Source organism: Callorhinus ursinus, unplaced genomic scaffold (genome assembly GCF_003265705.2).
Source record: "Callorhinus ursinus isolate GAN/ISIS: 27379988/994484 unplaced genomic scaffold, GSC_fseal_2.0 scaffold63, whole genome shotgun sequence".
Lineage (NCBI taxonomy): Eukaryota > Metazoa > Chordata > Mammalia > Carnivora > Otariidae > Callorhinus > Callorhinus ursinus.
The window spans coordinates 3,737,854-3,872,462 of NW_027397125.1; the positions used below are offsets into that span (position 1 = coordinate 3,737,854).

The 134,609-nt window shown below is 40.0% G+C and overlaps 1 protein-coding gene and 1 long non-coding RNA gene across 4 annotated transcripts; one reads left to right on the forward strand and one right to left on the reverse strand.

Moving 5' to 3' along the window:
• Positions 1–37,325: 37,325 nt before the first annotated feature.
• LOC141371257 (uncharacterized) lies at positions 37,326–84,801 on the forward strand. 2 transcript variants are annotated; one of them, XR_012376065.1, is made up of 7 exons: positions 37,326–37,740; positions 44,471–44,526; positions 49,755–49,793; positions 64,339–64,434; positions 80,141–80,214; positions 81,205–81,424; positions 84,572–84,801. It is a non-coding gene; the product is annotated as an uncharacterized lncRNA (long non-coding RNA). The 2 variants fall into 2 exon arrangements; XR_012376064.1 differs by lacking the exon at positions 49,755–49,793 and having other exon boundaries at positions 37,328–37,740.
• On the reverse strand, positions 56,046–118,102 carry SPAG6 (sperm associated antigen 6). 2 transcript variants are annotated; one of them, XM_025891903.2, is made up of 11 exons: positions 117,939–118,102; positions 117,750–117,845; positions 102,202–102,368; positions 98,529–98,712; positions 81,194–81,399; positions 80,136–80,309; positions 78,817–78,969; positions 75,942–76,133; positions 67,390–67,506; positions 63,412–63,557; positions 56,046–57,049 (listed from the first exon to the last, which is right to left on the reverse strand). In XM_025891903.2, the coding sequence occupies exons 1-11, from the start codon at positions 117,961–117,963 to the stop codon at positions 56,980–56,982; spliced, it is 1,530 nt and encodes a 509-aa protein (XP_025747688.1). In that variant the 5' UTR covers positions 117,964–118,102; the 3' UTR covers positions 56,046–56,979. The 2 variants fall into 2 exon arrangements, with proteins under 2 accessions (XP_025747688.1, XP_025747755.1); XM_025891970.2 differs by lacking the exon at positions 63,412–63,557.
• Between the last annotated feature and the right edge of the window lie 16,507 nt (positions 118,103–134,609).

A 134,609-nucleotide genomic window follows, 5' to 3' on the forward strand; every position in this document is an offset into this window, starting at 1 on the left:
GGATGGAACTGGAGGGTGTTATGCTGAGTGAAATAAGTCAATCAGAGAAAGACATGTATCACATGACCTCACTGATATGAGGAATTCTTAATCTCAGGAAACAAACTGAGTGTTACTGGAGTGGTTGGGGGTGGGAGGGATGGGATGGCTGGGTGATAGACATTGGGGAGGGTATGTGCTACGGTGAGCGCTGTGAATTGTGCAAGACTGTTGAATCACAGATCTGTACTTCTGAAACAAATAACGCAACATATTATAAGAAAAAAGGAAAAGAAGAAGATAACAGGAGAGGAAGAAAAGGGGAGTATGTCAGAGGGGGAGACGAACCATGAGAGATGATGGACTCTGAAAAACAAACTGAGGGTTCTAGAGGGTAGGGGGGTGGGGGGATGGGTTAGCCTGGTGATGGGTATTGAGGAGGGCACGTTCTGCATGGAGCACTGGGTGTTATGAACAAACAATGAATCATGGAACACTGCATCAAAAACTAATGATGTAATATATGGTGATTAACATAACAATAAAAAAATTTAAAAAAAAAGAAAAAAAATTGTAAGCTTGATACACAATCATTTCGATGGTCAGATTAGCCCTGATTAGGAACTAACAACAACGTATTTGCTCATTTACACGTTCTAAGAGTTTGATATTGGCCAAGTTACTAACTTCACTGTGCTTCAACTTCCTCATCTATAAAATGGGATAATATTAGCATCAACCTCTCGGGGTTGTTGTGAGGATTAAATGAGATAATTCATGTAAAGTACTTGGAATTTTGCCTGCTACATCGTTCTATTATATGTATATATTTTTTAAAGATGTATTTATTCATTTTACATAGAGAGAGAGAGAGAGTGCAAGCACGCACAGGGAGAGACAGCGGGAGAGAGAGAGGCAGAGAAACAGACTCCCCACTGAGTGGGGATCCCCATGCGGGGGCTCAATCCCAGGACTCCGAGATCATGACCTGAGCTGAAACCAGGAGTCCACAGCTTAACTGACTGAGCCACCCAGGCGCCCCCATAGTTCTATTATATTTCAAGCCAAAACATAAGTGGTGTCTGAAGTAGAGATATCAATGAAAGGGAATAGATACAGTTTAAATGATTAGGTTTGGGAGAAAGGCAGAATTTATATCCTGAAATGTTCCTTTGTTCTTTTATTTATTATTCATGTGAGAATCATTTGTTAAAAATAGCACCCTTATCTTTTAGAGATTCATACTGAAATATTTGTGGATGAAATTATGTGGTAGCTGGGATTTATGGAAAAACAATACAGTGGGTGGGGGCTGGAGAAGGAAGGAGTATAGAAACAAAGCATGATTAGCCATATGTTGATTATTGTTGAAGCTGGCAACAGACGTGTGAAGCTTAGTTAGACCTGCCTTTATTTGCGCGTATGTTCAAACCCATACCAAAAAAGTTAGAAAATAATAGTAAGGTTAGGATTCATAGCTACTGTCTGTTCCTATGTGTAAATTCTCTGGTGGAGATTGAATGTCCAATTTTTCTTTTCAAACCAGGCAAGCATGAATTTATGTCAACCTGATGCAGAAATCATGTTGCTACGGCAACTCTTCACCACATTAAATTATTGTAGAGTCAAAATGGCAGCAGGTTTCCTTCAGGAGATGATCGGAGTATCAGAGAGAGAAACCCACCCCAAAGACCCCTCCCAGCCATCCCACCCCCTCAAAGAGCCTCCATCCCCTGCTTACCATAAGGGACTGAAGGGGGTGGACGCCAACCGAGTTTGGAGCCCAGAAGATTAGGGGATGGGGAGCCCCTGGTACAGACTCCTGGAAGAAGTCACCTACATTCAGAGCTCTCTCTCCATGACCGGACTTCACGTGGAGTCCGCACAGCCTGGGGGAGGGCCCCTGGTTGTCAAGCAGTGAGATCTCCCTAGGAAAACAGGCCATCAGCGAACATCTGTTACTTTTCTTTTCTGCCCTTTCCCAACTTTGGGGCATGACAATTGCTCAAGGGCAAGAAACGGAGCCCGATCCCAACTTCCTGCACAGGAGACTGTTTCCAGGGAGGCTCACTATGCGTTTTTAGAATCATAAGTAAACCGTGATGTGGTCAAGGATCTCTGGGCATCATTAAGTCCATGCCTTTGCCTGCAGAAAGATCTCTAAACATCCCCTGTGGGGACGTGAACAGCAACATGAGAAGGGAGGGACCCCAGGCAAGAGGCCCTCTTGGCTTTGATCATTAGAGGGATTGGCTGTGGTCCCCACTGCTTGGCTTGTTTGCCCGATCATCCTGGGCAAGTCATTCGACCTCTGTGTGTTCATTTCCTTGCTTAAAAAAAAAAAAAAAAAAAATAGATCCGAAGGTTCTGACAAGGATGAAACAAGATAGAATCTGAGGAATGTATGGGTGATTGCTATTCACGTGAAGGGGGAAGGTAGGGAATACAAAGCCACCTTCATCCTTGCTCTTCCCCGTTTTCCTCCCTCCTTCCGTCTCTTCCTTCCTCTTCCTCCCCTTCTTTCTCTCTTTTCCTCTCTCTCCCTTCCTCTCTTCCTCCTTCCCTCCCTCCTTCCTTCCTTTCTTTCTTCTTTTTGTAAAAAATTCTACAAACCAGGGGCGCCTGGGTGGCTCAGTCGTTAAGCGTCTGCCTTCGGCTCCGGTCATGGTCCCAGGGTCCTGGGATCGAGCCCCGCGTGGGGCTCCCTGCTCGGCGGGAAGCCCGCTTCTCCCTCTCCCGCTCCCCCTGCTTGTGTTCCCTCCCTCGCTGTCTCTCTCTCTCTGTCAAATAAATAAATAAATCTTTAAAAAAAGTAAAAAAATAAAATAAAAAATTCTACAAACCAGCCTAAGATGTATTTTTTTTTTTAGCATGTCCTCTGGACACAGTACTCTCACATTTTCAGCAATTAGTTTAGTTTTAAGCGTCTGGGCATCGTCAGTAAGCACCTAGTCCATTGCACCCTAGTCCTTGGGTTTCGTTGTCCATCACATTCCCTGAGAGCACCTGTTACACTAATCCCCAGTGCTATCTTTCCCCTTCAACCTCCCTCCAGCCAATTGAATTCAATTCTTTATTATGCACATGACTGTGAGGTGTCTCTGAAAATTGCCTACACAGTACAACCTGGGAAGCTAGCTACCTGGGATTTCATCTACTCAAACAAGAAGTTGCCTTTATTATGGGAATAACGAAATGTTTATTTTGGCTGAGTCAACACGGGGAGGTTTTTTTGTTTTTTGTTTTTTGATGTTTTCCCAACACTTGGTGCTGGCTGCAAGAAGCCCCCAGCATCCTGCTTGGCATCAGGGATTCAAAACATTTTTAAAGTGACAGAACGTCTGTGCTGGTGTGTATTTTAATATATCTCAGTGGTTTTGAACAGGCTGTTTTTCACGAGGCTGCTTCTGTTCTGTTTTTTATTTCAGGTAGAAACGCTGACAAATGTAAACAGTCCTTATTTAAAGCTTTTTTTTTTTTTTTTCTTTTCACCCTTGAAAACGGGTCATTCCAAATCCTGTCTTTGGTTTTTAGAATGCCTAATGCCCGTCAGGCCATTGAATGGTATGTTAATTACAAATTGATTGAACATGTCTCCATTTAGTGCCACAGCGTGCTGGCTGTGGGAAGTGAAGCACACTTCTCACGGGCTCCCTACGGTGTGGAGGCCCCACAGCAGACAGGGGCTGGAAGCATGAAATGCAGCACACGTAGGGAGGAGGCTGCCTAAGGGAGAGGAATAAAAGTGTAGGCCAAAGTCTCGGTGAACCCAAAGGGCAATGGGGAGCCACAGTAAGTCCTGGAGCAGTGACACAATGAAACCCGTTAAGAACCATCTGGCTTGTGGTCTCCTCTGGTTACTCTGGTAGTCTATAACAGCAGATCAGATCGTAAAGCAATCGACTTGATGACCAAGCAGTCAAATGACAGGGAATGGTCTAGATGGGGTCCAAACCCACTAAATCTAAGATGTGTCAGTATTAGACAAAGGCATGAACACACTGTGAGCATACTCAACCCAAAGATTTAGAAATAGCAGTGGAACACCTTCCTCATTTCTAAGAAAAATATGCCAAGGATTTCTTATGAAGAGCTTCCTTTGGAATTACAGAGCTTTGTGAAGAAGATCCCTATCTCACAGCAATATTTGCATGATCATAAAAAACAAACGTTAGGATTCATGCAACACATTGCAAAATCCTACATGAAGAAACAGGTAAAGCGTTCCCATAAAAGAAGCTTAAACTCCAACCCAGAAAATACCTCCATAAAAGATGCAAGACCCATCCATCAAACACACAGACTATTCATATACCGTAAATGTCAGTCATAGTCCCAGGCCTACCAGTGTAGGAGTAAAAACAGTGCCCAATCAACAGTCACCATCTCATATCTTTCAGGACACGGTGTTCGGCACTGGGCGGGAGCGCCAGCCCTCCCCTCAGATTCCCAGATTCCTTCCAGGACTTGGGGAGAAAGGGATGGTTGGAGAGAGCGCAAGCTGTCTTTCTTGGTTTCCATGTCTGTTGTGCAATGTTCCTCCTCTCCTGCCCCAGCTTGCGGCAGGCTGTCACGGATGTCCAGGAGTGGGAGAAGCAGGACCCGCCTCAGTCCCCACGGGGCTAACTGAGGCTCCATGTTAAGTATGAGTATGCCTCCACCTCCACGGCCCCCGGGACTGCTGTTTTCGTTCTCTGTGCTCCGTGGAAATTTTAGTCAAGGCAGCTCTTCGTTTTTCCCCTTCCCATTTACCCAAGTCTGATTATTAGAAGCAAGAGCTCTGAAGTCGGACCCACTCAGGATTTGGGTCTCAGATACTCTTCTCTCTGGCTTTGTGGCCTAGGGCAAGTCACTGAGTCTCTGTTTTCCCAGCTATAAAATGGGAACAATCATAATAGTGCCTCTGTAAATGGGGCATACTCAAGACTGAACTAATTGATTCATGTAAAAAGCTAATCCTGGTGCCTGATCTTGGGCAGGCACTCAGTACACGTGACGCGTTTCCATCCACGTTCCTACCCTTGTCACTGTTGCTGTTCTGCCTACCATCCCCTTCACGCTGGCTTTCGGCCATGAGTCAGTGGGGACAGGGCAAGAGAGCAATCTGCGTGATCCACACAATGCTATTGTAAGAAAATCCGGCCCCATGAAGTACCTAACACAATGTCTGGCACATGGCACCTGCTCAATAATGTGGCCTTCCCCTATTGAAATAGTCCTTCCCTTCTTTAAGCACATGTTTGTCGCTTGTATGCTGAAGGGCACACTTCTGTCCTTGGGGTTTTCTTTTTATCATTTTTAAGCTTTTTGGAGAGATTGGAAAAATATATATCTTAGTGTTGTTGGTGTTAACCTTTGTGTCCCCTGGAGCACCTAGCTTGTTTCCTGTCCCACCTGTTGGAAAACTCTTCCCACCCCTGGACACAGACCCACTCAGCCCTGGGGAAGTCCCCACCTCTCGGCTCCACCACTGTCATAGGAAGTGTGTCGAGTCTTCAGCCCCCACAGCATGGACATTAGCCGCTCCAGACTCTCCTCCTCCCCAGATTCTGTTCTGCTCAACACAACAAGCCTTGGCTTGTCAAGAGTCTTCCTGACCGTGAAGGAGTCCTGAGACTATTTTAAGGAAACACTATACCCAGCATGGGGCTCGAACTCACAATCCCGAGATTAAGAGTCACACGCTCTACCGACTGAGCCACCCAGGTGCCCCTAGACTATTTTAAATATTTCATAAAGTCTGGGCACCTGGGTGGCTCAGTCGTTAAGCATCTGCCTTCGGCTCAGGTTATGATCCCAGGGTCCTGGGATCAAGCCCCACATCGGGCTCCCTGCTTGGAAGAAAGCCTGCTTCTCCCTCTCCCACTCCCCCTCCCCGTGTTCCTGCTCTCGCGCGCTCTCTCTCTCTCTCTGTCAAATAAATAAATAAAACCTTAAAAATAAATAAATAAATAAATATTTCATAAAGTCTAACAATAGTCACATCCGGGCCTCCTGCAAATGACCCCATGTCTGATCAAAATGCCGTGAGCCATGGCAGTGGGCAGGAAGTACGTCAGCACTGTGGGGCAGTATGGGTCCCTCCTGCTGATCGGATGCTCTGAACTTAAAAAGCAGAAAACCAATAAATGACAACTTCTTTTTTCCATGATGGCCGGTAATAGAAAAGAGTTCTTGGTGGTAACAGCCTGGAGGCCTCTTCCCTAGTCAATTCCATTTTACCAAAAACAAAATTTTCATGACAATTAAACCAAATGGGGGCAAAACAAGTTATACAAGAATGTAAGGATATTATGAGCCTTTAAGGGCCTGGTTTCCCTGAAACCCAAAAGTCTGGCTTCTTTTAGGCTGGAGGCACATAGACAGCCATGCTTGGCTTCAGGAGGGAAATGCACTTCCGCCTTTCCACAGCGCCATACCCGAAAACCCTTTTTAATTTTATGAGCACCTACTAGGTAAAAGGGCAGAGATACCTGGAGGAATATCTGGCCCTTTTCCACTGCCCTTCCTACGTAGGCCCACTCCTGCCTCACTCCTGTCAGCAGGCTTCCCTACGTTTGGCCAGTTTTGGCGAATGAGTGGAAATCCCCTCCTGCCCCCAGAGCCTTGTGGGTACCGGGTGGGGACTAGACCCTTCAGTCCTCCCTAAACCATAGAGTAAGGCATAGAATAAGCTATTCTGACCAAACTTGTAAAGGAACTTTCATTCTATCTTTATATTTTTCCTGTGATGACTCTGACCACATCGTTTAATGAGACTTCGGAATCCATACCACATTAAACCCACAGAAGAGAGGGGCTAGCCTGGAGGGACAATTTCACAGTTTGGGCAAGGTGATGAGGATTTCCAGTTTGTGCTCTTTGGCCTCATTAACACTCATTCTTACAGTTTATTGTTCTCTGAATTGATCATATTAATAAATAAAGCGTGTGTAGGGAGGGATCTCTCCTTAAAAAGGAGCTCACTCATCCTTGAAAGGCTTTTTTCTTTAAGCGTCTGCTTGGGGAAAATGCTATGGTAGCATTAATAGACAACCGCATATTAATTATGAATCTAATATATTTGTATCACAAAACCTGGCATTTTCAAGGATAAAGTACTGTGATTACACGAAGCATTTTTAGAAATAATAAAACCTCTGCTGAATATGCTCATGAACCACATTAAGATTCAATTTCAGCTCTCGTTAGTAATATCAACTAATATGGGTGGGTTGATTATTGTAAAATATATTAAAGGTAAATTGATTTTGTATTGTCAGAAATAATATTGAGAGACATTCTGTAGTCACTATCATGCCCCCTACCCCAGCTCCTGACCTTTATGTTTCTAATCACGGAAGATTCAGACAGCATTTTTATTTTCATATGTTATCTTGACTGCCTGAAAGACACTTGCCATACTTTGTTTTCCACCAACCTTGGGTTTGTCTGTTTAATGTGAGCCAGGGTCCAGTTTGGGGATAAACGAGGGCAGATAAACCAAGCCCAGGGCAGAAGCCGGGGAGATGGAGGGTGGAGGGGCAGTGTCCCAAGAGATGGAGGGTGGAGGGGCAGTGTCCCAAGAGATGGAGGGTGGAGGGGCAGTGTCCCAAGTGCAGGCTCATGAGGCAGCTGCGTCATTTCCAGACGTGGGGCTCGATCCCGGGATTCCGGGATCATGACCTGAGCTGAAGGCAGTCGCTTAACCAACTGAGCCACCCAGGCGCCCCTGAATATGACTTTATTCCACTTTTGGCCAGATCGTGAAACACTGATTGCAAGTTTCCCTGGGACCTGTAGCAAGGAAGCTGGGTACCCATAACTCTTTGGTTTGTTCATGAAATCCATTTCAGAATATGTTTTGTAAAAAATAATCATATACCTCTTAGATTTCATCTTCTGCCCCATATGAGTATGAAGGAAAATGAAAGACCACGAAAAATTAGGGCAGAATGCAAGACCTTAACTGATTAGTTACATAGTGCAGAAAACACTTGTCAAGGAGGACTTGGGGGTGCACCGAGATGGGGGGAGAGAGAAGCATTTTCTGGGCAAATGAGCAGAAAGTGCCAAGGCCTGGAGGCAGGATGCATTGGAGAGCAGGCTGGTCTGACAATGGTGAACAGCGTGGGGCTGGAGGGGACGGTGGACCTAGCTGGGAATTGCCTTAAATTTCAGGCTTTTGTCTAAGGAGGGGAGTGGAGATTATCTCCAGAAACACATTTTATACTTAGGTTGTCTTGTTTTTAAAAAAAACAAAAACAAACAAACATAGGTGTGGTCGTCCATATAGCCTGTTTTTTCGCTTAGCTGTATATCATAAACATTTTCAATGTTTTTCATTAGAGCCATTTTAAAATGCAAGATGGCCATTTGACCATTCCCTTGTAATTAGATAGTTAGATTTTTTTCAACATTCTTTTATTATTATAAATTGGAGTAATGCTGAGTAATTTTGTTCATAAAGCGTTTCCTCCTATTTAAAAGTAATTCTGTGTTGGGATATGTTCCTAGATGTCACACCAGCAGTATGTGGCAATATTAATTTCCTTGCTAATGTGACTATTTACTTGATGGGTGAAAAATCACGATCTTCTAGTTTCAGCTTACATTCCTTTGATGACTTGGGAAACTTTCCCGTGTTTTTCAACAAGTATTCTCAGAGTGATAGGTAAAAGTCATAAAGTAATTTACTGAGTAGATAAAGAGAACATCAGTTCGGTATCTCACTTCCCAGTAAATCTGTGGAATGCACAGACCAGCAAAACAATTTTAGGCTAGGCTAAAGTTCTTTTTAAAGCTATATTATTGTTTAAAAAGCAATGTGTTTTTTTAAAGGCTAAATTCTTCTTTGGAAGAAAGGTATTAAGACAAGCTAATAAATTATATCTATAGACATGTACAGATAGCGAAAGTGAGTATCCATATGGCTTAGATACGAGAGGAATCTGTTTATGTGTGGTTTAGGCACAAATCTATGCCTAAACCAGTGTCCAGGTATCTAAGAACTTTCCTTTTCTATTAATAGAAACATCTTTTTTTCACGCTGGATGTGTCTGCAAAGATCTCCTTGGAAGGGGACTCTGTGGGAAACTCCGATGGTTTTATTTATTATTACTATTACTATTTTTTACTATTTTAACCATTTTTAAAAATTGAGACATAACTGACATATAAGCCAATGATTTTGAAACAGTGGCTTCATCGAGCCACCCCACACAGGAAAGCCGTGTTTTCCAGCCCATTAGGACAAACTCCCAAATCAATTTACAGCTGTATTCATGACAAGCTCAAGAGCAAGATAGCTGGCGGAATCCACTTCAAAGCTTAAGTTCTAAGAGGGAATTTCTCCCCCTCCAGCTGCCTGCAGGATAGGACCCTGCTCTTAAAAGATTTGTTTGAAATGTATATAAAATTGGACTGGCTCTCCATGAAATAATTACCATCATGGAGCCAAAGCCAGGCCTCAGATAGTGCAGATGCCTGAGGTCTGGCTATCCCACGGAAAGCCTGTTGGCTGAGAATGGTTCCGGTGGGGAGGAGAACCACCCTCTTCCTGGGGTTGTTTCCCACTATTAAGTGGACACACCCCAGAGGCCAGCCCTAGAGCCCCAGCCCTGAAAGCCCTAACAGACCAGAGCAGAGCTGGCCCATGGTGGCACACCCCGGAAAACCCCAGACATGGCCTCTCAGGGATGGGGGGCCTCCTTGCTGACAGCACTGATTGAGTCGTGGACAGGGAAAGCCTTTGGAGTCCACAATTGGCCACAGCACGAAGTACTCCTCAGCCCTGAGGTTAGCCCAGGACAAGGAGAAATGCATGTGGAGAAATCTGAGTGGGCTCTTGTCCATTGTTGCCATTCCTTCAGGCGGCAGGGGCGGTGGTGAGACACAGGGACCACAGCCCCCACTATCAATGCGTGTGCCCTGCTGTCCTAAGCCCAGTGTCTATTTAATATCTTGCAGAAGCCCCTTGTTTAAAACTGGCTTTAGAAAAGGCTGTCAGGGCTCTATACGGCACTCCAAACTAAAACACTGAAGAGAATGATTCCTTTAGGTCCAGTCAGCGTAAAGCCACTGGGGATAAGGTTTAGCCTCTTGGCCATGGTAGTTTTTCTCATCTTGGAGCCTCTGACATGCTCTTTTGGGCCACCAGTGCATCAGATTAAAGGAGTAAGAACGTTTCTGCCAAAACCCTTCTTGTGGAAAACCACTGTGACTAGACAAACCCTCTTTGATTCAGTTATTGTCTTTGGTATAATCAACAAGTGGGGCATGAGCAAAGGACCTGAGGAGGTAGGAAAAGTCACTCTAATGTATTTTCTGCCTCAGGACATGGGGACTGTTCATTTAGGGCACTTGTTCTCTTCCATGCTCCTGAAACTGGACACTAGTCTGGAGAGGGAAGAGTATGGAGAGCCGGGTCCACACAAAGAAAAGGATAATTAATCAGGTCGTTACTTGGCATACAGCCATAGCTTCCTTGGCAACATGGATCCTTCAGCTGTCAGCAATCAGACTACAGGCAACTTTCAATTATCAACGCTATTGGAGGGAGCAGTGATGTGGATAATCCAAAACAGCAGATAATCCCTCCAAATCATTTAATTTATCTTTTGAATGGTTTTCACATGTACACATATGCAAACACACGTGATTCTTCCCTTCCTCATTATGTTCTGCATGGGCCAAAAATAAAATTGATGTGCTTTCCTTAGGCACACACCACTTGATAAGAAGGTTGACTGAAGGAAGCTCATCCTCGGATTAAACATTTTCTGTGGATCATCCACTCATGGATAATCAAGGGTTTAATATATTGATTTCATAGACTCATAGCACTGGAAGGAACCAGGAAATCATCCAATTCAAACCCTTTGCTTTGCAGAGGAAAAAACTAAGTCCTGAAGCATTTGTCTAAAACCCTGTGGCTAGCTAAATGCCCACGGGTTGTCATTATTTCATTCACAAGACTTCTCCTTCCACTGACTGTTCCTTTAACCAGTTTGTCGCCCAGCAGGGAAAGTCATAGGAACTTCTCATGGACTGCATAGCATGAAGCTAAGATGCTATGCCCCAGACCAGAGGCCCCAAACCCTGGCAGCTCTTTAGAATTGCCCAAGGGACATTTTAAAAAAAATCCCTGACCAACTAAACTGGAATCTGGAATTGGGGCAAGGGGTGGGGTGGGGCGCACTTCAGGTGAAAACCAAGCATCAGAGTTTTAAAAGCTCTCCAGGTGAATCCAAAATATAATCCAGCTTGAGGATCACTGCCCAGAGCCAGGATCCTTACTCCCTCCCTTACTAGCTACATAACCTCAGAAAAATCTTCTCACCAATCTGTGCCTTAGTTTTCTCCCCTATAAAATGTTGGAACACTGAGGGGGCGCCTGGGTGGCTCTGTTGTTAAGCGTCTGCCTTCGGCCCAGGTCATGATCCCAGGGTCCTAGGATCGAGCCCCGCATCGGGCTCCCTGCTCCGCGGGAAGCCTGCTTCTCCCTCTCCCACTCGCCCTGCTTGTGTTCCCTCTCTTGCTGTATCTGTCTCTCTCAAATAAATAAAATCTTTAAAAAAAAATGGAACAATGAGGATGATAATTTAATAGTTGCCTGATTTGTTGGCAGGATTAAATGGTTTACTATATAGAAATTACCTACCACAGTTGTGTTACGGACTGAATGTTGGTGTTCCCCCCAAAGTTCGTATGCTGAAATCCTAACCTCCGATAAGATAGTATTTGGAGGTGGGGCTTTGGGGAGATAATTAGGTTATGAGTGTGGAGCCCGCGTGAATGAGATTAGTGCCCTTATAAAAAACAGACAGAGAGAGTTTGTTTTCTTTTGCTCTCTCTGCTCTTTGTCATGTGAGAATACAATGAGAAGTCAGCCATCTACATACCAGGAAGGGACCTCACCAGATACCAGATCTGTCAGCAGGTGGGATCTGGATCTTGACTTGCCAGGCTCCAGAACTGTGAGAAATAAATGTTAGCCGTGTAAGCTGCCCAGTCTATGGTACTTACTCAGTTAGAGCAGCCCAAACTGACTAAACCAAGTTCCTAATCAAGTACATAAAAAAAAAATCCTGTGAATGTTAGCTGTTATTTTTATTGTGGTGGTGGTTACTATCCCTACTAGTACTATTTTATAAGGCCCCAAAGAAGGAGCATACTAAAGGTTCTGGAAACGAGCTAAAAGGAAACCCCTTTTAAAAAGTTGACTTGGGGGTTCTTGGGTGACTCGGTCATTAAGCGTCTGCCTTCGGCTCAGGTCATGGTCCCAGGGTCCTGGGATCGAGCCCCACGTCGGGCTCCTGGATCAGCAGGGAGCCTGCTTCTCCCTCTCCCTCTGCGTCTCTCCCTGCTCATGTTCTCTCTCTCTATTTCTGCGTCTCAAATTAATAAATAAAAAATCTTTAAAAAAATAAAATAAAAAGCTGACTTGGAATCTTGAGTTTGAAGTTGATTTCTCTAGTCCACAAAATATCCAAGGAGGAGACTAAGTGCAGGGAAGAAAGAAATCAGCTTCTGAAAACAGATTTACCATTCAACTGGGTGGGAAAAGAAGAGCATTGAAATGGGCTGGATTTCGGTGCTATCTCTGTGTTCCAGTTACTAGAGCAGTTGGCCATTTTCACTTAACACATAGCATATTGATTTGCACTTAGCATGCAACAGTGTATGGTCAGAGTCAGAATTTAAAGCGTTACTGATCCTATTGTGTTACAGTCACGGATCTCTTTGAGCATCTGGGATGCACCTTATATTGGTATGAATGTCAAAATGTGTGTTTGCTTCCTGAGGCCTACAGGGTCAGGGAACACTTTTGGTATCAGTTTACTTGTGGTTTTAAGAAGCTGTGTGTTATAATTTTACTCTGATGCCAGGAATTTTTCAATTTCCCATGTTTTTTTGGCAAACTGAAAGATTAAAAATGATCAGTTATTTGCTTTTAGAAATTGGCCTATTTACTGTTTCTTTTTTTTTTAAGATTTTATTTATTTATTTGACACAGAGAGAGACAGTGAAAGAGAGAACACAAGCAGGGGGAGTGGGAGAGGGAGAAGCAAGCTTCCCACGGAGCAGGGATCCCAATGCAGGGCTTGATCCCAGGACCCTGGGATCATGACCTGAGCCGAAGGCAGACGCTTAATGACTGAGCCACCCAGGAGCCCCTATTTATTGTTTCTTAACAAAGTGGCAATCAGTTTTGTTCTAAGGAAGTAAAACTGTAAAAGCAGTTTCAGGCTGATGAAACTCACATGCTTCTCACTGAATGCTGCTTACAAAAATGCTAGCAAATAGGTTTCTCTCTAAACCAAAAACGACTATTCTACAGAAAAGTTTTGAGACTGATCATTTCTAATAACACAGAAAAGCATCATGATATTTGTATATTATAAGTGCTACAAGATTTCGGAATTTAGTTCACTTCTCCTGGTAAAGAAACAATGTCAGAGTTAACTCATGATTTCAAAGACTTTCTTTGATAGAGAAGTTTCACTCCCTGCATTTTTTTTGGTAAATCGTATTCATGTGTAACGTACATACAGAAAAGCAGACCAATCGTAAATGCACAGCCTGATGAATTTTCATAAAAAATACAAACCCATGTAATGAACAGCTTTATCGAGAAGCAGAATGTTACCAGTACCACAGGGCCCCACCATGACCAGTACTGCCCCCACATAACTCCAGTCCTGATTTTTAGTACCACAGGCTAGTTAACCTTTAGAGAATGTTCTTATATTTTAATATAAACATCTACTTTTATAGAAATGGAATCCTATGGTGTGGCTTCTCTCCTGCCTGCCTCCTTTGCCCACCCCGTGACATTCACGTATCCTGTGGCACACAGCTACTGTTTCCCATTGTTGCTGTGTAGTATCCCCTTGCATGAATATGCCACAGGGTTCTTAGCCATTCTCCTGTAGGTAGACATTGTGATCACTTCTAGTTTGAAGCTAATAGCGTAGTGGTGCTATGAGGATTCTAGTGCATGTCGACACCTTTGTGTTCGCTATATGCCTAGGGGTGGAATTGCTGGGCCTCGGGGTATAGGGCTTATATATGTTTAGCTTTTGTAGATGTTCCCAGTTTTCCAAAGTGGCTGTACCACTTTATACTCCTACCAGAGTATAAAGAGGAGGAGTATAAAGTATGGTCATTTCAGTTGCTCCGCATGCTCACTGACTCTTGATATTATATTCCTTTCTCATTTTAGCCATTCTCCCACTGAACATTTTAAGAAAAGAAAAAATAAGGGATCTTATGAATGATGACACTGGGGAGGGCTAAGCCTCTCCTCACATGGGGCCAGGTCGGTCAGTCTGCAGTAGAAGTGAGAAAGGGACTAGCATGGCATAAGAGCCACCACAGGCCCCACACATTCCTAGCTGAGCTCCCTGGCAATGGGAAGAAGCGAAGATTATGGGAAGGGCCCTAGTTCTCGCTGAGGATGCTCCCTTGGTGTCATGCACTCTAATCCCTGGAATAGTTCACAAATATTTGCTTAGCGGCCCCCATGTTGGAGCCTTGTCAGGAACCCAGGACCTGCCCTCACACGGTTTACAGTAAGTGACCTGGATGCCTTGGAAGGGTGTCTTTGGCAGCCAGCCGTGCTGGGCACAGCCAACTGGATCAGGGAGGAAGTGAAACAGGGAGGTGCTCCGTGTCTAGGTGCAGAGGCACAGGTGCTAGAAACAGTGAGGCAAACTTTCCAATGGTTTCACCTACTCACTTTCCACCTCCTTAAAAGTGAGTTTCCTTTCTTTGAAAATTCAGACTCTCACCTAAAGTGAGTTTACTTTTTGGCTTTGTATTTTGAATGCTAAATACGAAGTTGCTGCTGAAGACTTCCTTGGGGGTCTTGGGCCAGCCCTACATTGCTGGGCCTATCTGTTGTCTTCATGATATGATTGCCTTCTACATTTCTAGGGTACCGCTCCTCAGGAACTCTGAATGCTTACAGACTTTTGCCACAAGAACTCATTAAACACAAATCTACTTTCCTGACACTCCTGGCCATCCTTACCTGGTATAACACCTATGAGAACACGGGTTTTAGAGTTCAACAGACTAAATTTTTGAAACTTCTATCTGCCAAATCACAGCTCCCTGAGCTTTAGTGTCATCAATTGGTTCTCTGAGGATTAAATCAGAAAGCTTGTGTAAAATATTTAGTACTGCCCCTGGCAAACATTGGACATAGATACAATAAGTGATAGATAAATATCATTAGCTATTATTTAACATCTCACCTGTTGTAGTAATCTGGGTTATCCAAAAAAATAGAACCAATAGGATATATACAAAGAGAGAGACAGAGACAGAGATGGAGAGATGGCAGGGTGGGGGGAGGAGCATGGAGATTCGTCATAACTAATTGACTCACACAATTATGCAGGTTGAAAAGTCCCAAGATCCACAGTCTGCAAGCAGGGTGCCCAGGAGAGCCAATGGTGTAGTTCCAGTCTGATTCCAAATCTGAAGGCAGGAAAAGACCAATGTCCCAGCTCAAGGACAGTTAGTCAATGTCTGTCATACATTCTTTCTTCCCCTGCCTTTTTGTTCTATTCAGGCCTTCAGTGGATTGGATGAGGCCCACTCATACTGGGGAAGGCCATTTGCTTTACTCAGTCTACAGATTCAAATGCTAATCTAGAAACACCCTCATAGACACACGCAACTAATGTTTAACCAAGTATCTGGGCACCCCATGGCCCAGTCAAGTTGATACATAAAATTAACCATCATACTTATCAAATCATAAGGCAGTTTGAATTGGATGCCTCATTTCTGATGAGGTTGCACTGATACCATGGATGAGGCCACATCAGGGAAATACTCCTTTATGGCCAGAGAAAGTCCAGCAGACAGCCATGGGCTGGGGGAAGGGAGTTCAAGGAGTGATCTGGTTGTATTTTTAGCTCTGAAAATTCTGTCTTCCAGAAACTCAGGTGTTTTGACTTAATCTCAGTGTTGCAGAAATTTTCACCCATGGGTTGTTAATTTCTCCACTTGTCCTGAAGCAAGACTGAATGAATAGTGAAGCCCAAGCTGCATCAACCTTTCTGGTTGGTTTGTCATTTTCCAAATTTAGATCACTTTTTCTCAAGCTTGACCTTGGTCTTTGGCATCATTCCTTTCCCCACTTTTTCTCTGTGTAGTTTTATGCCTCCAGCTGTGTTCTCAAATATTTTTCTTAAGTGGTTATTGGATAATCGTACATAGTCAAGCCCAAAGGTAAGCTTGGGAAATGTGGGCAAAGAAACTTCAGCTCTGGGCCTAAGGAGGTTACAGCTATACAACTCTGACACTTGAATGATTTGCTGAGATTATCTAAGAAATATTTATTAAACATCCACTTGGGTCAAGAAATCATGAAGGCCCCAAAGACTAAGGAAAGACTATTCTTGAGAGGCTCACAATCTTGAGGAGAAAATAAGTAAACAGAGCACAAGGGAAAAGAGTATAAACCAGGGTAACCAATACTCATCTCCCTGCTCCCCTGCTTACAAGTTCTGTGACCTTGGACAAGTTTCTTATCTTCTCTGAGCCGTACTTACCTCGTCTGCAAAGTGGAAATAGTAAAATTGTTCTTGACTGTTGATTGGGAGAAGTAAATGAAACCACATCTGAAAAGTACTTAGCATGTTAGCTGTCATAGTAGACTTTCAATAAAGGTTGGTTCTTATGCTCCATCCCTACTTCCGGTTATACAGCAACACTCAGACACACCTTTAAAAATATCTCAAGATACATTTAAAAGAAATATTTTTAATTAAACAGAAATATTTTAATTAAATTTTTATATATAACATTGCTATTATCAATTAAATGTACACATTCAATGGCAACTATCAGTTCCAAGGACCAACTGATTCAGTGTCCATGTATCACAGGGTGAGAGTTCCGGGTTGGGGGTGGTGCAGGATAATGACCCCTCATCCTCAGATTACATTGGGCAAGTCTGACAAAAGAAAATACAAGTTTTGATACATAATCTTTAGATTTTGGAAGATATCGGGGCGCCTGGGTGGCTCAGTCGTTAAGCGTCTGCCTTCGGTTCAGGTCATGATCCCAGGGTCCTGGGATCGAGCCCCGCATTGGGCTCCCTGCTCGGCCGGGAAGCCTGCTTCTCCCTCTCCCACTTCCCCTGCTTGTGTTCCCTCACTCACTGTCTCTCTCTCTCTGTCAAATAGATAAAAAAAATCTTTAAAAATAAATAAATAAATTTTAGAAGATATTTATCATAAAAAAAATCTAAGGCAATGTTAAGTTGAAGATACAGATGATAAAATATTCTAAGTAACCAATATTGTACAAACTGATTAAATGAAGTTTATGTTTTTTCAAAAGCACTGCTTATGTGAGTATCACCACGCCTTGTTTAACCACAGCGATAAGCACCCTTGGAAACTCACTGTTTAACTCATGGAACTTTGGACTTTGTGGAAGTGAACAAACTTCAAAATCTACTTACTGCTAATGTTGTTGGTGACTCTGCTTGGAAAACATTTTCCCAAATTTGCTTGGCAACTAAAAACTGTCTGCAACTGGTAATAATATCAAAATACTTTAGCTTACTAGTTGATAGATTCAGCTAATTACCACTATAGATAGCCCTTTGAAAAAATGTGTGTTTCTACAAATTGGCTAGAAGAGTGAATTTCTAAATATAAAGACTCTATTTTCTAATTGGTTTTACTTATTTTTTAATTTTTAATTTTTTTAAAGATTTGTTTATTTATTTGAAAGGGGTAGGGAAGGGGAAGAGGAAGAGGGAGCGAGAATCTTAAACAGACTCCTACTGAGCACAGAGCCCAATGTGGGGCTCAGTCTTACAACCCACGAGACCAGGACCTGAGCCAAAACCAAGGATCAGATGCTTAACCGACTGAGATACCCAGGTGCCCCTTATATTTTGTTAAATAAAGATGTTCCTTTGGAAAATATTCTAGCACAAATAAATAATAAAACCACACATATGCACGCATTAAATTTTAAAACTTTTCACATCGAGGTGAGAAATAATCATTTTAATTCTGTGGCTCAGTCAGTTAAGCATCTGACTCTTGATTTCAGCTCAGGTTAGGGGCTCCTCACTCCATGCTTAGTGCCGAGTCCACTTGAGATTCTCTCTGCCCCTCCCCTGGCTCTCTAAATAAATAAACAAACAAACAAATAAATAAATAAATAAATAAAATCTTTTAAAATAAATAAATTAATTAAATAGTTATTGTACCATAAAATGTGAATGTGAAACATAAGGTTTTAAAAAAACTTTCTATTAGGGGCGCCTGGGTGGCTCAGTCGTTAAGCATCTGCCTTCAGCTCAGGTCATGATCCCAGGGTCCGGGGATCGAGCCCTGCATCGGGCTCCCTGTTACGCAGGAAGCCTGCTTCTCCCTCTTCCACTCCCCCTGCTTGTGTTCCCTCTCTCGCTGTCGCTCTCTCCGTGTCAAATAAATAAAATCGTTAAAAATAAATAAATAACTTTCTATTATTTGTAAACAATGCAATAAAAATTTCAAGCATACATAAAAATACGTATATGGTGATTCTTTCTGTGCCCATTGCTCAGCCTCTGCAACCACCGACCCATGGCCAACCCTGCCCCATTCACACTGTCATCCACTTCCTCCCACCTACAGTATTTTGAAGCAATTCCAGACATTATATAATCTCACCTATAAACATTTCAGTACTTATCTCTAAAGTATAGTCTACTCTCTTTCCAAATAAACACAACACTATTCTCACATCTAAAACAATAGTCAGCCCTTAAAGTCATCAAATATCTAGTCAATGATCAAATTTCCAAAGTCTCATACATGTCATAATTTAATATTTTTAAAAATCAAGATCCAAATAAAGTCCATGCTTTGCAATTGACTGACATCTTCTAAGTCTCTTTTAAATTATCGGTCCTCCTCCATCTCTCTTTCCCCCCCACCCTTGCAACTTATTTCTCAAAAAACTGGGTCATTTGTCCTAAAGATTCCTCTCTCAGGATTTTGCTGATGGTATCCTCAGGTGGCATTTAGCATCTTTTTCTGTACTGTTTTTTGTAATTGGTAGTTGGAAGCTTGATCCATAAGTATAATTTTACAAGTGTTTTCTTTGGCTTTCATCCCCTTTTATTCATTCAAGTGTTACTGAATACCTACTACGTGTCTGCCTTTGGGGGCTGCTATGGAAACAAAGATGCCTCAGGAATTCAGATAAGAGTGAAGGAAATGCATGCAAACAGAATTTTAATCAATGTGTTCAGTGTTTTTAAAAAGTGTAAAATAGCTGCTAAAGAAGCCCCAAAGAGGTAGCAACTAGCTTACCCAGGGAGGCTTCTCGGAGGAGGCGACTTTTGAACTAGGTTTTGAAAGATGAGTAGGAGTCTTCCAGAAAAGAACATAAGAAGAGAGGAAGAAGACGCAATTTCTAATCTAAGAGATCAGCACAGGTGAAGGCAGAAGATTGTATAAGAAAATAGGTACAGCTCAAAGATCTACCTGTCCAAGGTAGGAACACTGATGGTAGTGTTTCTGAACTACATAAAATATCTTTAACTCACTCACCCCTATTTCTACTTCAGGAAAACCAGCTGCTAGTTCCTTCCTTCTCAGTGTCTAGAGAAGTTTGTGGCTTTTATAGAGTCGATGGTCTTGCCCCAGGGGAGAAGGAGCAGTGTATGGAGAAAGTTCCAAGAGCAGCAGAGAAGGAGTAAGAGGAGATAAGAGGTCAGGAGATCTGAGCACTTGTGACAAACGCTGGGCAGTGCTCAGCTAGCCTGGCCTGTGGCTGGGGCCTTTGGCTGGTTCAGTGATGGGCATGATATTTTACGCATGTATTCTAAGGCAGCCTTTGGGAAGAGGGTTGCGAGAGTGAAGTTTATTCTTGTCATTTCCTCAGCCCCCTTAGCACTCTGTTCTCATCTCCTCTCATCTCCCCCTGCTCCCTCCTTCACCCCTGCCCCCATTAATAGAAGGGCAGAGTCGGATTCTGCCAATTTGAGAAGATGCCTGGGAGAGAAAGAACTGGAGGCAAATGTAGGGGGTAGGAGTGAGGGAAGCAGAAGCTCCCAGGGCAGCCTTCCTGGCACAATGTTCCTGATGATCCCAGGGTGCCCTCTCTGACACGGTGTCAATCCCCACCCCCATTCCCGTGCTAACCACCTAGGCTCCCCCATCCTCAACCCTTGCTGGACTACCTGACACTCATTTATTTTTTTCTCATCATTTTATTTCTTTATTTTCATTTTTTAATTATTTTTTCTTCTAAGATTTTATTTAAATTCAAATTAGGTAACATACAGGGTAATATTAGTTTCAGGAGAATTTAGTGATTCATCACTTACGTATAACACCCAGTGCTCATCACAAGTGCCCTCCTTAATGCCCATCCCCCATTTAGCACACACACACCCCCCCACCGCCTTCCTCCCCTCCAGCAACCCTCAATTTGTTCTCTATAGTTAAGAGTCTCTTATGGTTTGCCTCCTTCTCTGTTTTTATTTTATTTTGGCACATTGTGACCATTTCCACCTTTGGTCATGCTGATCCCTCTCATATGATGCTCTCATCTCTTCCCTCTCTGACTGGCCAACTCCTCTTCATCCTTTAAGGCAAGCTCAGGGGCCACTGCCCCTGGTCTTTATGGAGACTTCCACTGTGTCCAAGCTGGAAGAACTGCTCCCATCTCAGTGCTCACACAGCACATGCACAGATCCTGTTCCTCTGTATTTTGACCATCTGCTTAGAACCTCCATTTCTGTTCCCTTTGCCTCTTTCCGTATAGGGACCGTGTTCCATTCACCTGTTAGTCACCATGCCTAGTCTAGGCACACAAAGATATTCAATAAACATTTGCTATGCGACTAATTGAAAGTATTAACTAGAAAGGTGTGGCCTGCATCCTTTGCCTCACTCTATCTTTTTTTTCTCCCAGTTTTAAGAGGGTGTTACAGACAGTGATCTAGAAATAATGTCCTGACTTTACTATTGTGGCATAAGGTTTAAAAGTAAGGCCCAATCTTATTTAGGTCTTGACATCTAGGGAAAACTGGGAAATTGTGAATGGCCTAAATGCAAGTTCCACTCCCTACTCTGCTCCAGAGGATAAGGTTCTCTGGCCAAACAACCCTCCCTATCAAACAGATCAGGTGTCACTCCTGTTTCTCCCTGAGTAGTGGGTTTCTGTTCCCTCCCAGCCCTCGAAATTCGAACAAGCCAAAAACCTCCTCCCCTGGGAACCAGGGGCACCCCACCCTCTTGATACCACAAATAAGTTTGCCCCCAACGGCTCCTGGTTGTTCATTCTGTTCCCCAGTGCACACTGGCCCTGTATGTGGTGCCCTCCTCCCCCGTGGCCGTCAGTAGAGATCACGAATAAATTGCTGTCAATTTCATCTCTCCAATGTCAGATGTGTGCTTGGCGTTCCCCAAAACTCTAGGGTGGTAATCCCTCCCTCACCAATGGTATGAATAGAAGGCAATTAAAACAACCATCAATTCCAGAAGGACAGCAGTGGTGGTGGGAAGTGAGAGTCAGGTTGACAGGGATGTAGACCTAAAAGTCCTGGTTCATCCTCCTTGTGAGTTTCATGTCCTGTTGGGTTTCTGAGTTCCTGAGGTAGTACCAGAAATCTGTTCGGGTTTCCCAATGCTACTGATACAAACTTAAGAAAATGGGTGCCACATATCTGAGTAAAGGCTTACAAAGGTTATGAATAATAAATACTACATGTTGTGTAGTCCAGATATTTCAAAACATGGCAGCCATGGGGTAGAAATGTAACTTTTTTAAAAAAGATTTTATTTATTTATTTGAGAAAGAGACAGAGAGAGCACAAGCAGGGAAGAGGGGCAGAGGGAGAGGGAGAAGCAGGTTCCCTGCAGCAGGGAGCCCAACAGGGGCCTGGATCACAGGAGCCCGGGATAATGACTTGAGCAGAAGGCAGACATTTAACCGACTGAGCCACCCTGGCACCCCCGGAAATGTAACTTTTTTATTGTTATGTTAATCACCATACATTACATCATTAGCTTTTGATGTAGTGTTCCATGATTCATTGTTTGTGCATAACACCCAGTGCTCCATGCAGAACGTGCCCTCTTTAATACCCATCACGAGGCTAACCCATCCCCCCACCCCCCTCCCCTCTAGAACCCTCAGTGTGTTTTTCAGAGTCCATCATCTCTCATGGTTAGTCTCCCCCTCTGACTTACTCCCCTTTATTCTTCCCCTCCTGCTATCTTCTTCCTTTTTTTTTCTTAACATATATTGCATTATTTGTTTCAGAAGTACAGATCTGTGATTCAACAGTCTTGCACAATTCACAGCGCTCACCATAGCACATACCCTCTCCAGTGTCTATCACCCAGCCACCCCCTCCCTCCCACCCCCCACCACTCCAGCAACCCTCAGTTTGTTTCCTGAGATTAAGAATTCCTCGTATCAGTGAGGTCATATGATACATGTCTTTCTCTGACTGACTTATTTCACTCAGCATAACACCTTCCAGTTCCATCCACATCGTTGCAAATGGCAAGATCTCATTCCTTTTGATGGCTACATAATATTCCATTGTGTATATATACCACCTCTTCTTTATCCATTCATCTGTTGATGGACATCTTGACTCTTTCCACAGTTTGGCTATTGTGGACATTGCTGCTATAAACATTGGGATGCACGTACCCCTTCGGATCCCCACATTTGTATCTTTGTGGTAAATACCCAGTAGCGCAATTGCTGGATCGTATGGTAGCTCTATTTTCAACTGTTTGAGGAACCTCCATACTGTTTTCCAGAGTGGCTGCACCAGCTTGCATTCCCACCAACAGTGTAGGAGGGTTCCCCTTTCTCCACATCCCCGACAACATCTGTCGTTTCCTGACTTGTTAATTTTAGCCGTTCTGACGGGTGTGAGGTGGTATCTCATTGAGGTTTTGATTTGGATTTCCCTGATGCCGAGCGATGCTGAGCACTTTTTCATGTGTCTGTTGGCCATTTGGATGTCTTCTTTAGAAAAATGTCTGTGCATGTCTTCTGCCCATTTCTTGATTGGATTATTTGTTCTTTGGGTGTTGAGTTTGATAAGTTCTTTATAGATTTTGGATACTAGCCCTTTATCTGATATGTCATTTGCAAATATCTTCTCCCATTCTGTCGGTTGTCCTTTGGTTTTGTGGACTGTTTCTTTTGCTGTGCAAAAGCTTTTTATCTTAATGAAATCCCAGTAGTTCATTTTTGCCCTTGCTTCCCTTGCCTTTGGCGATGTTTCTAGGAAGAAGTTGCTGTGGCTGAGGTCAAAGAGGTTGCTGCCTGTGTTCTCCTTTAGGATTTTGATGGACTCCTGTCTCACATTTAGGTCTTTCCACCATTTGGAGTCTATTTTTGTGTGTGGTGTAAGGAGATGGTCCAGTTTCATTCTTCTGCATGGGGCTGTCCAATTTTCCCAACACCATTTGTTGAAGAGACTGTCTTTTTGCCATTGGACATTCTTTCCTGCTTTGTCAAAGATGAGTTGACCATAGAGTTGAGGGTCCATTTCTGGGCTCTCGATTCTGTTCCATTGATCTATGTGTCTGTTTTTGTGCCAGTACCATACTATCTTGATGATGACAGCTTTGTAATAGAGCTGGAAGTCCAGAATTGTGATGCCGCCGGCTTTGCTTTTCTTTTTCAATATTCCTCTGGCTATTCGGGGTCTTTTCTGGTTCCATACAAATTTTAGTTTTATTTGTTCCATTTCTTTGAAAAAAGTGGATGGTATTTTGATGGGGATTGCATTGAATGTGTAGATTGCTCTAGGTAGCATTGACATCTTCACAATGTTTGTTCTTCCAATCCATGAGCATGGAACGTTTTTCCATTTCTTTGTGTCTTCTTCAATTTCTTTCATGAGTATTTTATAGTTTCCTAAGTACAGATCCTTTGCCTCTTTGGTTAAATTTATTCCTAGATATCTTATGGTTTTGGGTGCAATTGTAAATGGGATCGACTCCTTAATTTGTCTCTCTTCTGTCTTGTTGTTGTTGTATAGGAATGCCACTGATTTCTGTGCACTGATTTTATATCCTGCTACTTTACTGAATTCCTGTATGAGTTCTAGCAGTTTTGGGGTGGAGTCTTTTGGGTTTTTCACATACAGTATCATATCATCTGCAAAGAGGGAGAGTTTGACTTCCTCTTTGCCGATTTGGATGCCTTTGATTTCTTTTTGTTGTCTGATGGCTGTGGCTAGGACTTCTAATGCTATGTTGAATAGCAGTGGTGAGAGTGGACATCCCTGCCGCTTTCCTGACCTTAAGGGAAAAGCTCTCAGCTTTTCCCCATTGAGAATGATATTCGCTGTAGGTTTTTTCATAGATGGCTTTTATGATATTGAGGTATGTACCCTCAGTCCCTATACTCTGAAGAGTTTTGATCAAGAAAGATGTTGTACTTGGTCAAATGCTTTTTCTGCATCTATTGAGAGGATCATATGATTCTTGTTCTTTCTTTTGTTAATGTATTGTATCACGTTGATTGATTTGCGGATGTTGAACCAGCCTTGCAGCCCGGGGATAAATCCCACTTGGTCATGGTGAATAATCCTTTTAATGTACTGTTGGATCCTATTGGCTAGTATTTTGGTGAGAATTTTTGCATCCATGTTCATCAAGGATATTGGTCTGTAATTCTCCTTTTGGATGGGGTCTTTGTCTGGTTTTGGGATCAAGGTAATGGTGGCCTCATAAAATGAGTTTGGAAGTTTTCCTTCCATTTCTATTTTTTGGAACACTTTCAGGAGAATAGGTATTAATTCTTCTTTAAATGTTTGGTAGAATCCCCCTGGGAAGTCATCTGGCCCTGGGCTTTTGTTTGTTGGGAGATTTTTGATGACTGCTTCAATTTCCTTAGTGGTTATAGGTCTGTTCAGGTTTTCTATTTCTTCCTGGTTCAATTTTGGTAGTTGATACATCTCTAGGAATGCATCCATTTCTTCCAGGTTATCTAATTTCTGGCATAGAGTTGCTCATAATATGTTCTTATAATTGTTTGTATTTCTTTGGTGTTGGTTGTGATCTCTCCTCTTTCATTCATGATTTTGTTGATTTGGGTCATTTCTCTTTTCTTTTTGATAAGTCTGGCCAGGGGTTTATCAATCTTGTTAATTTTTTCAAAGAACCAGCTCCTAGTTTCGTTGATCTGTTCTACTGTTCTTTTGGTTTCTAGTTCATTGATTTCTGCTCTGATCTTTATGATTTCTCTTCTCCTGCTGGGTTTAGGCTTTAGTTGCTGTTTTTTCTCTAGCTCCTTTAGGTGTAGGGTTAGGTTGTGTATTTGAGACCTTTCTTGCTTCTTCAGAAAGGCTTGTATTGCTATATACTTTCCTCTTAGGACTGCCTTTGCTGCATCCCAAAGATTTTGAACAGTTGTGTCTTCATTTTCATTGGTTTCCATGAATTTTTTTAATTCCTCTTTAATTTCCTGGTTGACCCATTCATTCTTTAGTAGGATGCTCTTTAGCCTCCATGTATTTGAGTTCCTTCCGACTTTCCTCTTGTGATTGAGTTCTAGTTTCAAAGCACTGTGGTCTGAAAATATGCAGGGAATAATCCCAATCTTTTGGTACCAGTTGAGACCTGATTTGTGACCTAGGATGTGATCAATTCTGGAGAATGTTCCATGGGCACTAAAGAAGAATGTGTATTCTGTTGCTTTGGGATGGAATGTTCTGAATACGTCTGTGAAGTCCATTTGGTCCAGTGTTTCATTTAAAGTCTTTATTTCCTTGTTGATCTTTTGCTTTGATGATCTGTCCATTTCAGTCAGGGGGGTGTTAAAGTCCCCCACTATTATTGTATTGTTGTCAATATGTTTCTTTGATTTTGTTATTAATTTCCTTATAAAATTGGCTGCTCCCATGTTAGGGGCATAGATATTTACAATTGTTAGATCTTCTTGTTGGACAGACCCTTTAAGTAGGATATAGTGTCCTTCCTCATCTCTTATTACAGTCTTTGGTTTAAAATCTAATTTGTCTGACAGAAGGATTGCCACCCCAGCTTTCTTTTGGTGTCCATTAGCATGGTAAATGGTTTTCCACCCCCTCACTTTCAATGTGGGGGTGTCTTTGGGTCTAAAATGAGTTTCTTGCAGACAGCATATTGATGGGTCTTGTTTTTTCATCCAATCTGATAGCCTGTGTCTTTTCATTGGGACATTTAGCCCATTTACATTCAGAGTAACTATTGAAAGATATGAATTTAGTGCCATTGTATTGCCTGTAAGGTGACTGTGACTGTATATTGTCTGTGTTCCTTTCTGATCTATGCTGCTTTTAGGCTCTCTCTTTGCTTAGAGGACCCCTTTCAATATTTCTTGGAGGGCTGGTTTCGTGTTTGCAAATTCCTTTAGTTTTTGTTTGTCCTGGAAGCTTTTTATCTCTCCTTCTATTTTCAATGACAGCCTAGCTGGATATAGTATTCTTGGCTGCATATTTTTCTTGTTTAGTGCTGTGAAGATATCATGCCAGTCCTTTCTGGCCTGCCAGGTCTCTGTGGATAGGTCTGTTGCCAATCTAATGTTTCTACCACTGTAGGTTACATATCTCTTCTCCCGAGCTGCTTTCAGGATTTTCTCTTTGTCTCTGAGACTCGTAAGTTTTACTGTTAGATGTCGGGGTGTTGACCTATTTTTATTGATTTTGAGAGGGGTTCTCTGTGCCTCCTGGATTTGGATGCCTGTTTCCTTCCTCACATTAGGGAAGTTCTCTGCTATTATTTGCTCCAATATACCTTCTGCCCCTCTCTCTCTTTCTTCTTCTTCTGGGATCCCAATTATTCTAATGTTCTTTCGTCTTATCGTATCGCTTATCTCTCGAATTCTGCCCTCATGATCTAGTAGTTGTTTATCTCTCTTTTTCTCAGCCTCTTTATTTTCCATCATTTGGTCTTCTATATCGCTGATTCTTTCTTCTGCCTCATTTATCCTAGCAGTTAGTGCCCCCATTTTTGATTGCACCTCATTAATTGCTTTTTTGATTTCGACTTGGTTAGATTTTAGTTCTTTTATTTCTCCAGAAAGGGTTTCTCTAATAATTTCCACGCTTTTTTCAAGCCCAGCTATTATCTTTAAAATCATGATTCTGAACTCTAGGTCCAACATCGTATAATATCCGTATTGAGTAGGTCCCTGGCAGACGGTGCTACCTCTTGTTCTTTTTGCTGAGGTGATTTTTTTCGTCTTGTCATTTTGTCCAGAGGAGAATAGATGAATGAGAGAACAAAATGCTAACAGGTTAACAACATCCCCAGCAAATATACTGTATACAAATCAGAAAAGACCTGAAACCAGGGGAAAAGAAAGGGAATGAAAGAAAAAAGAAAGAGGAGAAAAAAGAAAAAGATAAAGATAAAAACAAACAAAAACAGAACAAAACAAAACAAAAATGAATATGATCAAATATGATCAGGCTAGTGCATAGATCAGTGCCACACACTGGATTTTGGGCGTATTTTGGTCCGTTAGAAGAAAGTGCCTCCTAAAATTTTAAAGGAAGAAAGACTTATATATGTACAAAATAAGCGTTGATACAATGAAGGGATGGAAGATGACTGTAAAGATGAAAATTATAAAAGATTTTATAAAAGGAATTGATAAGATAAGAAGTTGTTTGAAAAAAGAAGATTTAAAAAAAAACGGGAGAGAATGTGATCAGGCAGGAGACTAGAACAAAGCCATACACCAGTGATTTAGGGTATATTTTGATCTGTTAGAAGAAACTGTATCTCAAAATTTTAAAGAGAGAACAACTTACATATATATATGCCAAAAATAAGGGTAATTACTATGAAGGGATGAAATATGACTCTAAAAAAGAAAAATACAATTTTTTTTAAAAAAAGGTTTTGATAAGATGTTGGTTGAAAAAGGGAAAAAGAAAAATTCAAAAAAAAAACAGTTAAAAAAATTAACTTTGAAAAACTAATGAATCATGGTAAAAAAGCCATGAATTCTATGTGCAGTATTCCCCTAACGCTGGAGTTCTCCCGTTCTCCTTGATCGGTAAACTTGGTCTTGGCTTGCTGGCTGTTCCTGCTGATCTTCTGGGGGAGGGGCCTGTTGCCCTGGTTCCCAAATGTCTTTGCCGGAGGCTGAATTGCCCCGCCCTTGTTGGTCCGGGCTAAACAATCTGCTCCAGTTTGCTCTCGGGAGCTTTTGTTCCCTGCAAGCTCTCGGTACAGCTTTGGAGGACCAGAGTGAAAAATGGTGGCCTCCCAATCTCCGCCCGGAGGAGATGAGAACTCAGGGCCCTGCTCCTCAGTGCGCCCCCAGAGAAAAGCAGTCACTCCCGTCTCCCTGGTCTCTGGCCGCACTCCGTGCTCACCTGGCCTGTGACCGAGTGTTTGTATCTCTGGCTCCCGACCCCGTGTGGAGTCTCCAAATCCAGCAGATCCCTGCGGTGCGCTCCCACGCCGCTCCTCCCCGGGGGAGGAAGGGGAGTCTCCCCGGCTCTGCCGCTTGTTGGGTCCCTGCTGGAGGAGCAGTGGCCCGACTGGGCCGCGGATCACAGTTTATGGCCACCCCGAGCTGAGAGCCCGCGCCTCGGCTCCGTCTCTGCAGCCGGCTTCCCCGCTCCGATGCCTGGGAGCTCTGCCGCACTCAGGCACCCCCGGTCTTTCTGTGACCCCGAGGGTCCTGAGACCACACTGTCCCGCGAGGGTTCCACCCCCCGCTTAGCCACTGGAGCGACGTCCCTCCGCGGAGCCGACTTCTCAAAGTTCCGATTTTGTGCTCCGCGGCTCTAGCACTTGCCAGAAGCGGCCGACAGAGGCCCCCTCCCCCGCCGTCTATCCTCCCGAATATCGCCTTGGATTCACTTCTCCGCACGTCCTACCTTCCAGAAGGTGGTCGCTTCTCTGTTCAGAGAGTTGTTGCTACTCTCTTCTTCTGTCTCCTGTTGAGTTTGTAGGTGTTCAGAATGGTTTGATCCCTATTCAGCTGAATTCCTGAGACCAGTCGAAACCCAGGTCTCCTACTCCTCCGCCATCTTGCTCCGCCCCCCCCCCCCGGAAATGTAACTTTTAAAGAGGTTTTTGGTTAAGAATATCTGGCTTAGGTCAAGGTAAGTTTTATAGGATTGCTGATGGTTAAACTCTAAGAGACCCTGGGCTAATTTCCTTAGATCCCATTGCTTTGCCCTCTTTAACCCAACTTAATCCAAGGGGAATCAATTCAGAACCGAAGCACTGCCCAGCTGAGGTAATCCAAACAAGAATAAATTTCTTTGGTTTGAATTGTTTGCATAAATGCCTCACTTTCAACCTGGCATTAGTGTTGGGCCAGGAGAGTTATTCTGAAACTGCATTTCAAGTTTGTGAAAGAACAGGCTCCTTCCAATCAGCAGCTTTGAGACAGAAATCTCAATTTCAAGACACAAAGCAGTGTCCCTTTATTTAATAAAATGCTTACCATATAGTAATTTTTAAGACATAGGTATTAGAAAACATTGATGAAAGAAATTGAGGCAGACATAAAGAAATGGAAAGGCATTCCATGCTCATGGAATGTGTGTATATATATATATTTATATATATATATATAATGGAATATTATTCAGTCATAAAAAAATGAAATCTTGCCATTTGCAACAACATGGATGGAGCTAGAGATGGATGGAGCTAGAGAATATAATGCTGAGCAAAATACGCCAGTCAGAGAAAGACAAATACCATATGATTTCACTCATATGTGGAATTTAAGAAACAAAACAGAGAACAAGGAGTGGGGGGAAGGGAGACATACCAAAAAACAGATTCTTAACTATAAAGAACAAAGAGATGGTTACCAGAGGGGAGGTGGGTGGGGGGATGGGTGAAATAGGTGAAGGGGATTAAAAGTAAACTTATCTTGATGAGCACTGGGTGATGTACGATGAATCACTATGTTGTACACTTGAAACTGATATAACACTGTATGTGAACTACACTGGAATTAAAATAAAATAAAAAAATAAAACACCTGAAAAAAGATACAGGTATTAGAAAATTGGGGAAATAACAACCATCCAAAACTAAAATGAAGAAAAACCCAAGCTTCAGAAATCTATCAGAGTGATGTTTTGAAAAAAAAAACTTTTGTTGTTGAATCATTCATTTTTTTTAGTATTTTGGTAACTAATTCAAAAGTGACTTTATGTTAGTGATAAGTCCAGACTCCATCCATAGATGAAGTCCACAGTTCTCTGCATAATTGCCCGAAATCAGCAGGGTATTACTTGGTATTTTTACTTGGTAATACAGGGTATTACTTATATCCTATAACAGGATATACAGGGCATTATCAGATGAACACATCTGATCAATGTCTGGGACACTTTGGACAAGGTTCAAATTCATTTTTTTCTGGGTAAAGACAGTATACTAAAGATAGAGAATGGACTATATTCACTTTTCAAATTTTCTAAATATATTTTGATGTTTGCATATTACTATAGGTTGCAATACTATGTATTATTATTTCAACTCTATCTTCCTCTATGGAGCACTTTATGAAAGCTAGCAATAATTATTACTTCAGCCTGAAAGGTGAGCTTGTTAATTTAGAAAAACCTAAGTAAATAATAATGTTTCAATAGTTCCATAGCTCTCCTTGTCCTTTCCCACCAATATCCTCTTAGATAACCCAAAGATAGCAACACGGACAACAGGTGCTGTGACATAATCTCCGCCCCACCCCCCCCCCACAGTGTTCAGTTCTATTTATAAATATTGCTCCATCCACCTTTATTTTAGACAGTGACTTATGGAATAGCTACAGGAACTTGTCCATAGTCTCTCAGAACTAGAAACAGAGCCCAGAACCCTTGCTCTGGACTTTTCACGCTGACTACTGGACCCTAGAAACTTCTAGAGCACTAAGGGATATTGACAGCTCTCGTGGTCCAGCCCTCATTTCCAGATCTACCCACATGTAAGTGAATCTCAGGAAAACACAGGCCCAGGGCATCCTTTTCCCCAACCTTCTAAGAGGCTGTGGGAGAAGTGACAGGAAGCCTGTGGTCAGAGTCTGGGTTCCAATCCTGGTTTTGTCACTAACTAGCAGAGTATCCTTTGGCAAGTTCCTCTTTCTGGGCCTCACTTTCCTGTATCTGTAAAATGAAGACACTGGACCAGATGATATTCAAAGGTTCTTTCAGATCTAAGTTTTTATGTACAGTAGATTATTTCTGAGGATAATCACAACAGTCCCTTCTACTTCCTATTTTCTACCCTTTAAAAAAATAATTTACCTAATAATTATAATAAAATGCACACATTTTGACAAATGTATACACCTATGTGTACACCACCACAGTCAAGGTACGGAACATATCTATCACCCCACCAGGTTCCCTCATGCCCTTTTGCTGTCAATCTCCACCCTCCAGCCGCAGGCAACCAGTGATGTGCTGTTTTCTATCACTCTAGATTACTTTCCCTTTTCTAGAATTTCATATAAAAAGAATCACACAGGATGTACTCTTTTGTGTCAGCCTTCCTTAACTCAGCATAACCACTTCTATTTTGCAATATGCCTGTACCATTCTCCCATCAAGAGTGGGATCTCTTTCTCAATCTCTTGAATTCATGCTGGTCCTCTGACTTGCTTTGACCAACAGAATATAGGGAGAGTAATGTTTGTATGATCCCTTTCACCCCCTTGGAAGACAGCCACCATGTAAAAATGCTTGAGTCAGGCTACTGAATTATGTGAGACCACAAGGAAGGGGAGAGAAAGAAAGAGAAAGAGGCAGGTGGAGGGGAACCAGACACGTGGATGAGGCCACCCTGGATCTCCAGCACCAGTTGAGGTACCCCAGTCAAGAATGGAGCAGAGAAGAGCCATCCTTATTGAGCCCAGACCGAATTCCCAACCCAAAGAATTGTGAGCAAATAAAATGGCCTTTGTTTAAGCCACTAAATTTGGGGGTGGCTTGTAACTTCAGTAACTTAGTTAACTGAAACAATGAGTCTTCTGCCCTATCTTCTTTAAAGGTCCATCAGACTTTTTTCAGACCCCAGGACTATTTGCTAACTATACAAATGTTTTATCTTAAATCACTTCTACCTCTCCTACTCCCTTTTCTTCTTATTTTAAATTGAGGTATAATTGACATACATTACATTAGTTTCAGGTGTAGAACATAATGATTCAATATTGATATACTGTGAAATAAAATGATCACCATAAGTCTAGTTAACATCCATCACCACACACAGTTACAGATTTGTGTGTGTGATGAAAACTTCTAAGATTTACTCTCTTAGCAAGTTTCAAATATGCAATATAGTATGATTAACTGTAGTTGTCATGTTGTATATTACATCCCCAGGACTTACTTATTTTATAGCTGGAAGTTTATACTCTCTGACCCCCTCCATCTATTTTGGCCCCTAACCCCCAACCTCTGGCAACTACCACTTTGTTCTCTATTTATGAGCTTGGTTATTTGTTTCTTCTCTTTTTGTTTTTAGATTCCATATGTAAGTGAGATCTCGCAATATTTGTCTTTCTCTGCATGAACTATTTCACTAAGCATAATGCCCTTGAGGTCTGTCCATGTTGTCTTGCTACCTTTTCATATTATTCTTCCCTCAAGTTTCATAAATTGCACTAAATGCTAACTACATGATAATCCTGTTACTTACATGGGCTTGAAAATCGTAAGGTGTTTTGGTTTTGTTGTTGTTGTTTTGGGGTTTTTTTAGATTTCACTTCAGCAGGGTTAAAAAAAAACAACAAAAAACCTCAAATTCCTTCCCTCTTCCCTTCAGATCCACTGTCTGGCATTTGATTTACGGCATGTTCTAGAGAAAAGAATGCCAAGTTTGGGAGCCAAGAGCACTCACTTCATACCTAACAAGCTCTAGGGTTCGGGGCAAGTTTGAAAGCTTCCTGTACCTGATTTTCTCCATGTAAGCTATCTCATGGTTTGGTAGAGGGAAGATAAACTGCCAAAACAGATGGGAAAGTTATTTGAAAGCGTAAGTATTTTTCATTTCCATAACTCTGACAGTCCCTCTGCAATGATATTTGTATGCCCTCCATGTGTCAAGTTCTCTGTCATAGGATTCAACATGCAAGATACATTCACCTATCACCTGGAAAACAAGATAAACACTATTTCTGCCTTACAGCTTGTTGTTGAGAGAAATGAGAGATGTGCATGCTGGGGTGTGTGTGTGTGTGTGTGTGTGTGTGTGTGTGTGTGTGTGTGTTTTACTTTCCTTTATATAATGTTTTGTTGTGGGCCATTATGACATGTGATGATCGGGCAAAATCTGGTGAAGGAAATGTTCAAATGGAAGGATAAAAGCTGAGGTTTACAAGAAGAGATGCATTGGTTTGTGGGGGACTTAACTATAAGGCTTAAGATTTTTAGAAGCCACCCCTAGCAATGAAAAAACAATGGGAGTCCCATCTCTCTCCCCAAATACAATTCTAAATAAAAAATCTTACAAACCATAAAATAAAGGTAAAGAAGCCCAAGAGTTTCCGATTTGCACCATGCTAGTTAACTTTGAAGCTTTGTTTGAAATAAAAAATACAATCTTTCTGATTTCTTTTTTCTCTCTCTTTTTTTATGGTGCCCTTGTTTGGGGGGGGCTATATCATGATAGCAGCAGTAGCAACATCTGTGAACTTGTTAGAAGTGTTAATTCTTGGGCCCTAATCTACTGCATCAGAAACTCAGGATATAGGACCTAGCAATCTGTGTTTTAACAAGCCCTTTCAGGTGATTCAGAAGTACTGAAGTTTGAGAAACACTGACTTAGATACTTGAGCTGCCCACTGCACTGTTTCTCAGACTGGCTTTCAGTCAAGTTTCCTGAGAGCTTTATAAAAATTCAAGTGTTGGGACTCTACCTCCACTGATTCTAATTCATCGATCAGAGACAGGCCCAGGAAGCCAGGATTTTTTAAAGTCTTCCAGGCGATTCTAACATGCTAACCAGAGTTGAGAAAAACAAGCACTTTGGGGAATACAGCTCTACCTCCTAGGCTTGAGCAACTGGTGGGGAGGAATATGAGGAACAGAAAGGAGGTCTGCTTCCTCAGTTTAGGCGGAAGAGAATGAGCAGGAATATAAGATAGCTCAGAAGAACATTTAAGTAAATTTGAACTAGAACGTATTTAAATGTGAAATGGGGAAGGCCATAGTTAGTAGTTAAGCCATAGTCTTGTGTGAGCATTTTAGACTGAATGAAAGGAAGAAAATTTAGAGAAAATTGGTGAAAAAGAGCAGAGTTAGTACAACTATGATAATATAGGCTTGAAATTCCTTCTGGTACTATGCTTGCACTAGAACCTAGTTCTTCATTTATTTTCTGAGGCTCTACAACAGCATTTAGTTTACTCCTTAAAAAAATAAAAATTTGAGAAAGGAACACCTCTGTTTTTAAAAATTTGCTTAATATTGCTACTCTCCAGATTACATTTTATTCCATGCTACTATAAGATTGGTATGGTCAGGTAAAAAGTCTAGACGGAGGAAACATTCTCATGGAGGGGTGAAAGCTGATTGGATAGTAAATATCTTCACTTATATCATAGTCAACTGAAGGAATCCAGGAAAGTCATTTTTAAACTTTTAAAAATTACAGCCATAAAAAGAAAATTTGAGAAATAGATTTGTTTTGGCCAAAAGTTAGGTTTTTAAAAGGACTTGATTTTTAAAAGTTGTAGTGAAAGGATGAAAGGAAGGGGTCTGGAAGTAGAACAATATAAAACAGGGGAGACATTTTCACTGGGGTTTGTTTGGTTTGGTTTGGTTTGGTCTGGTTTTCTGCTATCTCTATAGCATCTGGAACAATGCCTGACACATAATATTCAATAAATATGGTATATGGGTTGAATGAATGAATGATCTCCCAGGATACCTCCAGTTTTGCATACCAGGATGCCATGATTACTGGATGATTGAAGCATTAATATAAGATCTTAAACTTATATTTTATGAAGAACTTTCCAACCTGTCAGGTATACTCTGACAGGTATTTTAAACTATCCTAGCCAAGGTGTGGTTGTGGTCCTTTCTTAACCAAAGTTCCAAAGAAAAGGAGGTTGAGACAGGGATAATTCCTCAAGGGAGCTGGCTATAATGATTCTCTTCACTCGCAAACACTCCATTTTCACTTCCTTCAAAACTAATCCAGGGCTCCTGGATGGCTGTCGGTTAAATGTGGGACTCGTAGTTTTGGCTCAGGTCATGATCTCAGGGCGGTGAGATCCAGCCTTGCACTGGCTCCCCGTCAGCACTGAGTCTGTTTGTCCCTCTCACTGTTCCCCTACCCTCCCCCCTCACGTGAACGCATGCACGCTCCCACTCTCGATCTCTAAAATAAATAAAATTAAAAAAAAAAAAGCTAATCCATCCTTTATTAATCATCATCCTTTGGGGCCATTTTTGAAAGGGTGTTCAGGTAGTAAAAAGGATTTAGCCCGCTAATTTTCATGTGAAACACACTCCCCAGAGGTGTCCTGTACATGACATAGACACTGCAGAACAGAAAAATATTTATGGAACATTGACAAAGTCTTGTATTCTGAATGTCTGGAAGTGCCATGTCTTGCTCGTCAGACAGACCACCTATCCCAGACAGAGGTGAACATGTGCAGAGGGTTACGTAGGAATAGTAAGAAAGGACCTCATTTTCCTCACAGATTTTTGGTAGGCTCACCTCAGAAAATCAATCCCTAGAATGAAGGGAAAGCAACCTAGACGTGCGAGCTCATTTGTTTTCTTATTCTTCTTTGGAAAATGGAATGGTGGTGTGACTATCTTTTGGCTATTCCTTATCAATTATTGCTCCACGGTGAAAGGAGCAGGTTTGAAGAGATCAGTTTTCCTTGCGTCATGTGGCTTTTGGTTTTGTGTTTCTCTCACAATGCCTTTAAATCACATGTCACGTCTGTTTGGTAATCACTGATTTCAGTAAATATTTACAAAGCCCCAAGTACTTTGCCAGGTACTGTACTAGGCTCCAGGGAACAACAGTAAACAAAACTCCCAGCTCTCAATAGGTTTATATCAAGTGGGGAGAGACGCCAATAAATGCATAAAATGCACATTATCAGATGGTCATAAATGCTATGAAGAGAAATAAAAGAGGAGTATGGGAGATAAGCAGGAACCAGTTGTAAATCCAAACTTTACTTTGGAGCTATCAAAAAATATTCCGCTTCCCTCTTTTGTCACTGCAGGTTGTTGTGTAATCACACGAGGGATGGCTTCTCAGCTGACTGCAAGCCCCTTTTTTTTAGCTCCCGTTGCCTCTCACCTTCTCCCACCAGGCACTTTCACTGGATATTCCTAAAAGTCACACAGTTATGGGATCCCCAAATAACTTGAACCTCCAACAGCCCTGTCGTACCCCCCCGTCCCCCCGCTCACCCCCAGCCCAGCTGTTTCTGTCAGGCCCTGCGTCTGAGGCACCAGGGTAGATTTTAAAAAAACACCAACAAACGCAGGCCATCCCTGTGTGTGAGCATCGTCCACCTCCACAGCTTTCTCATTATTTCTGAGACAGCAGAGGATGTGCCAAGGGTCCAAAAGGCACTCGGTTACGTGAAAGAATTTAGAGTAGCTGAAGACTAAAATATTAAAGGAGATGAAGCAAGTCAAGGCGGATGGTACTCTTTCCGGCGGCAGACACTAGGGCTCAAATCTGAATGAAAACGTGGCGAGGAAAATGCAGATTTTTCCTTCCTTTAATTGATATGGAAAAAATCGCCAGGGTCCCCCCGCGCGGTCCCCGCTGAAGGCGGCCCGGCGGCCATTCAGGAGAGGCCGTTTCGCCACAGCTCTTTTACTGCACACAAAGCCTCCTTGTAAGTCCCTCTGCTGCCCCCGAATCACCACGTTCGGAGTAAGACAAATAGCGCTGCCGCTCCCGTCAGGCAGCCAGACAATAGGGGCGGGCGGGCCCCTCCACGCCACAGGGCCAAACACCGTCATCTTTGTTTCCACTGCATCCCTAAAACGAAGTCTCCGGGTCCTATCGTAGCGAGGAGGACGTGGCGGCGGCGAAAACGACTGCGGACCACGGCCCTCATTCGTTCCTTTCCGGGGACAGGGACGTGGCGGCCAGCCCTGGAAGTGGCGGGCGCTGCGCGCTGCCCGCGCGCTTCGTCGGCTCCCCTCGGCCGCAGGAGGCAGCGCGGCGGCGACGGTTGACGCCGCGCCCCCGCCGACGACGCGGCGCCCCTCCGCCCCCGCCACCCCCCGGGCCCCGCGGCCGTGGCGGGAAGTAGCGCCGTCCGCGCGCGGAGGGAAACGCCCGGGCGGCGCGGGGTGAAACGCCCCGGGCACGCGGCGCGATCGGGCGCCCGCGCCGTGACGCGGCCGCAGAAACGCGGCGGGGCCGGCCCTCGGCCGCCGGAGTCCAGCCCGGCGTGGCTCCGGAAGCCCGCGGCCGCCGCGCCTCCGCTCCTGGAAGTGGCCGCTCGGCGGGAGCAGGCAGCCGGGGAGGCCGGCGGCTGGGGGCGGCGGCTCCGACGCCGGGGAGTCTCCGCGGGGCCTACGTCCCGAGCTGTCTGGCCCGAGGCTGGCCAAGGCCGGGCCCCATCTGCCCCGTCGAACCGGACAACAGGTGCCACAGGTCGGGCTCCGGAGCACGGTGTGCGGAGCCGCCAGGCTGCCTGAGTGGCAGGAGTCGGCCCCGGGCCCCTCCCCAGACTCCACTGCTGGGCTCCCTGAGCCTTGGGTCCTCCCACTGTGAAGCGGGACGGTTGTGAGAACTGCAGGTGAGAGAATGCGGGTAAAAATGCCCCACGTCCAGCATACATAGTAAGTTCTCCAAAATAGGAATAAAAAGGGACGCACTCTTCATACGTGGATGGACCTGAAAAACTTGGTGCTATGGGGAAAAAGGTAACCACGGAAGGCCTTAGTCTGTATGATGCCGTGTATATAAGAAATTCTAGAAGAGGCCAAGCTGTGGTGTCGGAAAGCGGTTGGCCTGGGATGGGAGCAGGAGCGGAGGAGCAGGGGAGAACCCTCTGGGGCGTGATGGGACAGTTCCGTATCTTGATAGGAGGGGTGGCTGTGAGACATGTAGTTGACAAAATTTATCTCACCGTCGTCTCCACGGGGGCGAATTGTAGTATAGCCAGGTTACCCCTCAAAAAAGGGGGGAGAAAAGAGTTAAAAGTAGTTGCTAGGGATAGTTGAGGAATAAGGGACGTGCTGGTTTACAAAATCTGAGACCTAAATGTGTGCCCCCTCTGAATTGAGGGGCTCCTCCTCCCCTAAGAATCAGTGACCACCACCCCTGGGAATAGCTCAAGTCCTAGAGGGATACACTGGACCAGACCCGGTTTATTATGCACCTCCCCAGATTTGCTCAGTCGCACCGCCAAGCCCCCTCTTAACTTCGCGCTCAGGGCAGAGGCCTGGCCTCTGCTTCCATGGCTTCCTCTTGGGACAGCCTCCCCTCCCCTGTTGAGGGTCAGGCTTCAGCACTGCCTCTCATACCATGGTTCTGAGGTAGAAGCCACTGGCTCCTTCCATCAGTCCCAGACTCAGGTGAAAAACCTTGAGGTTCAGCATGCTCTTGCTTCCCAGGCAACAGCGCGGACAGGTCATGTGGCGTACCCAGAAGAGCGGAGCATTAAAGCCCCAAGATGCAAATTTGCGCCAAAAAGGACGGGAAGTAAGAAGTAGCCAGCATATAAATTCCTCCCCTTTTTCTCCATAGACAGGTCTCAAGACAAGATGGTTTTGTATGGTTTGTCTGGAAGCGCTCCTTTGGGACTGAGCAATCAGCTCTACTTTCTAGTGAAGTTGTTTTCAGCTCAGTGATGTACTGCTTTGTATTTGCTTCCTTTGCATTTCCCTTTACCCTTGCTGCCCTGGGATTGTACCTCCTAATAAAGTCTTAGCACTTAAACTTGGCCTCAGGCTCTGCTTTCTAAGGTAATCCTTTAGCAGCATTTGGCTTTAGGTCTGTGCCTTACTGAAAATTTCACAGCCACGATAACAAACAATTACGGTTATTTTTGGTTCTGGCTTACTGTCTTGTTAACCCTAAACTACTTTAAAAGGCAACCAGTTACGACCAATACTGAATACATAAATTTATATATACGTGCCTCTGTTTAAAGCTGGTAGAGATAAAAGTTTGCTTTTCCATTTATTGGTTCCTAATGTCTCAAAAGAAAATTCCTAGAGCACAGACACTTATAAGTTTTAAACATTTGGAAGCTTAAAAAACTTGAAATGCATGTAGGTGCAAAAGAAATATATGTATATTTCAAATATATTCAAAAAATGTTTTCCATCATCATAAAGTTACTAGTTGGGGGGTGTCTAGTTATGTTTTTGGTTTATTCATAAAGCCATGTTCTGTCTTCCCTAAAATTTTATGTAAAAGCCTTTTGAAACAACTTTTTCTGGAATGCTTTGCAAAACAATTTTTCTTTCCATTATTTTAATTATTGAAGATTTAAGTAAGTTTGTATTTTTAATGATAACAGCCACTTGCTTTGTGGCCTGTGTTTTTGCAACTTTGTCAGACGTTTCTCTTCCCTCCCACCTGGCTTGCCAACCATCTGTAACTTGATCAACAGTTACTTGAGATGGGACTCGTCAGGGTCATATGTTAAAAAGGACATTTCCACTTTCTTGTCCGTAAAATCCTTCCTTTCCTGGCCACTTACATGCTGTTACATAGTTACAAACACGTGGATCTGATGATCTTCTGCTACATATGTTGGCAAAGGTCACACTTGCAAATCTGCCTTTCTCTTGGCACAGTATTTATTACTTCTTTTTATTGCTTATAATGTGGCCTATCAGAGTGTTAAAAATTATTTTTTTATGAAAGATTTTATTTATTTGACACAGTGAGAGAGGGAACACAAGCAGGGGGAGTGGGAGAGGGAGAAGCAGGCTCCCCGCTGAGCAGGAATCCCTATGCGGGGCTCCATCCCAGAACCCTGGGATCATGACCTGAGCCGAAGACATTTAGCTGACTGAGCCACCCAGGTGCCCGAAAAAATTATTTTAGAAAAAATGTTCTGCCTTCATCTACATCATCATAGTGAATTGATTTTTGCAGAGAAAACTTTGTCATCCTATCATGTGAACAATTTTTAATCTTTGCACTTGAAAAATCTGCATTTCTATTTGGGATTAATTTCAATTACAAGCAAATATGAAGCCAGGCTGTACACAGAAGGTATGTAAACACATTTTCACAAAACTAAACATTATTTAAACATATCTTCAGTTACAGTAGGCAGTATCAGAGGACATCCCATTAAGCAAATGTGAGCTACTCTTTAAGTCCTAGCTTAGAATCAAGAAAACTTGATTCTTTTCAAATATGGAAAGGCAGATGATGTTCTAGCAAATGCACAGATTTTATATATACAAATAGATGTTGTCCCCTTCAGAATAGGCCATAAGCTTGCTGCAATTGTATTTCCATTACTCAAACATTTAAAAATTTCTTTAGAAATGTGCCACAGGAGACTAACATTTCTTTAAATGACATCATCCCATCAGTGATAGAAAATCTTCCTCCTCTGAGATTAGATTTAATTTTTAGAAATACCCAAAGTCATTTGAAACCAGACCAACCTTAGTAACATTGTTTAGCAGGAGAAAATTCAACAAGAAAGAATAAAAATAAGTGAACTGAGTAATGCTTAAATTAACTTCGAGAAAAGGAAAACTAAGGAAAGATTGAAGCAGAAATCAGTGAATTAGAAAACAAACCAAAAACACAATTATTGATCAATTCCAAAAGTAATTTTTTTGGAAAAAATAGGAAGAAAGTAGAGAAATATCTGGTAGACCTATTTAATAAAAAAGAGAAAGTGTAAATTAAAAAGGAGAAAGACATAATAGCTATGGAAAAGTTTTTGGGTTTTTTTTTTAATTATATGAGAATACTATGTGTAGTTAACTACATGCTGTTAGATTTTTTTTTTTCCTGGAAAAACATGAATCACCCACACTGAATCAAGAAATAGAAAAAAATAAGTAGATCAGAAACAGAAGAAATCAAAAAAGGCTCAGCCCTGTAGGCAAATCTTTGCAAATTTTTAAGGACATATAATTCTCTTTCTAAATACATAAAGATATAACAATCTAACCCATTTTATGAAGCAAATATAATTATTATAAAGCCTGTCAAAAATACTACAAAAGTACACTCAGAAAATACAAACTCATAAGAAATTCAATGCCAAAATTCCCCTTGAAAATATGACAAAATCAGGGGCATCTGACTGGCTCCGTTGATGGAGCGTGTGACTCTTGATCTCAGGGTTGGGAGCTCAAGCCCCACATTGGGCGTAGAGATTACTTAAAAAAATAAAATCTTGGGGGTGCCTAAGGTGGCTCAGTTGGTTAAGTGTCCAACTCTTGGTTTCAGCTCAGGTCATGATCTTGGGGTCATGGAATTGAGCCCTGTGTTGGGCTTCACACTCAGCAGAGTGTCTGCTTGAGGATTCTCTCTTTTCGTCTGCCCCTCCCCACCATGCTCTCTCTGTCTTGAATCTTTAAAAATAAATAAAATCTTTTTTAAAAAAAAGAAAATAGCAAATTATTTTCAATGAAGCTAAGTAATTTTTAGCATGAACAGGTAGATTTTGTCCTAGAAATGCCAGGAATTTTAATAACACAATAATTGAAGTAACATATCATACATTAAGTCACATATGAAAACCCCTATCATGGGGCGCCTGGGTGGCTCAGTTGGTTAAGCTACTGCCTTCGGCTCAGGTCATGATCCTGGAGTCCCAGGATCGAGTCCCGCATCGGGCTCCCTGCTCAGCAGGGAGTCTGCTTCTCCCCATGACCCTCTTCCCTCTCGTGCTCTCTCTCATTCTCTCTCTCTCAAATAAATAAATAAAATCTTTAAAAAAAAAAAAAGAAAACCCCTATCATGTAAATAGGTGATAAAAATCTAACATTCCTGATGAAAACAACAACAAAATTTTTAAAAACTTCTTGGTAAATACTAAACCAAGAGGTAACATCTTATCCTTTAAGGAAGTTTTGTAAAAATAATGCTAAGGGTTTGGAAGAATCATTTATCCCCTTTTTAGAATGCTAGGTTTTTGTTGTTTTTATGTTTTGTTTGTTTGCACATCATTTCATGTGATGATAGTTGGATTACAAATGCTTTTTGCCCATTTTCTTTTTCAAAGGCACCCCTAGAATATTGTGCTTCCTGTCTCCTCTGAAGGAGGTTCACTTGATTTAGCTCATTACAAACCCAGGGGCAGATACGCTTACTCTCCCCATTTTCCAGATTAGGAAGGGTTTATCTTTGTGACTGTATGTTCAAATAGGCAGCAAACTGAAATATCAAGATAAATCATTCTAAACAAAGTCATTGGAGAAGAAGCCAAGGCAAGTGGACAAGATTTAAGAAAGAGGCAGGTGTTAAAGGTACCTGCCAGTTTATACGTGTGCTCAGCCAGGATTCTTAGATCCTGCTCCAACCTTAGCTGTCACAGACCATGCCCAAGGAATATAGCCTAGCATTCCATAGTTACTAAATGAGGACAGGTCCCCGAAGGCCCAGGCCTGGGAGGAGATGAAGTTGTGGACGTGAACTGATGCCTACACTTGTGCTAACACTTACTGGGGCTTAAAACGGGGACTGTTCCAGGCATGTTCTGACCTCGTAATATGCATGAATTGTCTCATGTAACCACCACCAAACAACCCCACGATTTAGGTACTTTTATAATGTCCATTTTCCCCATTAGGAAACTGGAGTCCAGAAAAGTTAAGTAGCTTGCTCAAGTTGTCACAGCTAGAAAACAATATTTGAACCGGGCAGTTGGAGCTGGAGCCCAAGCTCTTTGGCCACATGTAACCATGTATAAAGTCCTTTCATCCACAGGAGCTCATTTGACCCTCACAACTTCGTGAAGTCAGGAAAAATTCTCCCCAGTGTACACCAAGGCAGTGGGAAGCCAGAAATAAATGGGTTATTGGAATTAGTGATCTTTTTTTTAATGATCTGAAAGAAGCTGACAGGAGCATGGATAAGCATGTGATAAGAAATGACTTCAGGGAAAACAAGGCTTCGAAGGCTTGGATCAGAGAAAGAAGTGCCCTAAACTTTAAGTAGATTAAGCATAAGCTGCATGGACGGGAAAGGAGCTGGGAACAGCTCTCCTTTTTACCAAGGGGAGGTTATCCTGAGCACAACTAGCTTCGGACCCATCAGCTTTGTAACGATGTAAATATAACGATGCTAGATGATAAACAGTGAAAGAAGTCCCACCCATCATGTCGAACTCGTCTCCCTTCCTGAAATACTAGCTGCTACTCCGTGTCACTGTTGGTCTGAGAAGCCTGTTGTTAATTTATGTCTCTGTTTATGTACCTGGCCTTTGCTAGTTCAGATAACAAGGCTAGCAGTTGTGTAAACCACCAAAACAAAGCTCCCATTGCACAATAGGGTTTTCACCTAGTTTTTAAATACAATCATGATAATAAAGTTTAGATGAATACTTTTAGAATTTCCTTACCTATAACCAAAATAGTATTAGTTAACTTCTGAACTTGTTGCTTGCTTTTTGATTACATTATTTTTTATTCTGCAATGTTGCAAATACAAAGGAACTTCACAAGAAGCATACATGTTCTGAGAAACTTTTATAAAATAATCCATGTTAAAGGCACTGGAACTGTATTTAAAAGTAGGAAAATAAAGAATTCTTTTGCTATATGACTCTCACCTTACCTGATTTTGTTCAAGTTTTAATTGATAGGTATCAAAAAAGATCAATATATCCTAAACTCATTTCAAAATATTCTTAAAGTCAATATGTACCATCAATTACAAGGGAAATTCTTTTACCTACTATAAATTACAGTATTAAACTCAAGTTTTATGTAATGTATCAGTATCATAAGATTTGTCTTAACATTATCTCTTTATATATTTTCATAAATAAATTTCCGTCTAAATTGTCTCTCAAAAGTGAGTAAATTCAGGGGCGCCTGGGTGGCTCAGTCGGTTAAGCATCTGCCTTCAGCTCAGGTCATGATCCAGGGTCCTGGGATTGAGCCCCACATCGAGCCCCACATTGGGATCCCTGCTCAGCGGGGAGTCTGCTTCTCCCTCTCCCTCTCCCCCTGCTTGTGTTCCCTCTCTCGCTGTCTCTCTCTGTCAAAAAATAAATAAAAAATCTTTTTTTAAAAAAGCGAGTAAATTCCATGTAATAAGTCCTTCCTAACTTCCCTTTCCTGCTCCAAACACACATTCTTCTATAATTTTTGGCCATCAAAATCTTTCAGTGACCTGTAGCAACCAAACAGGTTTCCAGTATTTGATCTCAAATAGTTAAAAAAAAAAAATGGGGGGATTGTTCAGACTAAAATATTTGGCTATGCCTCAGGGGAAAAAAATAAAAGGCACTCTTAATCCATGGTTCTAACAACACTGTTCTGATTTTTTTTTTCTTTTTTTTTATTGCTGGTGCTGGCATGAATGAAATGTAGGATGATTCATCTCATGAGAATTTGAACGCTGGTGGAAAACTGTACAGAAAATCCAGGTGAGCTGAAAGAGAAAGAGATCAGGGATTTGTGAGAAAATTCAGTCAGAACTGAAGAGAGGCTCTGTGAATGCCGGAAAACAAACATAGCTGGCAGGAGCTCTAATATTTGAAGCCTGCTAAAGGCCAGTGACATAGGACACCAGGATAGCAGAAAAGCCAAGGGTGAAAAGTTTCTGAGCTGGCTATTAAATAGACGTAACTCACGGACGAGTGTGCCCATGTGGGATTTTAATTACTCAGACATCTGTTTAGCGAAGTGTACTACTAAATAGGGATCAAATACAGAGATCAAATTACGTGGGGAGGAGAGTGGGCATGACATTCATGACTCAGAAAGGAGAGCTATCGGCCAGGGGAAAATCAATCCCGGCTTTACATCTCACCAACAGAGAAGCAATTATTTTAGATGTGGGGCTGGTTAGCATCCTAGGTCATGAATTTAATTAAATAACCCTCGAGTGGCAGAAAACAGAACAAACCACTGTATTTAACTGTCAGTAAGACATGCTGCAAATAAATGGTCCAAATTCCTCCTCTCTTCCTTCCCTCCTCCCACACAGATTTGGTGTAGTTTTCTCTTAAATTCACAACTCTCTTCCCCTTCCTGATTTAGCCCGCCCTTCCAGCAGAGCCAGTAAACTCATCTAAGTAGATGGCTTGAGCCAGAGGCAGGATTTGACTTCGACATTTTCACAATGAGATGCTTGGGAAGATGGAGAGAAGGGGCATGGATTCGGTCTGAGTTCCCTCCTCAGGCTCAGTGAACATGGCTGATAATTCAGAGAAACAATCCCGGAATCAAAAGAATTCTGTGGCCCTCTTGTTGGCAGCACCTTGGAAAGAAAAGAAGCTGAGGGAGGGAGACTCAAAACAAGTAGTTGGAGCAAGAACTGTTGGAGAGATTCCTAAGCAGAGAAGAGAGGAAGACATTCAGCTTTTTTTTTTTTTTTTTTTTAAGATTTTATTTATTTGACAGAGACAGCGAGAGAGGGAACACAAGCAGGGGGAGTGGAAGAGGGAGAAGCAGGCTTCCCGCGGAGCAGGGAGCCCGATGCGGGGCTCGATCCCAGGACCCTGGGATCACGACCTGAGCCGAAGGCAGACGCTTAATGACCGAGCCACCCAGGCGCCCCAACGTTCAGCTTTTAAGATGAATATTTAAAACCCACCCTTCCTGGGCGCTGCCCCTGGCAGGCCTCTGCTGAGCTCCAGTCAGCTGTCCACGTGCAGCCCCTTGCCTGTAGCTGAAGAAAGGTGATTCTTCTTAGAGACTTCACCCCAGCTCCACTCACTTTCCTTCCTGCATCCCACCTCTTCCTTCGGTGACACCATCATTCTGGACGCTGGTTTCCTCTACAGCACTTTGCTTCCATTTGCAAGTGACAGAAACCAAATGGAGAGAACCTAAGTAAAAGTGCAGATTTACAGGAAGGATACTCAGGGCCTCGTGGAATGCAGGGAAGAGAGGAACAGCCAAGCCTTCCTCTGGGAGACTTCGCCCAGGAAGTCCACTGGTTCCTCCAAAGCCCAGCACCAGCGACTCAGCCACTAGCCCCTGCTCAATGTTTCTCTGTGTCAAACCCGAAAATCCCCATAGAGTTTGATTCACACCCTTGGAGTATGCATTCAAGCTCACACAGTTTAATAAACTCTGAGAATTATTCTACATGGGGGTTCATTCCTTTGAAACTGGGCCTTTTTGCTATCATCTTAAAGTCCTAAGAACTACGTGAGGCAGCACTAACTTGAGTTGAGGGGCTGTGGCTGACAATACAGCCAGATTCCAATGCCCAGTGTGAACAGAATGGCAGCAGTCTGGACAGAGTGCAGCTTGGAAGGAGCCTCTTCTTGCTTGGGCAGGCTACTTCCCAGTGTCCTGGCCAAGGTCCCTGCTGCCAACAACCAGCATGGCTCAAGGAACTCTGCAGTGACTCTACTGATCTACTGAGGGCCAGGCAGCCATGCTAAGTGATATGTTGGATACAGAGATGAATGGTTCCTGACCTCGTGCTGCTGAAACCCAGACCGGTATCTCTCATGTGAGCAGCAATCTAAAGACTTCTAAGAATAATTTCCCACATGAATACTGTTTAACTCCCTCCCTACTCCCACCCCCACCCCTGCCCTTGGATGAGAAGCCCAGAGATTTTTCCTGAGCTGTGAGGCAACCTCATCGTAAACGAGGTTATTTCACCTTTTATATTCAGAGCCTTCGTTAGGCTAAATCAAGGAGAACCAAGATGACTTTACAATTAACCACTGCCAGGTGTCACTTACTTGTAGATGTGACTTGGGTGGTATGATGTTGCGTGGGTGTGGAATTACTTTTGGAAATACAACTGATGTTTTCTTCCCCATCTGAGTAAGTTAGAAGCTTCTGATTAGCAAGAGTTACTAAGGCCAAAGAGAGGCTAGCCAGGGTTAAATGTGCAAAGTGTCTGAAACTGTGGTTTGGGTTTAGATCTGAGAAAATTTGATGTTCTGGTTTGGTTTGGTTCCAATTTAAACTAGTTGCCTAAGTGTTCTTAAGCTTTGGGGGGGTTCAACTTAAGGTGTTAATTTTAAGAGTTAGCAAATTATTAAGGCTCATTCAGGTTGTGGGTTGAGTATTTAATTCAGTTTATATTTGTGGTAAGGATAGAAAAGGTCTGCCTAGGAAAGAGCTACAGCTGGGGAATGGGTGGGTGCGTTGGCCCTTGGCTTTGAAGAGGCGCGTCCATTACAGTTCATCCCTGCTTAGACCCAACTGCTGCTTCTTTCCTTGTTTTATGAAGTGTAGTTGACACTCCGTGTTACTTTAGTTTCCAGGTATACAACGTAGTGGTTCAACACCTCTATATATTACGCTGTGCTCGCTGCAGGTGTAGCTGCCATCTGCCCCCAGATTACGCTCTTACAGCACTGCTGTGTTCCCTACGCTCTACCTTTCCTCCCCGGGACGCATTCATTCTGTCACTGGAAGCCTGGGCCTCCCACTCCCCTTCCCCCATTTTGCCCAGCCCCTCGCCCTTCTCCCTTCTGGCAACCATCAGTGTGTTCTCTGTATTTGTGGGTCTGTTTCTGCTTTTTATGTGTTTCTTTGTTCATTTGTTTTGTTTTTTAGATTCTCTGTATAAGAGGAATCATATGGTATTTGTGTTTCTGTGTCTTATTTCACTTAGCATGATACTCTCTAGGTCCATCCATGTTGTCACAATTGGCAAGATTTCATTTTTATAGCTGAGTAATGCTCCAGTGGGTATATATATGTGTATGCATGTGTATGTATATATGTACACACATTCCACGCCTTCTTTATCCATTCCTATATTGATGGACACTTGGGTTGCTTCCATATCTTGGCTGTTATAAACAATGTTGCAGTAAACATAGGGGTACATATATCTTTTCAAATTAGTGTTTTCGTTTTCTTTGGGTAAATGAATTACTGGATCATATGGTATTTCTCTTTTTAATTTTTTGAAAACCTCCATACCGTTTTCCACAGTAGCTGCACCAGTTTACATTCACACCAACAGTGCACAAGAGTTACTTCTCCACATCCTCACCAACACCTGTTATTTCTTGTCCTTTTGATTTTAGCCATTCTGACAGGTGTGAGGTGATAGCTCATTGTGGTTTTGATTTGCATTTCCCTGATGATGAGTGATGTTGAGCATCTTTTCACATGCCACCAACTGTTTCTTATAATAAGTTCATCCACCTAATAACCAGCAAGTCTAGGATTCTGGTTGGCCTTTATTGCTGGGGAAACTTACAAGACGTTTTGTGGGAAAACTACAGTTGCTACAGATGCAGTGGATCTCAAGCCTTCAGTAATTGATACTTTATTTCCTTCTCCACCACCCATTCTAGATTTGCCTCAGCTAGCACCCATGTTGGTCGAGGGATATTGCCTGGTAGGTGACCCAGGCCCTCATCTCCAAGAGTCTTAAGACCTGGTCATCATTCCCATCTTAGATCATGGCTTCTGTTCTTATCTGTTTACCGTTAAAACTGGGCATGGGGGGCGCCTGGGTGGCTCAGTTGGTTAAGCGACTGCCTTCGGCTCAGGTCATGATCCTGGAGTCCCGGGATCGAGTCCCACATCGGGCTCCCTGCTCGGCAGGGAGTCTGCTTCTCCCTCTGACCCTCCCCCCTCTCATGTTCTCTCTCTCTCTCTCTTTCTCTCTGTGTCAAATAAATAAATAAATAAAATCTTAAAAAAAAAAAAACTGGGCATGGGGGCGCCTGGGTGGCTCAGATGGTTAAGCGTCTGCCTTCGGCTCAGGTCGTGATCCCAGGGTCCTGGGATTGAGTCCCGCATCGGGCTCCCTGCTCGGTGCGGAGCCTGCTTCTCCTTCTCCCTCTGACATTCCCTCTGCTTGTGCTCTTCTGTCTATCTCTCTGTCAAATAAATAAAATCTTGGAAAAAAAAAACTGGGCATGGGAGTATCAGGAGACTTCATTGGATCATTTGTGTGCCAAACATTGTTCCCTCTCTGCATTCTGTAACAGAGCTCTACCTTTTGATGATCAGAATCAATGATCTTTGCTAGTTTAGTCACTCCTTTCCTTCCTCCTGGTCTCTTGGCAGAAGGAGACTGAAGTGACTAGAGTTGCAGCCATCGTATAAAGTACAGTGGGACTTTGTGTCCACTGATGAAGCATTACCCCTCTGAGAACAAAACCTTTTGACCCACAGAGTCTAAGGTTTTGGGGACAGGAAGCACAAACTTTCCAAGTGTACCACTGGGAACTCTCCAGGTATACCACTGGGAATGCCACCTACTTTCCCCATGGTTCCTGGACCCATATATTCTACCTGTTGGGGACACAGTACCATCTAACAGTTAAAGGTTTAGGGTGGCATCTCAACCTCAAGGCGTATCATCTCCTAGCTGGAGCCTCAGGTATGTCTTTAAGAGGCCATTCTACCCTTCTGTCATGCCAGTGATTTAAGATGCAGTATGGGATTGGACCTGTGTACTAGTGTACTCTTTGGTCCAAAGCAGTGTTGTATGGGATCTTGTGTCAGTAGATCAAACATTCTTACTCCTCAGATGGTGATGTTGGCTGGGTCCTGTAGATAGAAAAGGAAAACTAATTCTCAGACAATATAACAACCCTAGTCAAGATGAACACAGAGGTCCACTGTAGTCAGTTTACCTCCAGGTGGTTGGTTGGTTGCCTTAAGGGATGGTGTTGTAACTGGGGGGGTCAGCATTCATTTCTCTGATTGACAGGTTGGATATTTGGCGGCAGCAGTGGCTGGATCAGCCTTGGTGAGTCAAAGCCCTGTTCATAGCCACCGTCCGCATTACCATGGCTACTCCACTTAAGTACCCATTAGTGCTAGCACTACAGTAGCTGATGAGAGACTGGCTGGGTCATGAATGTTGTTTAGTGCCTACCTGATAGTGGCACTTTGATATGCATGAACCTGGGACACAACATTCTTCACACTTTGTGTCCACACCTTATCCGTGATATTCTAATATTTCTCCTTCCAAGCCTCTGGCCAAATTGCCACTGCATTTACCACTGTCCATGAGCCTGTGTATATTCTTACCTTGAACTGTTCTTGTTTCCACACAAAGCGGACAACCAGGTGCATCGCCAGAAATTTTCCTTCACCACTGTTTTCAGGGCCCACCTAAGTAGACCTGCAGTGCAGCAGCCCCTTTTTGGCTTACATTCTTGTGCTGGGCCAATCCATCTGTAAATGAAGGTTGGCCTTTCTCCTCTTCTGTCAGCTGGCCATAAAAGACACCCCCATGTAGCCACAGTCGTGAGCTAGTTGTGAACCCATAGTTGTGAATGCCAGCACAATAGTGGTAGAAGACGTGGCAATCTGGGCCACCAGCTGGAACCACTGACTTGTGCCCTCTGGCCCTCCTGCCCATGCCCAATCCTGGATCTTACATTCCCATTTTATGATGGATTGCTGCTGGGCCCACCCAAATCATGACCTGATGGGTCTGATAGAATCTAGTCCATGATTATCTCTGGTTGCAGAGTTAGTTACTTGATGTCCCATGGTCAGTTGTTCTGTCTTCAGTCAGGGCCCTCAGTCTATAAGAACTTCTCAAATGGTGTAAAGTTCATTACTATAGACGGTATGACCCTGCTCCCAAATCCCAGAAGCCTATGCTCTGGTTCCCCTATTGGGATTAGCAGTAACTTTGTACAGCATCCTTTCCCACCACAGATCCCTCTAATACCACGGGGCCTGCTGAGTGATCTGGCAGGGCCCCTTGTCCTGGGGCCTACCCCTGCTGCAGTGCTCTGTCACCCACTAAAAGGATGGGGGCAGTATTTTGAAGTGCATGGGAAATAGCCCCTGAATACACTGGATGAGGCATTTCAGGCTCCATCCTCATGGTGACCAGCCTGTCCTTCAGTCAGTTGGTTCCAGATCTGAGAAATTGACTCAGGTCTGGAAACTGGGCAAGTGACCGTGACTAAGCTGCCCTTAGCCTACTGACCATCCATTTTTCATTTATTTTTATTTTATAAATGGATACCCTTAATGACTACCTCTAGAAACACCAAGTTCCTTTAACTGTCTTCATGGCTATCTACAGATTGGATCCTTGGTTGCCACTCCAGTTTTGCAACTCATTGCAATAATTGTACACACCTTGCTTCTTCTGACAGTTAAGTATTCACCTGGCCTCCATTATTTCAGGACCCCATCATCCCTACTAAGGAGCTCAGTTTTCTAACACTGTCTCCACCAGTCAACCCTGGCATGGGAAGAGCATTACTACTGAGATTCTCAATGGCTGTTACCCTCTTAACAGTTCATTTCTTACCAGCTTGGTAAATGGGGTGTTCTCTGGGCTTCTCTTAGAACAGAGTCTGCCAGCCAGTGGGTTTTCTGGTCCTATCTAGGGTCTGTGCAGCAGCATGCGCAGCCCTCAAGTCACGTGATACCTTCGTCCCGTCTGCCATGGCAGATGCAGCATTTCCACTTCACTTACTATGGGAAGTCGCTTCCTCCAAGCTTCCAAGAGCCATCCCAGCTCCTAGGGTCCTTGCCAAGGAGATGAATCCTGTATCCTGAGAGAGTTCCCATTATCAATAAACTCTCCCTTACCCAAATGTAGTCAATCTTCTTCATGATTGGACTGCTAGGTATGAAAATGAGCCAGATTTTTGCCTTTTGTGTACAAAAAGGTCCTAAAATGACCCCTTCAATGAAGGCTATTTGGCTAGAAGAGAGAGTACCCGTCATATCCCAGCCCAGGTTCTGGGATGAAGAAAGGGTAGCAGAGCCCCATCAGAGTTGCTTTCCAGAGATCTGCCATTTTGCATTAACAATGTAATATTTTGGAACCAATTTTTAAAATCAAGATTAAAATGCTATATGGATCATTCCAGAACATACTTTGATTTTGCATATATATGTCCCCTATTTGGTCTTTCGGTTTTTATAAATGCCAGAATAATGGCTTAGTTCGTATCTCTGCTAACTTAAATTGCAGGTTTTACTGTAGAACATACCTCTCTGTGTGGGAAGTGGGAAGCGAGAGAAGTAGTAAGCTCAAATGTTTCCAGGCTTTGTAACAAAATAGAGATGAACTATTTATAGAGATTAACTTTGACTCCTTGACTTTTTTTTAATGAATTGCTTCATACAATAGCATTGTTTACCTGGAATTTTCTTCCAAACCCCATTTACAAAAGTGAAAAGAAGAGTAGCAAATATGATCTACTGAGCACGTATGTGCACAGTTGTGCAGGTTGTGTACTGCACAAGGGCACCTACACATCTAAGGGGTTGTGGTTCACATCATAGAAATCATTGATTTGCATATTTACTAAGAGAATTTTCCAGCAGATGGCAGTAAAGTGTCTTAATCTAAAAATCAGAATATTACAACAATTTCTGCTAGATGAAAGTAAAGTGTCTTGAGGAGAGTGCATCTTTTTCTAATTACGCAAAGACACCATATAGTTAGTGCTGTCACTGCTTACTACATGCTAGGCCCTGTGCTCATTCACCCTGTTTAATCCTCAGGATCCTATAAAATGGGTACTATTGGGAACTAGCTGAAGGCCACTGAGTCAGGGTATAGAAGTTTTGAGATTCTAAAATGGGTCTCTAACGCTAGAGCCTGTGCTCTTCTACACTAAATGATGGTCTTTCAAGGGTGCCTGGGTGGATCAGTCGGTTTAAGGGTCTGCCTTTTGGCTCGGGTCATGATCCCAGGTGCTGGGATCGAGTCCCACATCAGGCTCCCCGCTTAACTGACAGCCTGCTTCTCCTTCTCCCTCTCCCTCTGCCTGCCGCTCCCCCTGCTTGTGCGCGCTCTCTCTGTGCCAAAGAAAGAGAGAAAGAGAGAGAGAGAGAGGAAGGAAGGAAGGAATGGAAGAAAGAAAGAGAAAGAAAGAAGAAAAGAAAGAAAGAAAGAAAGAAAGAAGAAAGAAAGAAAGAAAGAAAGAAAGAAAGAAAGAAAGAAAGAAAGAAAGAAAGAAAGAAGAAAAAGAAGAAAGAAAGAAAAAGAGAAAGAAAAGAAAGAAAAAAAAGAAAAGAAAGAAAAAGAAAAAGGGAAAGAAAAAGATCTTTCGGTAAAGCAAGGTGTAGGGACTTGAAGAGACGTGACCACAGAGGGCTGCACTGCCATGATGCTCAGCCCAGCCAGCCACTGGTGCTCCCGCATGCTTACAACAGTGCTGGGTGGCACTGGGGACAGAAAAGCACAGGGCGCTTCATCCAAGAAAAAGATCATACTTAAGTTTATGAAGAAAAAAAAAAGGGAGAATGATAACATTCTCTTTGGAATTTTGATTACACTTGTGTGATTTAAACTATATGTGCTACAGAAATTCAAAAAGCAGAGAAGTCAATAACAGGTTACAGTAGTTCTCAAAGGATTGGACTTCTTTATATCCAAAAATACTTTGAGTAAATACTTACCATCAGTAATGTATACATTCTATATTTTCGTATAAATTTTAGCAGGAATGTATTACCACCAATTCTGTATACATGGGAAAAATTATAAACTTTATTTTAATATATAAATATCTACACCAACCCACCTTGCAAAATGTTATATTTTTAGTGTAATATTGATCCAGTGTTGTAAAACTGATAAACCATAAATAGCACTCAATTTAAAATCTCTGTAGCATTTAGGGGTGCCTGGGTGGCTCAGTCGGTTAAACGTCCACCTCTTGATTTCAGCTGAGGTCATGATCTTAGGGTTGTGAGATCGAGCCTCGTGTTGGGCTCTGTGCTGGGCGTGGAGCCTGCTTAAGATTCTCTAACTTCCTCTCCTTTTGCCCCCCAACCTCGCCATGTGCACTCTCTCTAAAAAAAATAAAAAATAAAAATAAGAATAAAATCTTTGTAGCATTCACAAAGTCATAGCTTCAGTCATGAAGCGGAAAGAAAAAGACATTAAACTTCATGGTTTGTTTTAATAGAATCATTTATGAACTTATGAAATAAAATGTCTGCTAAAAAACCCCAAAAATATAAAAGATAAAATCTCTATAGCAAATACTAGTCAATCATTAATAAAAGGAGCCCACTTATAAATATTTTATATTGATCCTTAATTTACCACCGAGGAGACCTTTCCCCTATTAGACCCACTAAAATAAAATAAAATAAATGAAAAGGCTCCATCTTTTGTGAAACAAGCTATTACAACTTTTGCTTTTTATTTTAAAACAGCACGGATAGCACGAACACACTTCTCTAAAATATCTGTACAAAGTCTCAGGGAGGTATCTAGGATTATGTCAGCTTGTTAATGACAATTATTTTCTGGGTTGTGAGATTTGGAGTGATGTTTTTGCTTTTTTCTTTATCCTCTCGTATATTGCCTAAATTTTTTAAAAGATTAAATACAATAAAACTTACCGTTCTTTAAAGCAATATCACTGAATATTATCTAATTTTATGCCCTGTGAGGTCCTCTTAAAAACAAAAGTGGGGCACCTGGGTGGCACATTTGGTTAAGCATCAGACTCTTTGTTTTGGCTCAGGTCGTTATCCTGGGGTGGTGAGATTGAGCCCTGTGTGGGGCTCTGCGCTCAGTGCGGAGTCTGCTTAAAAAATGCTCTCTCCCTCTTCCTCTGCCTCTCCCCTCCCACTCTTGCTCTTTCTCTCTCTCTCAAATGGTTCTTTTTTTAAAAAACCCATAAGGGGACGCCTGGGTGGCTCCATCGGTTAAGCATCTACCTTCGGCTCAGGTCATGATCCCAGGGTCCTGGGATTGAGCCCCGCATCAGGCTCCCTGCTCAGCGGGGAGCCTGCTTCTCCCTCTGCCTGCTGCTCCCCCTGCTTGTGCTCTCTCTTGCATGCGCTCTCTCTCTGACAAATAAATAAAATCTTAAAAAAAAAACATAAGTATTCATATTACTAGAAAAATAATTGCATAGCCAAATCATATTTTAAAAGTCCAAAGTCCCTGAATGGACTGGTAAATGTAATAGTTACAGTTATGACTGTCATTTAATCCTTTTAATCTCTGAAACAGAGTAGCTACAAATCAATATTCTCTAGACAGTGAATTTTGTGGCAAAATAAGCTACAGTATACACCAGCCTCAACATTCACTAGCACCTAACTTAATCAGAGTTGGTGATTTGAAAACAGACAAATCACTCTTTCAAGGTTAGTTTCTGAACTTGACACATTGGAATAGGGATGGCCTCACCCAGGAGTTTAAGGCCAAGGTTTATGTTATGCAGGACCTCAAATCAAGATTAGAAATGAGCAAATCTAATCCTTTAAGGGGGTAGTTTGAGAGGAAAAGATTAGAAAAACAGGTCAAAAGCAACTAGAATTAAAAACTTGAAAAGAAAAACAGGACAACCTCTTGTAAATATGAGACTGTCATTTGCTTTTACATGAAATATGCCTGTTTTGTGTTCAGTATCTTGTGCCTATTTTATTCCCTGGGTCTGGGCAAAGTGTTTCTATTAGAAAACTCCATGAGGGCAGGCAATGTAGCTTTTCTTTATCATAATCATTTGGTATCAACTCCACTTACCTAAAAGGATGTGCGCAACTGCCGGTCAAAATGTGTGATCTGTTATTGACTGTCAAGATTCCCCTTCGTTCATATGTCAGTTTGCACAGAATGGAACAGTTTACAAAACTGTTACCTGTATCATTGGAGGTTAATTCATAAGCATCTTAAGAGTAAGCTGAACGAATATTATCACTCCTTACTCTGTAACAGATATGTTTAGAACCTAAATTTTCAACATCTCTCTTCAGCACCACTGATATGCACCTGTTTTCATAACAAGCAAACTGTATGAATAAGTTTCAACCAATAAGATTCAAGTATCCTATTCCTGAAGTTGTAAAAATAAAGTGCTGTTTTTTAAGCTAAGTGAGATATCTAGGGAAGATCATTGTAAGGAATGTCCTTCTAGATCAAAAGACAGACACACACACACACACACACACACACACACACACACACACACACCAACTAGCCAGGACTTTTAAACCTAATCATGTAATCCCCAAGGTCAGAAGTACACCACAAGAAAAAAAGGCAAAGGAGATTCTAATGTTGTTTTTATTTAAAAATTGTTTTGAAACTCCCTCTCACCTCCTTTCAGCTCTCTAAGTGAAAATGCATGCAAAGTCTAAGTCTGGTGGTATTCTTTTTAAATTATTTCTTAAATCCCTGAAAATGTGGCTTTTAAAACTTGGGGAAGTGAAGCGAGGACAGGGTATACTGAGGACCCCTTTTATTTGCCTGCGTACTTGTTTTTTCATGAGCAGGGCTAGACTCAGAAACTTTTCAATGAAATGGGAAGCATGTCTGTAGTGGAATAATGCTTAATATTGACTCCCTCCTTCTCCAGCCCCATGAAAGGTAAGGAAGAGTTTCAGGGAGGTGAGAAAAGAGCTTAGAAAATTTGCCATGAAGAGGAGAGCTTCCTAAGTTATTAGGAGAACCTGACAGGTTATCCATAGATTCCCTGTGTTTGGATAATGCACTGATGCAAAGAACATCAGAGTCTCTTCCAAGTGCCCCATACTTCTGTCATTAGTTTTCTCTTCTGGCTGTTTCCCGTCTATGTCCTGCTGAGGAATTTGCAAGGCCAGTTTTCCTTGCCTGTGTCTAGGAGGAATTGGCCAAAGTAACTAGAAGTTTTCAACACCATCTTTCATCTATATGTAGTTGGGGGTGTAAGTGTTTGGGGGCTGTGGAGAGGGGTTTAAAAGAAAAATAACAAATGCCTTAAGACCTTTTAGTATCTTCGAAAAATTTACCCTTAGAGCAAATCCTATGCAAATGACCAGTAGTTCATCTATTCAGACCACTAATTTTTCAAAGTATTACATAAATTTAGAAAATATTATCCAGAGGTATTTCACACTGAATAAATCTAGAATGCACTTAGTTCAAATATTTAGAAAGAGCTTTAACAACTGTCATTCATAAATACTCCATTGTGAATTAGAGTATGAAAACAGAACTTTGCTTAGTGAGTAAGTGGTTGATAGCTGTCCACTCTCTGCAGAAGTGTATCTGAATATCCAGGGGAATAATACCTGAAAAAGAAAATTTTCTATTAGATACTTATGAAAAGGTTCAGCACAGCAGGCACAAAAGATGCAATATAAGATATTTATCTAAATTAATTCTATCAGTGAAACCTCAGATATACTCGGAATACTTATGCTCCAGTAATGCTTTGTGCATAGGGTTAGAGACTATCAAGGAAGAGAACACCAACTCACAAGACTGTGCTACATAAATAGCAAAACATTGAAAGGCTATTAATGCAGTGGCACAGAAGGGGTATTTTCAAAGCAAGATACTTGGATCCAGGGCTAGTGTTTTATTACAGAGACTATTTTTATTATGTTAAATGACTGGTGTTGCTTTAGTGATCATAGCTAATTGTTTTTTTCATAAAGTAGACATTACTAATCAATGACTGCATTCTGATTGCCTTACAGATTATTCTCACTGTATGTCTTAATCAGATCTGGTCACCAATAAAAACAAAAATTTCTGGGAGTATAATTCACATTAAAGAACTACTTAATAAATGGTTTACAAATATCCCATCATACAAACTTAGGAAATTAGTCATTTTCATTGATTTGGGGCATCTATAGTACTAAAAATTTATATTTATAAATTGAATGTTTTATAAAATAGATAGTATAAAAGTATTAAATATATTGATCAATGTATTATGGAATGCTTCATATCTATGGAAAGAATTTATATGCACATAAAAGTATGTCAAATAAAATTTGTCAGGCATTCTAGAATATAATAAACAAAAAGTCTAAGTGTAATTTAAAATTTTCCAAAACACTCAAAATAATTAAACTTCCTAAGGTATTCTCTCCAGATAAAATCTAATGTTTAAGATTTGCTTTGTCCTTGTTAGTTATCTTTACCTATCCTCAGATGCTTGACTTAAAAACTCACAACTTGTATACTAATTTTTCCCACAATTTGTCAAGTGGAGGTGAACAAAACAACAGTATTTTCTGTTAGAGTAAATAGAGTATTTATAAATAGAGTATTTATAGGCAGTCATAGTTAAACAGACACATACAAGATTTACCCTAAAGAATGTTTCTCGTCTAAAGGCATCCTACCCTTCAAAAAACTGTCCTTCAACAGTGGGTCTCTCTGAAGTACTCTTACACTGAGGAAGTCACAACTGTTTCTCTCAATGAGTTAGCCACAAATTTTAAAACAGGCCTCACCTTCCTAGACCTGATAAATGGGTCAGATACAAGATAGGTACCTTTTATATAAATGGTAAGAAGTAGATTTAGAAAAACCAAAACTTAAAAAATTGTGCTATTTCATGTGGTAGCCCCTAGCTACATGTGACTATTGAGCATTAGAAATATGGCTAGTGTGACTAAAGAACTGAATTTTTTTATTTAATTGTCATAAAAATGTAAAACTGATATTCAGTTCAGATATTTTAGGTGAAACTTTTTTCAAGAGATTGAGAGGGTGTGCATGAGTGGCGGGGAGGGGCAGAGGAAGAGGGAGAGAGAGAATTTTAAGCAGGCCCACACCCAGCCTACGTGGCGCTCGATCTGACGACCTTGAGATTATGACCTGAGTCAAAATCAAGAGTCGGGCGCTTAACCCACTGAGCCACCCAGGTGCCCCTAGGTGAAACTTTTAGGTGTCTTTGAAACAACTTGTGAATCTATCTTTTCAACTGTAAACTTTATATACTCCAAATACAGATAGGTATTTCTAATAAAATTCAGCATCTGAATTGAGATGAACTGGAGGTGATAAAATACCTACCAGATTTCAAAAACTTAGCATAAAAAATGAAATAACTCATTAATAATTTTTTATATTGATTACAATATAGTCTAGTCTAGGCAGAGATCCAGAAGACAGAGGAGTTCCAGAAATATTCCTGGCTGTGGAATGGGTCAAGATTAGAACTCAAGCCTTCTAACATCTAGGCCTGAGCCCCTTTCTGCTCATCACACCAGCCACCTTTATTAGAGATCTTTAAAGATTACTAAAACTGCAAGGCAATATGAAATAAATGTTTAGGCTAATAACAGCTGAAAGAATGTATCCATTGATAATCTGTCTTATAAAGAATAATTAGTTCTAAAAGTCACCAAGTGATTCTTGAGAATCATATGATTACAAAAATAAAACCATTTTGAGCTTATATTTGTCCATTTTCATAGACAATGTTTCAAAGATTTCTACAAAACACCTCTAAGTTCTATAGAACCTAATGTTTTAAAAACATAAGAACCACGAAAAGTCAGCTAATCAGAATTCTTCAAGATAATTAGCCAGTTTTTAAAATGAAGTCAAACATATGATACTTTATGAGGAAAACCCAAAAGGCTCCACCCCAAAACTGCTAGAACTCATAGAGGAATTCAGTAAAGTGGCAGGATATAAAATCAATGCACACAAACCAGTGGCATTCCTATACACCAACAACAAGACAGAAGAAAGACAAATCAAGGAGTCGATCCCATTTACAACTGCACCCAAAACAATAAGATACCTAGGAATAAATCTAACCAAAGAGGCAAAGATTCTGTACTCAGAAAACTATAAAATACTCATGAAAGAAATTAAGGAAGACACAAAGAAGTGGAAAAATGTTCCATGCTCATGGATTGGAAGAACAGATATTATGAAGATGTCAATGCTACCTAGAGCAATCTACACATTTAATACAATCCCTATCAAAATACCATCCACTTTTTTCAAAGAAATGGAACAAATAATCCTAAAATTTGTATGGAACCAGAAAAGACCCCGAATAGCCAGAGGAATCTTGAAAAAGCAAAGCAAAGCTGGCGACATCACAATTCCAGACTTCCAGCTCTATTAAAAGCTATCATCATCAAGACAGTACGGTACTGGCACAAAAACAGACACATAGATCAATGGAACAGAAGAGAGAGCCCAGAAATGGACCCTCAATTCTATGGTCAACTCATCCTCAACAAAGCAGGAAAGAATGTCCAATGTAAAAAAGACAGTCTCTTCAACAAATGGTGTTGGGAAAATTGGACAGCCCCATGCAGAAGAATGAAACTGGGCCATTTCCTTAAACCACACACAAAAATAGACTCCAAATGGTTGAAAGACCTAAATGTGAGACAGGAGTCCATCAAAACCCTAGAGGAGAACACAGGCAGCAACCTCTTCGACCTCAGCCGCAGCAACATCTTCCTAGAAACATCGCCAAAGGCAAGGGAAGCAAGGGCAAAAATGAACTACTGGGACTTCATCAAGATAAAAAGCTTTTGCACAGCAAAAGAAACAGTCTACAAAACCAAAAGACAACCGACAGAATGGGAGAAGATATTTGCAAATGACATATCAGATAAAGGGCTAGTATCCAAAATCTATAAAGAACTTATCAAACTCAACACCCAAAGAACAAATAATCCAATCAAGAAATGGGCAGAAGACATGCACAGACATTTTTCCAAAGAAGACATCCAAATGGCCAACAGACACATGAAAAAGTGCTCAACATCGCTCAGCATCAGGGAAATCCAAATCAAAACCTCAATGAGATACCACCTCACACCCGTGAGAATGGCTAAAATTAACAAGTCAGGAAACGACAGATGTTGGTGGGGATGCGGAGAAAGGGGAACCCTCCTACACTGTTGGTGGGAATGCAAGCTGGTGCAGCCACTCTGGAAAACAGTATGGAGTTTCCTCAGAAAGTTGAAAATAGAGCTACCATACGACCCAGCAATTGCACTACTGGGTATTTACCCCAAAGATACAAATGTAGGCATCCAAAGGGGTACATGCACCCCGATGTTTATAGCAGCAATGTCCATAATAGCCAAACTATGGAAAGAGCCAAGATGTCCATCAACAGACGAATGGATAAAAAAGAGGTGGTATATATATATAATGGAATATTATGCAGCCGTCAAAAGGAATGGAATTTTGCCCTTTGCAATGACGTGGATAGAACTGGAGGGTGTTATGCTGAGCGAAATAAGTCAGTCAGAGAAAGACATGTATCATATGATCTCACTGATATGAGGGAATTCTTAATCTCAGGAAACAAACTGAGGGTTGCTGGAGTGGTGGGGGGTGGGAGGGATGGGGTGGCTGGGTGATAGACATTGGGGAGGGTATGTGCTATGGTGAGCACTGTGAATTGTGTAAGACTGATGAATCACAGACCTGTACCTCTGAAATAAATAATACATTATATGTTAAAAAATAGAAGAAGATAGTAGGAAGAGAAAAATGAAGGTGGGGAATCAGAGGGGGAGACGAACCACGAGAGACTATGGACTCTGAGAAACAAACTGAGGGTTCTAGAGGGGAGGGGGGTGGGGGGATGGGTTAGCCTGGTGATGGGTATTAAAGAGGGCACGTACTGTGTGGAGCACTGGGGTTATACGCAAACAATGAATCATGGAACACTACATCAAAAACTAATGATGTAATGTATGGTGATTAACATAACATAATAAAATAAAAAAAATGTAATCCCAGATCACAGAATGTGAGGTTAAAATTATACAAAGGTATTTTGACAAAGCACCAGATTAAATTATAATATGACAGAGTTTTCATTTTCCCCTAGTGCTCTGTAAAATAATTCTAGAAAGGAGTAGAAAGAAGACTTCTGTTCAAGAAAGTACATTACTGCTGGTTAATTCTAATAGGTCATTCCATTTTGAGCCCTTTAGCTTTTTTAGTTTTTTTCCTATAATTTTGTTTATGTTAGAAAATTATATTGAAAGCCATTTTATTTATTTACTTTTTAAAGATTTTATTTATTTGACAGAGAGACACAGCTAGAGAGGGAACACAAGCAGGGGGAGTGGGAGGAGGAGAAGCAGGCTTCCCGTGGAGCAGGGAGCCCAATGCGGGGCTCGATCCCAGGACCCTGGGATCATGACCTGAGCTGAAGGCAGCCACTTAATGACTGAGCCACCCAGGCGCCCCCATTGAAAGCCATTCTAAACTTACATAAAATAGCATTCTCCCTGAAGGGATGAATGTATGCAAATTAACTTTATTTTCTTTTCCTGATAAAAGATTTTCATTTTTTTTTCATTTAGTGGTTTTACACATATTTTACATAAGCTTTTTTGTATATTATTTTATCTGTATATTATATGTAGTAGATATACATTTATGATATACTCCTTAGATATATTTTTATATATTAATATTCTTAAAACTAACTCATTGGAACTCTTTTGGTCAAGCAGTACTCATGAACCTCACAAAAGTATATGAACTCTACCTCTAGAAAGAATTTGCTGGAAGAATATATATGAACAGAAAATTAGTTTTGTGATTTTACAATGAGTCTTACCATATACATTAAAAACCACTGATATTAAATAGGAAGAAGCATTTATATAACATATATAAATTATAACATAAGGTTTAAACATTGTAATATACATTCTCTAACATTAACTAGGGAAAATAAATGAATGTAGGATTGGACAAATACGGATAAATATGGCCTTTAATTCTGAATGTTTTACTGGTGTTTTTCAAGATTCAGTTGTTTAAATCATTCTATCTTTTCTTGGTAACTTTGCTTTTGTTTATTTTGGGTTTAGTGGTATAGTTCTTCTTTAGACTTACAAGGACTGAGGCTTAAGTTTAATGCTCTGTAAATCAACCTTATTAAAAAAATTAATCTTGAAAAGAACTTCCTACTACATTACTATGAGGCACCTGCATATCACAAACGTTTTTTTCAAATATAGATAGTAACTTTCTTTTTGCCACTCAACATCTCTTTTCTATTTGTAATACTCCTGTTGATATAAATGTGAGCTTAAGGCAGAAAAATAATATGCAGGGAACTATGAAAATCAGGATCTACAGGCCCCTTCTAAATCAGGGTCACATTAAAGATTGCTAACTTAACTTGCGCTCTGTATGCAGGTACTCTTTGGTAAAGCATGTGTTGGATTAGTATAGATATGTCTCAAATGACATTCCAGTTTGATTTGGAGAGGTGTGTGTCAATCAGAACATTATTAAATTTTTTTTTTTTTAAAGATTTTATTTATTTATTTGAGAGAGCGAGAATGAGAGAGAGAGAGAGAGAGAGAGAGAGCACATGAGAGGGGGGAGGGTCAGAGGGAGAAGCAGACTCCCTGCTGAGCAGGAAGCCCGATGCGGGACTCGATCCCGGGACTCCAGGATCATGACCTGAGCCGAAGGCAGTCGCTTAACCAACTGAGCCACCCAGGCGCCCAGAACATTATTAAATTTGAGGGGAAAAAGAGATCATGAGAGAAGTAAATGTGTACATTGGTCTTATGTAGTATTTCAAGACCACATTTTGACACAATGGATATAAAATCTAGATTTGAAAACAGAAAAACTACATTATAATTTTGAACTACTCAAAGTCAATTTTTCCCACCTTACTATTTCCTCTGGGTAACAGTTGTTAATACTGTTGATGTATTCTTGAAGGAGAGAGCCAGGCTCTGCTTTTATCTCTTGAACCTTTTTAAGTCCACCACTTGTTACAAAAAGTCGTCGAGCTTTGCTGTCATGTGGCAGTACCTTGAAAAGTCAAGTACATGAAAATATCAGCTTTTCTTTTCCAAGTGGGATTATTATTAGTGAAAAGAAATAATCTATCTGAGAAACTGTAAAGGAGAATTTATGTACAATATATCTGTAACAGAACGAGCCTAAACTTGCTAATGATTAGAGGTAAAATGTAGTGTTTGTAGATATGTATTAGCCTTTTATGTTGTGGAGTTGGAGTAAAGGCCTTGAACATGAGCAAAGTATGGGGATCCACTCATATATGTAAGATAAATCAGTGTCCCTCCTTTGCTTACACCCATTCAGGGTCTCTCCACTACCCACAAAATTAAAGGCAAGATCCTTCAGCAGGCACAGAGGGCCTTTTGTGACTCAGGTCCTAAATACCTCTCCAGCTTCCTTCCCTACCAATCTCTATCCTAAATTTTGATTCAGTAAGCTCGACAGGTGCATGTTGGGCCATTTCTTGCCTTTGCCGATACTGTTTCCTCTTCCCAGAATGCCCTTCCACCCTCCACACTTCTCCCCACATTTGTTTGGCTCTTACTCATCTCTTAAGACTCAGCTCAGGCATCCCCTCCTTTAAGAAACTTTCTCTGGGACATTCCTATCTACCCTCTTATCTCAGGATGACGTAGATAACTTTTCTTCTCTCATAGCATTCTGTTGAACAACTGTCAGTGCACTTACCACATAATATTTTAACTATCAGCTTCTATGTCTGTCACACATAAATGTCATTGAAGACAGAAATTATATATTCATTCATTCATTTTTTCATTCATTTCTCTAGTACCTGATGCCTAACAGATGCTCAATAAATGTTTAACAAATGAATGGACATACTAAGGAGTAAGCAGAGAAAGGAAATTGAGGAGATGTTAAAAAGGTAAGACAAATCAGAAAAGTAAGGAATCAACAAATCCAAGAGAAGATTTTAAGAAGCAACCAATGAGAACTTTAAAAAGTCACTGGATTTTTTTTTAAAGATTTTATTTATTTATTCATGAGAGACAGAAGGAGAGAGAGAGAGAGAGAGAGAGAGAGAAGCAGAGGGAGAAGCAGTCTCCCAAGGAGCAGGGGGCCCGCTGCGGGACTTGATCCCAGTACGAGCCGAAGGCAGACACTTAACCATCTGAGCCACCCAGGTGCCCAAAAGTCACTGGATTTGACAGTGGGTGTTCGTGTGTTGAGGGGAAAGAGCCAGTGGAGATGAAGAAATAAATTAGGCAAGACAACAATGACTGACCAGACAAGAAAGGTCCTGAAGAGGGGGCGGCTTTGCATTATGGGAATCCCTGCTCCCTTCTTTGGTCATTGCTACTATGCTCTCTGACAGAAACACCCTTTCTTTCCCCCTCCATTCCCTCTCTTTCTTCAAAGACCAGCTTTATTCCCTTGTACTTCCTGCATTGAAGGCCTCTCTGAATACCTCAGACAGCATTCACTTATTCCTTCTTAAATTAAAAAAAAAAAAATCATGAAATCTAGCACAGTGAAGTGTTTTTGAATTGTTTCGTCTGGTCTCTCAGCTAGATTATAAAATTCCTTGAAGAACTTTGTCTCATTTATTTTTTTAAATCTATCCCCCAATGTTTAACAGAGTATTGGGTACGTGTAGGCACTTAGCAGATACTCAAAATTACAAAAAGATCTTGATAATACACATCAACTGGACAATAAAAGATGACACTAGTGGGGCGCCTGGGTGGCTCAGTCAGTTAAGTGTCCCACTCTTGATTTCAGCTCAGGTCATGATCTCAGGGTTGTGAGATCAAGCCCTGCATAGGGCTCCATTCTCAGCGTGAAGACTGGCTAAGATTCTCTCTCTCCCTCTGCCCCTCCTCACCCCCCCTAAGCTCACACTCACGCCTGTGTTCTCGCTCTAAAAAAAAAAAAAAGATGACACTAGTATGTATTTCTAAAAAGTGAAATAAGCCTATAGATATATTTGTTCTAAATATATTGTTTGGCCTGGAGAGTTTTCATTACCTCCTATCTCTGACCCCAGCCACATTAAACTAATGTCTTTTTACCTTTTGCCTAGCTTTCTCATCTCTTCCTAGTGTCCTGGTATCCTTAGATTAAGAAAACACAAAATTCTGCCTGAAGCAAATATTCACAAGGCACATTTGTAAGAGTGTATCATATGTGGTACTGTATTTTATCTAGGCTGCCTAACGTCCACAAATCCCACTGGTTTACTCTAGTGACTTATTTTGAACTCAGTTCAGGTTAGTGTTCATTTTCACAGTAGGTTCAATAAACTAGAATATCTCCCTCAGTAGCCTAAAAGATTAGACCATAAATTAAAACTTTCAGAAATAATGTCAGCTACTCATTTTCAAGAGCTGATGACACTTAGATGAGCCACTCATCAACTTACTCCCTCCCCCTTTTAGTTGATCAAATTGACTGCTCAGTTTCTTACCTAGTACCCAAAGGGGGGAAAAAAAAGGTTTGTTTATTTTCCTAGAAGGGGAAGACAGAATCTAAGTGTTTGATACCTAGAACTATATCCTGAGGCAGCCTCAGCAATGTAAAACCTTCTGCTATCCAGTGACTATGGTGCTTGAGGGTCAGCCTATTGGAGATCATGGAAGACAGAGAACAGAAGGCTGTTAGTAGATAGTATTATCTTTCAGATGAGTACCTGAAACTAGACCTATTAGCTGCGGGGCCTCGTTTAAAGGTTGTAACAATATGTAGTTTTTGTTCATTGTTTATAGAAATACAGTATACAAATAGTAATACCTCCTTTATATAGCATTATACCTAACTATTCGCATGAATTTGCCCTCCCCATTTTTATTAATTTTTAAAAATTAACCTTACCACTTCTATGTTTTATTTCTTAAAAACAACATTTTGGGTTTTTCAGTGGGGAGAGGGGGTTTGAATGCTTAATATGTGCCTGGGATTAAGCTAAACCCTTTACATATAATATCTCATTTAATCTTTACAGTCACCTTATAAAATAGGAACTCTTATTACCCCTATTTTATGGGTAATCATACTAAGGTTTAGAAACATCAAGACTTTGCTAAAGATATTACAGCTGGTAAATAGGAGATCCAGGCATGCTAATTCCAGAGCCTGAGCTCACACTATGGGATGCTACTTCCAAAGACCCCATTTTCTTAAATCAAATCTCCTGAGCACAATGTAATTAGTTCTTTATATTTAGGGTTGCCCCCCTGGCCATCAATGGCTATGGGGAAACAGTTGTTCTTTCTCAGCCTTTGCTATCAATAGTGGGTCCTGCTGGCTAAGTGCACGTCCAGCAGCTTGACCTTTCTACCTTACTACTTTTAATCTGCAATGATCTAAGAAATATGATGGCTATATTTGTTAAAACTGTTCATAAAATAAGTCAATAAACTCCAAATGAGTGTCTGAGAGCATCTCCAAAAGTGCATGGACTCTGTCATAAATGGCTCAGAGACCTTTATATTTTTCTTTATAAGATCTTTGCAGTGTTCCCAGGTGAGTGAGACTAACAGACACCAGGATAATTACTAAATTACTTATGAATATAAATTGTCTGTATTATGAGGTGTTCATATGTTGGCATACTATTTACCCCCCAAGAACACTGAGAAAGACAGTACAGAGGCTGTAAAGAAAATGTGAGGAAGAAGGAAGTGTGAATCATTTATATGTGAATTTTATTAATTTATGTTAATTTTATTAACCTATGTTACCCTTCCCGTCACTACAGTCAGTGAGAGCTAAGAAGTAAATGCCTGCACCCATCTTTCAGAAGACATTGACCCAACAGAAAAAAGTTAACAAATCATTTAAATTTTCTTCCCCTACTTCCAGAAAAGAGAGCATTTCTTACCTTACTGAACTGTCCAACCACGTGCTTCAGAATATTGGGAGGTGCATCATACAGAAATGGCTCAAGGGCTGGTAAATAGGTGCATTTTTGTAGGATACTCTTTATGGCTTTTTTACTCTATTGAAATACAAAGCAAAATATAGACCAAAGTAGTAATCAAAGCTTGACCAAAATTCATGCCTCATGTTCCTAGAATTTGAAAATGAAATGAACTTCCAGGTCTAACCTGCAGTTATTTCATTGTTGAAGAGAGCTGTCAGAGAGACTTCTTATCTGGCATTGGTTTTACCATAGAATACCCTGCCCGTTGTCTTCATGTTAAATTTTAGAACGTACAGTGTATCACTGATGTCCTAAAATCACCCGTGAGGAAAGTAAAACTAAAAAGCATAAAGCTATAGACTGTAACTGAATACGTCTTCTATTTTATTGGTACAAATGTACAAACTGTGAGATAACCCACACGTCCTACTGCTCCCAGTCAACAAATAGCAAATAGTTTATTGTACAAAGTCATTATCAACCACTCTGTGTTCTCTAAAGGTTTCGTGGCCTATAGTACATAGGAGGATTCTACTGTGCGCGTGATTCAGTGAACATTTGCAGACATGCGGCTGTAGCTCGTGGGGAGAAACTGCCCCATTCACAGGCAAAGCAAAACAGAGAGGATCTCCTTGGCTGCAAAGGAAAGCTCCCCTCAGCAGCAGGGAGCCTATCACCCACAAGCAAAACAGCAGGCACCTTCCCCATTCTCCCCAGCACTCTGTACTTCACAGTGACACCGGGCGTGACCAAGAAGGGTCCTGATGTGACTGTAGCCGTCACTGCGGCCAGCTCTCAGGACACAGCTCGTTGTGACTCTGTTTCCTTGTCTTCAAGCCTGCCCTCTTCACTTTGGAAGGCTTCGCAGTTGGGTTTGTCTACAGCTGTTTTCCACTGGAATTCCACACTTGCTTGTATGTGGTTTTATGCATCGGTGTATCCTTTCCTCTGATCTCTCAGATTCTTTGATTCTCTCTCAGGCCTTAGCCAACCTGGTCTAGTCCTTTTGAAATGTCAAGGAGCATTTTGATGTTTTGTTTTGTTTTTCCCAAGGAGCATTTTGATTTTCACATCACGAATTTTACAACTGGCAAATGGATTCAGGAAAAACTTTCATCACATTTATGCTATCAGTAAAGGCTCTGTTAATTTCATGGTTTCCCAGAGGCCCAGGCTAAGCAGTCCTGTGTAACCTCTTATCTCTTGACACATTTGTCCTCAAATGTTGTTTCATAAACTAAATGAAACAAAATAAGGAATGTAAGAAATGCCACCCAACTTTCTTCCACAATAGCATAACCTAAATTGGAATTAAACTCTCAATGCCCAACATACCTAGTTATATCTTTGTGAGCCATCTTAGGATCATGGTGACCTTAGCAGGTCAGCAAATTTAACTTAACTGCTCTTGGTAATAAGGTCTACTAATTGCATAGCACAGATCACATCCACTGTGCCATGGTGATGTACTGTCAAGTTATTAATTAAGAACTCTAAAAAGGGTCTAAAATCCTACAAATTCAGTGAGGTTTACTATCCTTTGTCAAGAAATATACTTGATTTATGACTACATGTACTTCTAGATAGGAATGCATGTCATGATTAATAATCAGCTGTATTTCCCAACATGAAAGAAATATTAGTATATTAGTTAAGATTTTATTTACTTGTCAATTTCTGGGCTTAAGATTTTTTAACAACCTTATTGAGATATAATTTACATACCATAAGGTCACTCATTTTAAATGCACAATTCAATGGATTTTTAGTAAATTTACAGAGTTAGGCAACCATCACCACAACCTAATTCTAGAACATCTTCATCATTCCAAGAAGGAACCTCATTCCATTTGTAGTCACTCCCCCACCAGCCCTGGGCAATTGCCAGCCTATTTTCTGTCTCTATAAATTTTGCTTTTGTGGACAATTCATGTAGGTGGGATCATTTAATATGTGAACTTTTGAGTCTGGCTTCTTTCACTAAGTATAATGTTTTGGGGGTTCCTCCATGTTATAGCATGTATCAGTGCTTCATTCCTTTCATTGTCAAATAGTATTATACAGATTTATCACATATTGTTTATCCATTTACCAGCTGATAGACATTTGGGTTGTTGTTTCCACTTTGGGTAATTATGAATAATGCTGCTATGGAGATTCATATACAAGTCTTTGTGTAGACAAATGTTTTCATTTCTTTTTTTTTTTTTTAAAGATTTTATTTATTTATTTGACAGAGAGAGACACAGCTAGAGAGGGAACGCAAGCAGGGGGAGTGGGAGAGGGAGAAGCAGGCTTCCCGTGGAGCAGGGGGCCCAATGTGGGGCTCGATCCCAGGACCCTGTGATCATGACCGGAGCTGAAGGCAGCCGCTTAACGACTGAGCCACCCAGGCGCCCCTGTTTTCATTTCTCTTGGGAAGATACCTAGGAGTGAAGCTGTTGGGTGATGATGGTAAATTTATGTCTACTATTTTGAGAAACTGCCAAACTGTTTTTCAACGTGACTGTAACATTTTACATTTCGACCAGTAAGGTAAGAAGGTTCATGATTCTCCATATGATAATCAACACTTGTTATTATCTGTCTTATTAATTGTAGCCATTCTTGTGGGTGTGATGTAGTAGTAGCTCATTATGGTTTTGATTTGCATTTCTCTAGTGACTAATGATGTTGAACATTTTTTCATGTACTGATGGATCATTTGTTGGTGAAATGCTTATTCAAATCTTTTGCCCATTGTTTAATTGGGTTATTTGTCTTCATATTATTGAGTTGTAGGAGCTCTTTATATATTTTGAATACAAGCCTTTCTTGAATATATTATTTGCAAATAATTTTTTCAAATCTGTGGCTTGTCTTTTGGTTTTCTTAATGGTATCTTTTAAAGCATACCAGGTTTTAAATTTGATGAAACCCAACTTAGGAATGTTTTCATTTATCACTTGAGCTTTCGGTGTCATTTCTAAGAAATTAATGCCTAATCCAAAGTTTCAAAGACTTCTCTACTTTCTTCTAAGAGTTTTATAGTCTTAACCCTTATATTTAGATCTATGATCCACTTTTAGCTACTTCTGGTGTATGGTCTAAGACAAGGGTCCAAATTAATATTTTTGTTGGAGAATACAGTAATTGTCTCAGTGCCATTTGCTGAAAAGACTATCCTTTTCACATTAAGTTGCCTTGGAACCTTTGTGAAAAATCAGAAAAGGGTCTATTTCAGATTTTCAAAATTCAATTACATTGATATATATATCTTTATGCAAGCACCACACTATCTTGATATAGCTGCAGCTTTGTAGTAAGTTTTAAAATTGGGCAGTATAAGTCCTTTTACAAGATTGTTTTGGCTAGTCTGGGTCCTTGGCATTTCTATATGAATTTTAGGATCAGCTTCTCAAGTTTGGGGTGGGAGAGGGAAGCCGGTTGGGATTATGATAGAGATTGTATTGAATATATAGATCAATCTGGGAAGAAGCATTGCTATCTTAATAATATTAAATCTTCCAGTCTATGAACATGGTGTGTCCCTCCATTTATTCAGACCTTCTTTAACTTTTTTCAGCAATGTTTTGTAGTTTTCAGTGTACAAATCTATACTTCTCTTATTAAATTTATTCCTAAGTATTCTTTTTGATGCTATTGTGAATGAAACTCTTGTCTTAATTTCATATTTTTTTTTAAAGTTTACTTATTTATAACCTCTACACCCAACATGGGGCTGGAACTCAGAACCCTGAGATCAAGGGTTGCATGCTCCACCAACTAAGCCAGCCAGGTGCCCCACATGTTTGAATTGTTCATTACCAGCCTATGAAAATATGATAGATTTTTATATATTGGTCATATATGGTGATCTTTAACTCTTAGTAGTTCTAGCATTTTTGTATGTGTGTGTGTCTGTATTCCTTAGAATTTTCACAAACAAGATCATGTCGTATGTTGGGTTTAAAATTTATTAGCCTTTAGAAAATGTGCCTTGTGTTTGGTTATTTATGGCACTGAGCAAAATAAAATCATTCTTACAACTTCATACTGTGAATTAGACAGAATTTATATGGAGTAAACACACCCTTTTATTCTCCTATTTCAGTAAATCAAGTAATATTTTACTTTGAAATAATAACAGATTATGAATTTTTCTAATTGTCACAGCATTTAGTAGCTTGTGTTTATCCTTAGACATGTATAATAGATGATGATGTTGGAGAAGGAGTCATGAGCTGTCTATTGAGGGCAACTTGGGTTTGAGCCTGGTTTTCCTATAAAGTAGCATAGCATGTACAGTTCTACATTCATTCATTTTTCTGTCATTTCTAAAAACTGACTCTGTCCACAATGATAAAAGCTATTGTAAAAACCACAGTAACTAGCAACACTGTTTTTTAATCTCTTAACAACATACTTAAGAGGAGTAATTAACAAACTAAAATTGTCAATACTATGCAAATATTTGATACCATTTCAATTGTTTTTCACAGAAAACGAAAGAAATAACAAAAATTATTCATTGTTGCTTTCCTTAATGGATGATCTTTAATGAAAATTGCCTAAAATAAATAATGTTTCTTATTCAAAAGTAAATTTTGTTCTGAAAGCATTCTGGCCCAAAGAGTTATACTTATTAAAAGGAAGGGGGGCGGCGCCTAGATAGCTCAATCGGTTAAGTGTCTGACTATTGATTTTGGCTCCAGTCATGATCTCAGGGTTGTGAGATTGAGCCCTGCGTGGGGCTCTGTGATGGGCATGGAACCCAAGATTATCTCTCTCTTCCTCTTCCTCTCCCTCTGCCCCTCCCCCCAAAAAATTAAAATTAAAAATAAATAAAAGGAAGGGGGAACATAAGAATAAATCTTCATGACCTTGGGTTAGGCGAAGTCTTTTTAGATAAGGCTCCAAAAGTATAAGCAACAAAAGAAAAAATAAATAAATTGAACCTTTAAAATTTTAAAGACTTTTGCTGCAAATAATACCATTAATAAAGTGATGATAACCCACAGAATGGAAGAAAATACTTGTAAATCATACATCTGATGAGGATTTGTATTCAAAATATATAAAGAACACTTATAACTCATTAATAAAAATATAATAGCCCAAATTAAAAATGAGCAAAGGGTCTGATTAGACATTTCTCCAAAGAAGATATACAAATGGCCAATAAGCACATGAAAAGATTTTTCAGCATCATTAACCATCAGGGAAATGCAAATCAAAACCACATTAAGATGCCAATTCACACCTACTAGAATGGCTACAATAAAAATAAATAAATAAAGGTAATAACAAGTGTCAACAAGAAGGTGGAAACATTGGAACCCTCATGCATTGCTAATGGAATATAAAATGGTACAGCCGTATTGGAAAAGTTTGGTGGTTCCTCAAAATATTAAAAAGAGTTATTGTTTGATCTAGCAATTCTCCTAGGTTTGTACCCAAGAGAAATGAAAACATACATCCACACAAAAACCTGTACAAATATGTTCATAGCAGCATTATTTATCATAATAAAAATAGTAGAAACAGCCCAAATGTCCATCAACTGGTGAATGAGTAAACAAAATGTAGTATAGTGATACAATGGAATATTATTTGAGAATAAAAAGGAAGAAAATATTGATACATGCTACAACATGGATGAACCTTGAAACTTACGCTAAATGAAAAGAAGCCAGGCACAAAAGACCACTTATAACGTATGATTCCATTTAAATGAAATGTCCAGAAGAGGCAAATCTCCAATGACAGAAGGTAAATTAATGGCTGCCTGGGGCTAGGCAGGGAGGGTATGGCGTGACTGCTCACGGGGGAATGAAAAGATTCTAAAATTAGATTATGGTGACGGTTGCATCTGTGAATATACTAAAACCACTGAACTATAGACTTTAAACGGGCGAGCTGTATGGCATATGAACTATATTTCAATAAAGCTGTTAAAAAATGAAGGGAAACAACCATGATGACAAGAACACAATAATTAAATCAAATAATCTCAGAAATACTTTCATAACTAAGGTAATAGAATGAACTTAACTCAAATGCCAAACTAAGATGGACCGTTTCAATATGATGCCTCTAAATCAAAACATATGAAAATGCAACTGTGTGAACATTTTCAAAATATATATAGGTGAGCTTATTAGATAAAAGATGGATTTTTTTCCGATTTTTAATAAGGTGCAGGCAGATATAAAGCTATGTGAAAACATGTGAGCAATTCCAAGGGACTGCTCATTGGTTCTCCTGGATCAGAACCAATTAGAGAATGCTTACAGAAGCTGACATGCCTTTGGGACAAAATGAACTTGAACATGGCCTTTAATTTGAAAGCTGCCACAGAGTAACAAATGAGAAATACCATTAGACAGTTCCTAAAGCTCTTGGATACATTTTTCCCTACTGAGATAATGTCAAATCAAACAGACTTGGACTTTCATTCGAAAGCCTTTAAAACAACCAATGTTAGAATCCAAGAAAGCTTGCAGAAGCAAAAATAATAAGTCCCTACAATAAGAAAATATTTGGATGGACTTAAAGCCTTGGAAGGACTGCTGACAGAATAACGATTAATAAAGATCCCACTTTTTAATTTAATACCCATTGTATATCCTGAAAGTAAATATTCTATCAAATACAGGCAGAAGGAACCTTAACTTCTATTAGTGAACCTGAATGTTTTAATAAAACTACTTCTGTTAAACTTACAATAAAAATGATCTTACTTCAAAAGGTGAAGTTTTCAAACTTATTTTACTCTAGTGATATTTATACAACAAAACAGCATAATAATTCATTAAAAACCAAGTTACATAAACTTAGTAGTATATAAAAAGTATTTAGTGCTACCTAAGACACTATTTGCAAGGGTTTCTCAAACTACAATTACTATTGATTCCACTATTATTCATGCTGTAGCTGATATATTCCTTTATTTCCAAAACTTAAAGGAAAATAAAAGTTGTTACATGCAGGAATCTGAACGTGATAAAGACTATTAGTAATTTACCTCATGATGATCTAGAAGTTGAACATGATTACTATTATATTTTGGCACAGCTTATACTGCAGAGACCCTGCAGAGGAGACCATAGTCATTGGACCACGAGCGAGAGGAGGGAGGAGGAGTGAGGAGGAGGAGGAGGTCGGGGGTGGGAATGAGAGGGAAGAGGGAGCACAAAAAGGCAAGCATGATAATGGGCTAAAGAAATATGAGGCAAAGAGTGAACTACATGCATAAGCTAAAATTATACATATGTAAATCAGCTGTACTTGGACAACTCAAAACTGGAAATGTAATTGTGGTTTCTCACCAGAAAGCCAAAGAATCACAGAATTGTTAAACAGGGAAAGGCCTTAGCATATTGTCAATCGTCCTCTCTACCAAGCATTGCAAAGGAATATACTCAACACTGTGGAGAAATGTAAGGGGAGCCCCAAATCTATTAAGTCATTGCTTTGATCTAGAAAGTCTTATAAAAATTGAAAAAAATGTTAATGTTAGAAATTCCCTTAATGAATGTGTAGAAAAACAACACATAAGCATAACCAAATAAACGTAAAGTCACCTTTATAAGATTTATAAATCCAATAAATGACGCACTATATACTTTCAGAGTCCCTCAGCTATATAGTTCAAGTAAACTTCCTGCCTTACTATACCATCTAAAGTTGCTTCAGGAAATGTGCTTTCCTATTTGTTAATTTATTGTTTTAACTAAATTTAAATGTCGTTTAACTTATTCGTGTTAATTTTATTTTGAATTATTATTATCTTTTCTGTGTACTTTCCTCAGTCTAAGTCAATTCTGAAAACTGCTTTCAAAAAAGGTACATGTTTTCTTAAGGGAGTTATGCTGGGAAACATTTTTTTCCTTCTTTGAAATTCTAAAATTATTAAACAACCCATCCTAATTAAGTGTATGTTTTGTGAATCATTCTAGAAGTTAATATTTTTTTAAGAAACCTTGCTTTTTAAAAAACACATGATTTTAAAATGTTTAACTTAGTGAATTTATGGACATTTTTCTTGTAAGGAACAAACATAAAACATATAATTAAAAGATCAAGCAGAGTTAGGAGAGGTAAATCATAGCTTCAGGAATACCCTCTGACAAGCTGCATTATGTCTTTCGAAAGCACCTTAAATTCTTTTGGACTCAATTTTTTAATATTAACTGGACTAAAGTTCTAATTCCACCTTCAAAATCCTATTATTCAATTCCTATTCCATAAGAAAAGTCAACATGAACGTAGAATGCAAAAACCAGACATTCATTTTACAAACCACTTTGCACCTATAGAGAACTTCCTTTAAACTACAGCACTGTTAGAGATAAGGGTAACCCATTTTCAAAGAAAAGCCACCTCAGTTCTTCTGATAAATTTCTATTTCTCGACTAATAAAATCAATATTATCCATAATGATAATTAAAACATTTAAAATTACATATTTTTCAGAATGAGTCAAATCTAACAAATCTTCATACAACTGTTAAAAATTAAGCACTTACTTTTACTTGAAGATCCTCGGAACTTTCTGTTGACATGTACAATGAAAGCAGAACCGGCAAGGTGTTTGTGACTGCAACAGCCCGGGCGTGCTCTGGAGTGTGTCTCCCGATCTGTCCTAAGGCCCAAGCAGCAGCAGCCTTAATATGATCTTCTGGTTCTTCTGACAAGCAGACTGACAACTGGGGCACACCCTGCAGGGTTGATCAAAAGCGCAAGTGTTATGAATCTAGAGCAGGATTAAAGAGTCTTCCATGTCTCTCAAACATTAGAAGAAATCATTTTGGCCTTGATCCTTTTTTTCCTAAATGGTTCAGTAAATGAGCACATCACAGGGGCTGTCATTTTTCAAGTCAATAAAATGACTAGAACTAATTTACCTTAATTATCTGTAACAATCCAACTAAACTAAGAATATCTCTGCTAGCATTTACTCCCCAAATAGAGAGGCATTTAACTAAACAACAGATGCCCCAGACTAGTACGTTATAGGCAAAACCAGATTCCACTGTGACAAAATAAAAGTGTTCAGGATTTTAAAACCTTTCATTGTCCTTTATTTAAAAAGTTAGAATCCTTTAAAAAAAAAATGCCTTTCACCAAGTATAATAGATCTGAGAACAAAATAACCACTATAGATCCAAAATCAAATGAATGAGCAAGAATCCTATTTAAGTAACTTTTAGATGAAATAGATTCACTAAAAACTTTCCTGAAATAGTAAATAATTTTCATTTCTTTTGGCTGAGTTTTAAATGATAATTTTGCCCATTTTAACATGACTAAATGTCAAAATAGAATGATTACTTTTGTTACATAGGTATCATGTACTTATATTTTACACAGGCTTCAATTTTATCTCAATAATCAGAACAGAATTAACTAAAGGGTTATATTCCCAAGGAAGACTCAAATAACCAAATCAAATTATAATTCCAGATTCTATATAGGCATCATTTTCTAGTGAATTTGAGACTATAATAATTATCACCTTAAATTTAGTATCACAAAAGCCATTATCACAAGGTCAGGCTACCATAGCAAAGGCCAAATGATCATATATATTTTCTTTTTGTCCACCTTAAAATTCAGTTATTAGTAAGACTAATTTCCCGAAGAAATCTGCCGTATCTCTTCATTGGCTTCTTTCTTACAACTAAAAATGTGTGTCTGCCAATACAAAAAAGGTCAGATCTGTCTTCAGAATGAGGCAACTTCCAGAAACCCCATACTTCTGGGATATATCATGAATGAAGCAGAGGAAGAGAAGACACCTTTATCCCCATCCCCCAAATTCTGACTTATGGGCCTCCAATGTTATGACTATCAAATGATTAAGGAACATGAATGTGCTTTGAGAATTATAAAGTGTGATGTAAATGGGAGTTGTTGTTACTGGTCCTTACAGTGCCCCATAGGGCAAGGAAAGAGTCATGCAGCCCATTCGCGTGCCTCGAACTGCTGCCGCCACCACCCCCATCTTCACTAACTGAAAGGCAAACTAGGTAGGAGAGGCCAGCGGCAACCCTAGACCAAAGGAGGGAAGTGCCTCCTGGTTAGTTGGGGGAAGAAATACAGGAAGCAAAAGTAATTGCTTCTTTCATCCTTCTTCCTATGTGTAAGCTTTCTGACTATGCACAAAAGAACTGCAAATCAAAAATCCCAATAACATCCCCATGGCGACCCTTCAGAAAGCACTACCGCTCTAGTCACTCTCATAGTCTTTGGTAATAGAAGAACTAAAGGAAAAGCGCAGGATAAAATGGGAGTGAAGCAAAGAATTATCAAGGAATTGGTAGAAAATAAAGATCTGAGGTTCCTCTTTATTCTGAGGATTAGCAAGAGATAAAAGAAGAAGAAAACACCCCCCCACCCCCGCACTTCTGTTTAGCACACAGCAGCAGGTTTTCCATGCTGATAAGAAACCCACACCCTAGAGGGTTGCCAGAGACACTGTAAGCATACAGCCTTTGAAGTATTCTTTGGGAAATCAATATTTATTCATTCAACAAATATTATTGAGCACCTACTATGTGCCAAGGCTACACTCCATGCTGGGTTAATACCTACCTGAGATAAGGCCAAATCCCTAGAGCAAGGAAACAAAAACATTACTATCTGATGTGTGCTCTGAATTGCCTCCATCTAAGAAGAGAAATCAGTTCATGAAAGCTAACAGAGAGAAGGTAGATAAAGAAGGGATGTCCTAGCCCTGTCATCTTTTACCCAAATGACAGGAAAGGGGGTAATGTATAGACCTCAGAGAATAATGAAAATGAATACCAGGCATGTCATTTATAACAGCTGTATTTTTTAAAAATATTTATTTATTTGAGAGAGAGAGCATGCGCAAGCAGGGGTTGGGGGGTGGGTAAGTGGCAGAGGGCGAGAGAGAGCATCCCTAAGCAGACTGACTACCCACTGAGCATAGAGCCGACGTGGGGCTCGATCCCAGGACCCCGAGATCATGACCTAAACCGAAACCAAGAGACAGATGCTCAACGAACTAAGCCACCCAGGCGCCCCTAAAACAGTTGTTTTTAATCAAAGTTTGCTTTATATGTCTGTAAATATGTAGTCAATCCTTTGAGATAGATACTTAATATTTAAGTACAGATAATACTAAAACTCGGAAGTGTTGATAGTTTCTCGATACTAAACACTGGCTAAAACTTTAAACTTCTGCAAAGTAAATCTTACTTCAAGCATTGCTTTGGGAAACTTACTAATAAGCCTTGAAAAAAAGCTGAAGATTTTCTGAGGGAATTCTTTCACCCCGGTCAGTTCTATTTTATTCTCTGTGGGAGGGCATTCACGTGTGGTTCTGGGTTAGCACATCTCACTGCAATAACTAGAGGAAACGAAACAAGCACAGACCTTGGAAATGATCACTGCCATTGCCAGGTTCTCAGAATGAGCCGCTACATAACCAAGCATCATGATGCCAGGCAGTCTTATGTTTCCTTTGCAGGACCCGATACAATCAATCACGGCAGCCACTCCTCCGGCGTTAACGATCAACTGCGAAAGCTAGGAGGAGAGGAGAGTCAGAGCATCGTGACCAGGAAGCATGAGATTATCTTTAAATCTTAACTTTAGTCTTGCCCAATTTTTTTATTTAGGACCTAAAAACCATCTGGTGAAATCTGAAATACCATTTAGTGAGACTGTTGGATTCATTAAGGAATATATAAGTAGAATAATCCTGCTATTTCAAATGTGCAGACATACTCATTGTGAGGAGCCACTCTGTGGTTCAGTTTTTCATGCATCAAAAGCACAACTTTTATCCTTATTGCAATAGATGTCAAAATTCCTCACCTAGACACTAAGCCTAGGGCTAGTTCATAACTAGCTAACTACTGAAACCCCCAATCACAATGTGTGAGTGTGAAGCACATCAATCACTGAATGCTAAAAGACAGTGTCAGCCTTGAACTATTCTAGCTGAATTATCCCCCCTTTGCTAGCAATGACTACTAGCTGATTGCACTTCACTCTTGAAAAATCTCAACCAAATGAAGATGTTAGGTGACATAAAGAACGAGGACTTTAAAGTTTCATGAAATGAAATTGATTAGTCAAAATATACACAGAAAAAGATACAACTTCAGAATCCACCCAGATTTGCTTCCTCTCTACTCCTTCAGCATCTGAGAACTCAAGCAGTACAGAGGTTGTCCCAGACTGTGGGCCTGGTGGTCTCCTCAGACCTGGAGGCATGCTGTCTCTCACTACTCCCAGCTAACCTAGAATGACAAGGATGACAAAAGTCCACGCCCCCCCACCATCTAGAAATGGAAAGCAGGAAATTATTAAAAACTGAGATTTTAGACTCAAATTCCATTGATATAACCCAGCGGTTCTCAACTAGGGGCACTTGTATCCCCTGGGAAACATCTGGCCATATATGGAGACTTTTTTTATCAGGATGGGGTTGGGGTGCTACTGGGATCTAGTGGGCAGAGGGCAGGGGATGCTGCTGAACATCCCCCCTACCATGTACAGGACAGCCCCCCACGACAAACAATTACCTAGTCCAAAATGTCCATAGTGCTGAGGATGAGAAGCCCTGAGCTAATCAGATCATGTGGCACAGCATTTGTGCCCTGTAAACAAGTTGATGTTTTGTTTAAATACTAAAACTAACTATATATTACTGTATTTTAAAACCTTAATTTTTTTTTTTTTTTTACCTCAGGTGTATGTTTTGCAATCTCTCTAATTAAAGTAGAAGCATTTTTCTTCACGTATTCGTCTTTGTCCTTCAGGCAGGTGAGTACAACTGGAAAAATCTCTGCTTCCACCACCATTTCTGCCAGATCCACAGAATGTTTTGCAATCTGACTAAGAGCTGAAAGGACCTGACGCTGTTAAGCAAAAACCAAAATAAAACCAAACATGACACAGAGCTTGCTGCAGAGTTCTGATTTAAACAGCTTTATACACACTCAAATTCCTTTATAAAAAGGAAAAAACAATTACTTTTCTAACAGAACCTTAGATTTAGGACCCTTGAGACTATCAATTCCTAGTCTTATACCTAGACAATTTCTTAAATTCCCTAATTCCCAAATTAAATGCCTTCATTCTTCTGTGGACTCTTTAAATTCCTTATCTATGCAGATGATCGAAGAATATGACCTTTGGATGAATAGTATTCTTAATTAATACTTACATGGTTAATTTATAATACATGTAGTACAAAAATGATCAAGCAGAAGTAACATCTTACTTTTGGCATCATGCTGATAACATTTCAAAGAACTTTCCATTACTTAGTTAACATTAACAATTTTAGAATCTTATAGAATGTAACTACTAGAATGGCAAAGTATAATTAACTATTTACTGAAAATCAAAGTTTAGAAAGCTATAAAAAGACTAAGATAAATATGGCAATTTTCATAAGAAACTTACATAAAACAGTGGTGGGCTAGAAGACCTTTAGATCCTTTCCAACCCTGAGATTCAGTATTATGTAATTCCTTATTTTGATGAGTAATGTTAATACCGATGCTACTCCCAGTTTTCAGCATTGGACATATTTTAACCAGATAGGTCCGTCCACTGTCCGATCTTTACAGCATAAGATTCACATATTAAAAGACCAAACACATAACATACCCTCTCTGTTTTAAATGATAAATTTTCTAATTATTTCTAAATGTGTAATATTAATCTACCCACATTTCTATTTTCTTAGGTAATCAGAAGGCTGATTTGTTTGTTTTTTAACTTTATTTTTAAATACCTTTAATTTAGAATCAGGGTTCAGGATCATCTGGGCTAAGTGAGCAATAGCTCCTGCGTCCACTACCGTCTGTGCTAACTCCGGAGAATGCTTTGAAATATCACTGAGGGCCGAAGCAGCAATCCTTTTCAAAGCAATTTCTGGCTCCTGGATACAGAGTACTAAAAGAGGAACAGCTCCCGCATCCACCACAGCTTGTGACAGTTCTGTGGGTCCAAGAAAAGTAATTAAGTGAGTATGGGTGACTGACCCTTGTGCAAGCCATTTTTCACCCTGACAGATACAGCAAAGAAAAAAGGGGAGGGTGTACTTCACTGTCTCGACATCTGCATTTCAAATCAGCCTTTCTGGTTTCATAAACCATGTGGACCAATCCTGAGCTGAAAAGAATACAGGTCAATAGATGGACCTCCATTTACATGAACACATTTGAGGTAGATTAGGCTGAAATGGCTTGTTATTCTTTTTTTTTTTTTTAAGAGAGTAAGCAGATGTCAGCTGTTTAAGCTCTGACAATTCTGCACTTCTCAATAGGCAAGCATTTTATGCATGGTTTACAATAACAGAGAAAATTAAAGTACCAAAAATTTACCAACCACACTAATTAGGCAGTATTTTGTGCTATTTACATGAGTAAACATTAACATGAATCTTGTGCCAATAATGTCAATTTTTAAATTCCTTTCATCTTATAGTACTTTTAAAAGATTTTAACTTATTCAGAAATTAAAAGGTGCATTTTCATTGTACATATAAAATGAGATCTACAACAGAACAACATATTTTATGTGTAAATGTTAATGTTTAGATAAAGGAATAAATTTATCGTAACCTTTCATATCAGAAATAAAATATTTTGAATATACATGTTGATTTGCTTGTGTGTCCAAGACAAACAGCTATAAAAATAACACATTTTAAATTGTAGAGAATGGGAAATGAGCAGGCAGACCCATAAAAATATATGTAGAAAATGTCTTTTGAGAAGCATAAAACACCATACATAGTTATGGATTCTCCCCTCATTGTATCCATGGCCTCTCTTACTAAATCACATATACCCATTTCTAGAATCTCTTCCTTTCAAATTATGTTCTCATCTTCCCAGATTTGTAGTGCCTTGGTAATTTATGTCTTAATAGTCAAGCTAAGATATCTATTTAGCATATCACTTAAAGTCTTTAATTAAAAAAAATAGTATTAATTTTTCAAAAGATTGGTGATATCACATTTTCTAAAAGGAAATAATGTTAGAAAATACAGGTTATACTATCCAATATTTGTTTTCCTTCAATTATTATAATTATCTTAGAAGTTCTAGTATTATATAAATGGTTCATTCATCCTTTCATTAAACATGTATCAATCAAAGGTTATTATGTGCCAGACTCACTCAAATCTGGTACAGATGACACACTTGTACAAATTAACACTACGTTGATTAGCAAATATATTTCAATTAAAAAAATCTAACGTGGAATACGAACTACAATGGGAAGTCAATATGTAATCTCAAGAACAAGAGCCAGGTAAGAGGACGATGGTTAAAAAAAAAAAGACAACAGCAACAGACTGGAATATCAACCTCGAAATATAACAGATTCCTCAGAAGCCTCTCTGGGATTCTGCTGCAATTGCCTTAAGACCAATAAGCCAGCAGGTGAAACAGGTGATTACTGTATCTCTCCTACCACCCCCACCCAAGGGAAATGGAAAGAAAGCATAAAGTGTAATATTATATGTAATTTATAGACATAATTTTCATATTTTATGTTAATTAACATAAAATAGGAACATAATAGTAACTTAATTCAGTTCAGTCCAAATTATACAGGTGTCGTATGGTAATATCAACTTTATGTGTACATATTTAAGGGCACCTGGAACATATACACAGACAGTCCCCAACTTAGGATGGTTTGGCTTAAGATTTTTCAACTTTATGATCATGCAAAAGCAATATACGTTCAGCAGAAACTGCAATTTGAATTTTGAATTTGGATCTTTTCCCAGGCTAGTGATACATACACAATACAATACTCTCGTGATGCTGGGCAGTGGCGAGCCTCAGCTCTGCCAGCCACAGGACCGAAAGGTTAAACAACCAATACGCTTACAAGCATGCTGCACCCACACAGCCATTCCATTTTTCACTTTCAGTGCAGTATTCAATAAATTACATGACACATTCAGCACTTTATTATAAAAAGGGCTCTGTGTTAGATGGCTTTGCCCAACTGTAGGCTAATGTGTTTTGAGCACGTTTCAGGTAGGCTAGGCTAAGCTATGATGTGCAGTAGGTTAGGTGTAGCAAATGCATTTTTAACTTGGGATATTTTCAGTTTCACAATGGATTTACCAGGATATAACCCTATTGTAAGTTGAGTGAGATCTGAAACAGGCTGCATTTATTTTGGGAGAGTATAAAGAGTAGTTTATCTATTTATGTTTGCTCACTTTTATTTCTATTTTCTAGGAGTAAGAATGTGCAGTAAACTACAACTGTTTAAAAGTACTATTAACAGGGGAGCCTGTGTGGTTCAGGTCATGATCCTGGGATCCTGGGATTGAGCCCGGCATCAGGCTCCCTGCTCAACAGGGAGCCTACTTCTCCATCTCCCTCTGCTTCTCCCCTTGCTTGTGCTCTCTCTCTCTCTGTCATATAAAATATTTTTAAAAAATAAAAGTACTATTAATAAAAACTAAGGTTCTTTTTAAAAAAAATCTACTATCTTTGTAATTCCCATGCATTTTATCCTTTCCTTGAATAACTGTTAGAGTGCCATATCCTCCTTTTCCTGAAATCTATAATGTTATTAAGAAAGCAAACTCTGTTCTTCTGACTTGTTACCCAGTCCCATCCTCAGCTGTTTTCTATTCTCTCCAGAATAATGATGGTAAATGTGGGGAAGGCTGGGGATGGCACTGGAGAAATATTTACTGTGAAGGTAATGAAGCTTCCAAGAACATGGGTTGGGCCTACCAGTTCTGTACTTGAGATCTCATATACATCACATCTCCAGATTTATATGGTCCTATAAAAACTGGGATCAGAAACACACTGTTATTTATAAATGATGGTATTCTATTACCTTCATACACATATAAGGCATAAAGCAGTGTATATACAGGTAAAAATACAGTAGGCCTAAAGAATGCACACCGTACTATATTACACATACTACAGACTATTTCATCCTCCCTCCGTTGCTACTCTTTTTCCTATGGCATATCTTTCTCCTCTTCCCTATGGTTGCTTCCTCTGGCATTTCTGTGCCAGTCACTGTTGGTGTCGACCCAGTAGCCTTTGTCAGCCAAGGCATGAGTAGAAGTCAACTAGAAGCATCTGTGAAAGGGTTTTTTCTCTGTCGTCAATAGATACACACAGAAGGAAACTCTGACTCTTTGCTGGACATGGTCAAGTGTATGAATGACATCTACAACTCCTACATCCATCTTGCAATGATAATGGAAGAAATCACCAATATTCTGAGGATGACTGAGTATAAAAATGAAAAACACTTGGGTCCTCCATGACACTGTTCAGCTGCATAACCAACCTTGGAACTGCCCTGACTCTGAACTTGTGTGTCATGTAAAATAAAAAATGTCCTTATTTTTAAGCCATTTGTACTTGATATTCTGTAACTTACAGCCCAAAACATCCCAGTGTAATCCTGTCCTCTCTCATGCTCGGTACATTTACATATTTTCCTCTCTTCCTCTGGTCATTGGGTGTTCATTAAGGGCTTACTATGTGCTAGAAACCTGCCTAGATCTTGGGGAAGCAGAATAGAGTAAAACATTGTTCTGTTCTAACAGAGTTGGCTCAGGGTGAAGGTATAAACAGACCACACCAAGTAAGAGCAAAGAGTCAAGTCTGTGGAGCAGGCGGGGAAACCGCATATGTAGGGGTGTCACAGGCCGTGTTTCCCATATTACTTCCTTCTCCCCTTTCCTGTGTCCTACACTTCTGTATTCGGACAAAAGCAATGGTAACCAAAGCACATGCCAATTCTGGTACATCTAAAAATTACTTCCCATAACAGAAATCTCACGGAGTTCATTTCTAGCTCTAATTTGAAAATGAGTTTTGGTTGTTAATTATCATACTTACAAAATCAAAGATTGATACAGACTCAGATGCTGATTACAGGTTTGACCAAAGCAAAGCAGTGAATCAAGAAGTTTATCTTAGGACCCGAAAATAGCTTCATTTTAAATTTTAAATAAATCTTCAAAAATTAGTTTTTAAAAAAATAAATCTCTTATGCAATAACATTCAACATAATCATTACCGTTAGATAACAAGCAAGATTAGTAGTTATACAAAGAAAAATGCAGAGAAAGAAGGTTATATACTATACCAACATACTAAGAATTTATAGTGAATTGATGGTACCATTGCTGATATATTTTTCTTCTCAATTTGCCAAATTTTCTTCGATGTGGTTATAAATTTTTTAAAAATAAAAGAAACGTGAACACGTCTTTTGTCCATACATACAGCCACTGCTGCGTTAACTATACTAGTATTACTATTACAAAGGAAAAATAAACATTTTAGCTTATTTCTCAAGATGGCAGGAATTTTCTTATTTTAAAAAATGGTGGGAATCTATGTCTCCTTTAAGCATTCTGAAAATTAAAAATCTTGAAAATTATTAATACATAGTAGAAGTATTATCCGTTTACTTTTTCACACTTGCCCTCTTGCCTTAATTTATGCCCTTACTACATTTAAGTTAAAATTACATTTTTAAAATGTGAAGCATTATTCATTTGTAACAATTTTTTAGACTGCAAATTGTCAGAAGGAATAAAACTATCCAATAGCACTTGCTTTTTCATCAATAGTAATGAAGGCCATTTATTGCAGACATGTAGACAACTGAATATCCAGTCCTCAGACCTGATGGTCAGCTGTTTCCAGTAAAGGAACAACTGTTCTACTGGGCCTCATGAACAGCTCACTGTTGAGTGAAGGAAGGAAGGCAGCCTCCTCCAGGGGACTGTGACATGGGTGGTCATCCGTCACACTTCTCTCTGCCTCTCTCAATTTTTCCATGATCCTTTCTACTAGCATTTGTAAAGGCTTATGTGCATACAATTCTTTGAATATTCTTAATATGAAATTTTTGGGTGAGAACTCCTTGCTTCTCACAGAGTTGCTTTTTCTTAAGAATTTTATTCTGTGCTGTTCTTGGGACCTGGGTTTGTGTTTTTGTTTTTGTTTTCCTAACAAAATAAAGGCTGAACTTGTGGCACTCTCTCACTGAGAGGTGTGAAGGATTACAACTTCAATGGATGAAAGTCTTTAATACAGAAAAATAAAAAATTCTCAGGACACTTTGATTTTAAAACAAAAAGACACAGCATAAAGGGAGGACTTTTAAGAACAACAACACTCATAAAATTAGTACTGCCTAGAGCTGGATGAATGGAATATTAGAAATGGCTTTATGTTGACCAGAAGAGGCCAGTGCCCATCAGTGTATAACAGCCATGGCTATAGCAGGAAAAACAGGGATTTTGCTTTAATGGTGCTCCCAGTGGCTTCCACCCCTCCTCTTAATTGCTGTGGCTGTTTGTTTAGATCTGGAGGGGTGAACTCAAATGTCCACAGGGCCCAGGCAAGGACCTCAAATAAGTGAAGTCAGAGGGTATAAGAAAAACACTGAGAAGGGGAGCAGTCGAAGCCTGGAAAAGTACACGCACCAGCTCCCAGCAGCGGAATTACTTCGCTTGAGCCGGGTGCTGCCACGTAGGAACATAAGCCTACTGTCATCAGACCCTATGATGTTTCAAGAGAAGCCAGAAATCTGGTTTTTAATGTGAAATCACCTGGTTTTTTAAGTGTGGGCAACCTTTTTTTTTTTTTTAAGAACACTCTGTGAGACAATATAGTGCAGGCCAAAAAAAACACATCCAACTGTGGGCCAGCTACAGCCTGCAACCATCATTTCACAACCCTGGGCTTAAACTTTATACCTTCTAAAATGACCTGTGGGAGGCTCTGGATGTGGAAAGGTAATGTGCTTTCTACCTTTGATTCTTGAAGTCATGTTTTGGAGTCATAAAAGAATCACTATAAGTGAAATAAAAATAAAAATTTCAGCGCCAAATTTCAAGAAACTGATGAAAACCTAATAGTTGGCCTGCAAAAAAAGAATTAACTTAAATATATATTATGATACTTAACTAATTTTTCTGCTCATAACAGAGATGTAGGAGAGAAGACTGTGCAAAACTAAGTGATCTAGCAGGAGAATTCATAAAAAGGACTCAAAATGAAGAGACTCTCCAATAAGAAAAAAAGGAAGAAAAAATATGAATTTCGCACACTAATTCAGAAATAATTAGGCAAATCGAACACCTCAGGAACTCTAATTTCTTTTAACTTTATTGCTTTTTAAGATTATTTTTTCAAACACCATTTTTAATCAATGTCTCTAAGCCCTACAAGTTATATTAAAAACTAAAAGAAAGTCATGAATCATCATTTCTCTGTTTATCCATTTAAAGATAGGACAGTTTTTGCATCTGGCTATAAAAGATATCACTAGCATTTCAGAAATAAAGCAGGTAAAAGATACATTTAAATTTGACTACACAGTTATGATGTTAATCTTACGTTATAAAAGTCACCCCATTCAACCAAACTTTTCATGATTTGGTAAAATTACAGTAAAAGCCAAATATGGTGTTGCAATTGCCAAAGCTGGTTATATACCGACCATACTCCAGTGTGAGTATAGGAATGTGACTTCCAAAGTGGAAGAAATTTGTCCTGTTATTGGTCTAACCCAGCAAATCTACTGCTTAGTTATCTGCTGCTATGTAACAAATCACACCAACTTAGCTGCTTCAAACAGGAAACACTTACTATGTCGTGGTTTCTGTAGGTCAGGAATGTGGGAGCGGCTTAGCTGGGTGGTTCAGGCTGGGGCCTTTCACGGCTGCAGTCAGGATGTCCGCTAGGGCTGCATTATCCGGGGCTCCATTGGGTCTAGTGGATCTGCTTCTAAGCACACTCACAGGAATGCTGGAAGAAGCCTTCATCAGGTCCTCCCCATTTCTGGGGCCTTTCCATAGGCTCCTTATGATGAGGCCTCTCCCAGAGTGAGTGATCCAAAAGAGAGAACCCAAGACAATGCCTGCAGTCTTTCATAATCTAACCTCAGAAGTCACATAACATCACTTCTGCTATATTTCACTGGTGAAATGTGGGAGGAGGCTACACAAGGATGTGACTAGGAAGAGGTGGGCATCATTGGGGGTGGGAGGCCATCACAGAGGCTGGTTTTATTCTTCGCCAACACATCTGCAAGAGGCAACATCCCTCTGTAGGTAACAAGTCTTCTATAATTCTGAGCTGAGACACAGACCTCTCCAGTTTCAGGGTGAGAAAAAGGTGGAGAGATAATTTGCATATTATTATGAAAAAAATCTAATATATAATTTTTATTTATTTCCCCCGCCCCTCAGATGTCGTTTTTCCTACTCTCATTATTTCCACACCATGTCTCTCCAGTCCTCAGAGCCATTGGTCTAACTCGTACACATGGGTTGAATGTTTGAGAGATTAAGGGTTAACATACATACATATGCTTTGAAGGTTAAATAATTCTGGCTCCTTTAAAAAGACGAGTGAGTCAAGTAAGCCATTGATCTGGAGTTAATGGTGCCGTAGTAAGAAATTACAATCAGCTGGGATGGACGGTGCACTTACGGGGCTCAAATATAAAAGGCAGCTTCAAAATATGCTAAGGAAAAGAAGTGGAGACAAGAGCAAGAGAATGTGGGAAATGAGAAAGACCTGGTCATGGCCTGGAAGTTAATAGGTAACATAAGATTTAGAGCAATTTTTAAAACCCCCAAATTTTGGCAATTTTTTTGTTTTTGACTTACAACGACTTCACAGCTAAGACTAAGCTGAAGAGAAGGAGGCAAAAGCTAACTGTGGTGCTCTATCCATGAAGAAACTGATGATAAATTACTGGGAATCAGATCTTTTACAAAAAATGGTTTTTGTATCTAGAAATGTTTTCATTTTGGTTTCCAATTGCTAGATGAGTAGATAATATTGCAGCCATGGCTGTAGCTTTCCTCTGCCTGCAATTTTGCATGCTGCTTCAAACAAAGTAAACTGAAGTGGAAAGGGGTGCATTTTATGATTGCGACATCCCTGGCACACTTTCTTTGCTCCAGCCCAGTTTTAAGTCCCTGCCTTCAAGTTGCTCAGGCAAGGGTGGCCGGAGGAGGCTAGACAGTCAAGAGCGGCTGGGGCTCTGCTAGACTCTCTACAAGAGCACACAAAGAGAGGAAACAGAAAAGGGAAACAAATGGAACACTGGATGATTAGAAAGTTTGCCAGGTGCTTTTATAAAAATGGCCCCTGGTCGGAGAGGTTCTTGGTGTGACTCCCTCTGAGTGGTTCCTAGAAGCTGCCCATGGGCTTCCTCTGCCCACATTTATTCCTAAGGATGAATTCAGCTCAACATTTTAATAATTGCATAATATCCCACTGAGTAAGTATATGCCATAATTTACTTAACCGTTCCCCGCTTTAGAACATTTAATTGTTTTGTTTGATTGTGGTTTGGGTTTGGGCCATTATAAAGTACAGTGTAGTGAACCTCTTTGTGCATTAAGATTATGTATTAGTTATCTATTGCCGTGTAACTAACGACCCAAACTCAGCAGCTTCAAACATCATCATCTATTATCTCACATTTTCTGTGGGTCAGGAATCCTGAAGCAGCCTAGCTGGGTGCTTGTGGCTCTGAGTTACTCATGAAGTTGCTATCACACAAATGGCTGTAGTCATTCGAGGACACAACTTGGGGAGGATCCGTTTCCAAGCTCACTCAGCTGAGTGTAGTTGTTGGGAAGCTCCAGTTTCTTGCTGGTTGTTGGAGAACTCAGCTCCTCACCATGTGGGCCTTTCCCTAGGTTGTCTGACTGTCCTCGTGTCAAAGCAGCCTGCTGTCCTCAGAACAACTAATGAGAGACAGAAAGGGAGAACAACGCCAGGACAGAAGCCTCAGTCTTTTGTAAGACTGGTCACCTCTTCTCAGAAGAAACCTGCCATCCCCGCTGCCATATTCTAGGGGCCACACAGACCAGTCCCGGTATGAGGGGAGAGGGGCCTATACAAGGGTGTGAATAGCAGGACACGGGAGCTCTGTGGGGTATCATGGAGGCTGGCTTCCACTGGTCATACATACACACATCTAGAACTCCACAGGTTACACAAACACACACGCATGTGTGTATTTACTTCCGGGGGTGGCTCAGAGCTACAATTACTAAGGGGGAGAGTGTTGACATTTTTTGAGGTTCTTGATATTTTTAATCACATGAAACTGCTATTTTTGTTAAATCAAAACCAACTGAATATAGGTAATTTCATGTAGGTCAACCACTCAAGTATGTGACAGTAACATGTGACTAGTGCATGACCATACTGGGTAAAGCTGTAGTTTAAAATCAAAGGAGATACAGAGAAATCGCTAGTAATAGAATTATCACACAAATAAATAACTGCAGTCAATACTTTTTCAAGGCCAGAGGTCCTATCCTCAGCAAAATGCTTTGATGCAATTAACTTAACACTACATTTTTATAGCAAGCTGGTTCATTCATCTACAGCCACAGATGAGAGCAAAGTAGGCCAAAAAGTTAACTGCAAAATCAGCCAGATAACATGGTAATTATACAATAACTATTTTCCCTGTAGACAATGGATTTTAAGATTTATGGTAAGATAAGGATGAACACGACTTATTTCAAAATACAATCCTTTTTTTTTTTTTTTTTTTTTTAGGTGGAGGGGAGGCGCAGACAGAGTCTCAAGCAGACACCCTGCTGAGCGCAGAGCCTGAGGTGGGGCTCCATCTCACCACCCCTCACAACCTGAGCGGAAACCAAGAAACCAAGAGTTGGAGGCTCAACCAACTGGCCACCCAGGCACGCTCAAAGCACAATTCTTATGCTAACAAAGTCCTAAGCTTTTAAGAAGCAAATACTCTTGTAGATGTTTATGAATGCAGTACTTTCAAATTTCAGTCAAATACACTATGACTAGACTACTTCTAGAAATTCAAACATAAATAAAGAGTTTTTTCCCCCTCAATATCTAAAAGGTGTTGGAAGGTTTTATACACTAGTGACTGGAAAATAAACCAAGTCTGAAAAACATTTTTGTTCAAACCCTAAAAATATGTTATGATGCACCGTTCAAACTTGATTTATTTCTAGACTAGTAGGATACAAATACCCTTCTCTTTATCTACTTAGTACACAATTTCGTGACATTTCTTGTGCAGATATTTGCACCCAACAGAAAACAAAGCCTCAGACTAAAAGAATATTAGGTGGCATCAGGTAGGGGAAGTATTTTGGTGGGTAGAGGGCTTTCCTTTCCTATAACTGTACGATCAGTGTCACTTCTTTTTATCTCTATGCCCAAAGTCTGTCCAGCGGTTATCTGGAGGTAACAGGTTCTTAAAGAATAATATAAAGATTGCCCTTTCTGCAATGGTACAAAAAGGATAACTCTTAATTCATTTTTCACTTGATCCAATTTAGAATCACCCAGTGTATTATATATGTACTCTTAAGACAGTATAGTACATTTCTGTCTAATGTGCCCAGCTGTCTAGATGACTTTTATGCTCATCTCTATCAATTTTTCTATCTTAGATTGTAAAGTCCTAGAGAGAAGATATTAGCCGACTTATTTTACTTTGAAGACATGGTAACATACACAGAAGACACATAAGTGCCTCAGACACTTTTTGATGATTACAATGATGACAATGGTGATAAAGAAATTGTTCGCTGGCTTCATATATAAAGTTAAAGGTCTCAGTGACTTAGGAATCTGAGATTACAGAATGATATGGTATTGTTCTATATTCTGAATCATAAAAAAAACACGCACAAAAAATATCTCAGAAGATTTTATCAACTAAGAGTTTATAACTTTAAAAATCACAATAAATAAAAATACAGAAGAATTCACAACATATCTTTTCTTCTACTAGCATGCAAACTACCCTAAAAATGACTAACAAATGAGGTAACTACTGAGTAGTTATAATTAAAGTGTTACTTTGTTTAACACATTTGGTCTCCATGCCAAAAGAACATAGACGAGACATTTATTTTCACTTCATCTTTTTTTTCACCAACACTTAAATAAGTAGAAAACTTATTTGTGGAAATCAATGTTAGGATCAAAATAGGTGTAACATGTAATACATATAATCCCATATACATCATTTGCCTCTATGCTTATGTCTTCCTCAAACCCTCCAAGATAAAAGAAGTTGTAAAAACAAAAAGATAGTACAGAAATCAACATTATTATCTACAAGCATCAGTAAAGACAGTTGTCTGTAGGGCTTTTAAAATAATTTTTAATTACCAGGCTGTAGTCCCCTTCACCCCTTCATCGCCACCACACAAAGTCCCTTGTTATTCTGAGATAACACGAATTGTCATGAATATGTGGATTTTTCAAAAGTTAATTACTGCTTCCCAAGCCTGTTCTACATGATCTGGCCTACTGGTATTTATAGATGGGTGACATGAGAAGAATATTTGCAAAAATTCTGAATTTTAAAATTCTCTTTTCTTTTTATCACATCATCATTCTATACAAGACAGAAAAGAATCAAGCTGGCCAGCTTGGTCTGGATTCCTCGTTTATATTATCTATTTAGCAAATAGAATATAATCTACTAAGTGTTTCTCTAGTGTCCAAACTGGCCAGTTCCTGTCAGCACTGCTCATCTTGGCCATCTCTTCTCCTAACTGCCACTGAGCTGGGATGGAAATCTCTCATTTGATTTAGTCCTGTAGACATCAATCAAGTCTATAGGAGAAAGGATAGTCACACATGTGGAAACCAGCCATCAGGGATTAAAAACAGAGGTATCTGGCAAGACTTTCAGATACAACAAGGAGCTTAAAATGAAGAATGATGAGCTCTCATACACTTTACTTTCTCACACTATAAAAAAGAAAATCTCTGAAAGATTTTGAGTAATTGCCAAGCAGTTCCACCATAAATTGCTGTCTGGTCAAAATAAATCCTTCCTCTCTCTACTTCAGTTTCCTCATCTATATAATATGACAATTATATTAATGATTAAAATGTTTTAGAACACCTAACCAAATGTACTGTATTCCTCTTTGCCAGGTTTGAGAACAAAGTTTACTCTGAGACAGCAAAAGTTTATAAGAGACGGCATATTTAGCTAAAGCTCCCAAAAGAAACACTTAAAACTTATTTTTGAGCCCGAATGTGGAAAATGATTCCCACAAAACCCTTGTATGGCTCCTCCTTCTTCACCCCTCCAGCCAGGCTATTGCTCTCACCTTAGTCCCAAGTGCGGCCCTCACTGCGGCCACACCCTTGCTACAAGGTCATTGGAAGCTCTCCTCCATGAACTGCTGTGCTCCACACACTAAGGAAGCCAGAGAGAGGCTGCCAGTGGGGAACAGGGAAGCAGGGCCTGGAGAGGGCGAAGCGCTCCTCTGGGCCTCTCCGGGTGGAAGCCCTGCACCTGCAGAGTTCCTTCAGGTTCCTTCCTCACCCCTCACACTTCCGGTCCACACAGGCCTCTCGCCTCATCCCTTTCATCTCCAAAAGCAAGACTAATCCTCAGAAACAATGAGAGGGTGACACTGATGAGGTAAATATGTTAATAGAATAATGTCACTAGAATAATGCTGCAGAGTGGGAGAATCCAGCAAGAAGGAAGAAGAACCAGCCTGAGAAGACTTTACCTCAGCTTTTATTTTAAACGCCAGAGAAAATATAAAGAAATAGCTCATTTATCTTCAAATTAAGAGGTACATACATCAAGAATATTCAATAACTGGTGATTCAACCACAGAAATTTAAGGACACGATTTATACAGAGTTAAAAAGAAAAGAAACCCCACACCATTTTGGGCTGTTAGTCCCCAGTTCCCTTTGATTATCTAAAATACTTTAAAATCTACACATAGAAGTAACTTTCAGAAATTGTATTTTTCAAATAAGAACAAGTCAGATGGTGCCTATTGGTTTTTCTCTTCTACCAATTGCACACTTAACTTTATTTTTGTTTCCTAGACATAAAATGTTTTCCTTCTATTGCCCGTAAAGGTACACTTTATTTCTTTTGCATCTCCATTTAAGGCTTCTATTTCTTGAACTAATAAAATGTTCTTCTAATACGAAGAAGAAAACACTGAATGAATGTCTTCCCATTAATCTAACATATTCTATTTTTAGGAAATCATTGAAAAAGAAATCAGATTATTTAGAAGTAAATCCTCTATTTTCACTGATTCGGGATGTGAATGATGACTTCTTTTATTGCCTACTGGGTAACAATTCCTTTTCCTTCTGAGAAATCTATGCAGTAATCTCTTCAGGGAGCTTCTGGGTCCCAGACCCCTAACTACTGTGAAATATTGAAATTACAGTGGGAATTCCATGTGGGAGCCAGATTATAGCAAGAAATTGGAATGGAATCCCTAAGACAGATCCTATTTATGAACTATAATCATTTAGCCTCAGACTCAACGAAAGGGAGATATGGAAAGGTTATCTATAGGCACCTGCCTGAGAGTATATCTGTACGGCAGTCCCTCAAAGCTCCTTTGCTGCACCTCTTGAAATACTCATGTTACAATCTGTTTGCCATAAAGTCTTCTGACCAAAAGCAATAATAACAACAACCACAAAAACCCCAACCTAAATATGATAACCAGCTTCCCATGATAACCAGCTTCTGATTTAAAACACTGCCTTAGGGGTGCCTGGGTGGCTCAGTTGGTTAAGCCTCCAACTCTTGATTTGGGCTCAGGTCACAGTCTCGGGGGCGTGGGAGCAAGCCCCTTGTCGGCTCCGTGCTCAGCGGGGAGTCTACTCAAGATTCTCTCTCTCCCTCTGCCCCTTCCCCCACCCACTCTCTCTTTCCAATAAATGAACAAATAAATAAATCTTAAAAATAAAAAACTGCCTTAGTTTCCTCTATCAACATATATTAAACAATAGTCCTAAGGTGACCCTATTTGGAAAACCAAAATCCAGATATTAAGGAAATCATTTTAATATACTAATTCAGAATCATTCTAAGCATGACAATAGTTTTCTTTCTCCATTTATTTTTCTATCATTTTCTTTCCTTTTTGTCTAACGGTGTCGCCATTTTAAGAACCAAATTAAACATAACCATGGGAGAGCCTCTTCTATTTCCATTTTGAATTTCTTCAATGCTCTTTTAAGAAATATGTAGTGACGCTGTTATGGTCAATGGTGAGCATGGGTTTTGGAGTCAGATTTAGACTCAAATTCTGGTTCCACCATTAACATAACTTCAGGTATCCTCTGTGAATTACATTTTCTTCCTCTGTTTAACAGGGAAAGTAATACCTACCCTATGGGTAGCTGTAATCAAAATGAGATAACGTATCTGAAGCATACTGCACCGAGCCGGGCACACAGTAAGTACCCAGTAAGTGGTAGCTATTGTTTTATACATACACACACACTGAAAAATCTGGAAAGCAAAGAAAGTATATCCTTAATTCTATCACCCTAGTAACACAAACATGTATTTCTCTGTAATTTATGTCCACATAAAAACTTATTTTTATATTATTATAATTGCAATATATAATTTTATCTCTTTTTACATTACAATCATGTTTCCATATTACCATGTAAGATTCATAATTACCTTTTTAATTCGCCAAGTGAAATTCCATTAAGTAAAAACTACCATAATTTAACCGCTATATTCCTGCCAAATATTTGAGGGTTTTTGATACTACAAATATTACTACAATAACATTTGCATGAATATAACTTTTTCATTCTGTGGAATTCTTCCCTTAGGATGAATTCCCAAAGCAGGCTTTTTAGAGTAACCACGAATTCTTTCATGACTTAGATTAATTTTGCCAAACTGCTTACCACAAGTTTAAACAATTTGTAGTGCCTCCACCAACGGCCATAAACATCAGTATTAATACTAATATCTTGTATTTATTGAATATTTACCATATGCCAAGTACTTGTCTAAGTGCTTTGCATATATTATCTCATTGTGCTCACAATAAATCTCTGAAACACCTACTTTTAGGTACCATCTTTTGCAGATGCGGAAGTTAAGGTTCAGGAAGTTTAAAAGCCATGTCCAAGGTTATACAGAAACTAAATGGTAGAACTTGGACTCAAACTCAGATCCTGTCCACAGTACTCTTAACCATTTGGCTATATTTCTGCTTTACTCATTTTTCCCCCTAAATAATAATAATAATAATAATAATAATAATAATAATAATAAAGTGGGGAAAGACATTTTTACTGATGTTTTAATATGCATTTCTTTGATTACTAGCAAAGTTGATCATTTTTACATATGTTTGTTTTAAAACTGTATTTTCTTGTTGTATTATCTGTTCGTATTGTTTAGCAACTTCCGTAAGGTGGTGGGGGCAGTTTTGTTCCCTCTATATTCTTTACCAATCAGGTGTGTCAGCACAAACTTCGCACAGGAGCTCCAGGTCCTTCTTGATGAATTCATCGAGCTGTCAGTTTATAAGAGGAGGTACTACTCTTTCCCCTCCCTCTTGCCCAGTATGGGTTCAATACAAATATATGCTAGGAAGTTATCATGTCCATATCTCTTTAACATTATTCATTCATGCGATATGTCTCCTGCTTGGTTTAGAATACCCCTATCATGAGAGAAAGTAAAGACCCAATATCCCCTGGAGTGTGAAAAACTAAAATTTTTTCACTGAACCAGTTTACCAACATCTTTGAGAAGCCATCAGTATCTCACTCTCCTCATTCCCCACTACCATCCCTTTCTATCTTCAAATTTCTCTTCTACTAACTAGGATAAGGACTGAAATGTGCAGGGGGTTTTTTTTTTTCTTTTCAAATTTTTATTTAAATTTTAGTTAACATATAGTGTAATACTGGTTTCAGGAGTAGAATTTAGTGATTCATCATTTACATGTAACACCCAGTGCTCATCACAAAGAGCACCCTCCTTAATACCCATCATCCATTTAGTCCATCCCCCGCCCACCTCCCCTCCAGCAACCCTCTGTTCTCTATAGTTAAGAGTCTCTTACGGTTTGCTTCCTTCCCCCTTTTTTTTTTCCCTTCCCCTATGTTTATGTTTTGTTTCTTAAATTCTATATATGAGTGAAATCATATGTTATTTGTCTCTCTGACTGACTTATTTTGCTTAGCATAATCTCTAGCTCCATCCACATCATTGCAAATGGCAAAATTTCTTCATTCTTTTTGATGGCTGAGTAATATTCCATTATATATGTATATATTATATATGTATATAATATATATTAATAGATTTGTATTTTATTTATTTATAGATTTTATTTAAATTCATGTTAGTTAACATATAGTGTATTATTAGTTGCAGAAGTAAAATTTAGTGATTCATCAGTTGTATATAATACCTAGGGCTCATTACATTAAGTGCCCTCCTTAATGCCCACTGCCCAGTTACCCCTTCCCCCACCCACCTCTCCTCCAGCAATATACCAAATCTTCTTTATCCATTCATCAGTTCATGGATATTTGGGCTCTTTCCATAACTTGGCTATTGTTAATAATGCTGCTATAAACACCAGGGTACATGTACCCCTTCAAATCAGTATTTTTGTATCCTTTGGGTAAATACTTAGTAGTGCAATTGCTGGGTTGTAGGGTAGCTCTATTTTTAACTTCTTGAGGACCTTCCATACTGTTTTCCAGAGTGGCTGCACCAGCTTGCATTCCCACCAACAGTGTAGGAGGGTTCCCCTTTCTCCACATCCTCGCCAACATCTGTTGTTTCCTGTGTTGTTAATTTTAGCCATTCTGACAGGTGTAAGGTGGTATCTCATCGTGGTTTTGATTTGGATTTCCCTGATGATGAGTGATGTTGAGCATCTTTTCATGTGTCTGTTAGCCATCCGGATGTCTTCTTTGGAAAAATGTCTATTCATGTCTTCTGCCCATTTCTTAACTGGATTGTTTTTTGGGGTGGTAAGTTTGATAAGTTCTTTATAGATTTGGGATACTAACCCTTTATCAGATATGTCATTTGCAAATATCTTCTCCCAAGACTGAAATGTGTAGATTTTTGTGAATTTGTGATCCAAATAACTTGGCCATCATTCAGAACTTATCTCCCATAATGTATGGAAACATCATTAAAACTGCATCTATAGTTCACCAAGCAAAACCAGATTTACCTAATAAATCTAAATTTTAATAATCCTGTTTTCAGATATGCTCCATTACCTGCATTATGTCTTGCAATATATCCAAGTGCCCAAGCTGCAGCCTCCTTGACTCCGGGGTCAAAATCTTCCAAGCATATCACCAGTGTATCCAGTGCTCCACAGTCAACTATAGCCTGAGCTAGTTGAGGAGAATGTTTACCAACTGCTCGTAACACAAAGGCAGCTGCTTTCTTGTAAAAACGCTACAATGATAAAATAGATAAAACTCAAAGTGAATTAAGCACTTATAAAAACAAAAGTTAAAATAGACCAAAACCAGCTTTTTTATAAATTTTATAAATTTTTATAAATTTTATTTATTAATATAAATAAAGCTCAACAGCTTTCAAATCCAAAAGATGAAAAACGTCCTGCAAAATTATTTTTTGATGTTCCCCTATTGTTTTTGTTCAGTAACTAAACTGAAATAATGTCTTAAATTACATTTCAAATGTTTTATTCTGAAATATTCATTTGGAAACTCTATAAAATAAAATATAAACATTGTATTTCCTACCAATTCATAAAATAATGAGACTTTCTGTATCTGCATCACACTGAAAAGTATTTGTTTGACCCATGGGAATTCTTAGATTGTTAGCATGTGCAACAAAACTGTCCACTGACAAATTCATTTCCTTTACTTGCCCTCAGTCTCTAAGCATGGTAGGCTTTTCATGACCTCAACCAACCTTTTGGTGTCCCAAGTTATCCTGAAATAACAACCATGTTTCAAGATGCACTACCAATTGCTGGATAAACATAAAGGCGAAACACTCATGATACATTTTTAAAACCTTTCCTGGTAAATAAACTAACCAAACAAGGAGATGTGTTATTTATCCCCTCTTAGAAATGCTTTTTTAAAACAACAAATACAAATGACTTACTGTTAGGTGAATTTTAAGTAATGCTTCATATTTATAAAATTTTCTGTATAAAATTTTATCAGATTGAGAAATAATAAAACTGAAACACAAGAGACTAACATGTTTTTCTTCATATAACTAAAAAAAATTAAATGTATAGAAAGTATTTGGCTATAGCATTCACTGTTGTTTCAAGGTTGGTATAATGACACAGTAATGGTCTCTGTCTTTTATTAATAGAATCCAATTAACCCCCTATTGTAGATTCCAAGTTTTTATTTCTTTACACTGATGACTAAAAGTGATTAGGTGACTACAGCACCTGTTTTGAAAGCATGTTATTTACTTTGGCTAAAAGATTAAGATACAACAAAAATTATAGGAGAGGGAAAAAATACATCAAGTATATTTTAACATATTATATCTCAAAATTTGGTATATGTTGATGATATAAGGAATATACTGTGTTAATAATGATGTTTTGATTTGATATATTTCTTTAGTTTCTTAAATGTTAACATATATAGATATTAAAATATTTGTTATAAAGGTTACTTTTATGTCAGTAACCAAATATCTACTTACTATAAAACTTAGAGTTTTAAAGTAGCTTTCTATTATTTTCTTATAATCATGGAAAAATAATGGTGATACATTTCCTGTCATCACCTTAAGCTAAGGTAACTTTTTATATGGCAGAATTTTCAAATTCACAATTTACTGGCCATTGATAGATCGTCACTGCTAACTACAGTGCCTATAATTCACACCTGATCTCATTTCCCTTTTCTCCTAATTTCCACTTTTCCAAATTCCTCTCTCTTCTCTCTCATTCCTCACCAAAAGAATTGCCTTAAAAAAAAAAAAAAAAAAAAAAAAAAGCTCCACGCCAGGGACTTTGTACCTCATAAAGAAGACATTAAATCCTGTGAAAAATGAGTTAAAGGACGGGTAGGTGAAGGACACAGAAGCCCGGGAATCCTGACTCACATTCTCACTTTCTCCTCACTTCGACCCTAGCACTTTTTTGTCTCTTTACAACTAATGGACATTCATTCGCATTTAGATCTATTGAGAACCTTCTTTGTGGGATACCAAAACACAGACCCTGCCCTTGAAAGAAGGAGTTAAGAGTCCAGGAAGAACAAAGTCTAACAGTATTTGACTATAGAAAGAACATCTGCAAGAAAAATAAAATTTCTGAGATTCCTTGTAGGGAAAAGACAGTCAGTAAATGACTCTCCAATCTATAAAAATAAAGCAAAATTTTAAACAATTAGGATTTATTTTTTCTATTCTGGTAAAATACACATATTCACTATTTTACCCATTTTAAAGTATACAACTCAGTGGCATTTAGCACATTCATGGTGTTGTACAAACATCACCATCCAGTTCCAGAATATTCTCAGCAGCCCAACAAGAAACCTCATACACGTTAAGGAGTCACTCTTCATTCCCCTCTCCCCCCACCCCTGGCGACCACTAATCTGCTTCTGTCTCTATGGATTTGCATATTCTGGACATTTCCTATAAGTGGAATCATACAACACGTAGCCTTTTGTATTTGGCTTCTTTTTTTTAGTGTAACTTTTTCAAGGTTTATCCATGTTGTAGCATGTGTCAGCACTTCATCCCTTTTTACGACTGATAATATTCCATTATATGGATGTCCAACATTTTGTTTATTCAGTCATTCTTTTGTTATAGTGAATAATGCTGCTATAAACATTTGTGTACAAGTTTTGTTTGAACACCTGTTTTCAATTTTTTTTGGAAATCTAACTAGGAGTAGAATTGCGGGGTCATGTGGTAATTATGTTTAACTTGACTGCCAGACTGTTTTCTATAGCAGCTGCACCATTTTACACTCCTATCAGCAATGTATGAGGGCTCCAATTTCTCCAAATCTTCACTAACACTTGTTATTTTTTTCTTTTCCTTTTTTTTTTTTTTATCATGGCATCCTAGTAGGTTAAGTGATATCTTGCTGTGGTTCTGATTTGCATTTCCTAATGACTTATGCTGTTGAATATCTTTTCATCTTCATTGGCCATGTGTATATCTTCTTATTATGTGTATAGATGTCTATTCAAGTCTTTTGCCCATTTTTAAATTGGATCGTTTGTCATTTGGTTACACAAGTAGGAATTTAATCTTAAAAATATGTCAAGAAACATATATCCTTAGGTTATGATAAACTAACAGAACAGAATAAACAGACCAAGACCCTATCTATAGGGAGGTCCTTAACTGTTGTTAGGTGATACTGTACGTAGAGTAGAACCAGACAGGAGGGGGAAAGATTGGGGCACTCTTAGATGACCCTTAAAAGGACTGATATGTTTACATACTTGGTATAAAATGCTTTATCAAACCTTCCACTACATGTATTCTCCTTCCTTTTGTATGCCTCTCTACCCCTCGCTTCCAAGCTGTCTCTTACAGTTTCCACTAACCAGATTTCACCTGCATATAAGGAATGCTGAAAACAACTTTTTATTTGCCTAAGGCTCCATACAGCTCTCAAAGACTGATCCCACAGGTTTAAGACTCTCATATATAGAAATACTGCTTTATATATAATCCCATTAAAAATTGTGTAATCTTTTTTCTTATATTAACAGTAATAGAAAAAAGCTGCCTATCACTCCCAAAGTAAAATACCCTAAAGGTATTATTATGTGCAGTTTAAAGAATTAAAGGTTGTATTAACATCCTAAAATTCTAAAGCCTATAAGCTTACAACTGTACCCAAACTAAGCAGATTTTTAAAAATCTAAAACAAAACAAAAAAAATAACTAATTTTTAAAAAATCTTACATTCTGTTCTGCCAGTGAATAAACAAGCTGTGGAAGGATGTCACCCTTCACCACTGCTTCTGCTAGGTCATCATTATAATTAGCCAGTCTCCCAAGAGCCAACGCAGCAGTCTGTTGAATTGTTGGGACTACATCCAGAAGAAGAGGCCTCAGCAAAGACATTACACCTGAGTTTAGTTATGAAAGAACAGAAGTCAGCAAAATTTAAATGAAAAAGCAAATATACAATTCAGCATATATGCAGATAAGAAAATTGTAGGAAAAAATCAGTAAAAACAAAAAAAAATTATCCACTAAAAACTAGTGGTATATTTAGAAGCATCTAACTGGCCAAGACAAAGAATAATACAACCTGTAATTATCAAAGCAGGAGCAAAGCATGACAAGAAAGACTTTGGAGTTAGGTTAAGATTTGGCAAAATAGTAGCTATGTGACCTGATAGGGCTGTCATGAGGAATGCACAGAAAGATTGTGGAGCATGTAGTTTAATGCCTACCTAGCACATGGTAAGGGGTAGAGGGGGGTTGTGGGGGATAGGTTTCCCCCAGCTTTTGCAACTCCTATCTTTCAGGGCTCAGTTCAGGTCCTTCATCTCTATGGAGTCTTCCATTTGTTTTGTTTGGGTTTTTTTTTTTTTTCCTCTGATTCCAACTGTTGGATCTTTACTGTGATTTCAACTGGCTAGGGGCTCACATTCATGAAGGGATGTAAATTCAGATTTCTGATAGTATTCCAAAGAAACAAATTCTTTGAGATAAGTATTTTGTATTACTAGCTCTCATAATATTCACTCTAGGGTTGAATACATAGTAGGTATATCATCATCACAGCAACAATAGTAAAAGTTAGCTTATATTTATCCAGCACTTATTATATGCACATGTTGTTTTAAGGACTTGTTTTCCATATTAATTCACTGAGCTGTCATAACAAACCTATGAAGTTGGCCCTATTATTATATATATTTTACAGATGAGGAAATGGAGGCTGAGAAAGGTTAAGAAATCATCACAAAACTAATAAATGATGGAGCACGGTTAGAAATTCAGACTTTCCTCATTAATAATTGCTAAATAAATAATACATATTGAAAGTTGAGGAGGTGGGGAAAGGGAGATAAAAAATAATTACCTTTTAGTCATTTGGCTATTCCAACTCTTTATAGTACCTTTGCCTTACTATAAAATACCCAAAATAGTCAACTGCTATTTGGGCCTTAATGATGCTGTTTTAGTCTAAGGTTACAAGAAAGGTAATGACAGAGTTCAAACTGGAACAAAACACCCCTTGACTTTCTAAACTTTACTTAATTTGCAGCAGGCTATTCAACTAGTTGCTATTACATCTCTTCTTTAAAAACATACCACAGTGATCTAGAAAAGCAAATATTATCAATATTCTTTTATAATGTTATATCCAGAAACATTTGATATAGAATAAAAGGCAAATATTTATAATAACAGGATTAGAACAAATTAAGATGAACAGTACTACCAATAACATAAGCAGAGCACAATGATGCTTATCACAGATACATGTAATGATGTGACCCGTGGCTTTTCACAGTTTCCAGTTTCATTTAGTGATCATTTTTATGGCTAGGGTAGCTTGATGAGATCATCTTACATAAGACCACAGTTGCAAGTCTGAACCCCACTCAGGCTTTGCAGGCACACAGCACTTCTACTCACACCTAGGTCATAGCTCACATTCAATAAATCAACATCTCTCTACTCATAAGTGTTGCTAATATTACTATCTATACTTTTTACAGTGATAATTTCTGAAATACCTCACAACAAAAAGTTTAAAGTGCAGAATAAGGTATTAGAATGACTACCAAATGTTAACATGGGTTCTTCCTAGAAAGTTGGATTTGGAACAATTTGTTGATCTCTTCTTTGTAGTTGCTTTATTACCTGATTTCTTTTTTTAGTTTTTTAATTGTGGTAAAATACACATAACATAAAAATTACCATTTTAACCATTTTTAGTGTACAATTTAGTGTAATTATCACCACTATCTAGGAACTGCAGAATTGTTTTCCACAGAAGCTGCGCCATTTTACATCCCTACCAGCAAAGTACAAGGATTCAAATTTCTCCACATCCTTACCAACACTTGTTATTTTTTGTTTTTTGTTTTTAATTTTAATAATGGTCACCCTAATAGGTGTGAAGTAGTATCTCATTGTGGTTTTGATTTTCATTTCCCTAGCACTCATGTCAGCGAATGTCTTTTTATGTGCTTATATTGGCCATTTGTACATGTTCTTTGTTGAAATGTCTATTCAAGTCCTCTGCCTATTTTTAAATTGGGTTGGTTTTGGTTATTGTTGAATATAACTTGATTTTTTATAACAAATATGTATGGTTTTAAGTAAAATAAGTCAATACTCTAAAAAACAAGAGCTAAATTTGTTAACATATATTTGAAGTTTCATAATAAATACATTAACAAGGTCAAAAAATATAAAGTATAATAAGTATGCTTCAAACAGTTTTAAAAGAATTACTATTATGTTTCATGTTACTTTTTCCTGATGATTCTGGTATTTCCTTTTTTTCCCCTCACTTGATATATTTATATATATGTGTGTGAAGGCAGTGGCTTATTGTCTTTTGAAATATAATTGGAAAATCAATCTATACTGGGTTATTCATCCTGGTATTTTGAATTCAATCTCAAAAACTTTGAACTTCTGTGTTAAGAAGTTGAAGAATGAATTCATCTATCTGGGTCTGTAATGCTTAATTTAGTTATAAGTGTTTATTATTAGTTACAGTATTTAGCTAATATACCATAAGTCTCCCAATTTTGGAAAATTTCAATTTGCAGTTTTAGCAGTAAAATATTTTACCCCCTACAGGTATTTCACCTGTCCATATATTCAAAGGAATTTTTTGCTTTATATATTTTCTCCTCCATTTTTCTACTACATCCGGCCCGGGAAAAATAAGATCAACAAGATGACACACCATTCCTTTCCTTCTACCCCTGTATTTAGTGTCAAAGTGAGGCCTCTACGAAGACGCCTCTGCTCTCTCATTCTTTTCCTACATTCCTTAGTTCAGACAGTAGCACAATAAGACTTTTGAAAAATTTAACACCTCTAAACCTATAAAAGTAAAAGCTACAGTTTCAGTTCAAAATCTTTGTTTGGGGGCACCTGGTGGCTCACTCAGTTAAGCCTCTAACTCTCAATGTGTCAGGCTCCATGCTCAGCGGGGAGTCCGCTTCTTTCCCCACCCCTCTGACCCTCCCCCTGCTCAAGTTCTCTCTCTCTCTGTCTCTCAAATAAATCTTTTAAAAAACATATCTTTGCTTGAATAAGGTCATCTTTATTAGAGAATATATTGCCCAAATTTCTAGTCCTTGAAGTGCCTCTAAGTGCTTCATAATTATCAGTCCCCAGGGACATGTTTTTTTAATCTCTTACACAGATTAAGCATGGAGACCTCGTTATTCTAATTACAAGTCTGTCCTAAAAATACAGATAACGATACAAGAGGAAGGAAGGAAGGAAGGAAGGAAGGAAGGAAGGAAGGAAGGAAGGAAGGAAGGAAGGAAGGAAGGAAGGAAACACGTGAAGGAGCAGGGGTGGGAGAAAGGAGAAAAGAAGCATATATAACATAAAAAGAAATTTTTCCTTACCTGCCTGTCCATTAGGTATCCATAGCGTCTGATCCTTGGTGAATGAATGCATGAAAATTTAGAGTCCATAAATTACAGCACTTTGAATACTGGCTACTACAACATCGGATAAGCAAGGGCTCTAGTGACAGCTAATGACCTCAGTAAGGTCTCTACTGAAGGAGCCCACAGGTACTAATATTAAAAATAATAATTCACGGGGCGCCTGGGTGGCTCAGTCGTTAAGCGTCTGCCTTCGGCTCAGGTCATGATCCCAGGGTCCTGGGATGGAGCCCCACATCGGGCTCCCTGCACAGTGGGAAGCCTGCTTCTCCCTCTCCCACTCCCCCTGCTTGTGTTCCCTCTCTTGCTGTGTGTCTCTCTCTGTCAAATAAATAAATAAAATCTTTAAAAATAATAATAATTCACATATTATACTCTAATATCTATAAAACAATTGTTTCCTCTATAAAAACTGGTCAAATGGTGTGAAAGTCTTTCTGAAACTTCTAGATAAATCTTTACAATCTCTCCCCTCCCAACTTTATAGCTCTGAGTTTCTTTTCTCTTTTTCTTGTTCCAGTGCCATACTGGTGACATTGTTTGTAATATCCACATTTCAATTCAGTTATGAAAAAAACAACAACAAAAACAACTTTGCTGATCCTGCCTCCAGGCATTCATTCAAAAAATAGATCAGAGCTTATCAATTGGCAAGCAATAGGATTACATACCTGAGCAAAGGCAGTTCCTTCCCTCAAGAAACTAATAACCTAGTGGAAGAGATTATAAACTAGCCTCAAAATAATCACAACTCTTTAATTTTTTTAACACAACATAGGCCTAATTACTTTGATTGTACACACCAATTACAGATATAAATCAGGAAGGAAATATCAAACGTTTCCAAGACCCAAAAAATCCCCTTCTTGTATTACATGTATATAGTTTATATACATATTACCTCAATCTGCTGTGCTTTATAAAGATAGTTAACATCTCAACTTTGTTTCTTTAGAAAAACAAGTACCTGCAAACTGGGTCTTTGGGTCCACATTAAGTCCTAGTAAAGATTTCTGCTTACCCTGGTTACCTCTCACCTTCTTTGTTTTTTAATCTTTAAAAATTTTATTTTTTATTGTGGTAAAATATACATAACAAAATTGATAATTTTAACCATTTTTAAATGTACAATTAGGTATGCATTAAGTAAAATTGTGCAACCATCACCACTATCATTTCCAGAACTTTTCATCGTCCCCTAACAAACACTCTATAATTCCCCCTTTTCCCCTTTTCTACCATATATTTTAGAATGAATGAATAATTATTCACCATTCAAGAAATATATATTAAGAATATACAAGGTATTGAAAACCCAATCATCCTTGACCTCAAGGAACTTAAAGATGGGTCAAGAGAAATAAACAAATGCAACACATTATGATATACGCAACTAAAAGAGAAGTAGAGGGTGCTTCGCAAATATACAGTGAAGCATCCAACCTAGGCCTTGAGCGACACAAGGAAGACAGCCCCAGGAAAGGGACAACTAAGTGGAGATTTGAAGGCTTTCAGGCAGATCACAGATTGTCTGAATAATTGGAGGGAATGGAGAAGGGAAGGACTGGACAGTTTTCCAACCAGGAGGAACTGTATAAATGAAGCTCAGAACCAAGAGTTTGATATGTTGACAAAACTGAGAATGCAGTATGACCATAGTACAAGAGGGGACCAAATTGTTGGGAAAGAAGGCTAAGAGATTAACAGAGACAAAAGTACTGAAGAGCCCAATAAATTATCTTAAGTATTTTGAATTTAATCTGAACATTAACATCAGTGTTTCTGTACTTTCTTTGTTTTGTTTTGTTTTAAAGATTTTATTTATTTATTTGACAGACAGAGAGAGAGCACGAGAACAGGAACACAAGCAGGGGGAGTGGAAGAGGGAGAAGCAGGCTTCCTGCTGAGCAGGGAGCCCGATATGGGACTCGATCCCAGGACCCTGGGATCATGACCTGAGCCACCCAGGCACCCTGTGTTTCTATACTCTGTAAAGAAGGATCACTGATTACACTGGGGAGAAAGGATGAAAAGAGACAACATGGGAGGCAGGAAGACCACTGAGGAAGCTATTGTATGAATGTAGGCCAGATGTGAGGATAGCCTGGAGCATACTAATGGCAAAGGGAAAGAGAAAAGTGAAAGGTCTAGATATTTACAAAACAAACTGATTATTGTGAAGAAGAGGGCGGAATTAGTGATACTTCCAAGTTTCTGGCTTAGACAAAAGATGCATGATTGTTGCAGCCTGTTGAAGAAGCCATGATAAATTCATGCTGGCCTGAAATGTGAAGTGGGAGGGAGCCTGAAGTGGGGCTTGATCCCAGGACTCTGGGATCATGACCTGAGCCGAAGGCAGACGCTTAACCGACTGAGACACCCAGGCGCCTCCCACAGTAGGTATTTCTTGACTGATCTAACATACACTTACATAGCATTTATCATGTGCCAGGGACTCCCTTAAGAAATTTACAAATAGGGTGCCTGGGTGGCTCAGTTGGTTAAGCGACTGCCTTCGGCTCAGGTCACGATCCTGGAGTCCTGGGATCGAGTCCCGCATCGGGCTCCCTGCTCGGTGGGGGGTCTGCTTCTCCCTCTGACCCTCTTCCCTCTCATGCTGTCTCTCATTCTCTCTCAAATAAATAAAACCTTTAAAAAAAAAAAAGAAATTTACAAATATTAACCCATCAATCCTCATTACACTCCTATGAGGTAGAAACAATTTTATAACTCTAGTATCTATGCTCTCCTGTTTCTCCCTCCCCAATATCAATCACAGCCCATTTGCCAATGAAAACTAGCCTATATGTGCCAGGTTTCAAATGCATAATAAAGGGTATAATCTGTTGAATTCATTTAATTCTACCATTAACATTACTGTAGCTCTCTTCCATGATTACTGCATTAAACTGAAATTTCATTCATTCTTCCAGTGCAACTGTCTGACTCTTGGCTTAGGTCATAGCCACCACTGTCTATATGTGAGATTTGAATTAAGTACACAGATCACAATAGTTATGGCAACTTCAATTTACATGATATTTTAGATAAAATGATTGGAACTTACGTGTTTATAATCACATGAAGAAATATAAGATGGGCCTTTAACACAGTTTTCAAATGAACATGTTAATTCCACATATCCAAACCTCTCTTTCCAAGCCAAAATCACTCTCGTGAGCTCCAGAGCCCTACATATCCAAACTGTTCACTTTAGTCACTGGCACATAGATATCCCAGACACTTCAACTTCTACACTATTAGAGAATGAAGTCACCATTTTCCTCTGCTGGCAACCAGAAGACTGTGAGTCACCCTGAACTCCCTCTCTCCTCACCTCCCCCTCCCCTTCTACTAAGTCACAAATCCTACAGATCTGTTATGCAGTACGACAGCTGTAACAAAAATGGGCACATGGTCTTCCTGATCCTGTTTTAATTCTCTCCAATCAATTCTCCACACTGCTGTGAAAATCATCTCTCAAAAACACAAAATGGATCCCTTCATTTCTCTGATGAAAGCTTTTCAGTGGCTTTCCATCAATTCCAGGATAAATCCAAACTTCAGATGAGGTCCTTCAGAGGTAGGCCTGTTTTCCTCTCCAGCCATGCCTTGCCTCTCTGTAGCCCTATTACCTCAAGAGGCTCCTGCCATATCTAAACCTTCGCCTTTTCTATCAAGCACCACCTTTCCTCTTGCCCCTGTGCCTTTGCTCATAATGCTCACATTATTACAGTTTTCCTCTCCCCCTTCTTCATCTGGCTAACTCCTAAGAAATTCAGCCAGATAATACCACCTTCTAGAAGTATCCCATGAAAGTACCCCTCCAAAGCTTGAGTTAGGTACCCTTCATGTGTGCTCCATATGTCTATGTAATGGACACGTATCAAACAATAGTCATATAGCTCTCCTTTAGCAAATAAGCTCCTTAAGGGCATCATCTATGCCTTCTATTTTTGCATGATCAGTATCTAAGCATGCATCTGGCCCTTGGACACTCAATAAATTTTGAATGATGAATGAACAAACTGAAATTTAATGTGCAATTTTCTCTTTTTAGGCAAGTTTTAGTTAAAAAAACAAAATGAGCTTCTGTTTGGGGTGACTTTTAAAAATTTTGAAAATAGGGACGCCTGGGTGGCTCAGTCGGTTAAGCGGCTGCCTTCGGCCCAGGTCATGATCCCAGGGTCCTGGGATCAAGTCCCACATTGGGCTCCTTGCTCAGCAGGGAGCCTGCTTCTCCCTCTCTCTCCCTCTGGTTGTACTCTCTCTGTCAAATAAATAAAATCTTTAAAAAAAATAAAAAGTTTTGGAAATAGTGGTGATGGTTGCATAACATTAGGAATGTCATTAATACCACTGAATTACACACTTACAAATGGCTAAAATGGCAAATTTTGTTGTATTTTACCACAATTTTATGAAATTAACAATGTATTGGGGTGCCTGGCTGGCTCAATCAAAAGAGCCTGCGACTCTCAATCTCAGGGTCATGAGTTCAAGCCCCATGGTGGGTGTAGAGATTACGTAAATCAAAAAATTTTCAATGTACCAAAAACCACTGAATTTTACACTTAAGTGGGTGAAAGATATGGCATGTGAGTTATATCTCAATAAAATGATTTTTAGAAACTTTTTAAAAATAAAAAACAACAAAATGGATATGTTCATAGTTCTTTTTTTTAGGTATATGAGTCATTTAAACATACCCTTTGCCCCACAGCACCCCAAACAGATATAATTGTATCTTAATTTGGAAGTTTTCTAAAGGGCTGCAAATATTGAATTAGTCCTGTCTTCTTTTGTCAATGTGTTTTCTCTTTTACGATTTGTACCTATAATACCCACCTGCCTGCAGAAAATTGGAATGTTCGTGAATGGGGTAGGTAGAGAATAACTAGGGCAATTATAAGAGGGCTGTCTGCTCCAAGAGGTTTCATGGGTAATATTTGAAGAGGTCACTTTTGGAAGGTAATCAGTTCAAATTCTTTCTTCAAATAAAATGTTTTATTTTATTCATACTCCACTTACTCTAAAAATTTTTGAGAAAGTTTTCTCTAAAAGATATATATACAAAGATAATGATGTAGTAGGAGCGCCTGGGTGGCTTAGTCTGTTAAGTGTCTGCCTTTGGCTTGGGTCAGGTCATGATCCCAGGGTCCTGGGATCGAGCCCCGCATCGGGCTCCCTGCTCACAGGGGAGCCTGCTTCTCCCTCTCCCACTCCCCCTGCTTGTGCTCTCTTTCTCGCTGTCAAATAAATAAATAAAATCTTAAAAAAAAAAAGAGCCATGTACTAGAGAGATGAGAACTGATAATTTTACAAAAATATAGGTTAAAAATAGCTGCTGCAACTCTGAACTCTAAACATATCACTGAGTGTCCTGGAAGCAAAAGTAAAAAGGGAACCACTGTGAAATAAAGCAGGAACAAATTTTTTTCCTGAAATTTCATATGTAGGCCTAGCTTGACACATAATAATAAAAATTGGTTGAATAAAAGAGTGTATCTTTACATAAAAAACATTTAACATCAAAATGGACAATGTCTTCAATGATAGATTTAAAGAAACTATGGGGAAATTTATTTTTTAATAAGCCCTCAAAAAAAGGCAATTAGACTAATTCCACAAAGACATTTCAATGGAAAACTAATGTAAGCTAGTCTATGCATATAACTTAATAGTGATTCTCGGGGCGCCTGGGTGGCTCAGTCATTAAGTGTCTGCCTTCAGCTCAGGTCGTGATCCCAGGGTCCTGGGATCGAGCCCCGCATCGGGCTCCCTGCTCCGTGGACAACCTGCTTCTCCCTCTCCCACTCCCCCTGCTGTGTTCTCTCTCTCGCTGTGTCTCTCTCTGTCAAATAAATAAATAAAACCTTTAAAAAAAATAGTGATTCTCATGACACAGAAATAGAATATACAGAAAAAGTGGATAGAAATCATTTCCTCTGTAGACACATGCACACGTACATACAGCACAAATAGCACTTGTTTTCACCTGGATTTATAATAGAACTTGAATAAAAAATAAATTTAAAATTGAGCCACCCTATGACAGAAAGCATGGGGCATATGGCAAAACCAATATGTCACTTTGAAATTAGGGAAGTCTGACATGTTCAGAGGGGCCATCCCACCCAGTACAAGGCAAGACTAAATTTTTTTCTCAAGGGTGGCCCTGGATTTCCCCTAGGGCCAGTACATCTACTCAATTGAAATCCCAAAGTTGAGACCCCAATCAACGTGGAGTAAAAATCCTTCACACAAAGCATGATTAAGTAAAAAACAAAGGGAAGTATTAAATATAATCAACCAACAAATACCAAGTGCCTGCCTCTTCATGGTGCTCTACACCCCATGTTCTCAAAAACAGAGCAGACAGTTACAGGGTAGCTGACCACCTTGGGCTCTGCCGAAGTCTCCGTCTGCTGCACTCTCCCTGGTCCCAGCAGGGACTGAGTCCAACAACTCTCTGAAGTATTATCTCGGTTTGCAACTTCCAGTGGATTACACACTTTTCCCAGGGTGCTTTTAAAGAGTTCCTGGCTTGATAAGGCTTTCCTTAGAAGTCAGAGGAAGCTGAAGGTCCTCTAGAGTTCTAAGTCCAGTGTAAGCCCTAAATACAACTCCCACTCCCTCAAACCTCTAGATACTTATTAATTAAAGTTAGTTCTCTGCATCTGGACTCCACTCAAGCTCCCATAACGGTCCTCAAGGAAATCTCAAAAGCTAATTACACACAATTACTGGATAGCCTTTGGTACCCAAAGGCCTAAAAAGACGACTTGTTTTAATAGTTAACATTAAGGTTTATTAGGAACTCCTAGAACCATCTAGAAATAGCTTACTAATACCTACAAGGTAACACAGAAAGAGTGCAATGTCAGGCAGCAATTAAACATCTTCTAGTCCCAGTTTGTCTGAGACTAACTCAGTGATGAGGGCATTTACCCAACCTTTTGGGGGCTTAATTAAGAAGATACCTATTCTACCTATCTGAGCTGTTATAATAAACTAATTTTTTAAGAGATGATGTGAAAACACTTAGAAAAACAATTACTCCTGGGGCACCTGGCTGGCTCATTCAGTAGAGCATGTGACTTTTGATCTCAGGGTTGTGAGTTTGAGCCCCATGTTGGGGACAGAGATTACTTTTAAAAATTAAATCTTTTAAAAACAATAATAATAATTATTCCTTTCATTCTATTTAAATACCTTGAACATCTGCTCTATACTAAGCATTATGCTAGGCATGGAATTTAGTTTGTGGAGAAAACAGAAACTAAATCATTGCAATTGTCATGAGTATCATGAAAGAGAAATATCAGGAGCAAGGAAAGCATAAATCAAGAGACTTAACTTACTGACAGGGCTCAAGAAAGGTTTCCCTGAGGAATCAACATCTAAACAGAGCCATAAAGAATGAGTAGAAATCAATTAGACAAAGAAGTACAAGAAAAGGTTCTAGTCAGAGGAGCAAAAGCCATGAGAAAACACTGAAATGTGAAGAGAAGTTAGGAAATACCTAAATAACTTTTCAAAAACATTAAATTGTCACATTTCCTCCCTCTCTCACTCCCCTTGCTTGTGTTCCTTCTCTTGCTGTGTCTCTTGCTGTCAAATAAATAAATAAATTCTTAAAAAAATAACCCACACAAACTTGCCATTTCTAAGCCCCACTTCTTATAGGGTCATCCATAGCTTAGATTTTTCTTTTTTAATCATCCAGTTTTTCCTAAGAAAACAAGGATATCCTAGCCCTGGCCATATTATTTTCTACTTATGTACCAATGCTTAGATAACAAAACAGATAAATGTCCATGTAGGAACAAGGGTTTGGAACACAGAATAAAATTTTGAATGATCTTGTTTTTAGGACATATTATTAGGTGCATACAAGTTCAGAACTTTTATAGTTCCCTCAAATGTTTTCCACTTAAGCATATGTAAAACAAGCAAAACACAAAACCCACCATCCCTATCTTTTAAGAAAAGATCAGTACTTTAATTATCATGCATTCAAAAGTCCAAGACTCCTTTTATATTCATGAAATTTAAATAGCATGATTGGTTAAGTTTTTTTGAAGTTGCTCTACTAATTATCTTTTCAGTTTCAATATCCTTTGGAACAGTGGGTTTTGTAAGAGAACCATGGTACTTGTACCTACCAGGCTATGTTTTAAACATATTATAAATTCTTACCACAGACTTTTCCTTCTCAGCAAACTGAGGTGTTAAATCATTAATCTGAACACTTTCACCCTGCCCCAGACACGTGTAACTTAAGATCATTATTATTTTCTTGAATTGTAAACTCATTAAATTGCCTAAATTTGCAAATTAGCTTCACAGAGATGCATATTTAAAGTGTTAGCAATTTTCTCTATTCCTACTCTTCTGAAAATGTGTATAACTAGTGATTAGCCATGTTTATTGTTCTGCTATAGGTTATATGTTAAATATTACAAAGTATTAATTTAAACTTTATCCCAATTTTTCTTACATAAATAGTTGTTTCAGAAAGTTCATTTTATGAAACTGAGCAATTTAAAAATAAGTTTTTATATTAGCTTAGTATAAAAAGACTTTCTAAACAACCTAAGTAAGAGAGCCTGATAGTCCAACATGCCACAAAACTTGATTAAATTCCGTTTTATAACTAAACAACCACCGCCATTTGCTGAAATTCTACAACTGGTAGAAGTAATAATGTATTATCTCTACTATTTAAATTGTGTTACATGTGTTACTGATTATTCAAATAGGGGAAGTATCAAAATTCATTTTTTAAATAGCTGCAAGATGTAATGGTTCAAACGTACAGGGTTGGAAGGTGCATAAAGAGATTTTATAACAAACATCAAACTTTAATGTTTTCCTGTATGTATTTGATTTAGAAGGAATAAAATCTCAGTAAGAAAAAAATAAGTCTAGGTTATAGACACATTGTACACCGTTCTTTCTGGTAACAGTTTTGGCTAGAAATCAAACTTATTTTTGTCCAAAGACTCTGAAGAAGATATCTTGCAACACTTTGTTTGCTTTAGTAATTACTTTGGGCATATGTAACAAAGCAAATATTCTTATTAGCACATCAAAAATATAATGAAAAAGATCAGAGATAGAAAATGAAATAAAACTCCATTGATAATTTTCACCTTTAAGGTTCCTTTCACAGTGAATGACTTAAAAAATTCTTAACAAGTGAATTACTGATTTATCATGATGCTTATATAGAAAATTTTTTTACCTTATCTCGGATCCATGATACATATTTATTTAAGCAGTTCATTAGGGGAGAAAAGTGAGAAAACAAAACAAAACCTTCCCAGGTATGCAGAGAGTATGTCAAAGTCAGGAATAAAATGCAGTGGTATTTGATGCTATCAAAATGAAGTCACCTGACTGAAAAAAAAACTTGATCAAAATACGTAAGTGATGCATACGTATTGTGGCTCATTCAAAAGTATTTTTAAATCCATGTTGATCTTTTTTTAAAGAACAAACCATTTCAATAGTTTATAGGCTATTAAGGTTTCATAACAAAGCTTACAGATTATTTTAATTAAAAGAATAAATATACTGGAATATTCATTAGCTGTATCTATTTAAAATTATTAAAGGAGTGCTTAAATTGAATCTAGATAACATGAATTATGTTAAAATAAGTTCCTCAAGAAAAGAAAAATTTAGCATTCCATCAACATTGGTCAAGTGCAGACAACTTCAAAACATTGTTATATTCCTTTTGTGTTCCATTCCTTCATAAGCCAGACCATAAGTGGAAATAGGTGGCTATTTAAGATGTCATAGGTAGGTCCTTATATTTTGGTGATTACTTAGCCTAATGGTTTGGATTGATTAAATTCCATAGTACATTCTATATTGTACACTTATAGGAAGAGATAACCTGACACTACTATATTAAAATGTTATATTCTGTATCTTAAGTGTTACTTATACCCCCATATTACAGTATCAAATTTTTTAAATAATTTCATTTTCCCTTTTAAAAAAATGTTTGTTTAGCTGTTTACCTATAGTTCAGAAATTAGATATTTGTAAATAGTAAGTGTCCATTCACAAAAGCCATTGACAAGTAGGACTGAGAGTGGGGAAGAACTAAAAATTAAGTGCATTTTAAAAATATACTCTAATAAATTTATATTTGTCAGTATACATGAAACACTGTCCAACACTGTTCTGGGTACTTTGGGGAGTATACATCCATGCACATAAGTACACACACACATGAAGAAAGAAAATTAATCCACATGAAACAACTACAGAACAAAAGATGATCAATTTGAGATTTCAAAAGGAGAATATATTAGTTGTTGTCCAGGGTTAGGGACAAGAGGAAGGTAGGTGTAGTTATAAAAGGACAATAAAAGTGATCCTTGCAGTAATGAAAGTGTTGTGTATCTTGACCATAGTGATGATGGATACACACAGGATAAAACTGTATAGAACTAAATACACACACACACACACACACACACACACACACACACACACAAATAAGTACAAGCAAAACTGGGAAAACCTGAATAAAATGGATGGATTTTTATCAGTTTCAATATCCTTGTTGTGATATCATGCCACAGTTTTGAGGTACAGGGGATCTCTGTATTATTTCTTACAATTCATGTAAATCTACAATTATCTCAAAATAAAAAGTTTTAAAACATGATTATCAAATACACTTTCTATAAATACACCCCTCCAAAGAAATATACAAGGAATAAACACCAAAATCCCTCTCAGTGACAGAAAAAAATTGCCATTTAGGTGCAATTCTCCTCAAAGAAACCAGAGTAAACATTATTTCTAAACATTCTTGCCCTGTCAATATGTCCTTAAATTTCTTTTAATTCTGTGTTAATTTGAATGAGTTTTAAAGATTACAAACTATAAATTGAACAATTTCTTATGACACAGTAGTGATAAAATGCTACGTTTGAGTTCTGATGGCAGTGGAATCATCCCTAATCCACCATTATCTTCTCCATCTGTTTATGTTAATTGATAAGAAGCAAATCACACACTCTCTCTTCCTCTTTCTAGAGTATGCATGATTTCGGACTGAGGGGGTGGAATGACAGCGCCGTAAGGACTTCTCAAAGCTAGCACTTTACCTACTTTGAGTGTCTTAGAAATTATTCAAGCAAATCTTTGCCCTTTCACTAATGCAAGGCGAGAAATAATGTGTCAACTGCTCTGGAATTCCTTTGGTGTGAGGAAGTCGAAGGTGATCAAAGGCAGGGTGACAAGCAACGGCCCCTGGATAAAATGGGTCTGATTAAGGTAGATTCCCATTCACGTAAAATGACTTCCAGGCAATTCTTCTGGCCTTGACTTTCAACTTAACACTTGGCCTGCGATAAAGATGGAAATAGGGACGTCGGGCCCCTCTCACACCAATCTGGAAGCTTCACGCTCTTGGCCTCACACCCAAAAAGACCCGCTAAAGAGAAAGAATGCTTCTACTGTCTCCGCGGTGGACTGGAAGAAATTAGGGACGCCGTCCTGTCTCCACCCTGCCCTTCTCCAAAAGCTCAGCTGGCAGGGGAGCGGGGCGACAGGGAGCCGGGGTAAGGCCGAGGTTGAGGCAAGGGACCGGGGACGTGGGACTGGGCGAGGTCAGGGACCCTGGCCGACAAGGGGCCAGGGATCACGGGGCGAGGGGGAAGGAGGTAAGGGGCGACAGAGGGCTGAGCACCCGGGGTGACTAGAAACTCGAGGTGCAAGACGAGGCAGGGGCCCCAAGTGACGCAAGCCCGGGGGTGCGGAGCGACCCGCCAAGCTGGGCGAGGGGCCCTGAGCTACGCGGGGTCTGTGCGGGCTCACCCGCGTTCTGCAGCGTCTCGATGTTTTGGGGTCTGGTCGCCAGCTCCGCCACCATCTGCACGAACTGGGTCCGGGCTTTCTGGTACTGCTCGAACACTGCGGAGGAGAAACGCGGTGGAGCAGGCCGCCCCGGTGCCCCCGCGGCTCCCGCCGCCATCCCGTCGGGGCGCCGCCCGCCCCGGGCCTTACCTTGCAACACCTGCCTCTGACTCATGGCGCCGGCAGCTCTCGGCCCGCGACCAGCTCGGCGCCGACGCGGCCCGTCCGCTCCCGGCCTGCGAGAACGCCGAGGGGGCGACCGCGGCGACGACTCGGCCACCGACGGGAGCCGTTTCTCTCTGTGTACCCGCGTCTCCCGGGCAACCGACCGGAACCGGAACGCGACCGTCTCGCGGCAACGGCCAGTCCCGGGCGTGACGTCACGGCCGCGGCACCGGGCGTGGGGCGAAGGCGGACAGCCCCGGGGGAGCTCCTCCTGCGGGGGTCCCGAGACGTGCCTCACTCGCCAAGCCGCCGCGGAAATCGTGCACCGTCGATGTCACGGTTTTGCCGCGCCTACAGGGCGTCCGCCAGGAGCCTAGGGTTCTTTGCAAACCGAACCGCACCCGCGAAGTTTCCTGACTGCGCCGTGGACTCGATCCCGACGAGGGGGAGTCCCCGAGAGAACCCAGTTAAAGCGCGGCGAGGCTAGTAAACTAAGTCAGTGGAGTCGTCTTTGGCTTAGACGGTCAAGAGACATCTTACATATGACATTGTGTAATCTGATATATACATTGTCAACGCAACCTTAACGCCTAATGGTTTTCCCCTTTAATCCAGCTTTCATGTGCCTGACATTTCTGGTTTCAGGATTCCTGGAAGGTCAAGACAACTATGTTCATAACTTAAGCATGCTGCTTTAAAAGTATTTAATAAACACTCCTAGAGATTCAATGAGAAAAGTAGACGGGGAATATGATAAATGTCCTGTCCTCCGTGACTTTCTCCTACCTAACCACCAACTTTGCTGTTTCCTCGTTTTTGTGATTTTTAAACAGTTGTCTTTGTCTTTTAAACTTAAGCTTTATTTTGTTGCTAAATGACATTTCCAAAAGAAAGGGAGAGAGAATCTTTACCTGGAAAGTTTTGAATCACATTATCTTAACCAGACTTCCCTAGCTTGGGTAAGTTCAAATTTTTACCCAGAAACTTTTAACAGAAATTAAGTACTTAGTCTATGACTGGTTTCTAGCTTGCCTGAAAACTGTATACGAAATGTTTTAATGACAGGTGTTAACTTTAAATGTTTCTCCATCAGAAACTACAATTTCACCAGGTGTCAAGTGAATAGATAGCCACAGCCGCTGCTGAGTAGTGCCAAGACAGGAAAGAAACCTCTTGATAGCTCTTCAATAGAAGGGAGTATGCAAACTTAGCTGGTTCTCATATTTGGGGTGAATCCTATATAATAATCTTTTAGCTCTCCCTCTGACTTGAGCCCTCTGATGAAGTCTTGATATTTTGTGGAGCCCCAGATAGTTGGGGAATGGACCAGCAATAAAAGAGAGGAGTAAGTGTGTTCAGTCAGGTTCCCTGTTACCCCCGGAACAGGTGCATGTCTTTTGCTCCGCAATTCAGAAGCCAGTAATACTCACAATTCCTTTACCTAACTCCAAAGTCATAAGTTTCACAATGATCTCCACAGTTCTCTAAGGAAACAGGTCTTTTAAAATTGAAGTTTTTGTATGTCCCCATTTAGAGACGTGGGGGAAAACAGATTGGGCAAATAATTAAAGTGGCAAATAAAACCTTCATTGTAATTTTGTTTTCGGTTCCTTGTTGCAATATGAAAAAAAATCCCCTTAAAACTAAGAGGTTCCATATTTGGTTTCAGTCCTTAATTCAAACTCCTAAGCTACCACAGCTGTCATTTTTAGTGATTGCTTTACTATGATTTTTTACTTTAAAAGTGTTGAGATAGGAGCTTGATAGTGAAAAAGATGTCTAAACCTATAAACATATTACTTATACAAGTCTACTTATGGAATGCTACAAAGTTTAAAAACTTAAGTTCAAATGGTATAGAAACTATTTTAAACTATAGACTCTGAATATGTATCATTAACAAGGTCTGAGGGTTAAATTGTATTGTTCCTGGTAAAACATAATATAGGAGTCCTACTTTATATCTGAAATTGGACACATTAAAGAAGCTAGATCTTTGCTCTTTATTCTAGCTTTTTGGGGAAAAAAGTCTTTAAAATTAAATAGAGAAATGCAACAGAATGATTATAATATACATATAAATGAATTATCAGCAATTCAAATATAAAATATGGCAGATTACTTTTACTGACAAGAAAGCCAATCTATGTTTTCTGACCCACTTTTCAACTTACTAACTTCAAAATAAAATACCATTCTGTTTTACAAAGCTAATTGAATGCCCCATGATCACATATACAACTGTAACAGTTAAGTAGTGAGAAAGAAAACTGTTCAAAGGGATATTTCAGGGTTTTTTTTTTTAAAGTGCTATTTAAGATTACTGTTCTTAAAGTACCAGCTAACTTTAAATACAGGTATACAATGTACTTGACCTATTAAACTATACATTTGACTGAGGATGAAACACATTATCTGAACAAATTGCAAACGTGTTTCTATGAAAGACTTGTTTGGAAGCCTTTGGCTCCTTTTGTAAAAAGGTAATCATGTGTAACTTCAAAATCACTTTTGCATTTGATTTTTTTACTTATGAAAATTAGACTTTAAAAAGACAACATTATAAAGCCAGTTTAAATATCCTGTTCTACTTCTCTAAAAATCTGGTTTGGGAATTCAGAAAACTCTCATTATCATGGGAATATATTTTCCATATGCCCAAAAGAAATTATGCTAATTTTACCATACATGTATTTTTTTCTTCAGCTCCTAGCTGAATTTTAAAAGTTAAGGCTCTGTATGTGCTGATTAGATATTAACATCCACATTTTAAAAATTGTTGAGGTGAATCAAGTGTATATATATTCCTCTATCAAGCCAAACACATATTAAGTATCAAAGTATGCCAGACACTTTGCTAATAACAGAATGTGCCTGTCTTCTAGCACATGAAATCTAGTGGGAGAAAGATATATAAACAAAGTACTAATTCATTCAACAAGTATATACTGCAAACTGCCCGTGTTTTAAGAGCTATCATTGCTCTAAGCCACATAAGTGCTTTGGAAGCAAAGACAAGGGACTTAGGGTAACCTAGGTGAAGAAAATGAGAATATCTACATCACTTAAATAATAAAAGGCTTCTTGTTTTTGAGAGAAATTAGCTGGGTTTTATCTAGATATGAAATCTCCTTCCTTCTCCCCCAAAGAATTAAAACATAGTATTAGCATTTAAATAGGCATTCATTTGGCAATTTCATGTAATTATTATTTAAGTTATAGAATACAATAATCACTTTGCCAAAAACCTAAAATTATTGAAACAACTCCATATTTGCATGCTTGAATTAAAAAAAAAAAACACTACACACCCCATAACAAAATTAGTGGACTCAAAATATTATCTATAATGATGAAAGCAAACATATGACTCTTAAATGTTGCTTTGGCACTCTTTTGGGGAGAAACATCAGGATTTTGCATTTAGGTCTCAGCAGACCATCCATTTGTGCCACCAGGTTTGTCAGCTGCAGAAGAGACTCGGACACTCCTATCCAGGAGGGGAAGATTAACATTTCTATGCTTGGGTTGTATTTGTCTTTTGTCCTATCCTTTGCTTTTCAAGACTTTTAAAGTCAATCCTTTACATTTTAAACTTTAAAGTGTTTACGTTTTAGTGTTAAGGTCAGTAAAATGTTAAGATGACAGTGATTGAACTGGCCCAGAGTTCTAAGGATACACCTGTACATGTCTTTCTTTTCCAGTAATTCAATGGATGCAGAGATTGAACTCATCTTTTCCACTCTCAAAGTAAACCATGATTAGGAGGATTCCATACACGAATAATTTCGCTTCCAAAAGCACCATATAGCACAAAGTGATTGATGCTAAAAATGGATGCTTTTAACGTAGAAGTCTGAAATAGGCACTGGGACATGCATAAAAAAACCAAATTATTGCTGCTTGGTGTGTGTGTGTGCGCGCGCGTGTAATGTGAATATCTTTTTATTTATTTATTTTTTAAAGATTTTATTTATTTATTGAAGAGAGAGAATGAGAGAGAGCAAGCACGAGAGGGGGGAGGGTCAGAGGGAGAAGTCGACTCCCCGCCGAGCAGGGAGCCCGATGTGGGACTCGATCCAGGCACGCCAGGATCATGACCTGAGCCGAAGGCAGTCACTCAACCAACTGAGCCACCCAGGCGCCCGTGAATATCTTTTTAAGGAAGTGAGTTTTCCTTAAAAATTGTACCCAAACCCCGCATCACCAGGTAGAAAACTCCAAGCGCCCTGACATAGGTGTCTGTCAGCCACTCCCTCTCAACACTACCCATTCCCCCCACCTCTTTAAAATCTTGGTGTTGTTGGACTTGTCTCAGGGAAGGCAGATACTGTCCTATTCCCACCTTTTTATTAGTGCAGGATACAGGAGACAAAAATGGAAAGTGTCACATAGGAAACGAACCCTAGAGCCCACCCCGCCTGCATGCGGTCCAAGACCTGGGAGGACTCGACCCATGCACCCCTCAGGTGCGGGTCCAGCCACAGCTACGCCGCGGCTCCGACAGCCAGGAGCTGAAGGTTCTTGTTCCGCACCGCAAAACTGGACACAGGCGGGTCTCCGCGCGGTGTGGACGCGGGGTTCCCCGCTCGACGGCGCTGGCCCCGGCAGGCAACAGTGTTCAGTGTTGATGGGGGTGTTGGGGCCCCAGGGGAAGAGGAGAATGCAGTACTCCGGGACGTTCTCGGCTTTTCCTTTAGTCTAAAATGTCTCTTAACTCCAAAGAGCATCTCTGCTCAGTTTCTAACAAGGGAGGGGGCGCCGGGAATCGGTGGGGGCTGGGGTCAGTCTGTGGTTTGGATCAGAAGCCCTCTAGGGCCCGCCGTCAATCACTGAGCTAGGCAGAAAAGGTGGCGCAGGGAAATCAGGGTCGGGGGTGCAAGCAGGGGGAAGACGCGGGGCGCCCCGCCCGAGGGCGCGAGTGCGGAAGCGCGGCGCAGGCTCGGCCCGGCTGCTTCCCTCCCGCGGGGCCTCCCGGGACCCGCTGTGCGCTCGGCGGCTGCTCTGCCCAAGGGTGCGAGCGAGATGGGGCGGGGGGTGTCCCACTCTGCGTGCATCCTCACATCCGCGGGCCGCGGGCTTGGGTATCTTGAGGGAAGGGGCCGCGGTTCCCGCAGAGCCGGCGTCTGCTCGGGGGCGGGTTGCAGGAAAAAGAAGGCCTCTATCCTTTCGTTTTGCTTCCCCAGGCCAGGCTTCCAGCAAAAACCGCACCGCCACGCGGGCTCTCCGGGAGAGGGCCTGGCCGACCTCCCCGCGGTGCGGCTAACCCGTGGGCCCAGGAATGGTGTGGCCAACTCTCAGGGGCCAGCCCGGAGCGGGCGGAGACCCGAACCCCGGGGCCAAGGCCCCGCAGCGCTGGCGCAGCCGGAGAAACGCCGCGGCCGCCCGGGTCGGCCCTGCTTCTCCCTGACTTTCTCCTACCAGGAGTTCTAAAGAGACCCCCCACCTCCCCGCCCTCGGTGGGGGGAGCGAGGAGGTTCCGACTCTTTTTGCCAGGGGTGGGGTGTGGGAAACCTGCACCACCTTACTTCAGCTAGCTCCCTAGACCCGGTGGCGCAGGCCAGATCCCAGAGGAGAGTTGAAGAGCCAAAAGCTTATTTGGGGGAAAAAAAAAAAAAGCCATACCTCACTGCGCATGTGCGAGCCTCAATTTTTTTTTTAATTTTTGACGTCATGTTGTTATATCAAGTCCTAAGCCAAAACTTCTTGCTCATTGATTACTCTGAAGAATAACTGACTGTATGCTCTGACCTCTCGAAAATACTGCAAAAGCAATGAGAGAAAAATTCAAGGTTTCTGCTTTTACAAAAACGGCCCAGGCTGTTGATCCACTCTGCATGTCTGTTTCCCCCACAGAGATTATCAGAGCTCCGCTAAAACGTAGACTAAGTTGTAAAACGCGGTGGCACAGCATCTCATTCTTTAAGAGGAGATACTTGCACTACAATTTGCATTCTCGTTAGCCCGAGTAAGCCATAAAACACAACTCCTGTCATCTTATTTTTTGATATTCCAGAGGAGACATCTGAATATTGCTAAACCTGGGTTATTTTAATTTGCCTCCCACTCCAACGATACCCCATATTTATTTTTTAAGTGAAGAATAAAGATTTTCATATGGATAACATAAAAGATTAATGACTACCTATATGAAGAAAATACTAATACCTTTCCCATTAGCAAGACAGGAGGTGAATTATAAAGAAATGTTTTTTATTCTAGGAGTGAATAGACCCTCTGGTGAAAGAATATGTAATTGCTTATCATTTTAATTATAAGTCAAGAGTAAAGTTCTTGAAAGTTTACAAATAAACTTAGAAGTATACAAATAATGCCAGAATGTTTATGGCCAAATCCCAAATAGAAACAAACTTACTAACAAACTCTGGGCTTAAAGAGTGCCTTGCAATACTATGGACCCCAAATGGGGAAAGTGAAGATAGAGACTTCTTATAGCACAATTAGATTAAAAAACATTGATTTTTTAAAAAATGTGATGCTTATGCATAATGCTTTAAATGTATGGCAAGAATTTAAGAGTGATACCAAGAAACTGGTATCAGTTATCTTTGTGGGAAAGGATATTCCCAGAACCCATTGCAGACCATGGTAATATAATAGACTTGTATTGCACTAGAGTTTCTTTTTCAGTTTAGAGAGCCTGTATGAATTGAGTATATTAAAGTTCATGAAATCCATTTTCTTAAGTCTATTTTAAAGAATGCTTATATTATTCTGTTGTAAACTTACTTTATTGTAATGAATTTCCTTAGGGGTATTCTCCAAAGTGATAAGAATTTTAATAGGTGAATAATTTGAGTAGAATGAGCATTTGGTAAAAGTGAGTGGAGTCCTTTGCATCTTATAACCTTTTTCTCCTTAGAAAATGATGGGATAGTTTGAAAAGAACCCAAGTGAAAATATTTTAAGAAAATTGTCACGAGGCATATTTAGAAAGAAACAGCTGGTAAACACATTTTCCCAAGCTTACTCTGACAAAGTTCTTCAGTTACATTAGAAAACAAACTGTAATGAATCATTTTCAAAGCAAAAACACTGTCCTGGGTTAATTACTGATAACATTAATTTTCTGATTCATGAACAACTAAATGCTTTCTAAACATCATTTTATCTTCCCAGTATGATTTACACTTAAGTATTTTGGTAGTGTGTTTATTAAACTTTGGGGTTTTTTCTCCCCCAGAAGCTTGGAAGGGAGTCAAAATTGCGTGGTAAGATTCTATAGAAATGTAACCGATTCCAATAAATAGTCCTCTGTACGGAAGTACATTATGGAAATGACGTGGTTGTCAGACCTAATTGCTTGGCTTTTGAGTCCTCATAGAAGAAATTCTACAGCCTTAGGGGTGTAGACTCAAAAGCAGCATTTCTGGTTTCAGTTTAAATAAAACAATGAAATCCATCATTATTCAAGTCAATAGCGATAATTCACATGAATATGAATGCACTTTGATCTTATCCTTCAATTCATTGAAAGACACAGTCGTAATGAAAAAGGGAGATAATCTCTTTAACTTGGTCCAAAGCAAGTTGTTGGAGCTTTTCTTTCTTGAAAGACCGTAGAAGGGAACTTTTCACTAAAGCCTTGCTTTCCTATTTTTAAGGTGGTGGTGGGGTGTTTGGGCAAGCTACAGGTCATTATGTTGCCTCCAGGAACCAAGTAGTGCTAACTTTCTTCTTTGAAGTAAACTGTCTTATTTAATGAACTTGACATTTTGTGAAGCTTAAAAGTCAACCCCTTTTAAAACATCATACCTAAGAGTCATTTTAGGATGCATGTTGATTTAAGTTTACCATCAGATATGATTAAGACATATTAACTACTTTCAGTATGTTTTAAAGCTGATTTAAATTAAAAAGGATATTTCAAGATGCATTGCCTTGGTAGATGTGCAACATCCAATACTAGCCTCTTAAGTGTTCCTGTTGAACTGTGAAGAAAGTTAATGTCATGCTTGTGCCATATGAAAGTATGAAAGTCACTTTAAAATCTCATCTTACATATGGCTATTTAACCAATTTTCAGACCCTTTAGTGGGAAAATAGCAAAGTTACTAGTTCTTATATACAATTTATCATTGTCCTTAGACTTCTGGAAACATTTGTCAGATGATTTTAGTACACTCTACCACATTTGAAATATAACTAGGCAAAAATATGCATGAATGAGAATATCTGATTAATGGCACTAGCTTGGAAAATGTTTAGCTTTTCACCGAGTTCATTAAAGGTACCCAAGCTTTATAGTATTTATTAGTAAATTGTTTTTTTTAAATAAGGTTTGTTGAACTTCTGGAATCCTCTAGAAATTCCCATATTTGTTGAGTTATGTTAAAAGGACTCTGGAACACACAAAGATTTATAAGACAGGTGCTTGTCCTCTAGGCACTTTAAACTTAGAAATTTCAGCACATCTGTGATTTACATGAAATTTTAATCCTTGAAGAACACTCAGCTAACTTAATTGCTATTTAAAGAAGGGCCAATTATCAAGAGTGAAGAAATTTGGCAATGCACATATTTCCCAAGTTATCCTAACAGCTAAATAAAATACTGTGCTGGATACCTGGATACTTTGAAGATTTTTCTTCAATAAAAACCTGTTTAAAACACTAACAAGTTTCTGTTAAAAAAATTAAATCAGTGTCCTAGAACCACAGATATTAGGAAAGGCAGAAAGATTCCTGAGGGCTAAGGGCAATCATTTTTTTAATGCATCACACCACTCAGTCTACACTACCAAGAGCTGATGTGGTTCATCAGATGAAATGAAGGGGGGGAGATGCTCCATCCACTTATGCATAACAAGAGCAAGTATCTGGACGTGATGTTGGAGCAAATGCAAAATACTCGCGATAGACAAAATAGCAGATTGTAGCGTTTTCCTGTGGTTCTAACCCAGAGGAAAGCCACTGTTACCAAGAGCAGATACAACCATAAGCTCTTCTTTGTGTCCATGTTAGTAGAAAGGGAGTGGGCGTCTTGTCTCGACTTCTTTCTTTACCACCATCCTTATTTCTGATGTCGAGGAAAGCTTTCTACTGGACTGGCCATTGACGAAGCATTTCAGCTCAAGTTGGAGACCAGGGCACCTGGGGCTGGGACTAAGCAAAGAGCCCCTATCTCGGGGGCTCAGGTGCCTGTTCAGCGAGGAGCTCGCTGCAGCGTGCTCTCCAAGCCGCCCCTATTGTCTGCGGTGGGGGCAGGGCCAAGCCAGGGGAGCTGGCTTTTGAGCCGAGCTGAAGGTACCGAAGGATGAGGACCCGGGGCGGGGGCGAGAGATGTCAACGAAGGCAACCCCCAGAGTTTCAAATGCTCGACCCCGAGGTGTACGAGGATGCAGCGGTACCAGCGGCTGCGGCGGCGGCCCTGGCTGCAAATCGCCGTCGTGTGGTTGCTACTGGCAACCGAGCCTCTGCCTAGCGCGCAGCCCCGCAGCCCCTGGAAGGAAGGTGGCGAGGGGAAGCCGCCGCGGCGCCGCCGCCACGCCGGCTCGGCAGCCCACCAGGCTCTCGCTCCCGCCCGCGCCCTGCGGGCCCTTTCGGGCTTTGACCGCAGCTGTGAGGCACGAAGGGCTGAAGGACTCATCGGTTGGGGGTGTCGCTGCCTCGGAAGCGTCAAATTACTGGCGCCCTCTGTGAATGCAATATGGCAGCTCAGGCTCGAAGAATGGGTTCATTTAGTCCGCCGGGGGGGCGGCCGGGGGGAGCCTGGGCGCGGACTCTGCAGAGCGCCCACCCGCTCCCTTCCAGGTCGGGAGTCAGTCCTGCCCGCGCCCCCGACTCCGAGACCGGCCGAGCAAAGGGCTGCGGCGCGCGAGGACTCGCCTCGCGTTCACCCCTCGGCCCTTTGTTCTCCTCTCGGTAGGCGCCTCACGCTTCGGGGGCTTTTAATGGAAACCCTAGAAGACCCGGCAACCCTGGGTGGGACACCAGGCCTCCTGACACTCTACGGATTTGTCTAGCTTTCCCGGTCCCCGAAGGGCTCGGGGCAGAGCTGGAGGCGCGAGTGCGGGATCCTAACCCGACATTCCCGGAGGAGCCGCCTCTCGACGGGTGGGTTCCTTCCCGCTAGGCCGGGGCTCGTCACGCCCGAGAGGTGTGAGGCGGGAGACCAGAGCAGGGATACCGGCCAGCGAGAAGGCCATGCCCGTCACGACCGCAGGAAAATGAGATTCTCCGCACTGGGGAGAGGAAAGCTGCGGGCTCGCGGTCGCCCCCGTCTCTGAAGAACGGGGAGGAAAACACCCCTTTAGGTGTGCGCTGGGCTCCGTCACGCTTCACTCCAGCCTTTGGGCACGGGTGGAGGCCGCCGTCGCCCCGAGGAAACGTCCCCGCCCCGGGTCGGGGGGCGAGCGGAGCGGTCCAGCGGGAGTGGGGGAGGGGGTTCAATGCCCCCGAGGGGGAAGGTTAGGGGAAATTTTGAATTTTTAAAAAAACCGCGGTTTAAAAATGACCCTGCCACGTATACAAGCCAGTTGTGACGTTCAGCACAACGTGCTACTGAAATACCAAAATCCGCCACCAAATGGCGGCTCCTGCAGTCTGCTGCACTGATAAAGAGGACTCGCCCGGCGTCGCCCATTTTAGGCCGCTTTCACTTCCCTGCCGTTACCCCGACTCCCCTTAGCAAGTCGTTCCTTTCCCTCCCGGTTTTCGGGTGCCGGTGGGAGGCCCAGGTCAGATGAGCGTTTCTACCCTGGGGATCCGGCAGGCGCAGGCTCTGTAGGAAACCAGCTGCGTCCCCGCGTCTTTCGGAGGCGACATCCCAGCCTCGGACCGCCAGCCGCTCTGCCCGGCCGGGGGCGCGAGGGTGCCACACCTCCCAGGTTTGCCTGGCCCCGAGACCTATTTAGGCGTCGCCTTTGGGTCTTCAAGGTGCGGTCCTTTGCCCAGATCTTGAGATTCCTGCCGCGAAGCCACCCCCTCCTTGACACTGTCACCCGGCTGAGTCCCAGGGGATTGGAGCCATCGGCCCTTCCAGTCACCGCCTTCGAAGCACGGCCTTCGGGAACCTTCAAGATGGCAGCTTTATGTTTTGTTAATAGTCTGCAGTCTATCCAATAAAGACTCAAACTGCAAGGGCACCTCGTTTTTGAAGGAGAAAGGGCATAGGATTTGAAGCGGGAGGAGGTGAAGGGACAAAGCAAGGATGCGCGTCTGTGGGCTTTGCGGGCGAAGCCTCGGCCTCCCTGGACGCGGGTCCGTTGCCTACCCGCGCTGAGCTCGAGGCCCAAGGGGGCCGGTCGCCGAGCCTCGGCGGCCCGGCCGACCTGCCGATGTCTCGCCCAGTGGACAAGCCTTCGGCAGGAAGGTGGCCACCTTCTGAGGCCACGCGCACCCCCGCTGTCGCCGCCCCTTGCCACAGGTTCCGACTTTGGAGAAAGGACTTATTTTCGCTGCTTCCCAAGCCGATAGGGCCTGAGAATCTTGCTTTCAAATTTGGCGGGATCCGAATCCTCTGAACCCAGGGCGGCGCGAGGCGAGCGGCGCACGCGCAAAATGGCCTCCCGGCGCCCCGCCGCCTCGGCTGGCGCGTAGGGCCTGGCGGAGCCCCGGCGGCGCCGCGGTAACCGAGGTCTGAGCTGTAGCTCTTCACACTCCTCCGAGAGCGGCTAGTTAAAAAATAAGGACAGGGAGAATGGCGGTTTCCTCCTCAACGTGTCCTTTTGGTGAAGGCTCCCTGACCGAGAAGACAGCGCGGCCGGGAAAGGGAGGTCATTTTCTCCAGGCGGTCGTCCTGTGCCCTTTCCACGCGGCACCAGAATATAAGAAGCCTTCTCTTTCTTTCTTTTTTAAGCCGTTGCTCTTTCCTCCCCAATCACCCTCGCCCCCCGGTTTTTCTTCCAAGCCACGCAGTGCGCTCCTGTCTTCGGCTTTGTGTGTGTATCTTTCACTCTTGGGGGCATTTAGACCAAACACTGTAGTTTCTGGACAGATTTCTCAATCTCCAGTAACATCTTTATCCATCTCGGTAACGTTCTCATTTCTTCCATCTCAATTTTCCACGCGTTTTCCCGAGTACCCTGGTTCGCAGTCTTCCAAAGTCTCTTCTCTCAGTTTGAGTTCTAGCTAACTTAGGGGGACAGAATTGTGAGCACCAAATCGGCACCGAACTTGAAATCATGTTCTCTGTGAAGTTGGGATTTTATGATGACCCAGCAATCAGAGCAAGAAGTAATATTTTTATTGAAATGTAGGTGACTCTGAGGGAACGACACCTGCTATTTTTGAAAGTTCTTTCTGATAAGTCTCTGGAAGGTATATTTTAAGAGTCTGGAAGAATGGGAGTAATTTAACTCATTGGAAATTTTATTGAGTGCTTACTGTTTATTTGGAGGGTTAAATGAAATTTCGGGAGGAGTTTTCCACATGATGTTGAACTTCAGAAAACTCACAAGGATCCTAGAATAGGTTTGTAGTGGTAAGTGACTTTTGATGTCGTCGACTTGATGAAGACAAGGTTGACAGTGAAGTCTGCATGTGAGAACTCTAGAAATTGCACACTAAGAAAAAGAAACTGGTGCAAATATAGGAAATCCGTTTCAAGAACCAAAAGAAGAAAAAAACGTTAAAAAAATTAACTGCGGAAACAGGAAACACTCGACTGTGTAAACATTTTCGGAGACTTTCATAATCAAAACTGGGCGATCTTGAGATTTGCAAGGAGATCCACAGGCTCAAGGTATTCGCGGGGGTATTTCCCAAATCTGACTTACTAGGAGGTTCTAATATGTGTTACTTTCTCTTTCTTGTAAAGGACCTATCTGAATTCTGTGGTCCCAGTTTAATACAAGGTTTTATTTGGGAGGAGTCAATTTTTTTTAGAGCGATCTTAGAAATAACCACCTGCTGTGCTATTCATTTTATACTTGAAGAAACATCCTCAAGTGAAATGATGCTATCTAACCCAAAAGCCTTATGCAGGAGCTGCCTTCTGTGCTCTTTGCACATCAGATGTCTTTAAAATATATACTGTTATTAAATAGGATCATCTTAAATGTAATTTCATCAAGACTTTAGCTTTGGCTAAAATGCGAGGAAGACTGCATGAGGGAAACAAGCACCGTATTTCAGAGTATGATGTAGCCTCCATTTCATAGAAACACTAGACTAAATCAGAATTCCCAACTTTCATTCCAGGGGCAATGAGAACAAAAAAAATATATTTACCAAACCTTTAAAATATAAAAGAAATAGGGGGAAAACCCCATTTTCATCACCCCAAGATTCTAAGACTAGGTCCCATGTGCAGATTGTTTCTAAAATTAAAATTCCATCCCCTCAAAAGATGACCATAAGCTATTTTTAAAAAACCAAACATCTACATTTCTTGTTGGCCAGTGGAAAGCAATATTTCACATGGGTTCCTATTGAGATTTCACAATAAAACTTGATCTTGATAGGCCTATGCCACGTGTCTACTGAAACTCCAAATATTGGGAAAAGAATGAGGAAAGGATGTAGGAAAGCCCCTGCGAGCTTACTCTGCAAGTCGCATTGTACCTCCAGAAATCCTAACATTTGCACGTTATGAATATGGAAACAAAGCAATATGGTTGGTAGGTTAAGTCAACTGATGGGCAGCTTCTTTTTTTCCCCCCCTCAGTGCAATTAACGGCCGGCAATTTTAAAAGCAAAAAGTACTTGTAAAGTGGTATGCATGTGTAAAGCAAGATAGATCGCTATTTACACAGCAGTAACCAGCCTCATTCTTCTTGCATTTAAGCTAAAATCTGCGAAATCAATTTAGGCATTTTCTGTGGAATATTTTGTTAGCACTAACTTTATAATACAGAATCCTAGAATACTTTACAGAAGCAAAAGCCAAACTTAAAGCCTACTTTTCATGTACTCTGCTTTTACTGCTAAGAGTTACAAAGTTAACAGCTTTGATATGGGTTATTATAAGATTGAAACTTTTTAAAGTGGTAGCTTAGCAAAAGTTTAAATCTTAATTGTCAGAACTGTGAAAGCTGGTTATGGGAGAATGCAAAACATTATAATCTTTCTTCTGTTTTATTAAAAGACAAAGACATTTTAGATGAAATATCCTTTAACGGTTAAGAAATTTTCAAATGGAGTAGGGGAAAAAATCCTTTCGAACAAAATAAATGCATGTTTTCAAGTACGGTAAAACAGTGTTAAGTGAGCCATAAATGCAAGATCTGATTTTTAATAAGCAATTTCAAAAATAAGTCCATCATAAAAAGGTTGAGATGTTAAGTCTTTTAGTTCCCTGTTGATCTCACAACTTGGTTTTGTGCAAGTCAAGTGACAGGTCCCCACTAGCATTTGAAGTTTTTAGTCTTTGAAAAATATTTTTTCATTCTTTATATACATACATGATCATCCAAAGTAAAACTATCATTTGAAACTTCCATCAACTAACTTTTCTTTCTTAGGTAACATCATGAAAAACTTGAGAAGCCTAGAAAAATGAGTTAAATTCACCAAAATTGGCAAACATGGGTAACTTTTACTTCAAAGATTGTAGAGTAAATAAACAGATACATCTTTCAGTTGGGCTTTCAAGCAATTATACAACAAAGCACGGACTTCTTAGCAACATCACTATTTAAGACAGCAATGGATTCTCTTTAGTTTTACCTGTTGTAATCCACAGTAGGGTTTCCAAAACTTCTGCACATTGTGCTTTTCATATCAAATTTTTATTAAAGTCTTAGCTATTTTCTAAATGAATATCCTTTTTATTGGATTTTCCCAATTACAAATGAAATTTAATTTTACATCTATAATTAGAAACACTTACAATGGTACTGTACAAATTTAGGTCAAAATAAAAATATATGTATTTTGTGGTTTCATAAAACTTCATTTACTGTATCTTTAAAGAAAGCAGAAATAACAGCAATATATGTAAAAGTAATGATTTAATGACTATAAGCAAGACAAAGCAATAGAATTGTGCTTCTTTTGCAGACTGGGGACAATGAAATGTTTAGCTACAATTTTCCCATACAAACATGAAACGATATTCATATAGAATAAACACCCTCACAAATAACTGATGGGTGATGAACACACACCAAGTTCGACCAAAGCAAAACACAAACTGAAAACGGTTGTGGTTATTCATATTTTAAATTCAACATGTTCACTCTATTTAAAAATTAATACCTGGAGAAGCTAAAAATAAATTGCTTCTATTTCAAGATTTTAGAGAGAGGGCATATGTCATTGTTTATAACTGTAAAAGCAACTCCTCAAATTTGAAGTAACTGCAAAACCACATGTTAAAATAATTTTAGATAAAATGCCTTCTTCCAGCAATTTGCTGGTTTACTTAAAAATTTGTTTTAGAATTATAGTGATCAATATGCATTTTAAAAACACATTCATTCCATCAAAAGCAATAGGAAATGAAGACACTGTTTCCAAAGTCTTTAGTCAAAAGTTTTTCTTTACTGCAACAATTTTCAAAGTAAACACGAATTACTAGAGAAAATCAGTATTATGATTTGCCAATTGCTTCCAATGGAATAGAATTTAGAATTAGAGATCCACATTAAAAATGTTCTATGCTGAGAAGGCTCAAACATAGGGTATCTGCAAAGGTCGAACCAGTTGGGAGAATTTTAACAACCATTTCTGAATGCATGAAACACAATATTTTCTTTATAGTATTTATAAATATATCATACAATACTGTTTCCTGTTATGTCATATACCAATATGGCATTGTACAACAAGCATAATGCCATCTGATTCTTACAAAAGCGAATCATTTAAACAAGTCAGTAAAATAAACGGTAGTACCCGCTTTTAGGCATACAGATTGTAAAACTGAAGTTTACTATCCTTTGATCGGTTTTGTGTAGCAACAGAGAAGTAAAAATCAAACAGGAATCAAAATGGCTAAATATGCAGTAAGTCGTTATTCACAGTGACATGGCTACATAGAATGCATCATTCTATGCATATTCTTTCTGTTTGTTGAATTTCAAGATAAAAAGCACTTGTTTTCTACAGGTTCACAAAACAGCATAATAACAAGAACAATCAAGGAGAATGTAATGTAGGCGTTAGTTGAGATTAACAAACTATGGCCCAATGTTTATATCCACTGCAGAATTTTTCAAATCTGAACAATGGTTACAGAAACCATTTCACATCTTGCCTAACACACAGAAAAACATCTTGTCTCCTTTCTCAGAAACCAATTCTTGAGGAACAATCTTTTCCATTAACGTCCATATGAATATCACATCTAGTCCATCTTTTATAGCCAAATTTAATGTCACTACAAAAGAAAGCAAATTGGACGACAGTCACATGTATTAGCATCTCTAAAGCTGTAATGGCATGAAGATATCTATATAAATCGGGGATTTAAAATTTTTTTTCCTTAAGAGTCTCAGGTATCAACCAGATGAAGTTGCTGACGACCCATTTACTGACGATTTTCGAGGTCTATTGGCAAAGGAAGGTTGGTGGTTACCGCTGGGGCTGCTGCTGGTTCCATTCATAGTGCTGGAGATGTGAGGGAACTGAGGATGAGGAGACTGAACGGGAGTGCTGGGGCTAGGCAGGCAGGAAGAGGTGGAGGGAGCACCTCCTGCGGGGCTGTTGGCCTTGTCACTCCCAGAGTCACTTTCCAGTTCTCCAGCATTTG

Coding starts and splice junctions, on each gene's coding strand:
- SPAG6 (XM_025891903.2), bottom strand. CDS start 117,963: ATGAGTCAGAGGCAGGTGTTGCAAG. Junction 98,713..102,201: donor ATTCACTGGCAGAACAGAAT/GTAAGATTTTTT, acceptor TTATCATTGTAG/CGTTTTTACAAGAAAGCAGC. Junction 57,050..63,411: donor TACCCAGAGGAAATAGTAAG/GTGGGAAAAATT, acceptor TTTCTTTTTCAG/GTATTATTCCCCTGGATATT.